Raw genomic sequence first — 121896 nt, 5'->3', positions numbered from 1 at the left:
TTCCACATCAGGTAACTGATGCAAGGAGTAGAATCAGATTTAAAAAGCAGGTAAAAATACACCTAATGGAAGAGTGGGGACTGTGAAGAGACACACACAAAGGTACAGACACACGCTTACACATACACATGATAAGACACGCACTCTACACACAAGTACATATGGATGTTGTATTGTAAATATGTGGTAGAGGCCTGAGGGAACACACTTAATATGTTGTGAAAAGTGGTATAAAATGTAATGTCATGAAATATTTAAAATGTTATATAACTGCCTTAATGTTGCTAGACCCCAGGAATTGTAACTGCTGCCTTGGCAGGAACTAATGGGATCCTTAATAAAAACAAATACTAATCAAATAAAATAATTGAAAGGCTTTGCTGGTTCCTTTATGAATAGTTTATAATATAGTTTTATTCTGTTTAATTCAAGAAAAAAAATACTACTTTAAACATCAAGCACAGTATTTACAGTAGACAATGCTGATTGCAGAATGATATGCAGACAAATATAACAATGTACATGTAAGATAGCCATTGACTTTTACACAATATTATAAAATTGGTTGGGATATTGGTTTCTTTCAGTCTTTAACAGACAACAGTGTCCTTTTTAAGTTCTTGATGAGATGCAGTACCTTGTCACATTGCCACTTTACAAAGAACATAGTAGTAAGGTCTCATTGGAGGAGTGCAATTTCACAACATGACACGTTCTCACTTTAATGTGTCAATTAAATACAATTAATGTTAAATAGCAATGCCATCCAATAATATTTTAGGCTGCTATCTAAAAGCGTAATTTTCACACTTTATAATACATTTCATGAATAAGCAACAGTAAACATTTCTGCATTTAGAAGCATTGGAATTCCTACAAATGTATAATAATTTATAAACATGTATACGTTTATATAATGTCTTATTCATAAAGGTCATAATAAAGTGGTCATAACCAATGCCTCCCATACTCTCTCCATCAAAGCAGCGTTTTCACACAGAGCTTTAACATGGAGTCCATGATTAGGAAGGGGAGACGGAAAGACAGTTTGCTTGCTAACACTCTAATGTCTCAGTGCTTTGACAGACATTCTGTAGTCTTGAGGTTTCAGGGTGTACTTACAGATACACAGTGTAGATAATAGTCCAATCCTATCCTCATCCAACTCTAGGGGTTTGAATTACACATTGACCCTTGTGGGTGCCCATTGTTTATGTCTTTGACACTTCTGGTATGGCTTCACATAGATATTTACATTCTTATATGGGGTCCTGATTTGTAAAAAGGGGGCCCAGCCCCTCTTAGCCCCCCTGTAATTCGAAACCTGTACAACTCAACCTCCTGCTTTTGGAGTAGGTGCTAGCTATCCCCCCTTTCTCAATATTGTCCACATTACGTTTGCACAACCTGGGGAAACTCAAAGAGAAGGTGTGAGGGGCAAGCATGATGATGATGAGGCAAGTTGAAGGTAGGTGAGGTTCAAGGAAGAGAGTGCCAGTAGGAGGAAGGGTCAGGAACAAGACAGAAAGTAGTCCCATCTTCAGTCAACATCTCTTTCCTGTTATCTACATCTTCTGGATCTCAAAGAGACGTACGTCCGTGTCGTACCAGATGGGCGGGTCCACGTTGCTGTGAAGACAAATAAAGGTTTCAAATGTTAAATGCATTGGAAAACATTGGAAGACTATTTCATCTTAGATCTAAGAGGAAGATAGAAAGCATTGAAACATTTGAAAAATGTTTTCCAATGGAGAAACGAAAACAAGTGTTTCTTATTGGACAAGTCCAGGAAGTCCCTCCCTGCTTAATTCATTTCTTCTGTTTGTTGCCAAATGAACACATCCCAGAAGAAAGAAGTGCACAGATTAAACCCCACATGAATCATGAAAATGAGTGTAATACCATAGATCTACAGCTCCCATCATGCCCTACTCACCGCAGGTAGACCACTCCCCACATGTAAGTGCGGAACCACATGGCCGTGCCAGCGTTGGCCTGGTACTTCCGGATGAGGATGGGATGGGGGACGGGCAGGAGGCCCACCAGGGTACCATGCTGGAGGAACTTCAGGATCTCAGACTCGTCTGTCAAACCTCTGAGAGAGAGGGAAAATATCTTGTTACAATTAGAATCAGGAAAACCTTATTGTCCACGTAAGGTGCAAATTTCTCTTTGGCTCCACATTCATAAAAACAGATATTTAAATATCATCAGTCATTAAAGTGTTTCTTCCAAAATGGATGGTGTGTGTTGTATGGGGGGGTTGGGAGCAAAGCTAGAAAATATATAATAATATAACTTATAATATATATAATAATATAACTTATAATATATATAATAATATAACTTCACAGCATCTACTGACACTTCATAGAAGTAAACCTTTGATGACCAATATGACCAGTGATGTTTGACTTACTTGTCGATACAGATCTTCTCAACCTGCGGGACCAGCACCTGCAGCAGACGCATTATGGTCTGTAGGGGGAGCTTACACTTCCAGGAGAGGACCTGAGGGAGAAGGAAGGGACACGTTACACTCTTAGAACAAAAGGTGCTAAGTAGACCCATTCAGGGTTCTTCAGTTTGTCCTCATAGGGGAACCATTTTTGGTGCTGGGTAAAACCCTTTGCAGAGGGTTCTATCTAGAATGGATCTGTGGGTTAGAGTGTGGCCATGGCAACACCAGGGTTGTGGGTTAGAGTGTGGCGATGGCAACACCAGGGTTGTGGGTTAGAATGTGGCCATGGCAACACCAGGGTTGTGGGTTAGAGTGTGGCCATGGCAACCCAAGGGTTGTGGGTTAGAGTGTGGCCATGGCAACACCAGGGTTGTGGGTTAGAGTGTGGCCATGGCAACCCAAGGGTTGTGGGTTAGAGTGTGGCGATGGCAACACCAGGGTTGTGGGTTAGAGTGTGGCCATGGCAACACCAGGGTTGTGGGTTAGAGTGTGGCCATGGCAACCCAAGGGTTGTGGGTTAGAGTGTGGCGATGGCAACACCAGGGTTGTGGGTTAGAGTGTGGCCATGGCAACACCAGGGTTGTGGGTTAGAGTGCGGCCATAGCAACACCAGGGTTGTGGGTTTGAGTCCCACATGGGCCACTTACTGAATACATGTGTCACTGTCCATGTTGACAGTTCTTTAAGTTGCTTTGAATAAAACCATCTTCTAAATGACGATATTATCATATTACTATTAAAACTACTCACCCAGTCTGGTGTAGGGGCCGAGTCAGATTGATACCTACTCACCCAGTCTGGTGTAGGGGACCAGTGAGATTGATACCTACTCACCCAGTCTGGTGTAGGGCCCAGTCAGATTGATACCTACTCACCCAGTCTGGTGTAGGGGACCAGTGAGATTGATACCTACTCACACAGTCTGGTGTAGGGCCCAGTGAGATTGATACCTACTCACCCAGTCTGGTGTAGGGACCGGTGAGATTGATACCTACTCACCCAGTCTGGTGTAGGGCCCAGTGAGATTGATACCTACTCACCCAGTCTGGTGTAGGGGACCAGTGAGATTGAAACCTACTCACCCAGTCTGGTGTAGGGGACCAGTGAGATTGATACCAACTCACCCAGTCTGGTGTAGGGGACCAGTGAGATTGATACCTACTCACCCAGTCTGGTGTAGGGACCAGTGAGATTGATACCTACTCACCCAGTCTGGTGTAGGGGACCAGTGAGATTGATACCTACTCACCCAGTCTGGTGTAGGGACCAGTGAGATTGATACCTACTCACCCAGTCTGGTGTAGGGACCAGTGAGATTGATACCAACTCACCCAGTCTGGTGTAGGGCCCAGTGAGATTGATACCAACTCACCCAGTCTGGTGTAGGGGACCAGTGAGATTGAGAGGTACAGGAGATGGTGGATGATGTGCTTGACATGCGCCTTCTCTCCATCTCTGCCTCAGTGTAGAAAACATCCTGAGAACATAGAACACTGATGACTGATACACACACATACACACAAGATCACATTTACCCATGTGTTCATAGACACACACACACACACACACACACACACACACACACACACACACACACACACACACACACACACACACACACACACACACATACACACACACACACACACACACACACACACACACACAGTCTTACCTCATTGTCCCTTCCAGAAACAGACTCTGTGTCGCTGGCCCCTACAATGGCGCTGTGGACAGCCTGGGGTGTGTGGTCAGCCTGGGGTGTGTGGTCAGCCTGTGGTGTGTGGTGTGACGCGTGTGAATGCTCCATCTTCAGCACAGAGATCATGGTGCCATCCTCTGACACCTGAGACTTCTCAGTCAGTTTGTCAATGGCTGCAGACAGGGATTGAAGGACAGGGAAGCTATATGTCAGTTCATACAAAATTATGACACACCACTGGATGATAACAGTTGTGTTGAGAGAGTCCATATGGGGGAGGTGCAGTTGTGTACCAGTATAGAATCCTGGTAGTGATCAGATAGTAGTTATAGATACAATAGTTATTGTACCTGGTAGTGTTCAGATAGTAGTTATAGATATAATAGTTATTTTCCATGGTAGTGATCAGATAGCAGTTATAGATAAGTTGTGTATCTGGTAGTGTTCAGATAGTAGTTATAGGTACAGTAGTTATTGTACCTGGTAGTGATCAGATAGTAGTTATAGATACAATAGTTATTGTACCTGGTAGTGTTCAGATAGTAGTTATAGATATAATAGTTATTTTCCCTGGTAGTGATCAGATAGTAGTTATAGATAAAATAGTTATTGTACCTGGTAGTGTTCAGATAGTAGTTATAGATACAGTAGTTATTGTACCTGGTAGTGTTCAGATAGTAGTTATAGATACAGTAGTTATTGTACCTGATAGTGTTCAGATAGTAGTTATAGATACAGTAGTTATTGTACCTGGTAGTGATCAGATAGTAGTTATAGATACAATAGTTATTGTATCTGGTAGTGTTCAGATGGTAGTTATAGATACAGTAGTTATTGTACCTGGTAGTGTTCAGATAGTAGTTATAGATACAGTAGTTATTGTATCTGGTAGTGATCAGATAGTAGTAATAGATACAATAGTTATTGTTTCTGGTAGTGATCAGATAGTAGTTATAGATACAGTAGTTATTGTACCTGATAGTGTTCAGATAGTAGTTATAGATACAGTAGTTATTGTACCTGGTAGTGTTCAGATAGTAGTTATAGATACAGTAGTTATTGTACCTGGTAGTGATCAGATAGTAGTTATAGATACACTAGTTATTGTACCTGGTAGTGATCAGATAGTAGTTATAGATACAGTAGTTATTGTACCTGGTAGTGTTCAGATAGTAGTTATAGATACAGTAGTTATTGTACCTGGTAGTGATCAGATAGTAGTTATAGATAAGTTGTGTATCTGGTAGTGTTCAGATAGTAGTTATAGATACAGTAGTTATTGTACCTGGTAGTGTTCAGATAGTAGTTATAGATAAGTTGTGTATCTGGTAGTGTTCAGATAGTAGTTATAGATACAGTAGTTATTGTACCTGGTAGTGATCAGATAGTAGTTATAGATACAATAGTTATTTTACCTGGTAGTGATCAGATAGTAGTTACAGATACAGTAGTTATTGTACCTGGTAGTGTAAAGATAGTAGTTATAGATACAATAGTTATTTTACCTGGTAGTGATCAGATAGTAGTTACAGATACAGTAGTTATTGTACCTGGTAGTGTTCAGATAGTAGTTATAGATAAGTTGTGTATCTGGTAGTGATCAGATAGTAGTAATAGATACAATAGTTATTGTACCTGGTAGTGTTCAGATAGTAGTTATAGATACAGTAGTTATTGTACCTGGTAGTGATCAGATAGTAGTTATAGATACAATAGTTATTGTACCTGGTAGTGTAAAGATAGTAGTTATAGATACAGTAGTTATTGTACCTGGTAGTGTTCAGATAGTAGTTATAGATACAGTAGTTATTGTACCTGGTAGTGTTCAGATAGTAGTTATAGATACAGTAGTTATTGTACCTGGTAGTGATCAGATAGTAGTTATAGATACAGTAGTTATTGTACCTGATAGTGTTCAGATAGTAGTTATAGATACAGTAGTTATTGTACCTGGTAGTGATCAGATAGTAGTTATAGATACAGTAGTTATTGTACCTGGTAGTGATCAGATAGTAGTTATAGATACAGTAGTTATTGTACCTGGTAGTGTTCAGATAGTAGTTATAGATACAGTAGTTATTGTACCTGGTAGTGATCAGATAGTAGTTATAGATAAGTTGTGTATCTGGTAGTGTTCAGATAGTAGTTATAGATACAGTAGTTATTGTACCTGGTAGTGTTCAGATAGTAGTTATAGATAAGTTGTGTATCTGGTAGTGTTCAGATAGTAGTTATAGATACAGTAGTTATTGTACCTGGTAGTGATCAGATAGTAGTTATAGATACAATAGTTATTTTACCTGGTAGTGATCAGATAGTAGTTACAGATACAGTAGTTATTGTACCTGGTAGTGTTCAGATAGTAGTTATAGATAAGTTGTGTATCTGGTAGTGATCAGATAGTAGTAATAGATACAATAGTTATTGTACCTGGTAGTGTTCAGATAGTAGTTATAGATACAGTAGTTATTGTACCTGGTAGTGATCAGATAGTACTTATAGATACAGTATTTATTGTACCTGGTAGTGTTCAGATAGTAGTTATAGATACAGTAGTTATTGTACCTGGTAGTGATCAGATAGTAGTTACAGATACAGTAGTTATTGTACCTGGTAGTGTTCAGATAGTAGTTATAGATAAGTTGTGTATCTGGTAGTGATCAGATAGTAGTAATAGATACAATAGTTATTGTACCTGGTAGTGTTCAGATAGTAGTTATAGATACAGTAGTTATTGTACCTGGTAGTGATCAGATAGTAGTTATAGATACAATAGTTATTGTACCTGGTAGTGTTCAGATAGTAGTTATAGATACAGTAGTTATTGTACCTGGTAGTGTTCAGATAGTAGTTATAGATACAGTAGTTATTGTACCTGGTAGTGTTCAGATAGTAGTTATAGATACAGTAGTTATTGTACCTGGTAGTGATCAGATAGTAGTTATAGATACAGTAGTTATTGTACCTGATAGTGTTCAGATAGTAGTTATAGATACAGTAGTTATTGTATCTGGTAGTGATCAGATAGTAGTAATAGATACAATAGTTATTGTACCTGGTAGTGTTCAGATAGTAGTTATAGATACAGTAGTTATTGTACCTGGTAGTGATCAGATAGTAGTTATAGATACAATAGTTATTGTACCTGGTAGTGTTCAGATAGTAGTTATAGATACAGTAGTTATTGTACCTGGTAGTGTTCAGATAGTAGTTATAGATACAGTAGTTATTGTACTTGGTAGTGTTCAGATGGTAGTTATAGATACAGTAGTTATTGTACCTGGTCGTGTTCAGATAGTAGTTATAGATACAGTAGTTATTGTACCTGGTAGTGTTCAGATAGTAGTTATAGATAAGTTGTGTATCTGGTAGTGTTCAGATAGTAGTTATAGATACAGTAGTTATTGTACCTGGTAGTGTTCAGATAGTAGTTATAGATAAGTTGTGTATCTGGAAGTGATCAGATAGTAGTTATAGATACAGTAGTTATTGTACCTGGTAGTGATCAGATAGTAGTTATAGATACAGTAGTTATTTTACCTGGTAGTGATCAGATAGTAGTTATAGATACAGTAGTTATTGTACCTGGTAGTGTTCAGATAGTAGTTATAGATACAGTAGTTATTGTACCTTGTAGTGATCAGATAGTAGTTATAGATACAGTAGTTATTGTACCTGGTAGTGTTCAGATAGTAGTTATAGATAAGTTGTGTATCTGGAAGTGATCAGAGTAGTTATAGATACAGTAGTTATTGTACCTGGTAGTGTTCAGATAGTAGTTATAGATAAGTTGTGTATCTGGAAGTGATCAGATAGTACTTATAGATACAGTATTTATTGTACCTGGTAGTGTTCAGATAGTAGTTATAGATACAGTAGTTATTGTACCTGGTAGTGTTCAGATAGTAGTTATAGATTTAGTAGTTATTGTACCTGGTAGTGATCAGATATTAGTTATAGATAGGTTGTGTATCTGGTATAGAATCCTGGTAGTGATCAGATTTAAAAAATATAGTTTTATTTTATTTTAACCTTTGCTTAACTTGGCAAGTCAGTTCAGAACAATTTCTTATTTACAATGACGGCCTACCCCGGCCAAACCCGGACGACGCTGGACCAATTGTGCGCCGCCCTATGGGACTTCCAATCACGGCCGGATGTGATGCAGCCTGGATGCGAACCAGGTACTGCAGGTTGTGTACCTGGTATAGAATACAAGTAGTGTTCAGATAGTAGTTATAGATAGGTGGTCATACAGGGTTTTTTCTGGATCAAAAATGGGCTTAGGTAGTGAGTGTGGCAATGGGCACGGTCAGCACGGCTGAATTTCAGAGGCCTCCATCTTGGTATTTAAAACAATATTTTTTTTTGCAATTTTAGTATTTTTAAGCCAATTTCCTGCAATTCTCAGTATTAGTCCATGCAACCGAGATACATTTTTGCAATTTTAAAGTTACTTTCCTGCAATTCTACACATTTTACCATGGAGCTGAGAGAAAATGTTGCAATTTTAAAGCTAATTTCCAGGGATTCTACATATTCTGCCATGGAGCTGAGAGGAAATGTTGGTTTTAAAGCTAATTTCCAGGGACCTACATATTCTGCAATGGAGCTGAGAGAAAATGTTGCAGTTTTAAAGTTAATTTGCTGCAATTCTAAACTCGTTGCCATGGAGTTACGTTTTAAATATAATTTTCTGAAATTCTATGCATTTTGCCATGGATAATGTTGTGTTATTTTGCTCAAACTTAATAACAAAATCAATATACTGTTAAATTCATTTTCTATTGCCCTGACTTTCTAGCTTTAATTTTTATATTCTAAAAATGTATATACAGTGCCTTGTGAAAGTATTCACCCCCTTAACATTTCTCCTATTTTGTTGCCTTACAACGAGAAATTAAAATAGATTTTTGCAGTTTGTATCATTTGATTTACACAACATGCCTACCACTTTGAAGATGCAAAATATTTTTTCTTGTGAAACAAACAAGAAATAAGACAAAAATACAGAAAACTTGAGCGTGCATAACTATTCACCCCCCAGAGTCAATACTTTGTAGAGCCATCTTTTCCAGCAATTACAGCTGCAAGTCTCTTGGGATATGTGTCTATAAGCAAGACACATCTAGCCACTGGGATTTTTGCCCATTCTTCAAGGCAAAACTGCTCCAGCTCCTTCAAGTTGGATGGGTTCCTGCTGGTGTACAGCAATCTTTAAGTCTTAGCACAGATTCTCAATTGGATTGAGGTCTGGGCTTTGACTAGGCCATTCCAAGACATTCACATGTTTCCCCGTAAACCACTTGAGTGTTGCTTTAGCAGTATGCTTAGGGTCATTGCCCTGCTGGATGGTGAACCTCCGTCCCAGTCTCAAATCTCTGGAAGAGTGAAACAGGTTTCCCTCAAGAATTTCCCTGTATTTAGCACCATCCATCATTCCTTCAATTCTGACCAGTTTCCCAGTCCCTGCCGATGAAAAACATCCCCACAGCATGATGCTGCCACCACCATGCTTCACTGTGGGGATGGTGTTCTCTGGGTGATGTGAGGTGTTGGGTTTGTGACAGACATAGCGTTTTCCTTGATGGTCAAAAAGCTACATTTTTGTCTCATCTGACCAGAGTACCTTCTTCCATATGTTTGGGGGAGTCTCCCACATGCCTTTTGGCGAACACCAAACGTGTTTGCTTATTTCTTTTCTTTAAGCAATGGCTTTATTCTGGCCACTCTTCCGTAAAGTCCAGCTTTGTGGAGTGTACGGCTTAAAGTGGTCCTATGAACAGATACTCCAATCTCCGCTGTGGAGCTTTAATCAGAGAGGCAACAAAGAGACCAAAGATAACCCTGAAGGAGCTGCAATGCCCTCCTTGCCTGGTCCATGAGTTTTGGTGGGCGGCCCTCTCTCGGCAGGTTTGTTGTGGTGACATATTCTTTCCATTTTTTAATAATGGATTTAATGGTGCTCCGTGGGATGGTCAAAGTTTCTGATATTTTTTTATAACCCAACCCTGATATGTACTTCTCTACAACTTTGTCCCTGACCTGTTTGGAGAGCTCCTTGGTCTTCATGGTGCTGCTTGCTTGGTGGTGCCCCTTGCATACATGAAGGGAACATTTTGGCATTTGCTGTATGATCGATGAGAAACTGCATATTGCAAATGTATGGTCCCTTACTAGACGTCCGCGGCGGGCCGTGCACCGGGCCAGATCTTCAAGGAAGTCATCGAACAGAGTCTCTCGGACATTCGGTTTCCGTTTTATAAAATCTTCACATTTTGGTCATTTTTCCGCTGTCCCGGAAAATACCACCAGATGGCGAATGTAATCTTATTGCAAATGTACAAAACATCACCAATCACGACGTGGCTGTTTCTCCTAAACGGAAAAGACTTCGAAGGCGAAATTTGTTGAGCATAGGGTTGGCATAATGGGCAGTTGGCCCCGAACAAGATTGCATCGAGGCTTCAACGCTTTTTGAGTTAAGGCCATTTTTCTGGGATTAAAGGTAAAAAATTAAAATAGAGCGCTAATTTGACCGCTTCACGTCAAAGTACATGAACCTATGGTGTCAGGAAAAAAAGAACCAGACATTTATCTATCGTAATTTAAGAGAAATAGTACAAAACTCAATTGGAGATGTTAAAAAAAGAGGGTTTTTTTCAAAAAAGTTACAGATCCGTTAAGGTGGGTTTCGGAGCTCTGCGAGATTTCTGTGATTTTCTGAAATAACACACACTCATTCAACTCTCTGTAAATTAGTCAGTTCTTAACGTAAAGACTTAAAACTCAATATTCTATAAGAGCCTACCCCAAGGAGGATATGTGTTCAGCTTCCTGTGTCAACCGGAAGTGCCTTAAAATGGTGTCATAGGGGCTGTTTCGAAGGGTTAAAAAGGTCAGATCTTTCCAAAACTTCACGTGTGATTAGGCAACCCTCATGAATTGTAAATCAGTCATTTATCCCATCAGATCTCCAAGAAAAACTCACACACACACACAGCAAGGATGGAGTGACACAGTGTGGGGCTTAGAAACATACAGAGCCTGCAATAGTTACCTTTGTTCGAACTGTCAAAGAACCGTCAGACCTAGAGCTCTGAAACTTTAGAAATCTGTTCTAGAGCGCAAGTCGATATTGCGTGGTGAGTTATGTGGCTCTAAAAGGCACATTTCCAATAACTTCAATTCATTTTGACCTTCACGAAAATGATGACATTTAAAAAAGTCCCAGAGTCGCAAGACTAGATGCATTGAAACCGCCTCGGCCCATAGAGACGGACCCTAAAGTTTCTGTCTGATAGCTCATTCAAGGACCCCGTAGCAATGTCTGGAAAATGTGAATTTTCAGCACCAATTAAGGTCGCTGCTCGGGCTCCAAATGACCTATCAAGCCGAAACTTGGGTTTCGGGGTCGCCTCAGCTAGGCCTACACATAGTGTCAGAACTGGACCTGCAGCTAGAACGTAACTACCTGTTTAAAGTTTTTATTATGGTTAGATCCCTCACTTCCAAGGCAGTTATAGTCAATGAACTAATCACTGATCATAATCTTGATGTGATTGGCCTGACTGAAACATGGCTTAAGCCTGATTAATTGACTGTGTTAAATGAGGCCTCACCCCCTGGTTACACTAGTGACCATACCCCCCGTGCATCCGGCAAAGGCAGAGGTGTTGCTAACATTTACGATAGCAAATTTCAATTTACAAAAAAAAAACAATGACGTTTTCGTCTTTTGAGCTTCTAGTCATGAAATCTATGCAGCCTACTCACTCACTTTTGTAGTCATAGCAGATAATATTCTAATTTTTGGTGACTTTAACATTCACATGGAAAAGTCCACAGACCCACTCCAAAAGGCTTTCGGAGCCATCATCGACTCAATGGGTTTTGTCCAACATGTCTCTGGACCTACTCACTGCCACAGTCATACTCTGGACCTAGTTTTGTCCCATGGAATAAATGTTGTGGATCTTAATGTTTTTCCTCATAATCCTGGATTATCGGACCACCATTTTATTTCGTTTGCAATTGCAACAAATAATCTGCTCAGACCCCAACCAAGGAGCATTAAAAGTCGTGCTATAAATTCTCAGACAACCCAAAGATTCCTTGATGCCCTTCCAAACTCCTTCTGCCTACCCAAGGACGTCAGAGGACAAAAATCAGTTAACCACCTACCGAGGAACTCAATTTAACCTTGCGCAATACCCTAGCTGCAGTTGCATCCCTAAAAATTAAAAACATCTGTCATAAGAAACTAGCTCCCTGGTATACAGAAAATACACGAGCTCTGAAGCAAGCTTCCAGAAAATTGGAACAGAAATGGTGCCACACCAAACTGGAAGTCTTCCGACTAGCTTGGAAAGACAGTACCGTGCAGTATCGAAGAGCCCTCACTGCTGCTCGATCATCCTATTTTTCCAACTTAATTGAGGAAAATAAGAACAATCCGAAATTTCTTTTTGATACTGTCGCAAAGCTAACTAAAAAGCAGCATTCGCAAATGGAGGATGGCTTTCACTTCAGCAGTAATAAATGAATGAACTTCTTTGAGGAAAAGATCATGATCATTAGAAAGCAAATTACGGACTCCTCTATAAATCTGGGTATTCCTCCAAAGCTCCATTGTCCTGAGTCTGCACAACTCTGCCAGGACCTAGGATCAAGGGAGATACTAAAGTGTTTTAGTACTATATCTCTTGACACAATGATGAAAATAATCATGGCCTCCAAACCCTCAAGCTGCATACTGGACCCTATTCCAACTAAACTACTGAAAGAGCTGCTTCCTGTGCTTGGCCCTCCTATGTTGAACATAATAAACGGCTCTCTATCCACCGGATGTGTACCAAGCTCACTAAAAGTGGCAGTAATAAAGCCTCTCTTGAAAAAGCCGAATCTTGACCCAGAAATTATAAAAAAACTATCGGCCTATATCGAATCTTCCATTCCTCTCAATTTTTTTTGAAAAAGCTGTTGCACAGCAACTCACTGCCTTCCTGAAGACAAACAATGTATACGAAACGCTTCATTCTGGTTTTAGACCCCATCATAGCACTGAGACTGCACTTGTGAAGGTGGTAAATGACCTTCTAATGACGTCAGACCGAGGCTCTGCATCTGTCCTCGTGCTCCTAGATCTTAGTGCCGCTTTTGATACCATCAATCACCACATTCTTTTGGAGAGATTGGAAACCCAAATTGGTCTACATGGACAAGTTCTGGCCTGGTTTAGATCTTATCTGTCGGAAAGATATCAGTTTGTCTCTTGAATGGTTTGTCCTCTGACAAATCAATTGTGTGCCTCAAGGTTCCGTTTTAGGACCACTATTGTTTTCACTATATATTTTACCTCTTGGGGATGTCATTCGAAAACATAATGTTAAATTTCACTGCTATGCGGACGACACACAGCTGTACATTTCAATGAAACATGGTGAAGCCCCAAAATTGCCCTCGCTAGAAGCCTGTGTTTCAGACATAAGGAAGAGGATGGCTGCAAACTTTCTACTTTTAAACTCGGACAAAACAGAGATGCTTGTTCTAGGTCCCAAGAAACAAAGAGATCTTCTGTTGAATCTGACAATTAATCTGGATGGTTGTACAGTCGTCTCAAATAAAACTGTGAAGGACCTCGGCGTTACTCTGGACCCTGATCTCTCTTTTGAAGAACATATCAAGACTGTTTCATGGACAGCTTTTTTCCATCTACGTAACATTGCAAAAATCAGAAACTTTCTGTCCAAAAATGACGCAGAAAAATTAATCCATGCTTTTGTTACTTCTAGGCTAGACTACTGCAATGCTCTACTTTCCGGCTACCCGGATAAAGCACTAAACAAACTTCAGTTAGTGCTAAATACGGCTGCTAGAATCCTGACTAGAACCAAAAAATTTGATCATATTACTCCAGTGCTAGCCTCCCTACACTGGCTTCCTGTTAAGGCAAGGGCTGATTTCAAGGTTTTACTGCTAACCTACAAAGCATTACATGGGCTTGCTTCTACCTATCTTTCCGATTTGGTCCTGCCGTACATACCTACACGTACGCTACGGTCACAAGACGCAGGCCTCCTAATTGTCCCTAGAATTTCTAAGCAAATGGCTGGAGGTAGGGCTTTCTCCTATAGAGCTCAATTTTTATGCAATGGTCTGCCTACCCATGTGAGAGATGCAGACTCAGTCTCAACCTTTAAGTCTTTACTGAAGACTTATCTCTTCAGTAGGTCCTATGATTAAGTATAGTCTGGCCCAGGAGTGTGAAGGTGAACGGAAAGGCTGGAGCAACGAACCGCCCTTGCTGTCTCTGCCTTGCCGGTTCCCCTCTTTCCACTGGGATTCTCTGCCTCTAACCCTATTACAGGGGCTGAATCACTGGCTTACTGGTGTTCTTCCATGCCGTCCATGGGAGGGGTGCGTCACTTGAGTGGGTTGAGTCACTGACGTGGTCTTCCTGTCTGGGTTGGCGCCCCCCCTTGGGTTGTGCCATGGCGGAGATCTTTGTGGGCTATACTCGGCCTTGTCTTAGGACGGTAAGTTGGTGGTTGTAGACATCCCTCTAGTGGTGTGGGGGCTGTGCATTGGCAAAGTGGGTGGGGCTATATCCTGCCTGTTTGGCCCTGTCCGGGGGTATCATCGGATGGGGCCACAGTGTCTTCTGATCCCTCCTGTCTCAGCCTCCAGTATTTATGCTGCAGTAGTTTATGTGTCGGGGGGCTAGGGTCAGTCTGTTACATCTGGAGTATTTCTCTTGTCTTATCCGGTGTCCTGTGTGAATTTATATATGCTCTCTCTAATTCTCTCTTTCTCTCTTTCTTTCTTTCTCTCGGAGGACCTGAGCCCTAGGACCATGCCTCAGGACTACCTGGCATGATGACTCCTTGCTGTCCCCAGTCCACCTGGCCATGCTGCTGCTCCAGTTTCAACTGTTCTGCCTGCGGCTATGGAACCCTGACCTGTTCACCGGACGTGCTTGTTGCACCCTCGACAACTACTATGATTATTATTATTTGACCATGCTGGTCATTTATGAACATTTTAACATCTTGACCATGTTCTGTTATAATATCCACCCGGCACAGCCAGAAGAGGACTGGCCACCCCTCATAGCCTGGTTCCTCTCTAGGTTTCTTCCTAGGTTTTTGCCTTTCTAGGGAGTTTTTCCTAGGGAGTTTTTCCTAGCCACCGTGCTTCTTTCACATGCATTGCTTGCTGTTTGGGGTTTTAGGCTGGGTTTCTGTACAGCACTTTGAGATTTCAGCTGATGTACAAAGGGCTATATAAATAAATTTGATTTGTTTAAACAGAAGGCGCTGTGAATTTTGGGCCTGCTCTGAAATATGTGATAGTTGGCTTCTAAATGAGTTTGAAAAAGTGGGTGTGGTGTCAGTCTGTATCATTTTGGTGTCAGAATGATATCTAATTTACTGATGCACGGTGACTTGCTGGCTGACTTTTGTCCATTTGCAATATGTTTAAACAGTGATAGACCATCACCAAATTGACATTCTGAAATCAACACCAACAAGCGATGGAGAGGAACCAGAATCACTGCCTGGCCATCCCGAGTTCATCGGGCCAGTCAATTTTGCATTTCTGCAGTATTTTTGAGCATGTCAAATTCGTGACGCTAAATGCCCATTGAAACATATTGCAAATGGACAGTACATTTGCAATAAGATTCAACAGTGAAAAAACATCACCAAATGGACATGATGAAATCAACACTACGAGTGATGGAGAGGAACCACTATCACTGCCCGGCCATCCCGAGTTCATCGGGCCAGTCAATTTTGCATTTCTGCAGTATTTTTGAGCATCTCAAATTCGTGATGCTAAATACCCATTGAAACTTATTGCAAATGGACAGCCGTGCGCCTGGTGATCAGAATGCGTTACCAGGAGCACATTTTTTAAATGTAATTTTAATGCTTTTAGGGGGTGCAAGGGGTCTACGGTTGGGTAGTGAGCAACCCCCACCCGTCCCCATCCAATAGGGGGCGCCCCTGGTCATTTTGGACGTTTTTAAAAAAATTGTTAAAAAAACAACAGAGTCCCACTTCTCCCTCATCATACATGACAAATAGACCATCTAGGTTGATTCATGGCTTAACATAGGGCTATATATCATTTGGGCAGTATAAATGCCATTTGGACATGGTTCACTGACTTTTGGGTTTGGAAACTGACTTCCTATGATCGTACATAGCAAATGGACATAACACCTTGATTTGGCACATTCAATACTTTCATATTGCATCTGGACATTTCTTATGGCATTTGGCAACAAACAACAAAATTAAGTGACTTTTGACTTCGACTTTTGACTTCCTTGATATCATATTGTAAATGGACAAAACATCCTGATTTGGCATATTCAATACTTTCATATTGCATTTGGACATTTCTTATGGCATTTGGCAATGGTTCACTGAATTTTGACTTTGACTTTTGACTTCCTATGAAATCATATTGCAAATGGACAAAACATATGCCTTAACCTGTTTGGGCTAGGGGGCAGTATTGAGAATTTTTGAAAATATGTGCCCATTTTTAACTGCCTCCTACACCAACTCAGAAGCTAGAATATGCATATTATTGTTCAGGTTTGGATAGAAAACACCCTAAAGTTTCTAAAACTGTTTGAATGGTGTCTGTGAGTATAACAGAACTCCTATGGCAGGCAAAAACCTGACAAGGTTTCATGCAGGAAGTACCCTATCTGACAAGGAGTCGTGCGTCTTGCATCTGTTTATTGAAAAGTAAGGATCTTAGCTGTAACGTGACAATTCCCAGGGCTCCGATAGGCTCTCAGAACCCGGGAAATACCTGAAGGTTGACGAGGCAGCCTCAGGCTGAAACACATTATCGCCTTTGGTAAGTGGCGGATCAGAGGACCTTTGAATGAGGCGCGTGCACGATTCGCCCCTGTGGAGAAATTTAATTCGGCTGTTTAGGCTCATTGCATATTCCCGGTCGGAATATTATCGCTTTTCTACGAGATAAATGGCATAAAAATTGGTTTTAAACAGCGGTTGACATGCTTCGAAGTACGGTAATGGAATATTTAGAATTTTTTTGTCACGCCAATGCGCCATGCGCAAGACCGTGATTTAGCATTCTGATAGTGTCTAGAACTCACGAACAAAACGTCGCTGTTTGGATATAACGATGGATTATTTGGGACCAAACCTACATTTGTTATTGAAGTAGAAGTCGTGGGACTGCATTCTGACGAAGAACAGGAAAGGTAAGAACATTTTTCTTATAGGAAATATGAAGGCTAATCTTGCCGGGTGTCTAAATAGCTAGCCCGTGATGCCGGGCTATGTACTTAGAGTATTGCAAAATGTGCTTAATCCGAAAAGCTATTTTAAAATCGGACATATCGAGTGCATAGAGGAGTAATGTATCTATAATTCTTAAAATAATTGTTATGCTTTTTGTGAACGTTTATCGTGAGTAATTTAGCAAACTGTTAGTAAATTCCCCGGAAGTTTGCGGGGGTTATGCTTTTTCTGATCGTCACATGCTAATGTAAAAAGCTGTTTTTTGATATAAATATGAACTTGATTGAACAGACATGCATGTATTGTATAACACAATGTCCTAGGTGTGTCATCTGATGAAGATCATAAAAGGTTAGTGCTGCATTTAGCTGTGGTTTGGGTTTATGTGACATGATATGCTAGCTTGAAAAATGGGTGTCTGATTATTTCTGGCTGGGCACTCTGCTGACATAATCTAATGTTTTGCTTTCGTTGTAAAGCCTTTTTGAAATCGGACAGTGTGGTTAGATTAACGAGATTCTTGTCTTTAAATAGCTGTAAAATAGTCATATGTTTGAGAAATTGAAGTAATAGTATTTCAAACGATTCAAAAATCGCGCCACTGGATTTCAGTGGCTGTTACGTAGGTGGGACGAGTTCGTCCCACATGCGCCAGAGAGGTTAAGTAAAACAAATGTATGACAATAAAATATGACAAAAGTATGCTCATACAGTTGTTATACATGTGTAATTGACAAAAAAAAATCAAAAGAATTTTGAAAAACGGTCCAGAAAGCATTTTTTTAAGGGGGTGATAAGTTTTAGATTTTCTTTCAAATTTTAAAATTTTTACCCTTGGGTCTTGACTTGTGTTACATTTGCAATGAGAAAATTTACGGTGGAGCGCGCTCACCATCTATTGGATTTTTGCTGTGTGACACTTGGCATTTGCAATATGGCATTTGCAATCAGTTTTGAATGAAACGACGTCCATTTGAGTGGTATTGTACATCATGTATATGTTTCGTACGGTGCCAATAAGATCCCATTCATTTTTGTCAATTTCAGGGGGGTCTTCCCTTACTTAGTGATGCTGCAGACTCTGGGGCCTTTCAGAACAGGGGTAAATATACTGAGATCATGTGACAGATCATGTGACACTTAGATTGCACACAGGTGGACTTTATTTAACTAATTATGTGACTTCTGAAGGTAATTGGTTGCACCAGATATGATTTAGGGGCTTCCTAGCAAAGGGGGTAAATACATATGCACGCACCACTTTTCCGTTTATTTTTTTATTTTTATTTTTGAAACAAGTTATTTTTTTCATTTCACTTCACCAATTTGGACTATTTTATGTATGTCCATTACATGAAATTCAAATAAAAATCAATTAAAATTACAGGTCGTAACGCAACAAAATAGGAAAAACGCCAAGGGGGGTGAATACTTTCGCAAGGCACTGTAGGTTCATTATCTTTTCTACATACTTTATATCTGGCTTTAGTAGTTTAAGTTTACACTAAAAGCGTTTTTTCACCCTGAAAATGTACAAAATAAAATACACAAATATATATATATACATTACCAGTCAAAAGTTTAGACACACCTACTCATTCAAGGGTTTTTGCTTATTTTTTTTTCTATTTTCTACATTGTAGAATAATAGTGAATACATCAAAACTATGAAATAACACATATGGCATAATGTAGTAACCAAAAAAGTATTAAACAAATCAAAATATATTTATATTTGAGATTCTTCAAAGTAGCCACCCTTTGCCTTGATGACAGCTTTGCACACTCTTGGCATTCTCTCAACCAGCTTCATGAGGTAGTCACCTGAATGCATTACAATTAACAAGTGTGCCTTGTTAACTTAAGGATCGGACCCTTTTTTTCAATTTTCACCTAAAATAACATACCCAAGTCTAACTGCCTGTAGCTCAGGATCTGAAGCAAGGATATGTATATTATTGATACCATTTGAAAGGAAACACTTTGAAGTTTGTGGAAATGTGAAATTAATGTAGGAGAAAACATTCGTTTTCTATTTTTCTTTTTGTTCCATCATCTTTGAAATGTAAGAGAAAGGCCATAATATAATATAGGAGTAAAGGCGCAATTTAGATTTTGGCCACACTGGCAGCAGTGTGTGTGCAATAATTCAGAGTGGTCCAGTGAAGCATTGCAATACTGCCCAATATTGTGTACAATTCTACCCAAATGTGCCGAATTGGTCAATTGATACATTTTCAAGTACATACATATAGAGAACATACAGAAACGATATGGTAATACAAAATGTAAGTTTACACACTCCCAGGAATGTCATACATGATGGACAATTAACTTCCCTACAGAAAAAACACTAACCTTCACACATCTAGATGGCCGGGCGGGGTGGGTGTGGAGCCAGAGACAGAAGGGTTCAACCTGTAGAACCCAGTTCCTACATTTAAATATAAAAATGGATTTTATCAAATAAAACTATGCTACATTTTATCTCATTTTATCTACATTTAAGCTTTCTGCCCATACTAAACATGTCTATATCCTGGAAAGTTTGCTGTTACTTTCAATGTCATGCTAGTCACATTAGCACACGTTAGCAACAACCGAGCCCGTAGAGATTTTAAAAGTTAATTTGTGGAATTTCTCTCTTTCTTAATGCGTTTGAGCAAATCAGTTGTGTTGTAACAAGTTAGGTGTGGTATACAGAATATAGCCCTATTTGGTAAAATACCAAGTCAATATTATGGCAAGAACAGCTCAAATAAGCAAAGCGAAACGACAGGAGGAGGAAAAGCTGTCAAGTGGAGGAAAAGCTGTCAAGTGCTCAGCATATGTGGAAACTCCTTCAAGATGGTTGAAAAAGCATTCCAGGTGAAGCTGGTTGAGAGAATACCAAGAGTGTGCAAAGCCGTCATCAAGGCAAAGGGTGGCTACTTTGAATAATCTAAAATCTAAAATATATTTTGATTTGTTTAACACTTTTTTGGTTACTAAATGATTCCATATGTGTTATTTCATTGTTTTGATGTCTTCACTATAATTCTACAATGTAGAAAATAGTAAAAATAAAGAAAACTTGTTGAATGAGTAGATGTGTCCAAACTTTTGACTGGTACTGTATATATATTTTTTACAATTTGGACTTAAGTGTAATGAAAAAATGCTCAGGCGGCCTGCCCAAGTGTTTCTATGGCAAGACATCCCTGGTTACAGTGCCTTTGGAAAGTATTCAGACCCCTTGACTTTTCCCACATTTTGTTACCTTACAGCCTTATTCTAAAATGTATTAAATAAAGCAATTTCCTACACACAATACCCCATTATGACAAAGCAAAAATAAATAAAAATATGGCCTCCCGAGTGGCGCAGTGGTCTAAGGTACTGCATCAAAGTGCTTGCTGTGTCACTAGAGATCCTGGTTTGAGTGCAGGCTCTGTTGCAGCCGGCCGCAACCGGGAGACCCATGGGGTGGCGCATAATTGTCCCAGCGTCATCTGGGTTAGGGGAGGGTTTGGCCGGCAGGGATGTTCTTGTCCCATCGTGCACTAGAGACTCCTGTGGTGGGCCGGGCAAAATGCACGCTGACACGGTCACCAGGTGTACGGTATTTCCTCTGACACATTGGTGCAGCTGGTTTCCGGGTTAAGTGGGCATTGTGTCAAGTAGCAGTGCGGCTTGGCTGGGTTGTGTTTCGGAGGATGCATGGCTCTCGACCTTCGCCTCTCCCGAGTCCATACGGGAGTTGCAGCAATGGGACAAGACTGTAACTACCAATTGGATACCATGACATTGGGGAGAAAAAGGGGTAAAAAAATCATTAAAGAAATAAAATAAAACAGAAATACATTATTTACATAAGTATTCAGACCCTTTGCTATGAGACTCGGATTTGAGCTCAGTGTCACGACTTCCGCTGAAGTCGGTTCCTCTCCTTGTTCGTGGCGGCGTTCGGCGGTCGACGTCATCGGTCTTCTAGCCATCGCCAATCCACCTATCATTTTCCATTTGTTTTGTCTTGTTTTCCCACACACCTGGTTTACATTTCCCTCATTACTTGTCGTGTATTTAACCCTCTGTTCTCCCCATGTCTGTGTCTGAAATTGTTTGTTGTAAGTGCTTGTGCACATTTTGACTGGTGCGCGACGGGTTTTGTACCCATACTTTTGTATTTCTGGATGCCGTTGGTTTTGTTAATTAAACTGCTCCAGTTATTACCCAGTTCTGCTCTCCTGCGTCTGACTTCACTGCCACCGGTTACGCACCCCTTACACTCAGCTGTATCATGTTTCCATTGATCATCCTTGATATGTTCCTACAACTTGATTGGAGTCCACCTGTGTAAAATTAAATTGATTGGACATGATTTGGAAAGGCACATACCTGTCTATATAAGGTCCCACAATTGACAGTGCATGTCAGAGCATATATCAAGCCATGAGGTCGAAGGAATTGTCAGTAGAGTTCCAGAGACTGGATTGTGTCGAGGCACAGATCTGGGGAAGGGTACCATAACATTTCTGCAGCATTTAAGGTCCCCAAGAACACAGTGGCCTCCATCATTCTTAAATGGAAGAAGCTTGGAACCACCAAAGACTCTTCCTGAGCAACCGAGGGAGAAAGGGCCTGATCGGGGAGGTGACTAAGAACCCAATGGTCACTCTGACAGAGCTCTAGAGTTCCTCTGTGGAGATGGGAGAAGCTTCCAGAACGACAACCATCTCTGCAGCACTACACTAATTAGGCCTTTATGGTAGAGTGGCCAGACGGAAGCCACTCCTCAGTAAACGGCACAAGACAGCCCGCTTGGCATTTGCCAAAAGACACCAAAAGACTCTCAGGCCATGAGAAACCAGATTCTCTGATCTGATGAAACCAAGATTGAACTCTTTGGCCTGAATACCAAGCGTCACATCTGGAGGAAACATGGCACCATCCCTACGGTGAAGCATGGTGGTGGCAGCTTCATGCTGTGGGGATGTTTTCCAGCGGCAGGATCTAGGAGACTAGTCAGGATCGAGGCAAAGATGAACGGAGAGATCATTAATAAAAACCTGCTCCAGAGCGCTTAGGACCTCAGACTGGGGTGAAGGTTTACCTTCCAACAGGACAACGACGCTAAGCAGCCAAGACAACGCAGGAGTGGCTTTGGGACAAGTCTCTGAATGTCCTTGAGTGGCCCAGCCACATTCCGGACTTGAACCCGATCTAACATCTTTGGAGAGACCTGAAAATAGCTGTGCAGCAATGCTCCCCATTCAACCTGAAAGAGGCTTTGCTTTATCTTGGCCAGGTCGCAGTTGTAACTGAGAACTTGTTCTCAACTGGCCTACCTGGTTAAATAAAGGTGAAATTAAAAAAATAAAGCTTGAGAGGATCTGCAGAGAAGAATGGGAGAAACTCCCCAAATACAGGTGTACCAAGCTTGTAGAGTCATACCCAAGAAGACTCGAGGCTGTAATCACTGCCAAATTGCTTCAACTAAGTACTGAGTAAAGGGTCTGAATACTTATGTAAATGTAATATTTCATTTACATTTTTTATAAATTAGCAAACATTTACAAAAAAACGTTTTTTCTTTGTTATTATGGGGTATTGTGTGTAAATTGATGAGAAAAAAAAGGATTTAATCAATTTTAGAATAAGGCTGTAACCTAACAAAATGTGGATAAGTCAAGGGGTATGAATACTTTCCGAAGGCACTGTATATAAGTTATAGTTATAGATCGGTGGTGTACCTGGTATAGCGACCAGGCTGGTCTTCAGCGTTCCTGGCTCGGCGGGGACGGCCGGACGGGAACCCTCCATGGACACCGTCTCCTGGGAGCTGGTACGGGAGATGCCGGTGATGGCATCCGGTGACTTTCTCTTCCTCAGCAAGGCCTTCTGGATGGAGGCAGGGTCAGTTGGCAGGTTGGCCAACTGATGGAACAAGTTGCGTTTGCGGATAATGGCGTAGACTAGGTTACAGTTTCCTGGAAGAAAATTGCAAATTTAAGAGCAAGGGATTATGAGGGTTACATTATGAGGGTTACATACGACACAGCAGCACATCAAAGGCAGGCAGTAAATAATCCTTCTACTGACTGAACTTCTACTGACAGAAAGTAAGAAACTTATAAATAGACTAATTACAATTCCCTTTCATATTGTATTTATTTTTCCATGGAACATGAAGGAATTGAGAGCCGGAGATAGATTATAGAGGGGCCCAGGTAGGAGAGTGGCAGAGACAGGCTTAAACCCCCGTCGCTAGCCGGTATCTGTGGCCCGGAGTCGGCAGCAATACCAACAGACCAGACTCCGGCAGGACTAAATACAGTCTTATGCTATTCTACGGAGTCAGACATGTAACCTGTACTGAGAGACGCAGGCTGGGTAAACACTGATCCTCTCACCATCAAACTGGTACTGGATGATGTTGTTGAAGGCCTCCAGCAGGAAGAAGACAAGATGGTGGTTCTGGGAGGCGGAGAAGAGGAACCAGTTGGTGGAGAAGGCTTCCAAGAGGTGGAGCAGCTTGTTAGCTGCCACCATGGACAGACTCTTCAGGTAGGGAGACACTGTGGAGTAGAGGGAGGAGAAGTTATTCAGGTAGGGAGACACTGTGGAGGAGAGGAAGGAGGAGTCATTCAGGTAGGGAGACACTGTGGAGGAGAGGGAGGAAGAGTAATTCAGGTAGGGAGACACTGTGGAGGAGAGGGAGGAGTCATTCAGGTAGGGAGACGCTGTGGAGGAGAGGGGGGAGGAGTCATTCAGGTAGGGAGACACTGTGGAGGAGAGGGAGGAAGAGTCATTCAGGTAGGGAGACACTGTGGAGGAGACGGAGGAGGAGTCATTCAGGTAGGGAGACACTGTGGAGGAGAGGGAGAAGGAGTCATTCAGGTAGGGAGACACTGTGGAGGAGAGGGAGGAGGAGTCATTCAGGTAGGGAGACACTGTGGAGGAGAGGGGGAAGGAGTCATTCAGGTAGGGAGACACTGTGGAGGAGAGGGAGGAGTCATTCAGGTAGGGAGACACTGCGGAGGAGAGGGAGGAGTCATTCAGGTAGGGAGACACTGTGGAGGAGAGGGAGGAGGAGTCATTCAGGTAGGGAGACACTGTGGGAGACACTGTGTTTTTTTGCGATATTTGTAAATTATTTTGTACATAATGTTTCTACAACCGTATTTTACGGCAGAAAAGAGCTTCTGGATATCAGGACAGCGATCACTGACCTTGGATTAGACGAAGATTTTTTCAACAACAACAACAAGCAGGACTCACACGATATTCTCCAAACACCCCGCAGGGTAGACATCCCAATTATTTGCATAAGGAAGCGACGCAGAGGACAAAGATCCGGATGCCTCATCAGGATCCGCAGAAGGCGAGTAGGAAAGCTACCGTTACCGTCAACGTGCAATCATTGGACAATAAACTAGACGAGGTACGATGACGAATATCCTACCAACGTGACATCAAAAACTGTAATATCTTATGTTTCACGGAATCATGGCGGGATACACGCTGCACCGGCAGGATAGAACAGCACACTCCGGTAAGATGAGGGGGGGCGGTCTCTGCATATTTGTAAACAACAGCTGGTGCACGAAATCTAAGGAAGTCTCTAGATTTTGCTCGCCTGAAGTAGAGTATATTGTGATAAATTGCAGGCCACACTACTTGCCTAGAGAGTTCTCAGCTATACTTTTTGTGGCTGTTTATTTACCACCACAATCAGATGCGGGCACTAAGACTGCACTCAGTCAGCTGTATAAGGAAATAAGCAAACAGGAAACCACTCACCGAGAGGCGGCAGTCCCAGTGGCCGGAGACTTTAATGCAGGGAAACTTAAATCAGTTCTACTAAATCTCTATCAACATGTTAAATGTGCAACTAGAGGGAAAAAAACTAGATCACCTGTACTCCACACAACGAGACGCGTACAAAGCTCTCCCTCGCCCTCCATTTGGTAAATCCGACCACAACTCTATCCTCCTGAATCCTGCTTACAAGCATAAATTAAAGCAGGAAGCACCAGTGACTCTGTCTATAAAAAAAATGGTCAGATGAAGCAGATGCTAAACTACAGGACTGTTTTGCTATCGCAGACTGGAACATGTTCCGGGATTCTTCCGATGGCATTGAGGAGTACACCACATCAGTCACTGGCTTTATCAATAAGTGCATTGAGGACGTCGTCCCCACAGTGACTGTACGTACAAACCCAACCAGAAGCCATGGATTACAGGCAACATTCGCCACTGAGCTAAAGAGCTGCCGCTTTCAAGGTGCGGGACTCTAACACGGAAGCTTACAAGAAATCCCGCTATGCCCTGCGACAAACCATCCAACAGGCAAAGCGTCAATACAGGGCTAAGACTGAATCATACTACACCGGCTCCGACGCTCGTCGGATGTGGCAGTGCTTGCAAACTATTACAGACTACAAAGGGAAGCACAGCCGCGAGCTGCCCAGTGACACGAGCCTACCAGACGAGCTAACTCACTTCTATGTTCGCTTCGAGGCAAGCAACACTGAGGCATGCATGAGAGCATCAGCTGTTCCGGACGACTGTGTGATCACGCTCTCCGTAGCCGACGTGAGTAAGACGTTTAAACAGGTCAACATACACAAGGCTGCGGGGACAGATGGATTACCAGGACCTGTGCTCCGGGCATATGCTGACCAACTGGCAGGTGTCTTCATTGACATTTTCAACATGTCCCTGATTGAGTCTGTAATACCAACATGCTTCAAGCAGACCACCATAGTCCCTGTGCCCAAGAACACCAAGACAACCTGCCTAAATGACGACCGACCCGTAGCACTCACGTCTGTAGCCATGAAGTGGCTTGAAAGGCTGGTAATGGCTCACATCAACACCATTATCCCAGAAACCCTAGACTCACTCAAATTTGCATACCGCCCAAACAGATCCACAGATGATGCAATCTCTATTGCACTCCACACTGCCCTTTGCCACCTGGACAAAAGGAACACCTATGTGAGAATGCTATTCATTGACTATAGCTCAGTGTTCAGCACCATAGTACCCTCAAAGCTCATCACTAAGCTAAGGAACCTGGGACTAAACACCTCCCTCTGCAACTGGATCCTGGACTTCCTGATGGGTCGCCCCCAGGTGGTGAGGGTAGGTAGCAACACATCTGCCACACTGATCCTCAACACTGGAGCTCCCCAGGGGTGCGTGCTCAGTCCCCTCCTGTACTCCCTGTTCACCCACGACTGCTTGGCCAGGCACGAGTCGAACACCATCATTAAGTTTGCAGACGACACAACAGTGGTAGGCCTGATCACCGACAACGACGAGACAGCCTATAGGGTGGAGGTCAGAGACCTGGCCGGGTGGTGCCAGAATAACAACCTATCCCTCAACGTAACTAAGACTAAGGAGATGATTGTGGACGACAGGAAAAGGAGCACCGAGCACGTCCCCATTCTCATCGACGGGGCTGAAGTGGGGCAGGTTGAGAGCTTCAAATTCCTTGGTGTCCACATCAACAACAAACTAGAATGGTCCAAACACACCAAGACAGTCGTGAAGAGGGCAGGACAAAGACTATTCCCCCTTAGGAACTAAAAAGATTTGGCATGGGTCCTGAGATCCTCAAAAGGTTCTACAGCTGCAACATCGAGAGCATCCTGACCGGTTGCATCACTGCCTGGTACGGCAATTGCTCGGCCTCTGACAGCAAGGCACTTCAGAGGGTAGTGCGTACTGCCCAATACATCACTGGGGCAATGCAGCCTGCCATCCAGGACCTCTACACCAGGCGGTGTCAGAGGAAGGCCCTAAAAATTGTCAAAGACCCCAGCCACCCCAGTCATAGACTGTTCTCTCTACTACCGCATGGCAAGCAGTACCGGGGTGCCAAGTCTAGGACAAAAAGGCTTCTCAACAGTTTTTACCCCCAAGCCATAAGACTCCTGAACAGGTACGTAACCAATTTGCATTGTGTGTGTCCCCCAACCCCTCTTTTACGCTGCTGCTACTCTCTGTTTATCTTATATGCATAGTCACATTAACTATATATCCATGTACATACTACCTCAATTGGCCCGACCAACCAGTGCTCCCGCACATTGGCTAACCGGGCTACCTGCATTGTGTCCCTCCACCCACCAACCCCTCCTTTTATGCTACTGCTACTCTCTGTTCATCATATATGCATAGTCACTTTAACCATACCTACATGTACATACTACCTCAATCAGCCTGACTAACCGGTGTCTGTATATAGCCTTGCTACTCTTATTTTCAAATGTATTTTTACTGTTGTTTAATTTCTTTACTTACCCACACACACACACACACACACACACACACACACACACACACACACACACACACACACACACACACACACACACACACACACACACACACCCACATAGCTTTTTTTCACACTATTGGTTAGAGCCTGTAAGTAAGCATTTCCCTGTAAAGTCTACACCTGTTGTATTCGGCGCACGTGACAAATAAACTTTGATTTGATTTGATTTGAGTCACTGTGGAGGAGAGGGAGGATTCATTTGTAGAGATACTGTACATTTTGACCACAGATTGAGCCTAATCCTAGCTAGACTAAAAAGCAAGTAACATCTCAATATGCATGTACAGCATCTAAGAATTACATCTGTTTAGGTGTTAAAGGTGATCTCAGGGACTGTCCCAAAGTAATGTAATATTGAACTATTCAATACCTCAGAACTTTCTGTGAGGCTGAGGTTAAAACAAGGAGTATAGATGTTCCTGTGGATCGGATTGTCTCATGATGACGTGTTGCTGTGCCGATTGTAGCCTACTGTATGTTTTAAATGTTGTAACGCTGTAATGACTACTGCTGTAATGTAACGCTGCAATGACTACTGCTGTAATGTAACACTGTAATGACTACTGCTGTAATGTAATGCTGTAACACTGTAATGTAACGCTGTAACGCTGTAATGACTACTGCTGTAATGACTACGGCTGTAATGTAACACTGTCATGACTACTGCTGTAATGTAACGCTGTAACACTGTAATGTAACGCTGTAACACTGTAATTTAACGCTGTAACACTGTAATGTAACGTTGTAACGCTGTAATGTAACGCTGTAACACTGTAATGTAACGCTGTAACAATGTAATGTAACGCTGTAACACTGTAATGTAACGCTGTAACACTGTAATGCAACATTGTAACGCTGTAATGTAATGCTGTAACACTGTAATGTAACGCTGTAACACTGTAATGTAACGCTGTAACGCTGTAATGACTACTGCTGTAATGACTACTGCTGTAATGTAACGCTGTAACACTGTAATGTAACGCTGTAACACTGTAATGTAACGCTGCAACACTGTAATGTAACGCTGTAACACTGCAATGTAACGCTGTAACACTGTAATGTAACGCTGTAACGCTGTAATGACTACTGCTGTAATGACTACTGCTGTAATGTAACGCTGTAACACTGTAATGTAACACTGTAACACTGTAATGTAACGCTGTAACACTGTAATGTAACATTGTAACGCTGTAATGTAACGCTGTAACGCTGTAATGACTACTGCTGCCTTCTTGGCCAGGTCTCTTTTGTAAAATAGACTATGTATCTCAATGGGACTTTCCTGGTTAAATGAAGGTTGAATAAATAAATAAAGAACCATGTGCATCTTTGACCAGCAGAGGGAGCCAGTGCAGAGCTACTCGCCATTCACTACGATGGTGAGCAGGCAGTCAAACAGAGGCTGTAGACGCTGGTGGCCGCTGGTGATGATCTTGTGGAACACCTGGAGATCACACAGAGGTAAAGACATAGAGATAGAATTACTAGAAGGGACAAGGGCAATTTGATTGGAACACTTATGGGTACACTCAATCGCCGTCAAGCCACCCATCAGAGAACATATATTGACTTGAATGTCTGTTGTAGCAATTATATTTCTATAGGACCTGGATTCAAATAGTATTTGTTTCCATTCAAATGCTTTATCTGCGCTTCATTGATCTTGCTTGGCGCAATGGAACCAATGGGAGAGTCCCAATAGAGATAACCCCACCCATTTGGCACTCCAGGCTCAATTACAAATATTTGAATGAAATACTATTTGAATCTAAGTGCAATAAAGACCCCAAGCTATAACTGGAGAGGCTTTTTAATTAACACATAGAGGCAGATCACTGACAATGTAATATTGCCTGCAGAATTAATCCATTTGCTACAGTCACACTGTATTCAACAGAGATATATCCTATTCACTCTATATTTATGCTGTAGCCTACTGTAACTTGTATGGCAGAGTCTTACTACTATGAGTAGGTCGGCGTGGGTCCCTGTAAACACTGGGATGTCCATAGGTACGTGGACAGAGTAGGGCTTGTTGAGACGCACGCCAAAGTTCCTCTCTCCACTCAGCAGCAGCAGGATGAAGACACCGATGTGCATGAGACCCACACGGGCTGTAGCAGAAACACGTGCGCACACACACAAGCTCACACACACACACACACACACACACACACACACACACACACACACACACACACACACACACACACACACACACACACACACACACACACACACACACGCACACACACACAAGAGCGAGAGACGGTCACTAAAACCATTCTCAAGGAATATGTTAATAAAGCAGACATTCACAGCCGTTAGCAGATATATAGTATATTCCAGTCCCTACAGACAGATATATAGTATATTCCAGTCCCTACAGACAGATATATAGTATATTCCAGTCCCTACAGACAGATATATAGTATATTCCAGTCCCTACAGACAGATATATAGTATATTCCAGTCCCTACAGACAGATATATAGTATATTCCAGTCCCTACAGAGAGATATATAGTATATTCCAGTCCCTACAGACAGATATATAGTATATTCCAGTCCCTACAGACAGATATATAGTATATTCCAGCCCCTACAGACAGATATATAGTATATTCCAGTCCCTACAGACAGATATATAGTATATTCCAGTCCCTACAGACAGATATATAGTATATTCCAGTCCCTACAGACAGATATATAGTATATTCCAGTCCCTACAGACAGATATATAGTATATTCCAGTCCCTACAGACAGATATATAGTATATTCCAGTCCCTACAGACAGATATATAGTATATTCCAGTCCCTACAGACAGATAAATAGTATATTCCAGTCCCTACAGACAGATATATAGTATATTCCAGTCCCTACAGACAGATATATAGTATATTCCAGCCCCTACAGACAGATATATAGTATATTCCAGTCCCTACAGACAGATATATAGTATATTCCAGCCCCTACAGACAGATATATATAGTATATTCCAGTCCCTACAAACTATACTCACACCCTGCCATCATTCATAGGATAGGTCTATCTGTGTGTGTGTGTCTGTGTGTGTGTGTGTGTGTGTGTGTCTACAGACTGTACTCACACTGGTCGGCCCGGGCATCATTAAGGTAGAAGAGGATGGGTACCAAGATGTCCAGAACATCACTGCTCTTCAAGACAAAGAACAGGAACTTCTGTGATGGGCAGAGAGACGGTGGTCTGGGTTATTAGAATGTGATGCGTGTTTGTTTCTCTGTTGAGGGTCGGCTATTCTTCTATTCTATCTCTGTTGAGGGTCGGCTATTCTATTCTATCTCTGTTGAGGGTCGGCTATTCTTCTATTCTATCTCTGTTGAGGGCAGGCTATTCTTCTATTCTTTCTCTGTTGAGGGTCGGCTATTCTTCTATTCTATCTCTGTTGAGGGTCGGCTATTCTTCTATTCTTTCTCTGTTGAGGGTCGGCTATTCTTCTATTCTATCTCTGTTGAGGGTCGGCTATTCTTCTATTTTATCTCTGTTGAGGGTCGGCTATTCCTCTATTCTATCTCTGTTGAGGGTCGAATATTCCTCTATTCTATCTCTGTTGAGGGTCGGCTATTCTTCTATTCTATCTCTGTTGAGGGTCGAATATTCCTCTATTCTATCTCTGTTGAGGGCAGGCTATTCCTCTATTCTATCTCTGTTGAGGGCAGGCTATTCCTCTATTCTATCTCTGTTGAGGGCAGGCTATTCTTCTATTTTATCTCTGTTGAGGGTCGGCTATTCCTCTATTCTATCTCTGTTGAGGGTCGAATATTCCTCTATTCTATCTCTGTTGAGGGCAGGCTATTCCTCTAGTCTATCTCTGTTGAGGGTTGGCTATTCCTCTATTCTATCTCTGTTGAGGGTCGAATATTCTATCTCTGTTGAGGGCAGGCTATTCCTCTATTCTATCTCTGTTGAGGGCAGGCTATTCTTCTATTCTATCTCTGTTGAGGGCAGGCTATTCCTCTATTCTATCTCTGTTGAGGGCAGGCTATTCCTCTATTCTATCTCTGTTGAGGGCAGGCTATTCCTCTATTCTATCTCTGTTGAGGGTCGGCTATTCCTCTATTCTATCTCTGTTGAGGGTCGGCTATTTTTCTATTCTATCTCTGTTGAGGGCAGGCTATTCTTCTATTCTATCTCTGTTGAGGGTCGGCTATTCCTCTATTCTATCTCTGTTGAGGGTCGGCTATTCCTCTATTCTATCTCTGTTGAGGGTCGAATATTCCTCTATTCTATCTCTGTTGAGGGCAGGCTATTCCTCTATTCTATCTCTGTTGAGGGTCGAATATTCCTCTATTCTATCTCTGTTGAGGGCAGGCTATTCCTCTAGTCTATCTCTGTTGAGGGTTGGCTAATCCTCTATTCTATCTCTGTTGAGGGTCGAATATTCTATCTCTGTTGAGGGCAGGCTATTCCTCTATTCTATCTCTGTTGAGGGCAGGCTATTCCTCTATTCTATCTCTGTTGAGGGCAGGCTATTCTTCTATTCTATCTCTGTTGAGGGCAGGCTATTCCTCTATTCTATCTCTGTTGAGGGCAGGCTATTCCTCTATTCTATCTCTGTTGAGGGTCGGCTATTCCTCTATTCTATCTCTGTTGAGGGCAGGCTATTCCTGTAGTCTATTTTGACTTTTTCATTGATTCTCAATTAAGATTTTGATCATCTAGGCTACTAAATGTAACGTTACTGTCAATATGGTTTATTATGTATGTACCTGTCTTCTACCTGTTGTGTATTCACTGATGATGTCAATATGGTATATTATGTATGTACAGTTGAAGTCGGAAGTTTACATACACCTTAGCCAAATACATTTAAACTCAGTTTTTCACAATTCCTGACATTTAATCCTAGTAACAATTTCCTGTCTTAGGTCAGTTAGGATCACCACTTTATTTTAAGAATGTGAAATGTCAGAATAATGGTAGAGAGAATGATTTAGTTCAGCTTTTATTTCTTTCATCACATTCCCAGTGGGTCAGAAGTTTACATACACTCAATTAGTACTTGGTAGCATTGCCTTTAAATTGTTTAACTTGGGTCAAACGTTTCGGGTAGCCTTCCAGAAGGTTCCCACAATAAGTTGGATGAATTTTGGTCCATTCCTCCTGACAGAGCTAGTGTAACTGAATCAGGTTTGTAGGCCTCCTTGCTTGCACACACTTTTTCAGTTCTGCCAACACATTTTCTATGGGATTGAGGTCAGGGTTTTGTGATGGCCACTCCAATACCTTGACTTTGTTGTCCTTAAGCCATTTTGCCACAACTTTGGAAGTATGCTTGGGGTCATTGTCCATTTGGAAGATCCATTTGTGACCAAGCTTTAACTTCCTGACTGATGTCTTGAGATGTTACTTCAATATATCCACAAAATGTTCCTTCCTCGTGATGCCATCTATTTTGTGAAGTGCACCAGTCCCTCCTGCAGCAAAGCAGCACCCCCACAACATGATGCTGCCACCCCCGTGCTTCACGGTTGGGATGGTGTTGTGGAGGTCTACAATTTTATTTCCTGAGGTCTTGGCTGATTTATTTTGATTTTCCCATGAGGCCAAGCAAAGAGACACTGAGTTTGAAGGTAAGCCTTGAAATACATCCACAGGTACACCTACAATTGACTCAAATTATGTCAATTAGCCTATCAGAAGCTTCTAAAGCCATGACATCATTTTCTGGAATTTTCCAAGCTGTTTAAAGGCACAGTCATCTTAGTGTATGTAAACTTCTGATCTACTGGAATTGTGATACAGTGAATTATAAGTGAAATAATCTGTCTGCAAAACATTGTTGGAAAGATTACTTGTGTCATGCACAAAGTATATGTCCTAACCGACTTGCCAAAACTATAGTTTGTTAACATGAAATTTGTGGAGTGGTTGAAAAACAAGTTTTACTGACTCCAACCAAAGTGTATGTAAACTTCCGACTTCAACCGTACCTGTCTTCTACCTGTTGTGTATTCACTGATGATGTCAATATGGTATATTATGTATGTACCTGTCTTCTACCTGTTGTGTATTCACTGATGATGTCAATATGGTATATTATGTATGTACCTGTCTTCTACCTGTTGTGTATTCACTGATGATGTCAATATGGTATATTATGTATGTACCTGTCTTCTACCTGTTGTGTATTCACTGATGATGTCAATATGGTATATTATGTGTGTACCTGTCTTCTACCTGTTGTGTATTCACTGATGATGTCAATATGGTATATTATGTATGTACCTGTCTTCTACCTGTTGTGTATTCACTGATGATGTCAATATGGTATATTATGTATGTACCTGTCTTCTACCTGTTGTGTATTCACTGATGATGTCAATATGGTATATTATGTATGTACCTGTCTTCTACCTGTTGTGTATTCACTAATGATGTCAATATGGTATATTATGTATGTACCTGTCTTCTTCCTGTTGTGTATTCACTAATGATGATGATGTCAATATGGTATATTATGTATGTACCTGTCTTCTTCCTGTTGTGTATTCACTAATGATGATGATGTCAATATGGTATATTATGTGTGTACCTGTCTTCTACCTGTTGTGTATTCACTGATGATGTCAATATGGTATATTATGTATGTACCTGTCTTCTACCTGTTGTGTATTCACTGATGATGATGATGTCAGAAGGTGTATCTAGCTAAAATGTAGTTTTTTTCAAATATAACGTGGCTCAATTGAATACAGTGAACACAATAACAACCTGCATGGTTTCCTACCAGCCTGGTCCTAGATCTGTTTGTGCTGTATAGCTTAGCACTCTGACAGTAGGGTAAGGAATAACACAGATCTGGGATCAGGCTAGTCTCCTACCTTATTATAATATAATAATATATATAATATGATAATAATATATATGACCTTATTGAAGTCACAGAGCTTCCAGAAGAGCACCAGCAGCTCCTGGTGGAACTGGATCTTCTTGGTAGAGTTGGGCAGGTAGGTCTGCATCAGAGGGTTTACCAACAGGCGAGCCAGTCCCTTCAACACAAAGTCATAGTCCTGGAGAGGGGGGGACACAAGCAGGCTCTGAGGTTCAGATTTTCATTTGAGAGCTTTAGACTAAGGTCTTTTCACATAGCAAAGCTGCACTTGTGATGTACCATTAGAGGAGAAAGCGTGTAAACATGATAAAAGAGAGAATTACAAAGAAAAGAGAACTACAAAGAAGACAGAACTACAAAGAAGGGAGAACTACAAAGAAGAGAGAACTACAAAGAAGCGAGAACTACAAAGAAATGAGAACTACAAAGAAGAGAGAACAAACAAAGAGGAGAGAACTACAAAGAAGAGAGCTACAAAGAGGAGAGAACTACAAAGAAGAGAGAACTACAAAGAAAAGAGAACTACAAAGAGAAGAGAACTACAAAGAGGAGAGAACTACAAAGAGAAGAGAACTACAAAGAGAAGAGAACTACAAAGAGGAGAGAACTACAAAGAGAAGAGAACTACAAAGAAGCGAGAACTACAAAGAAGCGAGAACTACAAAGAAATGAGAACTACAAAGAAAAGAAAACAACAAAGAAATGAGAACTACAAAGAAAAGAGAACTACAAAGAGAAGAGAACTACAAAGAGGAGAGAACTACAAAGAGAAGAGAACTACAAAGAGAAGAGAACTACAAAGAGGAGAGAACTACAAAGAAGCGAGAACTACAAAGAAGCGAGAACTACAAAGAAGTGAGAACTACAAAGAAATGAGAACTACAAAGAAAAGAGAACTACAAAGAAAAGAGAACTACAAAGAGAGAACTACAAAGAAGAGAGAACTACAAAGAAGAGAGAACTACAGAGAAAAGATAACTACAAAGAAGAGAGAACTACAGAGAAAATAGAACTACAAAGCAGAGAGAACTACAAAGAAGAGAGAACTGCAAAGTAATAGTCCTACTGAGGGGGTCACATGACCTTTAGACTAGGGTCAGACCTTTAGACTAGGGTCAGACCTTTAGACTAGGGTCAGACCTTTAGACTAGGGTCAGCTCTTTAGACTAGGGTCAGACCTTAAGACTAGGGTCTTTGACACGGCTGCACTGAGCCTGGTTAAATGAGACTGAACATTCCTCACATCTAAAACAGTGTAGCATTCAGTCTACATGTAATACACCATTAAAAGGAGGATGTCTGGGACCAATAGGCTCCTTAACATCTTCTAACTCCAAGCCATAAAACTGCTGAACAATTCATCAAATGGCCACCCGGACTATAGCCACCCGGACTATAGCCACCCGGACTATAGCCACCCGGACTATAGCCAATTTATTGTGTTTCATCCATTGTGTTACATTTCTTACTTTAGTTTATTTAGTTAACATTTCCCTAAATCTATTTCTTTAACTGCATTGTTGGTTAAGGGCTTGTAAGTAATCATTTCACTGTAAGATCTACACCTGTTGTATTCGGCGCATGTGACAAATACAATTTCATTTGATTTGCTTTGAAATGTGTGAAAAATATGACAACAAGAAGAATGACTGTACCTCTTCCCTGTGAATTCTTGAAAGGTAGTTTACAAACAGGTTGTCAGGGCCCACAGACTGCAGAGAGACAGAGAGAAAAATTATGTAACAGCAACAACTGAGGGCCATGACAGGCCCCTGGTCTCTGAAGGTGAATGTTAGCACAATGGATCATGACAGGCCCCTGGTCTCTGAAGGTGAATGTTAGCACAATGGATCATGACAGGCCCCTGGTCTCTGAAGGTGAATGTTAGCACAATGGATCATGACAGGCCCCCCTGGTCTCTGAAGGTGAATGTTAGCACAATGGATCATGACAGGCCCCCCTGGTCTCTGAAGGTGAATGTTAGCACAATGGATCATGACAGGCCCCCCTGGTCTCTGAAGGTGAATGTTAGCACAATGGATCATGACAGGCCCCTGGTCTCTGAAGGTGAATGTTAGCGCAATGGATCATGATAGGCCCCTGGTCTCTGAAGGTGAATGTTAGCACAATGGTTCATGACAGGCCCCTGGTCTCTGAAGGTGAATGTTAGCACAATGGATCATGACAGGCCCCTGGTCTCTGAAGGTGAATGTTAGCACAATGGATCATGACAGGCCCCTGGTCTCTGAAGGTGAATGTTAGCACAATGGATCATGACAGGTCCCTGGTCTCTGAAGGTGAATGTTAGCACAATGGATCATGACAGGCCCCTGGTCTCTGAAGGTGAATGTTAGCACAATGGATCATGACAGGCCCCTGGTCTCTGAAGGTGAATGTTAGCACAATGGATCATGACAGACCCCTGGTCTCTGAAGGTGAATGTTAGCACAATGTATGTTGAATTAAATGTGAGAGACACACACACATGGACAGAGAGACACACACACACAGCATCACCCTCCCCCTGTACAGAAGGGTCCTGGCCTTACATCCTGGTCCTCCATGCTGGAGGGAGATGGGGGTCGGTGGGCCAGCCCTCCTCCATCGTGCTCCAGGGTGACGATGAGGATCTGCACGGCCTGCTCCACCAGCTGCTCCCGGTAGTCGGAGAAGAGCAGGTGATTGTAGGGGATGCCATAGCCCACCGGGTCGTAGGCACACACCACGTTTACCAGGGAGGTGAAGAGAGGCAGGGCATGCCTGAGGTAGGTGGACAGAGGGAAATAATCATTTGTGTCAGTTATTGTTAGGGGGAAATGATGTGGTTTGGTGTATGTTTGTGTTGGATTGCGTGTGTGTGTGTTTGTGTGTGTGTGTGTGTGTGTGTGTGTGTGTGTGTGTGTGTGTGTGTGTGTGTGTGTGTGTGTGTGTGTGTGTGTGTGTGTGTGTGTGTGTGTGTGTGTGCACCTCACCTGTTTTCTGTGGAGCAGAAGAAGCTGACCCAGGGGTTGAGGATGGTGTCTGAGGAGGGAGGGAGGTACATGGCCTCAGAGAAACAGGTCAGCAGCAGCCTCAGCAGCTCCGTCCTGAGTGGGCAAAATCATACATAGAAAGAGGTTCACTGTGGGACAGAGAGAGAGAGAGAGAGAGAGACAGAGAGTGAGAGACAGAGAGACAGAGAGAGAGAGAGAGAGAGAGAGAGACAGACAGAGAGAGAGACAGAGAGAGAGACAGAGGGACAGAGAGAGAGAGACAGAGAGAGAGAGAGAGAGAGAGAGAGAGAGGGGGAGGGAGGGAGGGAGAGAGAGAGAGAGAAAACGCAAAACAATTTGACCCAAACAAATGATGAGAAATTAAAAGATAATTGCTTGACACATTGGAAAGAATTTACACATTGGAAAGAATTTACAAAAAAACAGAGCAAACTAGAATACTATTTGGCCCTAAACAGAGAGTACACAGTGGCAGAATACCTGACCACTGTGACTGACCCAAAATTAAGGAAACCTTTGACTATGTACAGACTTGGTGAGCATGGCCTTGCTATTGCTTGCTATTACTGCTCACAAAATTAGGTGGAAACTGAGCTGCACTTCCTAACCTCCTGCCAAATGTATGACCATATTAGAGACACATATTTCCCTCAGATTACACAGACCCACAAAGAATTCAAAAACAAATCAAATTTGGATAAATTCCCATATCTATTGGGTGAAATACCACAGTGTGCAATCACAGCAGCAAGATTTGTGACCTTTGCCACAAGAAAATGTCAACCAGTGAAGAACAAACACCATTGTAAATACAACCTATATTTATGTTTATTTATTTTCCCTTTTGTACTTTAAATATTTGCACATCGTTACAACACGGTATATATACATAATATGACATTAGACATGACTTTAATCTTTTGGAACTTTTGTGAGTGTACATTTTTTGTTTATTTCACTTTTGTTTATTATCTATTTCACTTGCTTTCCCATGCCAATAAATCCCTTAAGTTGAATTGAAATTGAATTGAAAGGAGTGGGGAGAGAGAGAGGTAGAGAGTGGGGGGAGAGCGGGGGAGAGCGAGAGTGGAGAGAGTGGGGGGAGAGCGGGGGAGAGTGAGAGAGAGCGGGGGGAGGGGGAGAGCGAAAGAGATAGTGGAGAGAGAGTGAGAGAGACAGAGAGAGAGAGAGATAGTGGAGGTAGAGAGAGAGAGACAGAGAGAGATAGTGGAGGTAGAGACAGAGAGAGAGATAGTGGAGGTAGAGAGAGAGACAGAGAGAGAGATAGTGGAGGTAGAGAGAGAAAGAGACAGAGAGAGAGATAGTGGAGGTAGAGAGAGAAAAAGAGAGAGACAGAGGATAGAAAGAGGATCATAAAGCTCATCAGAACACAGACGTCAACATAAGGACTCTCATCACTGTGACTCACCTGTTGAGGTCGTGGATGTAGTTGAGTGGGGGGGACTGAGCGAACCCCACCCCTGCCTCCCAGATATACTCACAGCTGTCCATGGTCTGCATGTCCTCCACAGAGTCCTGTAGGATGGTGACATCATCATGGGACCATCAATCCCAATAACTACTGGGAGAGAGTTACTACTGCTCCCTACACCATCACATCATTGTTCAGTCATCTAAAACAATGAATACACCATATGAAGCAAACAACGAGTCAGTACACAATTTCACAGGGAGACCTAAGGTGGTCCTCTGTAGACCAGTTGGTAGAACACGGTGCTGTATGGTTCAGTTGGTAGAGCACGGTGCTGTGTGGTTCAGTTGGTAGAACATGGTGCTTTGTGGTTCAGTTGGTAGAGCATGGTGCCATGTGGTTCAGTTGGGAGAGCATGGTGCTGTGTGGTTCAGTTGGTAGAACATGGTGCTGTGTGGTGCAGTTGGTAGAGTATGGTGCCGTGTGGTTCAGTTGGTAGAGCATGGTGCTGTGTGGTGCAGTTGGTAGAGCATGGTGCTGTGTGGTTCAGTTGGTAGAGCATGGTGCTGTGTGGTTCAGTTGGTAGAACATGGTGCTGTGTGGTTCAGTTGGTAGAGCATGGTGTCATGTGGTTCAGTTGGTAGAACATGGTGCTTTGTGGTTCAGTTGGTAGAGCATGGTGATGTGTGGTGCAGTTGGTAGAGTATGGTGCCGTGGGTTCAGTTGGTAGAGCATGGTGCTGTGTGGTGCAGTTGGTAGAGCATGGTGCTGTGTGGTTCAGTTGGTAGAGCATGGTGCTGTGTGGTTCAGTTGGTAGAACATGGTGCTGTGTGGTTCAGTTGGTAGAGCATGGTGTCATGTGGTTCAGTTGGTAGAACATGGTGCTTTGTGGTTCAGTTGGTAGAGCATGGTGCCATGTGGTTCAGTTGGGAGAGCATGGTGCTGTGTGGTTCAGTTGGTAGAACATGGTGCTGTGTGGTGCAGTTGGTAGAGTATGGTGCCGTGTGGTTCAGTTGGTAGAGCATGGTGCTGTGTGGTGCAGTTGGTAGAGCATGGTGCTGTGTGGTTCAGTTGGTAGAGCATGGTGCTGTGTGGTTCAGTTGGTAGAACATGGTGCTGTGTGGTTCAGTTGGTAGAGCATGGTGTCATTTGGTTCAGTTGGTAGAACATGGTGCTGTGTGGTTCAGTTGGTAGAGCATGGTGCTGTGTGGTTCAGTTGGTAGAACATGGTGCTGTGTGGTGCAGTTGGTAGAGTATGGTGCCGTGTGGTTCAGTTGGTAGAGAATGGTGCTGTGTGGTTCAGTTGGTAGAGCATGGTGCTGTGTGGTTCAGTTGGTAGAGCATGGTGCCATGTGGTTCAGTTGGTAGAGCATGGTGCTGTGTGGTGCAGTTGGTAGAGCATGGTGCTGTGTGGTTCAGTTGGGAGAGCATGGTGCTGTGTGGTTCAGTTGGTAGAACATGGTGCTGTGTGGTGCAGTTGGTAGAGTATGGTGCCGTGTGGTTCAGTTGGTAGAGCATGGTGCTGTGTGGTTCAGTTGGTAGAGCACGGTGCTGTGTGGTTTAGTTGGTAGAACATGGTGCTGTGTGGTTCAGTTGGTAGAGCATGGTGCCATGTGGTTCAGTTGGGAGAGCATGGTGCTGTGTGGTTCAGTTGGTAGAACATGGTGCTGTGTGGTGCAGTGGGTAGAGTATGGTGCCGTGTGGTTCAGTTGGTAGAGCATGGTGCTGTGTGGTTCAGTTGGTAGAGCATGGTGCTGTGTGGTTCAGTTGGTAGAGCATGGTGCCGTGTGGTTCAGTTGGTAGAGCATGGTGCTGTGTGCTTCAGTTGGTAGAGCATGGTGCTGTGTGGTGCAGTTGGTAGAGTATGTTGCCATGTGGTTCAGTTGGTAGAGCATGGTGCTGTGTGGTGCATTTGGTAGAGCATGGTGCTGTGTGGTTCAGTTGGTAGAGCATGGTGCTGTGTGGTTCAGTTGGTAGAGCATGGTGCCATGTGGATCAGTTGGGAGAGCATGGTGCTGTGTGGTTCAGTTGGTAGAACATGGTGCTGTGTGGTGCAGTTGGTAGAGTATGGTGCCGTGTGGTTCAGTTGGTAGAACATGGTAACGTGTGGTTCAGTTGGTAGAACATGGTGCCGTGTGGTTCAGTTGGTAGAGCATGGTGCTGTGTGGTTCAGTTGGTAGAACATGGTGCCGTGTGGTGCAGTTGGTAGAGTATGGTGCTGTGTGGTTCAGTTGGTAGAACATGGTGCCGTGTGGTTCAGTTGGTAGAGCATGGTACCGTGTGGTTCAGTTGGTAGAACATGGTGCTTTGTGGTTCAGTTGGTAGAGCATGGTGATGTGTGGTGCAGTTGGTAGAGTATGGTGCCGTGTGGTTCAGTTGGTAGAGCATGGTGCTGTGTGGTGCAGTTGGTAGAGCATGGTGCTGTGTGGTTCAGTTGGTAGAGCATGGTGCTGTGTGGTTCAGTTGGTAGAACATGGTGCTGTGTGGTTCAGTTGGTAGAGCATGGTGTCATGTGGTTCAGTTGGTAGAACATGGTGCTTTGTGGTTCAGTTGGTAGAGCATGGTGCCATGTGGTTCAGTTGGGAGAGCATGGTGCTGTGTGGTTCAGTTGGTAGAACATGGTGCTGTGTGGTGCAGTTGGTAGAGTATGGTGCCGTGTGGTTCAGTTGGTAGAGCATGGTGCTGTGTGGTGCAGTTGGTAGAGCATGGTGCTGTGTGGTTCAGTTGGTAGAGCATGGTGCTGTGTGGTTCAGTTGGTAGAACATGGTGCTGTGTGGTTCAGTTGGTAGAGCATGGTGTCATTTGGTTCAGTTGGTAGAACATGGTGCTGTGTGGTTCAGTTGGTAGAGCATGGTGCTGTGTGGTTCAGTTGATAGAACATGGTGCTGTGTGGTGCAGTTGGTAGAGTATGGTGCCGTGTGGTTCAGTTGGTAGAGAATGGTGCTGTGTGGTTCAGTTGGTAGAGCATGGTGCTGTGTGGTTCAGTTGGTAGAGCATGGTGCCATGTGGTTCAGTTGGTAGAGCATGGTGCTGTGTGGTGCAGTTGGTAGAGCATGGTGCTGTGTGGTTCAGTTGGGAGAGCATGGTGCTGTGTGGTTCAGTTGGTAGAACATGGTGCTGTGTGGTGCAGTTGGTAGAGTATGGTGCCGTGTGGTTCAGTTGGTAGAGCATGGTGCTGTGTGGTTCAGTTGGTAGAGCACGGTGCTGTGTGGTTTAGTTGGTAGAACATGGTGCTGTGTGGTTCAGTTGGTAGAGCATGGTGCCATGTGGTTCAGTTGGGAGAGCATGGTGCTGTGTGGTTCAGTTGGTAGAACATGGTGCTGTGTGGTGCAGTGGGTAGAGTATGGTGCCGTGTGGTTCAGTTGGTAGAGCATGGTGCTGTGTGGTTCAGTTGGTAGAGCATGGTGCTGTGTGGTTCAGTTGGTAGAGCATGGTGCCGTGTGGTTCAGTTGGTAGAGCATGGTGCTGTGTGGTTCAGTTGGTAGAGCATGGTGCTGTGTGGTGCAGTTGGTAGAGTATGTTGCCATGTGGTTCAGTTGGTAGAGCATGGTGCTGTGTGGTGCATTTGGTAGAGCATGGTGCTGTGTGGTTCAGTTGGTAGAGCATGGTGCTGTGTGGTTCAGTTGGTAGAGCATGGTGCCATGTGGTTCAGTTGGGAGAGCATGGTGCTGTGTGGTTCAGTTGGTAGAACATGGTGCTGTGTGGTGCAGTTGGTAGAGTATGGTGCCGTGTGGTTCAGTTGGTAGAACATGGTAACGTGTGGTTCAGTTGGTAGAACATGGTGCCGTGTGGTTCAGTTGGTAGAGCATGGTGCTGTGTGGTTCAGTTGGTAGAACATGGTGCCGTGTGGTGCAGTTGGTAGAGTATGGTGCTGTGTGGTTCAGTTGGTAGAACATGGTGCCGTGTGGTTCAGTTGGTAGAGCATGGTACCGTGTGGTTCAGTTGGTAGAACATGGTGCTGTGTGGTGCAGTTGGTAGAGCATGGTGCTGTGTGGTTCAGTTGGTAGAACATGGTGCTGTGTGGTGCAGTTGGTAGAGCATGGTGCTGTGTGGTTCAGATGGTAGAACATGGTGCTGTGTGGTTCAGTTGGTAGAGCATGGTGCCATGTGGTTCAGTTGGTAGAGCATGGTACCGTGTGGTTCAGTTGGTAGAGCATGGTACCGTGTGGTTCAGTTGGTAGAACATGGTGCTGTGTGGTGCAGTTGGTAGAGCATGGTGCCGTGTGGTGCAGTTGGTAGAGCATGGTGCCATGTGGTTCAGTTGGTAGAGCATGGTGCTGTGTGGTTCAGTTGGTAGAGCATGGTGCTGTGTGGTTCAGTTGGTAGATCATGGTGCTGTGTGGTTCAGTTGGTAGAACATGGTGCTGTGTGGTGCAGTTGGTAGAGTATGGTGCCGTGTGGTTCAGTTGGTAGAACATGGTGCCGTGTGGTTCAGTTGGTAGAGCATGGTGCCATGTGGTTCAGTTGGTAGAGCATGGTGCTGTGTGGTTCAGTTGGTAGAGTATGGTGCTGTGTGGTTCAGTTGGTAGAACATGGTGCTGTGTGGTTCAGTTGGTAGAGCATGGTACCGTGTGGTTCAGTTGGTAGAGCATGGTGCTGTGTGGTTCAGTTGGTAGAGCATGGTGCCGTGTGGTTCAGTTGGTAGAGCATGGTGCTGTGTGGTTCAGTTGGTAGAACATGGTGCTGTGTGGTGCAGTTGGTAGAGTATGGTGCCGTGTGGTTCAGTTGGTAGAACATGGTGCCGTGTGGTTCAGTTGGTAGAGCATGGTGCCATGTGGTTCAGTTGGTAGAGCATGGTGCTGTGTGGTTCAGTTGGTAGAGTATGGTGCTGTGTGGTTCAGTTGGTAGAACATGGTGCTGTGTGGTTCAGTTGGTAGAGCATGGTACCGTGTGGTTCAGTTGGTAGAGCATGGTGCTGTGTGGTTCAGTTGGTAGAGCATGGTGCCGTGTGGTTCAGTTGGTAGAGCATGGTGCTGTGTGGTTCAGTTGGTAGCGCATGGTGCTGTGTGGTTCAGTTGGTAGAGCATGGTGCTGTGTGGTTCAGTTGGTAGAACATGTTGCTTTGTGGTGCAGTTGGTAGAGTATGGTGCCATGTGGTTCAGTTGGTAGAACATGGTGCCGTGTGGTTCAGTTGGTAGAGCATGGTGCCATGTGGTTCAGTTGGTAGAGCATGGTGCTGTGTGGTTCAGTTGGTAGAGTATGGTGCTGTGTTGTTCAGTTGGTAGAACATGGTGCTGTGTGGTTCAGTTGGTAGAACATGGTGCTGTGTGGTTTAGTTGGTAGAACATGGTGCTGTGTGGTTCAGTTGGTAGAACATGGTGCTTTGTGATGCAGTTGGTAGAGCATGGTGCTTTGTGGTTCAGTTGGTAGAGCATGGTGCTGTGTGGTGCAGTTGGTAGAGCATGGTGCTGTGTGGTTCAGTTGGTAGAACATGGTGCTGTGTGGTGCAGTTGGTAGAGTATGGTGCCATGTGGTTCAGTTGGTAGAACATGGTGCCGTGTGGTTCAGTTGGTAGAGCATGGTGCCATGTGGTTCAGTTGGTAGAGCATGGTGCTGTGTGGTTCAGTTGGTAGAGTATGGTGCTGTGTGGTTTAGTTGGTAGAACATGGTGCTGTGTGGTTCAGTTGGTAGAACATGGTGCTGTGTGATGCAGTTGGTAGAGCATGGTGCTTTGTGGTTCAGTTGGTAGAGCATGGTGCTGTGTGGTGCAGTTGGTAGAGCATGGTGCTGTGTGGTTCAGTTGGTAGAGCATGGTACCGTGTGGTTCAGTTGGTAGAACATGGTGCTGTGTGGTGCAGTTGGTAGAGCATGGTGCTGTGTGGTTCAGTTGGTAGAACATGGTGCTGTGTGGTGCAGTTGGTAGAGCATGGTGCTGTGTGGTTCAGTTGGTAGAGCATGGTGCTGTGTGGTTCAGTTTGTAGAACATGGTGCTGTGTGATGCAGTTGGTAGAGCATGGTGCTTTGTGGTTCAGCTGGTAGAGCATGGTGCTGTGTGGTTCAGTTGGTAGAGCATGGTGCTGTGTGGTTCAGTTGGTAGAGCATGGTGCCATGTGGTTCAGTTGGTAGAGCATGGTACCGTGTGGTTCAATTGGTAGAGCATGGTACCGTGTGGTTCAGTTGGTAGAACATGGTGCTGTGTGGTGCAGTTGGTAGAGCATGGTGCCGTGTGGTGCAGTTGGTAGAGCATGGTGCCATGTGGTTCAGTTGGTAGAGCATGGTGCTGTGTGGTTCAGTTGGTAGAGCATGGTGCTGTGTGGTTCAGTTGGTAGATCATGGTGCTGTGTGGTTCAGTTGGTAGAACATGGTGCTGTGTGGTGCAGTTGGTAGAGTATGGTGCCGTGTGGTTCAGTTGGTAGAACATGGTGCCGTGTGGTTCAGTTGGTAGAGCATGGTGCCATGTGGTTCAGTTGGTAGAGCATGGTGCTGTGTGGTTCAGTTGGTAGAGTATGGTGCTGTGTGGTTCAGTTGGTAGAACATGGTGCTGTGTGGTTCAGTTGGTAGAGCATGGTACCGTGTGGTTCAGTTGGTAGAGCATGGTGCTGTGTGGTTCAGTTGGTAGAGCATGGTGCCGTGTGGTTCAGTTGGTAGAGCATGGTGCTGTGTGGTTCAGTTGGTAGAGCATGGTGCTGTGTGGTTCAGTTGGTAGAGCATGGTGCTGTGTGGTTCAGTTGGTAGAACATGTTGCTTTGTGGTGCAGTTGGTAGAGTATGGTGCCATGTGGTTCAGTTGGTAGAACATGGTGCCGTGTGGTTCAGTTGGTAGAGCATGGTGCCATGTGGTTCAGTTGGTAGAGCATGGTGCTGTGTGGTTCAGTTGGTAGAGTATGGTGCTGTGTTGTTCAGTTGGTAGAACATGGTGCTGTGTGGTTCAGTTGGTAGAACATGGTGCTGTGTGGTTTAGTTGGTAGAACATGGTGCTGTGTGGTTCAGTTGGTAGAACATGGTGCTTTGTGATGCAGTTGGTAGAGCATGGTGCTGTGTGGTTCAGTTGGTAGAGCATGGTGCTGTGTGGTGCAGTTGGTAGAGCATGGTGCTGTGTGGTTCAGTTGGTAGAACATGGTGCTGTGTGGTGCAGTTGGTAGAGTATGGTGCCTTGTGGTTCAGTTGGTAGAACATGGTGTCGTGTGGTTCAGTTGGTAGAGCATGGTGCCATGTGGTTCAGTTGGTAGAGCATGGTGCTGTGTGGTTCAGTTGGTAGAGTATGGTGCCATGTGGTTCAGTTGGTAGAGCATGGTGCTGTGTGGTTCAGTTGGTAGAGTATGGTGCTGTGTGGTTTAGTTGGTAGAACATGGTGCTGTGTGGTTCAGTTGGTAGAACATGGTGCTGTGTGATGCAGTTGGTAGAGCATGGTGCTTTGTGGTTCAGTTGGTAGAGCATGGTGCCATGTGGTTCAGTTGGGAGAGCATGGTGCTGTGTGGTTCAGTTGGTAGAACATGGTGCTGTGTGGTGCAGTGGGTAGAGTATGGTGCCGTGTGGTTCAGTTGGTAGAGCATGGTGCTGTGTGGTTCAGTTGGTAGAGCATGGTGCTGTGTGGTTCAGTTGGTAGAGCATGGTGCCGTGTGGTTCAGTTGGTAGAGCATGGTGCTGTGTGCTTCAGTTGGTAGAGCATGGTGCTGTGTGGTGCAGTTGGTAGAGTATGTTGCCATGTGGTTCAGTTGGTAGAGCATGGTGCTGTGTGGTGCATTTGGTAGAGCATGGTGCTGTGTGGTTCAGTTGGTAGAGCATGGTGCTGTGTGGTTCAGTTGGTAGAGCATGGTGCCATGTGGTTCAGTTGGGAGAGCATGGTGCTGTGTGGTTCAGTTGGTAGAACATGGTGCTGTGTGGTGCAGTTGGTAGAGTATGGTGCCGTGTGGTTCAGTTGGTAGAACATGGTAACGTGTGGTTCAGTTGGTAGAACATGGTGCCGTGTGGTTCAGTTGGTAGAGCATGGTGCTGTGTGGTTCAGTTGGTAGAACATGGTGCCGTGTGGTGCAGTTGGTAGAGTATGGTGCTGTGTGGTTCAGTTGGTAGAACATGGTGCCGTGTGGTTCAGTTGGTAGAGCATGGTCCTGTGTGGTTCAGTTGGTAGAACATGGTGCTGTGTGGTGCAGTTGGTAGAGCATGGTGCTGTGTGGTTCAGTTGGTAGAACATGGTGCTGTGTGGTGCAGTTGGTAGAGCATGGTGCTGTGTGGTTCAGATGGTAGAACATGGTGCTGTGTGGTTCAGTTGGTAGAGCATGGTGCCATGTGGTTCAGTTGGTAGAGCATGGTACCGTGTGGTTCAGTTGGTAGAGCATGGTACCGTGTGGTTCAGTTGGTAGAACATGGTGCTGTGTGGTGCAGTTGGTAGAGCATGGTGCCGTGTGGTGCAGTTGGTAGAGCATGGTGCCATGTGGTTCAGTTGGTAGAGCATGGTGCTGTGTGGTTCAGTTGGTAGAGCATGGTGCTGTGTGGTTCAGTTGGTAGATCATGGTGCTGTGTGGTTCAGTTGGTAGAGCATGGTGCTGTGTGGTTCAGTTGGTAGAACATGGTGCCATATGGTTCAGTTGGTAGAGCATGGTGCTGTGTGGTTCAGTTGGTAGAGTATGGTGCTGTGTGGTTCAGTTGGTAGAACATGGTGCTGTGTGGTTCAGTTGGTAGAGCATGGTACCGTGTGGTTCAGTTGGTAGAGCATGGTGCTGTGTGGTTCAGTTGGTAGAGCATGGTGCCGTGTGGTTCAGTTGGTAGAGCATGGTGCTGTGTGGTTCAGTTGGTAGCGCATGGTGCTGTGTGGTTCAGTTGGTAGAGCATGGTGCTGTGTGGTTCAGTTGGTAGAACATGTTGCTTTGTGGTGCAGTTGGTAGAGTATGGTGCCATGTGGTTCAGTTGGTAGAACATGGTGCCGTGTGGTTCAGTTGGTAGAGCATGGTGCCATGTGGTTCAGTTGGTAGAGCATGGTGCTGTGTGGTTCAGTTGGTAGAGTATGGTGCTGTGTTGTTCAGTTGGTAGAACATGGTGCTGTGTGGTTCAGTTGGTAGAACATGGTGCTGTGTGGTTTAGTTGGTAGAACATGGTGCTGTGTGGTTCAGTTGGTAGAACATGGTGCTTTGTGATGCAGTTGGTAGAGCATGGTGCTTTGTGGTTCAGTTGGTAGAGCATGGTGCTGTGTGGTGCAGTTGGTAGAGCATGGTGCTGTGTGGTTCAGTTGGTAGAACATGGTGCTGTGTGGTGCAGTTGGTAGAGTATGGTGCCATGTGGTTCAGTTGGTAGAACATGGTGCCGTGTGGTTCAGTTGGTAGAGCATGGTGCCATGTGGTTCAGTTGGTAGAGCATGGTGCTGTGTGGTTCAGTTGGTAGAGTATGGTGCTGTGTGGTTTAGTTGGTAGAACATGGTGCTGTGTGGTTCAGTTGGTAGAACATGGTGCTGTGTGATGCAGTTGGTAGAGCATGGTGCTTTGTGGTTCAGTTGGTAGAGCATGGTGCTGTGTGGTGCAGTTGGTAGAGCATGGTGCTGTGTGGTTCAGTTGGTAGAGCATGGTGCCGTGTGGTTCAGTTGGTAGAACATGGTGCTGTGTGGTGCAGTTGGTAGAGCATGGTGCTGTGTGGTTCAGTTGGTAGAACATGGTGCTGTGTGGTGCAGTTGGTAGAGCATGGTGCTGTGTGGTTCAGTTGGTAGAGCATGGTGCTGTGTGGTTCAGTTTGTAGAACATGGTGCTGTGTGATGCAGTTGGTAGAGCATGGTGCTTTGTGGTTCAGCTGGTAGAGCATGGTGCTGTGTGGTTCAGTTGGTAGAGCATGGTGCTGTGTGGTTCAGTTGGTAGAGCATGGTGCCATGTGGTTCAGTTGGTAGAGCATGGTACCGTGTGGTTCAATTGGTAGAGCATGGTACCGTGTGGTTCAGTTGGTAGAACATGGTGCTGTGTGGTGCAGTTGGTAGAGCATGGTGCCGTGTGGTGCAGTTGGTAGAGCATGGTGCCATGTGGTTCAGTTGGTAGAGCATGGTGCTGTGTGGTTCAGTTGGTAGAGCATGGTGCTGTGTGGTTCAGTTGGTAGATCATGGTGCTGTGTGGTTCAGTTGGTAGAACATGGTGCTGTGTGGTGCAGTTGGTAGAGTATGGTGCCGTGTGGTTCAGTTGGTAGAACATGGTGCCGTGTGGTTCAGTTGGTAGAGCATGGTGCCATGTGGTTCAGTTGGTAGAGCATGGTGCTGTGTGGTTCAGTTGGTAGAGTATGGTGCTGTGTGGTTCAGTTGGTAGAACATGGTGCTGTGTGGTTCAGTTGGTAGAGCATGGTGCCGTGTGGTTCAGTTGGTAGAGCATGGTGCTGTGTGGTTCAGTTGGTAGAGCATGGTGCCGTGTGGTTCAGTTGGTAGAGCATGGTGCTGTGTGGTTCAGTTGGTAGAGCATGGTGCTGTGTGGTTCAGTTGGTAGAGCATGGTGCTGTGTGGTTCAGTTGGTAGAACATGTTGCTTTGTGGTGCAGTTGGTAGAGTATGGTGCCATGTGGTTCAGTTGGTAGAACATGGTGCCGTGTGGTTCAGTTGGTAGAGCATGGTGCCATGTGGTTCAGTTGGTAGAGCATGGTGCTGTGTGGTTCAGTTAGTAGAGTATGGTGCTGTGTTGTTCAGTTGGTAGAACATGGTGCTGTGTGGTTCAGTTGGTAGAACATGGTGCTGTGTGGTTTAGTTGGTAGAACATGGTGCTGTGTGGTTCAGTTGGTAGAACATGGTGCTTTGTGATGCAGTTGGTAGAGCATGGTGCTTTGTGGTTCAGTTGGTAGAGCATGGTGCTGTGTGGTGCAGTTGGTAGAGCATGGTGCTGTGTGGTTCAGTTGGTAGAACATGGTGCTGTGTGGTGCAGTTGGTAGAGTATGGTGCCTTGTGGTTCAGTTGGTAGAACATGGTGTCGTGTGGTTCAGTTGGTAGAGCATGGTGCCATGTGGTTCAGTTGGTAGAGCATGGTGCTGTGTGGTTCAGTTGGTAGAGTATGGTGCCATGTGGTTCAGTTGGTAGAGCATGGTGCTGTGTGGTTCAGTTGGTAGAGTATGGTGCTGTGTGGTTTAGTTGGTAGAACATGGTGCTGTGTGGTTCAGTTGGTAGAACATGGTGCTGTGTGATGCAGTTGGTAGAGCATGGTGCTTTGTGGTTCAGTTGGTAGAGCATGGTGCTGTGTGGTTCAGTTGGTAGAGCATGGTGCTGTGTGGTTCAGTTGGTAGAACATGGTGCCGTGTGGTTCAGTTGGTAGAGCATGGTGCCATGTGGTTCAGTTGGTAGAGCATGGTGCTGTGTGGTTCAGTTAGTAGAGTATGGTGCTGTGTTGTTCAGTTGGTAGAACATGGTGCTGTGTGGTTCAGTTGGTAGAACATGGTGCTGTGTGGTTTAGTTGGTAGAACATGGTGCTGTGTGGTTCAGTTGGTAGAACATGGTGCTTTGTGATGCAGTTGGTAGAGCATGGTGCTTTGTGGTTCAGTTGGTAGAGCATGGTGCTGTGTGGTGCAGTTGGTAGAGCATGGTGCTGTGTGGTTCAGTTGGTAGAACATGGTGCTGTGTGGTGCAGTTGGTAGAGTATGGTGCCTTGTGGTTCAGTTGGTAGAACATGGTGTCGTGTGGTTCAGTTGGTAGAGCATGGTGCCATGTGGTTCAGTTGGTAGAGCATGGTGCTGTGTGGTTCAGTTGGTAGAGTATGGTGCCATGTGGTTCAGTTGGTAGAGCATGGTGCTGTGTGGTTCAGTTGGTAGAGTATGGTGCTGTGTGGTTTAGTTGGTAGAACATGGTGCTGTGTGGTTCAGTTGGTAGAACATGGTGCTGTGTGATGCAGTTGGTAGAGCATGGTGCTTTGTGGTTCAGTTGGTAGAGCATGGTGCTGTGTGGTTCAGTTGGTAGAGCATGGTGCTGTGTGGTTCAGTTGGTAGAGCACGGTGCTGTGTAGTTCAGTTGGTAGAGCATGGTGCTGTGTGGTTCAGTTGGTAGAACATGGTGCTTTGTGGTTCAGTTGGTAGAGCATGGTGCTGTGTGGTTCAGTTGGTAGAGCATGGTGCCATGTGCTTCAGTTGATAGAGCATGGTGCTGTGTGGTTCAGTTGGAAGAGCATGGTGCCATGTGGTTCAGTTGGTAGAACACGGTGCTGTGTAGTTCAGTTGGTAGAGCATGGTGCTGTGTGGTTCAGTTGGTAGAGCATGGTACCGTGTGGTTCAGTTGGTAGAACATGGTGCTGTGTGGTGCAGTTGGTAGAGCATGGTACCGTGTGGTTCAGTTGGTAGAACATGGTGCTGTGTGGTGCAGTTGGTAGAGCATGGTGCTGTGTGGTTCAGTTGGTAGAGCATGGTACCGTGTGGGTCAGTTGGTAGAGTATGTCACTTTGCATCCTGATGTCTTCAGGTTTACATAATGTCACTTCTATCCATCTCCAACCAGCTGTCTTCAATACTGTCAATGCTGTTCAGGGAAATACTGGATCTTATGCTTAGTTCTGCTGCTTGACCTAGTCTCTGTAGACAGATGTGTTGCCTCCATCAATGTACCAGTGTTACAGTTTACAGTGCTGTTGCCCTAGGTCTGGAATTACTGAGACTATGCTTGAAAGGTTTCCACCTGCATTCCTCTCTGTCTAGAAAGGTGAAAGAGTCATAGAGACTGTTTCCTTCTTCCTGGTGTTAAGTCAGACAGCAGCCCTACCTGACCTGTCAACGGAGTCTCTTGAGATTTCAGAGATGATCCTAGTACCTGTCTTGTAGCCTGGGTGCCAGTCTGTTTCAACTCTCTTATGAAATTGTCATGCTTGACAATGACAATGGAGTAGGCAAAAGCCTAAACAGACCTGGGACCAGGCTACCTGTCTTACTGCTCTCTCCAGAAACAGTTCTGGCTATGCAGCACACACAGATTTGGGATCAGGCTACCTGTCTTACTGCTCTCCCCAGAAACAGTTCTGGCTATGCAGCACACACAGATCTGGGATCAGGCTACCTGTCTTACTGCTCTCCCCAGAAACAGTTCTGGCTATGCAGCACACACAGATCTGGGATCAGGCTACCTGTCTTACTGCTCTCCCCAGAAACAGTTCTGGCTATGCAGCACACACAGATCTGGGATCAGGCTACCTGTCTTACTGCTCTCCCCAGAAACAGTTCTGGCTATGCAGCACACACAGATCTGGGATCAGGCTACCTGCCTTACTGCTCTCCCCAGAAACAGTTCTGGCTATGCAGCACACACAGATCTGAGATCAGGCTACCTGTCTTACTGCTCTCTCCAGAAATAGTTCTGGCTATGCAGCACACACAGATCTGAGATCAGGCTACCTGTCTTACTGCTCTCTCCAGAAACAGTTCTGGCTATGCAGCACACACAGACCTGGGACCAGGCTACCTGTCTTACTGCTCTCTACAGAAACAGTTCTGGCTATGCAGCACACACAGATCTGAGATCAGGCTACCTGTCTACCTGTAGGCCAACATGGTGCTCCAATAGCCACTATAGCCTAATGGCTACCGTCTAAAACTGTAAGGGTACAGTCTATTGGTGTCACGCCCTGACCAGGTGAACTCTGCTATTTTGGTCAGGGTGTGGCATTTCTATGCTTTATTTTCTATGTTTTGGTTATAGCCTTTCTTTGTGTTTTATTTCTATGTTGGGCTCGGGGTGATTTCCCAATCAGACAGCTGTCGCTTGTGAAGTCTGATTGGGAATCACATTTAAGTTCCTTTTCCCCCACGATGTTTGTGGGTTGTTGTCTCGTTATTTGAGCACGTAACGTATTGGCAGTTTTTCCTTGATTTTGTGTACATGTTTAATTCTAGTGTGTTAAATAAACATGTATTCGCTCCCAGCTGCGTTTTGGTCCGCTTCCTCATCTCACGACGACAAACGTTACAATTGGCTACCCTCTAAAACTGTAAGGATACAGCCTATTAGCTACCTCTAAAACTGTAAGGGTACAGTCTATTGGCTACCGTCTAAAACTGTAAGGGTACAGTCTATTGGCTACCGTCTAAAACTGTAAGGATACAGTCTATTGGCTACCGTCTAAAACTGTAAGGATACAGCCTATTAGCTACCTCTAAAACTGTAAGGGTACAGTCTATTGGCTACCGTCTAAAACTGTAAGGATACAGCCTATTAGCTACCTCTAAAACTGTAAGGATACAGTCTATTGGCTACCCTCTAAAACTGTAACGGTACAGCCTATTAGCTACCTCTAAAACTGTAAGGGTACAGTCTATTGGCTACCTCTAAAACTGTAAGGATACAGTCTATTGGCTACCTCTAAAACTGTAAGGATACAGCCTATTAGCTACCTCTAAAACTGTAAGGGTACAGTCTATTGGCTACCGTCTAAAACTGTAAGGGTACAGTCTATTGGCTACCCTCTAAAACTGTAAGGATACAGCCTATTAGCTACCGTCTAAAACTGTAAGGATACAGTCTATTGGCTACCCTCTAAAACTGTAAGGGTACAGTCTATTGGCTACCTCTAAAACTGTAAGGGTACAGTCTATTGGCTACCGTCTAAAACTGTAAGGATACAGCCTATTAGCTACCTCTAAAACTGTAAGGGTACAGTCTATTGGCTACCTCTAAAACTGTAAGGGTACAGTCTATTGGCTACCCTCTAAAACTGTAAGGATACAGCCTATTAGCTACCTCTAAAACTGTAAGGGTACAGTCTATTGGCTACCGTCTAAAACTGTAAGGATACAGCCTATTAGCTACCTCTAAAACTGTAAGGGTACAGTCTATTGGCTACCTCTAAAACTGTAAGGGTACTGCCTATTGGCTACCGTCTAAAACTGTAAGGGTACAGCCTATTAGCTACCTCTAAAACTGTAAGGGTACTGCCTATTGGCTACCGTCTAAAACTGTAAGGGTACAGCCTATTAGCTACCTCTAAAACTGTAAGGGTACTGCCTATTGGCTACCGTCTAAAACTGTATGGGTACAGCCTATTAGCTACCTCTAAAACTGTAAGGGTACTGCCTATTGGCTACCGTCTAAAACTGTAAGGGTACAGCCTATTAGCTACCTCTAAAACTGTAAGGGTACTGCCTATTGGCTACCGTCTAAAACTGTAAGGATACAGCCTATTAGCTACTGTCTAAAACTGTAAGGATACAGCCTGTTAGCTACCTCTAAAACTGTAAGGGTACAGCCTATTGGCTACTGTCTAAAACTGTAAGGGTACAGCCTGTTAGCTACCTCTAAAACTGTAAGGGTACAGCCTATTAGCTACTGTCCTTAACTGTAAGGATACAGCCTGTTAGCTACCTCTAAAACTGTAAGGATACAACCTATTAGCTACCTCTAAAACTGTAAGGATACAGTCTATTGGCTACTGTCTAAAACTGTAAGGGTACAGCCTGTTAGCTACCTCTAAAACTGTAAGGATACAGCCTGTTAACTACCACTAAAACTGTAAGGATACAGTCTATTGGCTACCGTCTAAAACTGTAAGGATACAGTCTATTGGCTACTGTCTAAAACTGTAAGGATACAGCCTATTGGCTACTGTCTAAAACTGTAAGGGTACTGCCTATTGGCTACCGTCTAAAACTGTAAGGATACAGCCTGTTAGCTACCTCTAAAACTGTAAGTGTACAGTCTATTGGCTACCTCTAAAACTGTAAGGATACAGCCTATTAGCTACCTCTAAAACTGTAAGGGTACAGTCTATTGGCTACCGTCTAAAACTGTAAGGGTACAGCCTGTTAGCTACCTCTAAAACTGTAAGGGTACAGCCTGTTAGCTATCTCTAAAACTGTAAGGATACAGCCTGTTAGCTACCTCTAAAACTGTAAGGATACGGCCTGTTAGCTACCTCTAAAACTGTAAGGATACAGCCTGTTAGCTACCTCTAAAACTGTAAGGGTACAGCCTGTTAGCTACCTCTAAAACTGTAAGGATACAGCCTGTTAGCTATCTCTAAAACTGTAAGGATACAGTCTATTCGCTACCGTCTAAAACTGTCAGGGTACAGCCTGTTAGCTACCTCTAAAACTGTAAGGGTACAGCCTGTTAGCTACCTCTAAAACTGTAAGGGTACAGCCTGTTAGCTATCTCTAAAACTGTAAGGGTACAGCCTGTTAGCTACCTCTAAAACTGTAAGGGTACAGCCTGTTAGCTATCTCTAAAACTGTAAGGGTACAGCCTGTTAGCTACCTCTAAAACTGTAAGGGTACAGCCTGTTAGCTACCTCTAAAACTGTAAGGGTACAGCCTGTTAGCTATCTCTAAAACTGTAAGGATACAGCCTGTTAGCTACCTCTAAAACTGTAAGGGTACAGCCTGTTAGCTACCTCTAAAACTGTAAGGGTACAGCCTGTTAGCTACCTCTAAAACTGTAAGGGTACAGCCTGTTAGCTACCTCTAAAACTGTAAGGATACAGCCTGTTAGCTACCTCTAAAACTGTAAGGATACAGCCTGTTAGCTACCTCTACAACTGTAAGGATACAGCCTGTTAGCTACCTCTAAAACTGTAAGGATACAGCCTGTTAGCTACCTCTAAAACTGTAAGGATACAGCCTGTTAGCTACCTCTAAAACTGTAAGGATACAGCCTGTTAGCTACCTCTAAAACTGTAAGGGTACAGCCTGTTAGCTACCTCTAAAACTGTAAGGGTACAGCCTGTTAGCTACCTCTAAAACAGCCTTAGTGTTCACTGTAAACGCGCACTGGAAGTTGCACAAAATTCTCACAAGGTTCAAGTTTTCGCTCACAAGACAAACATTTTTCTCAGTGCCCCACTTCAAGACCTCTTTACTGAGGAATGTGGTTGTTTTTTATCATTGTGTTTTGTGTTTTTGTATTTTCTTGGTGTATTTCCTATGCTGCTGTGATTGGGTAATTGTTGTGTAATTGTTAAGCTGCAGGGCTCCCTTGCAAAAGAGACCTTGGTCTCAATGGGATTCCCTGCTAAAATAAAGGTTCAATCAAAATGAATAAGCACTGGATCCGATGAGAGTACTCACAGGTCCTCTCCGGTGGCTGTTCACAGTGAAGTCAGGACAGAAGAGCAGGTCGGCCATGGCCAGGAGCAGAGACTCAGCCAGTGGACGAGCTCCTTCATCATCATCCATCTCATCTGTCTGTGAAGGAGGATGGAGTGGACAGGAGGATGGAGGGGACAGGAGGATGGGGCACAGGAGGATGGAGTGGACAGGAGGATGGGGCACATGAGGATGGAGTGGACAGGAGGATGGGAGGGACAGGAGGATGGGAGGGACAGGAGGATGGGAGGGACAGGAGGATGGGAGGGACAGGAGGATGGAGGGGACAGGAGGATGGGAGGGACAGGAGGATGGAGGGGACAGGAGGATGGAGGGGACAGGAGGATGGGGCACAGGAGGATGGAGTGGACAGGAGGATGGGAGGGACAGGAGGATGGGAGGGACAGGAGGATGGGAGGGACAGAAGGATGGAGGAGACAGGAGGATAGGGTGGACAGGAGGATGAGAGGGTGGGGGGCAGGAGGTTGGGAGGGACAGGAGGATGGAGGGGACAGGAGGATAGGGTGGACAGGAGGATGAGAGGGTGGGGGGCAGGAGGATGGGGCACAGGAGGATGAGAGGGTGGGGGGCAGGAGGATGGGGCACAGGAGGATGAAAGGGTGGGGGGCAGGAGGATAGGGTGGACAGGAGGATGAGAGGGTGGGGGGCAGGAGGATGGGGGGACAACATTAAACCCCTCAACACTTTGTTACCCTCTATAGCAAACAGAAACATTTTTGGTAACAGCACTGACAACAACTTTCATTTTCATGTTATTTTCATTCTGATGAAAAGTATACCCAGAAACTTTGGAATTCATTGTGTGTCAAAGCATCCTGACATTTCTGAATGTCTAATGAGGAACTAGAGTTCTACTGAACTTTTAGGATGCTAGTTCCTCTTATCTTCCCATGTAGGACGAAACAAATATTGTAATCAGGAGAGGTAGAATATGCACCTGGGAGATTTTCTCTCATCATCATGATGTATTACTGTGTTGTGTTCATTAGGCAGCTGATTGAAGAACTGCCAGGGACTACCTACACTTGTCCAATAAAAAAATGTTGTGTGCCCAAATGAACACAACCATGGTGTACAATGGATGAAACATACCATCTACTGGAATGAGGAAACTAATTAGTCAGATGAATGAAGTATTACATTTTTTTGTGATCAACAGAAGCCAATTTCCTCCCACATATCCACCAGTCTCACTTGGCTGCAGTGCAGGGACTACAGACATCTAAGACTCATTCATGTTGAGATGACAAATTAACAGGACTGGTATTTTTACTAACATCTTCCATGAAGCGTTTGTAAAATGGAACAGTGGGTAGAGTCTGTCTAGCCTGGTCCCAGATCTGAGACCAGGCTAGTATCTGTCAAATATGGGACAAAACACTGGCGCGTGCAGCAGCTATGTGGGTGTTAGCTGCAATAAGAGGTTAGCCTACATTGATCTGCAGCCATAGGGATTATCATTTGAAATCTGACTACGGGCAACATTTTCATAGTGCAAAAGCATTGCGCAAATTAAATCACGCCGCCCGATTATAATAAGGGTTTACGGTCATTTGAGCCAGTTTACTACAGCAGGAACATAATCCTGCAGCAACAGGAAATGTGAATTATTATGTGGATTATAATTAATGGACATGTTTGTAAGGGTTGATATATTTTTCATAAGGGAGAATCAAGTCTGAAATTTGCAAAGTAGAAATTATACATTTCAGAAGCCTTTTTAAACCATAAATACACTACAAATTAAACATTTCCTGCAATGCAAAAACGTTATTCTGCAACAGGGTGATCAAATTAAGATCTTACATCTGTGCTGTAAGTGTATCTCAAACCCTAGCCAACTCTGCATACAGTATACTCCTCTTTTTTACTCCCACACACCCACCACCCACTCCCCACAGCTCTTCCAGTGCCAGGCATAGTGGATCAGAACAACCACCCACTCCTCCCAGCTCTTCCAGCACCAGGCACAGTGGACCAGAAGAGGCCCCTACACTTACCACAGTTCTTCCAGCACCAGGCACAGTGGACCAGAAGAAGTCCTTCTACTCACCATAGTTCTTCCAGCACCAGGCACAGTGGACCAGAAGAAGCCACTCACCCCAGTTCTTCCAGCACCAGGCACAGTGGACCAGAAGAAGCCCCTCCACTCACCCCAGTTCTTCCAGCACCAGGCACAGTGGACCAGAAGAAGCCACTTACCCCAGTTCTTCCAGCACCAGGCACAGTGGACCAGAAGAAGCCCCTCCACTCACCACAGTTCTCCCAGCACCAGGAAAACTGGACCAGAAGCCCCTCCACTCACCCCAGTTCTTCCAGCACCAGGCACAGTGGACCAGAAGAAGCCCCTACACTCACCACAGCTCTTCCAGCACCAGGCACAGTGGACCAGAAGAAGCCCCTACACTTACCACAGTTCTTCCAGCACCAGGCACAGTGGACCAGAAGAAGCCCCTCTACTCAGCACAGTTCTTCCAGCACCAGGCACAGTGGACCAGAAGAAGCCACTCACCCCAGTTCTTCCAGCACCAGGCACAGTGGACCAGAAGAAGCCCCTCTACTCACCACAGTTCTTCCAGCACCAGGCACAGTGGACCAGAAGAAGCCACTCACCCCAGTTCTTCCAGCACCAGGCACAGTGGACCAGAAGAAGCCCCTACACTCACCACAGCTCTTCCAGCACCAGGCACAGTGGACCAGAAGAAGCCCCTACACTTACCACAGTTCTTCCAGCACCAGGCACAGTGGACCAGAAGAAGCCCCTCTACTCAGCACAGTTCTTCCAGCACCAGGCACAGTGGACCAGAAGAAGCCACTCACCCCAGTTCTTCCAGCACCAGGCACAGTGGACCAGAAGAAGCCCCTCTACTCACCACAGTTCTTCCAGCACCAGGCACAGTGGACCAGAAGAAGCCACTCACCCCAGTTCTTCCAGCACCAGGCACAGTGGACCAGAAGAAGCCCCTCCACTCACCCCAGTTCTTCCAGCACCAGGCACAGTGGACCAGAAGAAGCCACTCACCCCAGTTCTTCCAGCACCAGGCACAGTGGACCAGAAGAAGCCCCTCCACTCACCCCAATTCTTCCAGCACCAGGCACAGTGGACCAGAAGAAGCCACTCACCCCAGTTCTTCCAGCACCAGGCACAGTGGACCAGAAGAAGCCCCTCCAGTCTTGGTCCTCAAAGATGTAGGGCAGGATGCGGGTCAGCATACGACTACAGTTCAGAACGATCTGTTTCTCCTTCTCCAAGGGGCATCCTGACTCTGCTGCCTGCACCAGCTTTTCTACGGCCTGGGGGAGAGATGGCCTTGGTGTTATAAATACGGCCTGGGGGAGAGATGGCCTTGGTGTTATAAATACGGCCTGGGGGAGAGATGGCCTTGGTGTTATAAATACGGCCTGGGGGAGAGATGGCCTTGGTGTTATAAATACGGCCTGGGGAGAGATGGCCTTGGTGTTATAAATACGGCCTGGGGAGAGATGGCCTTGGTGTTATAAATACAGCCTGGGGGAGAGATGGCCTTGGTGTTATAAATACAGCCTGGGGAGAGATGGCCTTGGTGTTATAAATACGGCCTGGGGGAGAGATGGCCTTGGTGTTATAAATACAGCCTGGGGAGAGATGGCCTTGGTGTTATAAATACGGCCTGGGGGAGAGATGGCCTTGGTGTTATAAATACGGCCTGGGGGAGAGATGGCCTTGGTGTTATAAATACGGCCTGGGGGAGAGATGGCCTTGGTGTTATAAATACGGCCTGGGGGAGAGATGGCCTTGGTGTTATAAATACGGCCTGGGGGAGAGATGGCCTTGGTGTTATAAATACAGCCTGGGGAGAGATGGCCTTGGTGTTATAAATACGGCCTGGGGAGAGATGGCCTTGGTGTTATAAATACGGCCTGGGGAGAGATGGCCTTGGTGTTATAAATACGGCCTGGGGGAGAGATGGCCTTGGTGTTATAAATACAGCCTGGGGGAGAGATGGCCTTGGTGTTATAAATACGGCCTGGGGGAGAGATGGCCTTGGTGTTATAAATACGGCCTGGGGGAGAGATGGCCTTGGTGTTATAAATACGGCCTGGGGGAGAGATGGCCTTGGTGTTATAAATACGGCCTGGGGGAGAGATGGCCTTGGTGTTATAAATACGGCCTGGGGGAGAGATGGCCTTGGTGTCATAAATACAGCCTGGGGGAGAGACGGCCTTGGTGTTATAAATACGGCCTGGGGAGAGATGGCCTTGGTGTTATAAATACGGCCTGGGGGAGAGATGGCCTTGGTGTTATAAATACGGCCTGAGGAGAGATGGCCTTGGTGTTATAAATACGGCCTGGGGTAAAGATGGCCTGGGGGAGAGATGGCCTTGGTGTTTTAAATACGGCCTGGGGAGAGATGGCCTTGGTGTTATAAATACGGCCTGGGGGAGAGATGGCCTTGGTGTTATAAATACGGCCTGAGGAGAGATGGCCTTGGTGTTATAAATACGGCCTGGGGGAGAGATGGCCTTGGTGTTATAAAAACAGCCTGTGGGAGAGATGGCCTTGGTGTTATAAATACGGCCTGGGGAGAGATGGCCTTGGTGTTATAAATACGGCCTGGGGGAGAGATGGCCTTGGTGTTATAAATACGGCCTGGGGGAGAGATGGCCTTGGTGTTATAAATACGGCCTGAGGAGAGATGGCCTTGGTGTTTTAAATACGGCCTGGGGAGAGATGGCCTTGGTGTTATAAATACGGCCTGGGGGAGAGATGGCCTTGGTGTTATAAATACGGCCTGGGGGAGAGATGGCCTTGGTGTTATAAATACGGCCTGGGGAGAGATGGCCTTGGTGTTATAAATACGGCCTGGGGGAGAGATGGCCTTGGTGTTATAAATACAGCCTGGGAGAGAGATGGCCTTGGTGTTATAAATACGGCCTGGGGGAGAGATGGCCTTGGTGTTATAAATACGGCCTGGGGGAGAGATGGCCTTGGTGTTATAAATACGGCCTGAGGAGAGATGGCCTTGGTGTTTTAAATATGGCCTGGGGAGAGATGGCCTTGGTGTTATAAATACGGCCTGGGGGAGAGATGGCCTTGGTGTTATAAATACGGCCTGGGGGAGAGATGGCCTTGGTGTTATAAATACGGCCTGGGGAGAGATGGCCTTGGTGTTATAAATACGGCCTGGGGGAGAGATGGCCTTGGTGTTATAAATACAGCCTGGGGGAGAGATGGCCTTGGTGTTATAAATACGGCCTGGGGTAAAGATGGCCTGGGGAGAGATGGCCTTGGTGTTATAAATACGGCCTGGGGGAGAGATGGCCTTGGTGTTATAAATACGGCCTGGGGGAGAGATGGCCTGGGGGAGAGATGGCCTGGGGGAGAGATATGGCTTGGGCATTGTAAATATTGGCAATGACTCACACAGTCACTCATGATCAGATACAGTACACAGAGAAATGACATTAATCACATCAGCAATGTTTAGTACATTACATTGAGTCATACTAATATTCAATTCATCACATGCACAAATAATTTTTTTTAATGAATCAACACTTCTTTCGTTCAGCAAATAACCCTTCCAAAACTATCCACTCCAGCAGGTTGAAGTCTATGTCTGGCTCGTGTTAATCAGGACGCAAAATAGCAGCACATTTTGCCAAGGAAAACAAGTGATTGTTATTGGACTAGTTCTGGTAGCACCTCTCTGTTCCACTCTGTTCCACTCTGTTTTCTTTCATGCTGTGCCTACAGAACACTGCCACTAAGTTACAGAACACAGCCATGATGTTACAGTACACTGCCATGAAGTTACAGAACACAGCCATGATGTTACAGTACACTGCCATGATGTTACAGTACACAGCCATGATGTTACAGAACACTGCCATGATGTTACAGTACACTGCCATGATGTTACAGTACACTGCCATGAAGTTACAGAACACCGCATTCTATGACGTTAAAATGCCTATTTACTCTGTTCCATCTGACTGTGCAATCCACTGTTTCATCAGCCCAGCCAGGCAATTTATCAACTTGATCTCCAATATAAAAAGCATCTAGACGTTATCTCACATTTCTTTTAGAGTAACATTTAGTTTTCAAAGCGGAGATTTGTATAAACCTTGTTGTCTGTCTCTCCGACATTTGCAACATTGTTTCAATATTCAAATTCAATCTCCAGCTGTCCAATAGTAATTAATGTGTAGGGAGTCGGAATGAGACAGAGAGGCAGGCAGCTTTTCTAAGCCAGTCGAAATCATGAATCAGCATCATTTTTATGGATATATATAAATAACTATCATTAGAAAACAGGTCAAACGAAATGAAGTGCAGCTAGTTTGCAGTCTTTCCAGCTTCAGTTTGAAGTGATTGTGTTAGCTGTGTTGTTGGCTAGCTCCTCTGAACAACAGGGTCCTGACCAGAGAGCACATTTTCTATGCCAGGCGAAACCGCACCTCATTAGCTTATTGTTATGGATGTATCCAAATAAATGTCTCTAGAAAACAGCTTAAACACATGCAAATGCAGCTACTTTGCTGTTATTCTGGCTGCACTTCTTGATGTGACTATAAGTTAGCAGTAGTTGGCTAGCTAGCGAGCAAGAGATAAGAACGTTGCCAGCTAGTATGGCAATGGAACATTTAGAACAAAGTCATCTGTGGCATTGTGCTGTGTGACAAAACTGCACATTTTAGAATGGCCTTTTATTGTCCCCAGCACAAGGTGCACCTGTATAATGATCATGCTGTTTAATCAGCTTCTTGATATGCCACTCCTGTCAGGTGGATGGATCATCTTGCTCACTAACAGGGATGTAAACACATTTGTGCTCATAATTTGAGAGAAATAATATTTTTGTGCGTATGGAACATTTCTGGGATCTTTTATTTCAGCTCATGAAACATGGGACCAACACTTTACATGTTACGTTTATATTAATGTTCAGTGTAGTTTGTTAACATCATCTCTCTTAAGTCACTCACAGTAATTCAAGAAGATCTAAATGTATATTCCCATGAAGCTGATTGAGATCAAATGATTGGCACGCAGATACAATTTGGATGTTACACCTGTAAAACGTGAATAATTCACGAGTGACAGTGATTATGGCCTATTTTGAAAGAAAGCCTCCCCAGCACCAACAGTCTGTCCTGTTCCATTAGAGAGCCCCCCAGCACCAACAGTCTGTCCTGTTCCATTAGAGACCCCCAGCACCAACAGTCTGTCCTGTTCCATTAGAGAGCCCCCCAGCACCAACAGTCTATCCTGTTCCATTAGAGAGCCCCCCAGCACCAACAGTCTGTCCTGTTCCATTACAGCCCCCCAGCACCAACAGTCTGTCCTGTTCCATTAGAGAGCCCCACAGCACCAACAGTCTATCCTGTTCCATTAGAGAGCCCCCCAGCATCAACAGTCTGTCCTGTACTGTTAGAGCCCCCCCAGCACCAACAGTCTGTCCTGTTCCATTAGAGAGCCCCCCCAGCACCAACAGTCTGTCCTGTTCCATTAGAGAGCCCCCCCCAGCAACAACAGTCTGTCCTGTTCCATTAGAGAGCCCCCCAGCATCAACAGTCTATCCTGTTCTATTAGAGCCCCCCAGCATCAACAGTCTATCCTGTTCTATTAGAGCCCACCAGCATCAACAGTCTGTCCTGTTCCATTAGAGCCCCCCAGTCCCAACAGTCTGTCATGTTCCATTAGAGCCCCCCAGCATCAACAGTCTGTCCTGTTCCATTAGAGCCCCCCAGTCTCAACAGTCTGTCATGTTCCATTAGAGAGCCCCCCAGTCTCAACAGTCTGTCCTGTTCCATTAGAGCCCGCCAGCCTCAACAGTCTGTCCTGTTTCATTAGAGAGCCCCCCAGTCTCAACAGTCTGTCCTGTTCCATTAGAACCCCACAGCATCAACAGTCTGTCCTGTTCCATTAGAGAGCCCCCCAGTCCCAACAGTCTGTCATGTTCTATTAGAGCCCCCCAGCCCCAACAGTCTGTCCTGTTCCATTAGAGAGCCCCCCAGTCTCAACAGTCTGTCCTGTTCCATTAGAGAGCCCCCCAGTCTCAACAGTCTGTCCTGTTCCATCAGAGCCACCCAGTCTCAACAGTCTGTCCTGTTCCATTAGAGAGCCCCCCAGTCTCAACAGTCTGTCCTGTTCCATTAGAGAGGCCCCCAGTCCCAAAAGTCTGTCCTGTTCCATTAGAGAGCCCCCCAGTCCCAACAATCTGTCCTGTTCCATTAGAGAGCCCCCCAGTCCCAACAGTCTGTCCTGTTCCATTAGAGAGCCCCCCAGTCTCAACAGTCTGTCCTGTTCCATTAGAGCCCCCCAGTCTCAACAGTCTGTCCTGTTCCATTAGAGAGCCCCCCAGCATCAACAGTCTGTCCTGTTCCATTAGAGAGCCCCCCAATCCCAACAGTCTGTCCTGTTCCATTAGAGAGGCCCCCAGTCTCAACAGTCTGTCCTGTTCCATTAGAGAGCCCCCCAGTCTCAACAGTCTGTCCTGTTCCATTAGAGAGCCCCCCACTCTCAACAGTCTGTCCTGTTCCATTAGAGAGCCCCCCAGTCTCAACAGTCTGTCATGTTCCATTAGAGCCCCCCAGTCCCAACAGTCTGTCATGTTCCATTAGAGAGCCCTCCCAGCATCAACAGTCTGTCCTGTTCCATTAGAGAGCCCCCCAGTCTCAACAGTCTGTCCTGTTCCATTAGAGCCCCCCAGCACCAACAGTCTGTCCTGTTCCATTAGAGAGCCCCCCCAGTATTAACAGTCTGTCATGTTCCATTAGAGCCCCCCAGTCTCAACAGTCTGTCCTGTTCCATTAGAGAGCCCCCCAGTCTCAACAGTCTGTCCTGTTCCATTAGAGCCCCCCAGCACCAACAGTCTGTCCTGTTCCATGAGAGCCCCCCAGCATCAACAGTCTGTCCTGTTCCATTAGAGCCCCCCAGTCCCAACAGTCTGTCCTGTTCCATTAGAGCCCCCCAGTCTCAACAGTCTGTCCTGTTCCATTAGAGCCCCCCAGTCTCAACAGACTGTCCTGTTCCATTAGAGAGCCCCCCAGTCTCAACAGTCTGTCCTGTTCCATTAGAGCCCCCCAGTCTCAACAGTCTGTCCTGTTCCATTAGAGCCCCCCAGTTCCAACAGTCTGTCCTGTTCCATTAGAGCCCCTCCAGTCTCAACAGTCTGTCATGTTCCATTAGAGAGCCCCCCAGCATCAACAGTCTGTCCTGTTCCATTAGAGAGCCCCCCAGTTCCAACAGTCTGTCCTGTTCCATTAGAGCCCCCCAGTCTAAACAGTCTGTCATGTTCCATTACAGCCCCCCAGTTCCAACAGTCTGTCCTGTTCCATTAGAGGCCCTCCAGTCTCAACAGTCTGTCATGTTCTATTAGAGCCCCCCATCCCAACAGTCTGTCCTGTCCCATTAGAGCCCCCCAGCACCAACAGTCTGTCCTGTTCCATTAGAGAGCCCCCCAGTCTCAAAAGTCTGTCCTGTTCCATTAGAGAGCCCCCCAGTCCCAACAGTCTGTCCTGTTCATTTAGAGAGCCCCCCAGTCCCAACAATCTGTCCTGTTCCATTAGTGAGCCCCCCAGTCCCAACAGTCTGTCCTGTTCCATTAGAGAGCCCCCAGTCTCAACAGTCTGTCCTGTTCCATTAGAGCCCCCCAGTCTCAACAGTCTGTCCTGTTCCATTAGAGAGCCCCCCAGCATCAACAGTCTGTCCTGTTCCATTAGAGAGCCCCCCAGTCCCAACAGTCTGTCATGTTCTATTAGAGCCCCCCAGTCTCAACAGTCTGTCCTGTTCCATTAGAGAGCCCCCCAGTCCCAACAGTCTGTCCTGTTCCATTAGAGAGCCCCCCAGTCCCAACAGTCTGTCCTGTTCCATTAGAGAGCCCCCCCAGTCTCAACAGTCTGTCCTGTTCCATTAGAGAGCCCCCCAGTCTCAACAGTCTGTCCTGTTCCATTAGAGAGCCCCCCAGTCCTCAACAGTCTGTCCTGTTCCATTAGAGCCCCCCAGCACCAACAGTCTGTCCTGTTCCATTAGAGAGCCCCCCAGTCTCAACAGTCTGCCCTGTTCCATTAGAGCCCCCCAGCACCAACAGTCTGTCCTGTTCCATTAGAGAGCCCCCCCAGTCTCAACAGTCTGTCATGTTCCATTAGAGCCCCCCAGTCTCAACAGTCTGTCATGTTCCATTAGAGAGCCCCGCAGTCTCAACAGTCTGTCCTGTTCCATTAGAGAGCCCCCCAGTCTCAACAGTCTGTCCTGTTCCATTAGAGAGCCCCCCAGTCTCAACAGTCTGTCATGTTCCATTAGAGAGCCCCCCAGTCTCAACAGTCTGTCATGTTCCATTAGAGAGCCCCCCAGTCCCAACAGTCTGTCATGTTCTATTAGAGCCCCCCAGTCCCAACAGTCTGTCCTGTTCCATTAGAGCCCCCAAGTCTCAACAGACTGTCCTGTTCCATTAGAGAGCCCCCCAGTCTCAACAGTCTGTCCTGTTCCATTAGAGAGCCCCCCAGTCTCAACAGTCTGTCCTGTTCCATTAGAGAGCCCCCCAGCATCAACAGTCTGTCCTGTTCCATTAGAGAGCCCCCCAGTCTCAACAGTCTGTCCTGTTCCATTAGCGCCCCCCAGTCTCAACAGACTGTCCTGTTCCATTAGAGAGCCCCCCAGTCTCAACAGACTGTCCTGTTCCATTAGAGCCCCCCAGGCTCAACAGTCTGTCCTGTTCCATTACAGCCCCCCAGTTCCAACAGTCTGTCCTGTTCCATTAGAGCCCCTCCAGTCTCAACAGTCTGTCATGTTCTATTAGAGCCCCCCAGCCCAACAGTCTGTCCTGTCCCATTAGAGCCCCCCAGCACCAACAGTCTGTCCTGTTCCATTAGAGAGCCCCCCAGTCTCAACAGTCTGTCATGTTCCATTAGAGAGCCCCCCAGTCTAAACAGTCTGTCATGTTCCATTAGAGAGCCCCCCAGTCTCAACAGTCTGTCCTGTTCCATTAGAGAGCCCCCCAGTCTCAACAGTCTGTCATGTTCCATTAGAGAGCCCCCCAGTCTCAACAGTCTGTCCTGTTCCTTTAGAGAGCCCCCCGGTCCCAACAGTCTGTCCTGCTCCATTAGAGCACCCCAGTCTCAACAGTCTGTCCTGTTTCATTAGAGAGCCCCCCAGTCTCAACAGTCTGTCATGTTCCATTAGAGAGCCCCCCAGCATCAACAGTCTGTCCTGTTCCATTAGAGAGCCCCCCAGTTCCAACAGTCTGTCCTGTTCCATTAGAGCCCCCCAGTCTCAACAGTCTGTCATGTTCCATTACAGCCCCCCAGTTCCAACAGTCTGTCCTGTTCCATTAGAGCCCCTCCAGTCTCAACAGTCTGTCATGTTCTATTAGAGCCCCCCATCCCAACAGTCTGTCCTGTCCCATTAGAGCCCCCCCGCACCAACAGTCTGTCCTGTTCCATTAGAGAGCCCCCCAGTCTCAACAGTCTGTCCTGTTCCATTAGAGAGCACCCCAGTCCCAACAGTCTGTCCTGTTCCATTAGAGAGCCCCCCAGTCCCAACAATCTGTCCTGATCCATTAGAGAGCCCCCCAGTCCCAACAGTCTGTCCTGTTCCATTAGAGAGCCCCCAGTCTCAACAGTCTGTCCTGTTCCATTAGAGCCCCCCAGTCTCAACAGTTTGTCCTGTTCCATTAGAGAGCCCCCCAGCATCAACAGTCTGTCCTGTTCCATTAGAAAGCCCCCCAGTCCCAACAGTCTGTCCTGTTCCATTAGAGAGCCCCCCAGTCTCAACAGTCTGTCCTGTTCCATTAGAGAGCCCCCCAGTCTCAACAGTCTGTCCTGTTCCATTAGAGAGCCCCCCACTCTCAACAGTCTGTCCTGTTCCATTAGAGAGCCCCCAAGTCTCAACAGTCTGTCATGTTCCATTAGAGCCCCCCAGTCCCAACAGTCTGTCATGTTCCATTAGAGAGACCCCCCAGCATCAACAGTCTGTCCTGTTCCATTAGAGAGCCCCCCAGTCTCAACAGTCTGTCCTGTTCCATTAGAGAGCCCCCCCAGTCTCAACAGTCTGTCATGTTCCATTAGAGAGCCCCCCAGTCTCAACAGTTTGTCCTGTTCCATTAGAGAGCCCCCCACTCTCAACAGTCTGTCCTGTTCCATTAGAGAGCCCCCCAGTCTCAACAGTCTGTCCTGTTCCATTAGAGCCCCCCAACACCAACAGTCTGTCCTGTTCCATTAGAGAGCCCCCCCAGTCTCAACAGTCTGTCATGTTCCATTAGAGCCCCCCAGTCTCAACAGTCTGTCCTGTTCCATTAGAGAGCCCCCCAGTCTCAACAGTCTGTCCTGTTCCATTAGAGAGCCCCCTCAGTCTCAACAGTCTGTCCTGTTCCATAAGAGAGCCCCCCAACATCAACAGTCTGTCCTGTTCCATTAGAGAGCCCCCCAGTCCCAACAGTCTGTCATGTTCTATTAGAGCCCCCCAGTCCCAACAGTCTGTCCTGTTCCATTAGAGCCCCCCAGTCTCAACAGACTGTCCTGTTCCATTAGAGAGCCCCCAGTCTCAACAGTCTGTCCTGTTCCATTAGAGCCCCCCAGTCTCAACAGTCTGTCCTGTTCCATTAGAGAGCCCCCCAGCATCAACAGTCTGTCCTGTTCCATTAGAGAGCCCCCCAGTCCCAACAGTCTGTCATGTTTTATTAGAGCCCCCCAGTCTCAACAGTCTGTCCTGTTCCATTAGAGAGCCCCCCAGTCCCAACAGTCTGTCCTGTTCCATTAGAGAGCCCCCCAGTCCCAACAGTCTGTCCTGTTCCATTAGAGAGCCCCCCAGTCTCAACAGTCTGTCCTGTTCCATTAGAGAGCCCCCCAGTCTCAACAGTCTGTCCTGTTCCATTAGAGAGCCCCCCAGTCTCAACAGTCTGTCCTGTTCCATTAGAGCCCCCCAGCACCAACAGTCTGTCCTGTTCCATTAGAGAGCCCCCCCAGTCTCAACAGTCTGCCCTGTTCCATTAGAGCCCCCCAGCACCAACAGTCTGTCCTGTTCCATTAGAGAGCCCCCCCAGTCTCAACAGTCTGTCATGTTCCATTAGAGCCCCCCAGTCTCAACAGTCTGTCATGTTCCATTAGAGAGCCCCGCAGTCTCAACAGTCTGTCCTGTTCCATTAGAGAGCCCCCCAGTCTCAACAGTCTGTCCTGTTCCATTAGAGAGCCCCCCAGTCTCAACAGTCTGTCATGTTCCATTAGAGAGCCCCCCAGTCTCAACAGTCTGTCATGTTCCATTAGAGAGCCCCCCAGTCCCAACAGTCTGTCATGTTCTATTAGAGCCCCCCAGTCCCAACAGTCTGTCCTGTTCCATTAGAGCCCCCCAGTCTCAACAGACTGTCCTGTTCCATTAGAGAGCCCCCCAGTCTCAACAGTCTGTCCTGTTCCATTAGAGAGCCCCCCAGTCTCAACAGTCTGTCCTGTTCCATTAGAGAGCCCCCCAGCATCAACAGTCTGTCCTGTTCCATTAGAGAGCCCCCCAGTCTCAACAGTCTGTCCTGTTCCATTAGCGCCCCCCAGTCTCAACAGACTGTCCTGTTCCATTAGAGAGCCCCCCAGTCTCAACAGACTGTCCTGTTCCATTAGAGCCCCCCAGGCTCAACAGTCTGTCCTGTTCCATTACAGCCCCCCAGTTCCAACAGTCTGTCCTGTTCCATTAGAGCCCCTCCAGTCTCAACAGTCTGTCATGTTCTATTAGAGCCCCCCAGCCCAACAGTCTGTCCTGTCCCATTAGAGCCCCCCAGCACCAACAGTCTGTCCTGTTCCATTAGAGAGCCCCCCAGTCTCAACAGTCTGTCATGTTCCATTAGAGAGCCCCCCAGTCTCAACAGTCTGTCATGTTCCATTAGAGAGCCCCCCAGTCTCAACAGTCTGTCCTGTTCCATTAGAGAGCCCCCCAGTCTCAACAGTCTGTCATGTTCCATTAGAGAGCCCCCCAGTCTCAACAGTCTGTCCTGTTCCTTTAGAGAGCCCCCCGGTCCCAACAGTCTGTCCTGCTCCATTAGAGCCCCCCAGTCTCAACAGTCTGTCCTGTTTCATTAGAGAGCCCCCCAGTCTCAACAGTCTGTCATGTTCCATTAGAGAGCCCCCCAGCATCAACAGTCTGTCCTGTTCCATTAGAGAGCCCCCCAGTTCCAACAGTCTGTCCTGTTCCATTAGAGCCCCCCAGTCTCAACAGTCTGTCATGTTCCATTACAGCCCCCCAGTTCCAACAGTCTGTCCTGTTCCATTAGAGCCCCTCCAGTCTCAACAGTCTGTCATGTTCTATTAGAGCCCCCCATCCCAACAGTCTGTCCTGTCCCATTAGAGCCCCCCAGCACCAACAGTCTGTCCTGTTCCATTAGAGAGCCCCCCAGTCTCAACAGTCTGTCCTGTTCCATTAGAGAGCCCCCCAGTCCCAACAGTCTGTCCTGTTCCATTAGAGAGCCCCCCAGTCCCATCAATCTGTCCTGATCCATTAGAGAGCCCCCAGTCCCAACAGTCTGTCCTGTTCCATTAGAGAGCCCCCAGTCTCAACAGTCTGTCCTGTTCCATTAGAGCCCCCCAGTCTCAACAGTTTGTCCTGTTCCATTAGAGAGCCCCCCAGCATCAACAGTCTGTCCTGTTCCATTAGAAAGCCCCCCAGTCCCAACAGTCTGTCCTGTTCCATTAGAGAGCCCCCCAGTCTTAACAGTCTGTCCTGTTCCATTAGAGAGCCCCCCAGTCTCAACAGTCTGTCCTGTTCCATTAGAGAGCCCCCCACTCTCAACAGTCTGTCCTGTTCCATTAGAGAGCCCCCAAGTCTCAACAGTCTGTCATGTTCCATTAGAGCCCCCCAGTCCCAACAGTCTGTCATGTTCCATTAGAGAGCCCCCCCAGCATCAACAGTCTGTCCTGTTCCATTAGAGAGCCCCCCAGTCTCAACAGTCTGTCCTGTTCCATTAGAGAGCCCCCCAGTCCCAACAGTCTGTCATGTTCTATTAGAGCCCCCCAGTCCCAACAGTCTGTCCTGTTCCATTAGAGCCCCCCAGTCTCAACAGACTGTCCTGTTCCATTAGAGAGCCCCCCAGTCTCAACAGTCTGTCCTGTTCCATTAGAGAGCCCCCCAGTCTCAACAGTCTGTCCTGTTCCATTAGAGAGCCCCCCAGCATCAACAGTCTGTCCTGTTCCATTAGAGAGCCCCCCAGTCTCAACAGTCTGTCCTGTTCCATTAGCGCCCCCCAGTCTCAACAGACTGTCCTGTTCCATTAGAGAGCCCCCCAGTCTCAACAGACTGTCCTGTTCCATTAGAGCCCCCCAGGCTCAACAGTCTGTCCTGTTCCATTACAGCCCCCCAGTTCCAACAGTCTGTCCTGTTCCATTAGAGCCCCTCCAGTCTCAACAGTCTGTCATGTTCTATTAGAGCCCCCCAGCCCAACAGTCTGTCCTGTCCCATTAGAGCCCCCCAGCACCAACAGTCTGTCCTGTTCCATTAGAGAGCCCCCCAGTCTCAACAGTCTGTCATGTTCCATTAGAGAGCCCCCCAGTCTAAACAGTCTGTCATGTTCCATTAGAGAGCCCCCCAGTCTCAACAGTCTGTCCTGTTCCATTAGAGAGCCCCCCAGTCTCAACAGTCTGTCATGTTCCATTAGAGAGCCCCCCAGTCTCAACAGTCTGTCCTGTTCCTTTAGAGAGCCCCCGGTCCCAACAGTCTGTCCCTGCTCCATTAGAGCACCCCAGTCTCAACAGTCTGTCCTGTTTCATTAGAGAGCCCCCCAGTCTCAACAGTCTGTCATGTTCCATTAGAGAGCCCCCCAGCATCAACAGTCTGTCCTGTTCCATTAGAGAGCCCCCCAGTTCCAACAGTCTGTCCTGTTCCATTAGAGCCCCCCAGTCTCAACAGTCTGTCATGTTCCATTACAGCCCCCCAGTTCCAACAGTCTGTCCTGTTCCATTAGAGCCCCTCCAGTCTCAACAGTCTGTCATGTTCTATTAGAGCCCCCCATCCCAACAGTCTGTCCTGTCCCATTAGAGCCCCCCAGCACCAACAGTCTGTCCTGTTCCATTAGAGAGCCCCCCAGTCTCAACAGTCTGTCCTGTTCCATTAGAGAGCACCCCAGTCCCAACAGTCTGTCCTGTTCCATTAGAGAGCCCCCCAGTCCCAACAATCTGTCCTGATCCATTAGAGAGCCCCCCAGTCCCAACAGTCTGTCCTGTTCCATTAGAGAGCCCCCAGTCTCAACAGTCTGTCCTGTTCCATTAGAGCCCCCCAGTCTCAACAGTTTGTCCTGTTCCATTAGAGAGCCCCCCAGCATCAACAGTCTGTCCTGTTCCATTAGAAAGCCCCCCACTCTCAACAGTCTGTCCTGTTCCATTAGAGAGCCCCCAAGTCTCAACAGTCTGTCATGTTCCATTAGAGCCCCCCAGTCCCAACAGTCTGTCATGTTCCATTAGAGAGCCCCCTCAGCATCAACAGTCTGTCCTGTTCCATTAGAGAGCCCCCCAGTCTCAACAGTCTGTCCTGTTCCATTAGAGAGCCCCCCCAGTCTCAACAGTCTGTCATGTTCCATTAGAGAGCCCCCCAGTCTCAACAGTTTGTCCTGTTCCATTAGAGAGCCCCCCACTCTCAACAGTCTGTCCTGTTCCATTAGAGAGCCCCCCAGTCTCAACAGTCTGTCCTGTTCCATTAGAGCCCCCCAACACCAACAGTCTGTCCTGTTCCATTAGAGAGCCCCCCCAGTCTCAACAGTCTGTCATGTTCCATTAGAGCCCCCCAGTCTCAACAGTCTGTCCTGTTCCATTAGAGAGCCCCCCAGTCTCAACAGTCTGTCCTGTTCCATTAGAGAGCCCCCTCAGTCTCAACAGTCTGTCCTGTTCCATAAGAGAGCCCCCCCAACATCAACAGTCTGTCCTGTTCCATTAGAGAGCCCCCCAGTCCCAACAGTCTGTCATGTTCTATTAGAGCCCCCCAGTCCCAACAGTCTGTCCTGTTCCATTAGAGCCCCCCAGTCTCAACAGACTGTCCTGTTCCATTAGAGAGCCCCCAGTCTCAACAGTCTGTCCTGTTCCATTAGAGCCCCCCAGTCTCAACAGTCTGTCCTGTTCCATTAGAGAGCCCCCCAGTCTCAACAGACTGTCCTGTTCCATTAGAGAGCCCCCCAGTCTCAACAGTCTGTCATGTTCCATTAGAGAGCCCCCCAGTCTCAACAGTCTGTCATGTTCCATTAGAGAGCCCCGCAGTCTCAACAGTCTGTCCTGTTCCATTAGAGAGCCCCCAGTCTCAACAGTCTGTCCTGTTCCATTAGAGAGCCCCCCAGTCTCAACAGTCTGTCATGTTCCATTAGAGAGCCCCCCAGTCTCAACAGTCTGTCATGTTCCATTAGAGAGCCCCCCAGTCCCAACAGTCTGTCATGTTCTATTAGAGCCCCCCAGTCCCAACAGTCTGTCCTGTTCCATTAGAGCCCCCCAGTCTCAACAGACTGTCCTGTTCCATTAGAGAGCCCCCCAGTCTCAACAGTCTGTCCTGTTCCATTAGAGAGCCCCCCAGTCTCAACAGTCTGTCCTGTTCCATTAGAGAGCCCCCCAGCATCAACAGTCTGTCCTGTTCCATTAGAGAGCCCCCCAGTCTCAACAGTCTGTCCTGTTCCATTAGCGCCCCCCAGTCTCAACAGACTGTCCTGTTCCATTAGAGAGCCCCCCAGTCTCAACAGACTGTCCTGTTCCATTAGAGCCCCCCAGGCTCAACAGTCTGTCCTGTTCCATTACAGCCCCCCAGTTCCAACAGTCTGTCCTGTTCCATTAGAGCCCCTCCAGTCTCAACAGTCTGTCATGTTCTATTAGAGCCCCCCAGCCCAACAGTCTGTCCTGTCCCATTAGAGCCCCCCAGCACCAACAGTCTGTCCTGTTCCATTAGAGAGCCCCCCAGTCTCAACAGTCTGTCATGTTCCATTAGAGAGCCCCCCAGTCTAAACAGTCTGTCATGTTCCATTAGAGAGCCCCCCAGTCTCAACAGTCTGTCCTGTTCCATTAGAGAGCCCCCCAGTCTCAACAGTCTGTCATGTTCCATTAGAGAGCCCCCCAGTCTCAACAGTCTGTCCTGTTCCTTTAGAGAGCCCCCCGGTCCCAACAGTCTGTCCTGCTCCATTAGAGCACCCCAGTCTCAACAGTCTGTCCTGTTTCATTAGAGAGCCCCCCAGTCTCAACAGTCTGTCATGTTCCATTAGAGAGCCCCCCAGCATCAACAGTCTGTCCTGTTCCATTAGAGAGCCCCCCAGTCCCAACAGTCTGTCCTGTTCCATTAGAGCCCCCCAGTCTCAACAGTCTGTCATGTTCCATTACAGCCCCCCAGTTCCAACAGTCTGTCCTGTTCCATTAGAGCCCCTCCAGTCTCAACAGTCTGTCATGTTCTATTAGAGCCCCCCATCCCAACAGTCTGTCCTGTCCCATTAGAGCCCCCCAGCACCAACAGTCTGTCCTGTTCCATTAGAGAGCCCCCCAGTCTCAACAGTCTGTCCTGTTCCATTAGAGAGCACCCCAGTCCCAACAGTCTGTCCTGTTCCATTAGAGAGCCCCCCAGTCCCAACAATCTGTCCTGATCCATTAGAGAGCCCCCCAGTCCCAACAGTCTGTCCTGTTCCATTAGAGAGCCCCCAGTCTCAACAGTCTGTCCTGTTCCATTAGAGCCCCCCAGTCTCAACAGTCTGTCCTGTTCCATTAGAGAGCCCCCCAGCATCAACAGTCTGTCCTGTTCCATTAGAAAGCCCCCCAGTCCCAACAGTCTGTCCTGTTCCATTAGAGAGCCCCCCAGTCTTAACAGTCTGTCCTGTTCCATTAGAGAGCCCCCCAGTCTCAACAGTCTGTCCTGTTCCATTAGAGAGCCCCCCACTCTCAACAGTCTGTCCTGTTCCATTAGAGAGCCCCCAAGTCTCAACAGTCTGTCATGTTCCATTAGAGCCCCCCAGTCCCAACAGTCTGTCATGTTCCATTAGAGAGACCCCCCAGCATCAACAGTCTGTCCTGTTCCATTAGAGAGCCCCCCAGTCTCAACAGTCTGTCCTGTTCCATTAGAGAGCCCCCCCAGTCTCAACAGTCTGTCATGTTCCATTAGAGAGCCCCCCAGTCTCAACAGTTTGTCCTGTTCCATTAGAGAGCCCCCCACTCTCAACAGTCTGTCCTGTTCCATTAGAGAGCCCCCCAGTCTCAACAGTCTGTCCTGTTCCATTAGAGCCCCCCAACACCAACAGTCTGTCCTGTTCCATTAGAGAGCCCCCCCAGTCTCAACAGTCTGTCATGTTCCATTAGAGCCCCCCAGTCTCAACAGTCTGTCCTGTTCCATTAGAGAGCCCCCCAGTCTCAACAGTCTGTCCTGTTCCATTAGAGAGCCCCCTCAGTCTCAACAGTCTGTCCTGTTCCATAAGAGAGCCCCCCAACATCAACAGTCTGTCCTGTTCCATTAGAGAGCCCCCCAGTCCCAACAGTCTGTCATGTTCTATTAGAGCCCCCCAGTCCCAACAGTCTGTCCTGTTCCATTAGAGCCCCCCAGTCTCAACAGACTGTCCTGTTCCATTAGAGAGCCCCCAGTCTCAACAGTCTGTCCTGTTCCATTAGAGCCCCCCAGTCTCAACAGTCTGTCCTGTTCCATTAGAGAGCCCCCCAGCATCAACAGTCTGTCCTGTTCCATTAGAGAGCCCCCCAGTCCCAACAGTCTGTCATGTTTTATTAGAGCCCCCCCAGTCTCAACAGTCTGTCCTGTTCCATTAGAGAGCCCCCCAGTCCCAACAGTCTGTCCTGTTCCATTAGAGAGCCCCCCAGTCCCAACAGTCTGTCCTGTTCCATTAGAGAGCCCCCCAGTCTCAACAGTCTGTCCTGTTCCATTAGAGAGCCCCCCAGTCTCAACAGTCTGTCCTGTTCCATTAGAGAGCCCCCCAGTCTCAACAGTCTGTCCTGTTCCATTAGAGCCCCCCAGCACCAACAGTCTGTCCTGTTCCATTAGAGAGCCCCCCCAGTCTCAACAGTCTGCCCTGTTCCATTAGAGCCCCCCAGCACCAACAGTCTGTCCTGTTCCATTAGAGAGCCCCCCCAGTCTCAACAGTCTGTCATGTTCCATTAGAGCCCCCCAGTCTCAACAGTCTGTCATGTTCCATTAGAGAGCCCCGCAGTCTCAACAGTCTGTCCTGTTCCATTAGAGAGCCCCCCAGTCTCAACAGTCTGTCCTGTTCCATTAGAGAGCCCCCCAGTCTCAACAGTCTGTCATGTTCCATTAGAGAGCCCCCCAGTCTCAACAGTCTGTCATGTTCCATTAGAGAGCCCCCCAGTCCCAACAGTCTGTCATGTTCTATTAGAGCCCCCCAGTCCCAACAGTCTGTCCTGTTCCATTAGAGCCCCCCAGTCTCAACAGACTGTCCTGTTCCATTAGAGAGCCCCCCAGTCTCAACAGTCTGTCCTGTTCCATTAGAGAGCCCCCCAGTCTCAACAGTCTGTCCTGTTCCATTAGAGAGCCCCCCAGCATCAACAGTCTGTCCTGTTCCATTAGAGAGCCCCCCAGTCTCAACAGTCTGTCCTGTTCCATTAGCGCCCCCCAGTCTCAACAGACTGTCCTGTCCATTAGAGAGCCCCCCAGTCTCAACAGACTGTCCTGTTCCATTAGAGCCCCCCAGGCTCAACAGTCTGTCCTGTTCCATTACAGCCCCCCAGTTCCAACAGTCTGTCCTGTTCCATTAGAGCCCCTCCAGTCTCAACAGTCTGTCATGTTCTATTAGAGCCCCCCAGCCCAACAGTCTGTCCTGTCCCATTAGAGCCCCCCAGCACCAACAGTCTGTCCTGTTCCATTAGAGAGCCCCCCAGTCTCAACAGTCTGTCATGTTCCATTAGAGAGCCCCCCAGTCTCAACAGTCTGTCATGTTCCATTAGAGAGCCCCCCCAGTCTCAACAGTCTGTCCTGTTCCATTAGAGAGCCCCCCAGTCTCAACAGTCTGTCATGTTCCATTAGAGAGCCCCCCAGTCTCAAAAGTCTGTCCTGTTCCTTTAGAGAGCCCCCCGGTCCCAACAGTCTGTCCTGCTCCATTAGAGCCCCCCAGTCTCAACAGTCTGTCCTGTTTCATTAGAGAGCCCCCCAGTCTCAACAGTCTGTCATGTTCCATTAGAGAGCCCCCCAGCATCAACAGTCTGTCCTGTTCCATTAGAGAGCCCCCCAGTTCCAACAGTCTGTCCTGTTCCATTAGAGCCCCCCAGTCTCAACAGTCTGTCATGTTCCATTACAGCCCCCCAGTTCCAACAGTCTGTCCTGTTCCATTAGAGCCCCTCCAGTCTCAACAGTCTGTCATGTTCTATTAGAGCCCCCCATCCCAACAGTCTGTCCTGTCCCATTAGAGCCCCCCAGCACCAACAGTCTGTCCTGTTCCATTAGAGAGCCCCCCAGTCTCAACAGTCTGTCCTGTTCCATTAGAGAGCACCCCAGTCCCAACAGTCTGTCCTGTTCCATTAGAGAGCCCCCCAGTCCCATCAATCTGTCCTGATCCATTAGAGAGCCCCCCAGTCCCAACAGTCTGTCCTGTTCCATTAGAGAGCCCCCAGTCTCAACAGTCTGTCCTGTTCCATTAGAGCCCCCCAGTCTCAACAGTTTGTCCTGTTCCATTAGAGAGCCCCCCAGCATCAACAGTCTGTCCTGTTCCATTAGAAAGCCCCCCAGTCCCAACAGTCTGTCCTGTTCCATTAGAGAGCCCCCCAGTCTTAACAGTCTGTCCTGTTCCATTAGAGAGCCCCCCAGTCTCAACAGTCTGTCCTGTTCCATTAGAGAGCCCCCCACTCTCAACAGTCTGTCCTGTTCCATTAGAGAGCCCCCAAGTCTCAACAGTCTGTCATGTTCCATTAGAGCCCCCCAGTCCCAACAGTCTGTCATGTTCCATTAGAGAGCCCCCCCAGCATCAACAGTCTGTCCTGTTCCATTAGAGAGCCCCCCAGTCTCAACAGTCTGTCCTGTTCCATTAGAGAGCCCCCCAGTCCCAACAGTCTGTCATGTTCTATTAGAGCCCCCCAGTCCCAACAGTCTGTCCTGTTCCATTAGAGCCCCCCAGTCTCAACAGACTGTCCTGTTCCATTAGAGAGCCCCCCCAGTCTCAACAGTCTGTCCTGTTCCATTAGAGAGCCCCCCAGTCTCAACAGTCTGTCCTGTTCCATTAGAGAGCCCCCCAGCATCAACAGTCTGTCCTGTTCCATTAGAGAGCCCCCCAGTCTCAACAGTCTGTCCTGTTCCATTAGCGCCCCCCAGTCTCAACAGACTGTCCTGTTCCATTAGAGAGCCCCCCAGTCTCAACAGACTGTCCTGTTCCATTAGAGCCCCCCAGGCTCAACAGTCTGTCCTGTTCCATTACAGCCCCCCAGTTCCAACAGTCTGTCCTGTTCCATTAGAGCCCCCCCAGTCTCAACAGTCTGTCATGTTCTATTAGAGCCCCCCAGCCCAACAGTCTGTCCTGTCCCATTAGAGCCCCCCAGCACCAACAGTCTGTCCTGTTCCATTAGAGAGCCCCCCAGTCTCAACAGTCTGTCATGTTCCATTAGAGAGCCCCCCAGTCTAAACAGTCTGTCATGTTCCATTAGAGAGCCCCCCAGTCTCAACAGTCTGTCCTGTTCCATTAGAGAGCCCCCCAGTCTCAACAGTCTGTCATGTTCCATTAGAGAGCCCCCCAGTCTCAACAGTCTGTCCTGTTCCTTTAGAGAGCCCCCCGGTCCCAACAGTCTGTCCTGCTCCATTAGAGCACCCCAGTCTCAACAGTCTGTCCTGTTTCATTAGAGAGCCCCCCAGTCTCAACAGTCTGTCATGTTCCATTAGAGAGCCCCCCAGCATCAACAGTCTGTCCTGTTCCATTAGAGAGCCCCCCAGTTCCAACAGTCTGTCCTGTTCCATTAGAGCCCCCCAGTCTCAACAGTCTGTCATGTTCCATTACAGCCCCCCAGTTCCAACAGTCTGTCCTGTTCCATTAGAGCCCCTCCAGTCTCAACAGTCTGTCATGTTCTATTAGAGCCCCCCCATCCCAACAGTCTGTCCTGTCCCATTAGAGCCCCCCAGCACCAACAGTCTGTCCTGTTCCATTAGAGAGCCCCCCAGTCTCAACAGTCTGTCCTGTTCCATTAGAGAGCACCCCAGTCCCAACAGTCTGTCCTGTTCCATTAGAGAGCCCCCCAGTCCCAACAATCTGTCCTGATCCATTAGAGAGCCCCCCAGTCCCAACAGTCTGTCCTGTTCCATTAGAGAGCCCCCAGTCTCAACAGTCTGTCCTGTTCCATTAGAGCCCCCCAGTCTCAACAGTTTGTCCTGTTCCATTAGAGAGCCCCCCAGCATCAACAGTCTGTCCTGTTCCATTAGAAAGCCCCCCAGTCCCAACAGTCTGTCCTGTTCCATTAGAGAGCCCCCCAGTCTTAACAGTCTGTCCTGTTCCATTAGAGAGCCCCCCAGTCTCAACAGTCTGTCCTGTTCCATTAGAGAGCCCCCCACTCTCAACAGTCTGTCCTGTTCCATTAGAGAGCCCCCAAGTCTCAACAGTCTGTCATGTTCCATTAGAGCCCCCCAGTCCCAACAGTCTGTCATGTTCCATTAGAGAGCCCCCTCAGCATCAACAGTCTGTCCTGTTCCATTAGAGAGCCCCCCAGTCTCAACAGTCTGTCCTGTTCCATTAGAGAGCCCCCCCAGTCTCAACAGTCTGTCATGTTCCATTAGAGAGCCCCCCAGTCTCAACAGTTTGTCCTGTTCCATTAGAGAGCCCCCCACTCTCAACAGTCTGTCCTGTTCCATTAGAGAGGCCCCCAGTCTCAACAGTCTGTCCTGTTCCATTAGAGCCCCCCAACACCAACAGTCTGTCCTGTTCCATTAGAGAGCCCCCCCAGTCTCAACAGTCTGTCATGTTCCATTAGAGCCCCCCAGTCTCAACAGTCTGTCCTGTTCCATTAGAGAGCCCCCCAGTCTCAACAGTCTGTCCTGTTCCATTAGAGAGCCCCCTCAGTCTCAACAGTCTGTCCTGTTCCATAAGAGAGCCCCCCAACATCAACAGTCTGTCCTGTTCCATTAGAGAGCCCCCCAGTCCCAACAGTCTGTCATGTTCTATTAGAGCCCCCCAGTCCCAACAGTCTGTCCTGTTCCATTAGAGCCCCCCAGTCTCAACAGACTGTCCTGTTCCATTAGAGAGCCCCCAGTCTCAACAGTCTGTCCTGTTCCATTAGAGCCCCCCAGTCTCAACAGTCTGTCCTGTTCCATTAGAGAGCCCCCCAGCATCAACAGTCTGTCCTGTTCCATTAGAGAGCCCCCCAGTCCCAACAGTCTGTCATGTTCTATTAGAGCCCCCCAGTCTCAACAGTCTGTCCTGTTCCATTAGAGAGCCCCCCAGTCCCAACAGTCTGTCCTGTTCCATTAGAGAGCCCCCCAGTCCCAACAGTCTGTCCTGTTCCATTAGAGAGCCCCCCAGTCTCAACAGTCTGTCCTGTTCCATTAGAGAGCCCCCCAGTCTCAACAGTCTGTCCTGTTCCATTAGAGAGCCCCCCAGTCTCAACAGTCTGTCCTGTTCCATTAGAGCCCCCCAGCACCAACAGTCTGTCCTGTTCCATTAGAGAGCCCCCCCAGTCTCAACAGTCTGCCCTGTTCCATTAGAGCCCCCCAGCACCAACAGTCTGTCCTGTTCCATTAGAGAGCCCCCCCAGTCTCAACAGTCTGTCATGTTCCATTAGAGCCCCCCAGTCTCAACAGTCTGTCATGTTCCATTAGAGAGCCCCGCAGTCTCAACAGTCTGTCCTGTTCCATTAGAGAGCCCCCCAGTCTCAACAGTCTGTCCTGTTCCATTAGAGAGCCCCCCAGTCTCAACAGTCTGTCATGTTCCATTAGAGAGCCCCCCAGTCTCAACAGTCTGTCATGTTCCATTAGAGAGCCCCCCAGTCCCAACAGTCTGTCATGTTCTATTAGAGCCCCCCAGTCCCAACAGTCTGTCCTGTTCCATTAGAGCCCCCCAGTCTCAACAGACTGTCCTGTTCCATTAGAGAGCCCCCCAGTCTCAACAGTCTGTCCTGTTCCATTAGAGAGCCCCCCCAGTCTCAACAGTCTGTCCTGTTCCATTAGAGAGCCCCCCAGCATCAACAGTCTGTCCTGTTCCATTAGAGAGCCCCCCAGTCTCAACAGTCTGTCCTGTTCCATTAGCGCCCCCCAGTCTCAACAGACTGTCCTGTTCCATTAGAGAGCCCCCCAGTCTCAACAGACTGTCCTGTTCCATTAGAGCCCCCCAGGCTCAACAGTCTGTCCTGTTCCATTACAGCCCCCCAGTTTCAACAGTCTGTCCTGTTCCATTAGAGCCCCTCCAGTCTCAACAGTCTGTCATGTTCTATTAGAGCCCCCCAGCCCAACAGTCTGTCCTGTCCCATTAGAGCCCCCCAGCACCAACAGTCTGTCCTGTTCCATTAGAGAGCCCCCCAGTCTCAACAGTCTGTCATGTTCCATTAGAGAGCCCCCCAGTCTCAACAGTCTGTCATGTTCCATTAGAGAGCCCCCCAGTCTCAACAGTCTGTCCTGTTCCATTAGAGAGCCCCCCAGTCTCAACAGTCTGTCATGTTCCATTAGAGAGCCCCCCAGTCTCAACAGTCTGTCCTGTTCCTTTAGAGAGCCCCCCCGGTCCCAACAGTCTGTCCTGCTCCATTAGAGCCCCCCAGTCTCAACAGTCTGTCCTGTTTCATTAGAGAGCCCCCCAGTCTCAACAGTCTGTCATGTTCCATTAGAGAGCCCCCCAGCATCAACAGTCTGTCCTGTTCCATTAGAGAGCCCCCCAGTTCCAACAGTCTGTCCTGTTCCATTAGAGCCCCCCAGTCTCAACAGTCTGTCATGTTCCATTACAGCCCCCCAGTTCCAACAGTCTGTCCTGTTCCATTAGAGCCCCTCCAGTCTCAACAGTCTGTCATGTTCTATTAGAGCCCCCCATCCCAACAGTCTGTCCTGTCCCATTAGAGCCCCCCAGCACCAACAGTCTGTCCTGTTCCATTAGAGAGCCCCCCAGTCTCAACAGTCTGTCCTGTTCCATTAGAGAGCACCCCAGTCCCAACAGTCTGTCCTGTTCCATTAGAGAGCCCCCCAGTCCCATCAATCTGTCCTGATCCATTAGAGAGCCCCCCAGTCCCAACAGTCTGTCCTGTTCCATTAGAGAGCCCCCAGTCTCAACAGTCTGTCCTGTTCCATTAGAGCCCCCCAGTCTCAACAGTTTGTCCTGTTCCATTAGAGAGCCCCCCAGCATCAACAGTCTGTCCTGTTCCATTAGAAAGCCCCCCAGTCCCAACAGTCTGTCCTGTTCCATTGGAGAGCCCCCCAGTCTTAACAGTCTGTCCTGTTCCATTAGAGAGCCCCCCAGTCTCAACAGTCTGTCCTGTTCCATTAGAGAGCCCCCCACTCTCAACAGTCTGTCCTGTTCCATTAGAGAGCCCCCAAGTCTCAACAGTCTGTCATGTTCCATTAGAGCCCCCCAGTCCCAACAGTCTGTCATGTTCCATTAGAGAGCCCCCCCAGCATCAACAGTCTGTCCTGTTCCATTAGAGAGCCCCCCAGTCTCAACAGTCTGTCCTGTTCCATTAGAGAGCCCCCCAGCACCAACAGTCTGTCCTGTTCCATTAGAGAGCCCCCCAGCATCAACAGTCTGTCCTGTTCCGTTAGAGCCCCCCAGCACCAACAGTCTGTCCTGTTCCATTAGAGCCCCCCAGTCTCAACAGTCTGTAATGTTCTATTAGAGCCCCTCAGCACCAACAGTCTGTCCTGTTCCATTAGAGAGCCCACCAGCATCAACAGTCTGTCCTGTTCCATTAGAGCCCCCCAGCATCAACAGTCTATCCTGTTCTATTAGAGCCCCCCAGCACCAACAGTCTGTCCTGTTCCATTAGAGAGCCCCCCAGCATCAACAGTCTGTCCTGTTCTATTAGAGCCCCCCAGCACCAACAGTCTGTCCTGTTCCATTAGAGAGCCCCCCAGCACCAACAGTCTGTCCTGTTCCATTAGAGAGCCCCCCAGAACCAACAGTCTGTCCTGTTCCATTAGAGAGCCCCCCAGCACCAACAGTCTGTCCTGTTCCATTAGAACCCCCCAGCATCAACAGTCTGTCCTGTTCCATTAGAGCCCCCCAGCATCAACAGTCTATCCTGTTCTATTAGAGAGCCCCCCAGCACAAACAGCCTGTCCTGTTCCATTAGAGCCCCCCAGTCCCAACAGTCTGTCATGTTCTATTAGAGAGGCCCCAGTCTCAACAGTCTGTCCTGTTCCATTAGAGCCCCACAGCACCAACAGTCTGTCCTGTTCCATTAGAGCCCCCCAGCATCAACAGTCTGTCCTGTTCCATTAGAGCCCCCCAGTCTCAACAGTCTGTCATGTTCTATTAGAGCCCCCCAGTCCCAACAGTCTGTCCTGTTCCATTAGAGCCCCCCAGCATCAACAGTCTGTCCTGTTCCATTAGAGCCCCCCAGTCTCAACAGTCTGTCCTGTTCCATTAGAGAGCCCCCCAGTTCCAACAGTCTATCCTGTTCCATTAGAGCCCCTCCAGTCACAACAGTCTGTCCTGTTCCATTAGAGCCCCCCAGTCTCAACAGTCTGTCCTTTTCTATTAGAGAGCCCCCCAGTCTCAACAGTCTGTCTTGTTCCATTAGAGCCCCCCAGTCTCAACAGTCTGTCCTGTTCAATTAGAGCCCCCCAGTTCCAACAGTCTGTCCTGTTCCATTAGAGCCCCCCAGTCTCAACAGTCTGTACTGTTCCATTACAGCCCCCCAGTTCCAACAGTCTGTCCTGTTCCATTAGAGCCCCCCAGCACCAACAGTCTGTCCTGTTCCATTAGAGAGCCCCCCAGCACCAACAGTCTGTCCTGTTCCATTAGAGAGCCCCCCCAGTCTCAACAGTCTGTCATGTTCCATTAGAGAGCCCCCCAGTTCCAACAGTCTTTCCTGTTCCATTAGAGCCCCCCAGTTCCAACAGTCTGTCTCGTTCCATTAGAGCATCTCCAGTCTCAACAGTCTGTCATGTTCCATTAGAGAGCCCCCCAGCATCAACAGTCTGTCCTGTTCCATTAGAGAGCCCCCCAGTTCCAACAGTCTGTCCTGTTCCATTAGAGCCCCCCAGCACCAACAGTCTGTCCTGTTCCATTAGAGAGCCCCCCAGCACCAACAGTCTGTCCTGTTCCATTAGATCCCCTCCAGTCTCAACAGTCTGTCATGTTCTATTAGAGCCCCCCAGCCCAACAGTCGGTCCTGTTCCATTAGAGCCCCCCAGCACCAACAGTCTGTCATGTTCCATTAGAGAGCCCCCCAGTCTCAAAAGTCTGTCATGTTCTATTAGAGCCCCCCAGTCCCAACAGTCTGTCCTGTTCCATTAGAGCCCCCCAGCACCAACAGTCTGTCATGTTCCATTAGAGCCCCCCAGCACCAACAGTCTGTCCTGTTCCATTAGAGCCCCCCAGTCTCAACAGTCTGTCATGTTCTATTAGAGCCCCCCAGTCTCAACAGTCTGTCCTGTTCCATTAGAGCCCCCCAGCACCAACAGTCTGTCCTGTTCCATTAGAGCCCCTCAGCACCAACAGTCTGTCCTGTTCCATTAGAGCCCCCCAGTCTCAACAGTCTGTCATGTTCTATTAGAGCCCCTCAGTCCCAACAATCTGTCCTGTTCCATTAGAGCCCCCCAGCATCAACAGTCTGTCATGTTCTATTAGAGCCCCCCCAGTCTCAACAGTCTGTCCTGTTCCATTAGAGCCCCCCAGTCCCAGCAGTCTGTCATGTTCCATTAGAGCCCCCCAGTCTCAACAGTCTGTCCTGTTCCATTAGAGAGCCCCCCCATTCCCAACAGTCTGTCATGTTCTATTAGAGCCCCCCAGTCCCAACAATCTGTCATGTTCCATTAGAGAGCCCCCCAGCACCAACAGTCTGTCCTGTTCCATTAGAGAGCCCCCATCCCCAACAGTAGGTCTGTTTTGTTTCTGATAGGTGGTTTATAAAGGAAGCAGCGAGTCGGAGACGGGAAGGGAGGACTCCTTGCTTCTTTCCTGCATCCAAGAGCAGCGGGACTGACTCACTGACAGACGCCTCTGCCAGTCAGCCAGCTGCAAAGTATCATAACAATATCTCTGTGGAATGCACTTGATGTTAGTACAGCTTGCATCCAGTACCTAAAATAAATGTGTTTAGTCTTAGAGTGCGTATCTGAACAGTTTTTGTAGGTTTCCCAGACAGATTAAGCCTAGTCCAGTTCTAAAAAACATTCTCAGTGGAGAATCTCTATTGAAAGAGCTTTTTAGTCCATGAGTATAGGCTTAATCTGTGTCTGAGAAATCTTTCTGGTTCATCTGCTGCAGCCCAGTGCTGTTCCACTTCCATAACATCCTCATCATCATCATCCTTCTACCTTATAGCAGAGGGTTGCCAGATTGGAGGGGGACTCCTCCCGAACAGCTCGGATCTCCGCGGCTGGCACCAGGGCAAAAACATCCTGCACAGTGGTGGCAGTGTCAGCCCAGAACTGGTCCCAGAAGGCATCGTCTGTGGCCTCCACTGGCTGTGAAAAATGCATGTATCTGCTTTTAGACTACATTTCCCACCACCCATTGGGCTCATCTAGGCTTGCTCCAATCGGACTAATGATAACCTATTACATTGGGTGTAAAAACAGCATGTATAACAGTGTCATAGAAAGCAATAGGGTAATGTAATGTAATGAATATCAAATCACACAACAAATGCATTCAGTATCAACAAATATATCAATAAGGATACTATGACATAAAGAGGGCTAGAATAATAGAAATAAACATATCATGAGAATAATGTCACCTCATTCTAATAAGTAGGTTTCATGTCAACACCAGTTAGCAGATGGGGCAACATAACAGCCTATCTCTTCCTATTTGCTGTTAGTCTATACAACATCAGGAAATATGAGCTGCTCTAATCTCTAATCACATAATAGTGCACCTGCCACATCAGTGGGCGGTGGGAGAAAGGACGCCTACGTCATTTGACCATCGAATAAGATATGTGTTATCGGTGATCTATAAGAATCCAAATAAAAAATGTAACATCTTAAACAACAAATACTCTACTTGGCTGAAAACTGTGCTGCCTGTTTCTCATGTCACCGATGATAAGGCCTGCAGAAGGGAGTTATGATCATGCAGACAGTGAATAGACAGTCTATTAAACAGCGAAAAGGGGGTATTTGGATATGCTATAGGTTTATGAGCCCACTTTTCATTTAATGCAGAAACATAATGCAAAATAGAAACACCCCAGAATAACAATAGGACAGAATAAGGCATATGAGAGATTTAAAACAGTAGCGTGTCACTGCTATCATTGCGGGGGATTTGATTATAACCTAACAAAACGCATGATCAAATACGCCAAGCATTTTATGACGTGCGGGAGATAATTAAAAAAAAATCAAATATCTCAATATAGACCTATGCATTGAATATCGACGGTCTATATGCAGCCCCTATCTTTTGTTTTCTAATAGAGCCCTTATCCTTCCTAGTGATATACAAACAGCTATTGCGCTCTTTCTGTGATCGCTATTTATACTCAAATATTTTCCTATTTCTCAGCGTTGGCCTATAATAAATATTTCAAAGGTACCCAACCTGTGTTTTGGTTGTGAGCTGTATCACTGCTTTCCTGAAGTTCAGTTTAGAATCGGTGTTACCCATTTTGATATTCCTTTATATACTACAGCGTTGTTGATGCCGCGAATCCCTACTAATCTTGTTCACCTCTATCCTCCGCTTGAGTCACTCGCGGAGGCGTTGTTACGTCACTGGTTGGCTAGCCTTTTACACTGGGCTCGAAACTTCCGGGTTCTTCAAGAGTACAATAATCACTATGCCTATCACAAGGTAAAATGTAATACATATTATACAGGGAACCCTTGCACCTGGTATAATATCATAATATTGTAGGGTTATCTTTTTTAAAATATATTAATGGAATGCAATTTAAAATACAACAATGCGGGGTTTTCTTCTATACAATCTCTTTGATTGAAATCACTGTTACAATATTGATATAATTGGTTATAATATACATGATTGTAACAATAAGATATAGTAACATTGTATCAACCATTGTATCAGTGTCTGTACTGGTTGTGGACCGAACCGGACCGGTAACAGCGACACCATGTGGTAGCTCTAGCCAACGTTCTGTCTTTACTGCGCAGACGCGGTGTGATGTAAACAGCAGAGGCTCGTGAGGTAGCTAGCTAGCTACATAGATGTTGGAGCGTGGATACCGGCGATATTGTTGAAATGTAGCTTTCAATCAATGTATTTGTCTTTCTTTACCACAAATCGCATTGTCTAGCAGGAGAATCTGACCTGTGAGACACTTATCTACACCGAGGATACCTCCTTTTGTTGTTTTGATCAGTGAATCGAGAAGGCTAACGTTACTGTAGCTAGCAAGTTAACGTTAGACAGCATAGTTTGGGTCCTTGCAACGTTGAGCTTCAAAGCTCGAATGTAAGGGCGGGTTTCTTTCTCTCACATTGTTTACATGTTAGCTAACTTTAGATAGCTATCAACCTAACGTGACCGTCTTGCTAGCTTAGTTAGTCTGTCAACTGTCGTTTTGCTAGCCATGATTTGACTTCGAAAACAGCAGGTATACCATTATGATATTGATTTGGTGCTTTGACTGTTTGCTAGTTTCAAGCTAAACAGCTTAGCTGGTAATAAAGTAGTTTAAATGTCGTGTTTGGGTGATGTCGCCAACCGTCTGTCTGTCCCTGTATGTTAGTTAGAGGTATATTCGACACGCTGGTTTCATGGCACTTAAAATACCAACATAATGTATTTTAGCTGGCTTGTAACAACTGCGTGGGACACTCGCTAGATCGCTAATGAATTAGCTTGCTGAGCCGTAAACGTAATCAAACTGTGAGTAGCCTAGGCCGGAAACAGTGACGGTGAAAAACAACTCGTCACAGCAGCCTAACGTTATATTGACCACGACACGTAACCAGCTGCAAGGCCTGTCATTAGGACAATACAATCAATACATGTTAACTGAAAACAGGTGAGTTCGTTGCATTGTTTATCTGCATGCTACTTGCACTGGCTGGCATGTATATTGTATCTTAGACTCTAATGTGTTTGTCTTTCAACCCCTTTATAAGGAAACGCCAGCGGAGTGGTGGGGAAGAGGAGAATGGCCAGCTGGTGCCTAAGGTCAAAAGGTCGAGCAGAGGAGCTAACCCCCTCTCTCCTGAGCTGGGCCGGGACGCCTGGGACTCGGAGGTACGTACGAGCACCAATGCCAAGAGACATTACATTTTCAATATCGTGTGAATCTCCCCAACAGTCCATTGTCAGCTAGGGGTAACGGCAGCCTAGTGTCAGCCTACTCTTAGGCAGAAGTTCCCTTCCTGTACTTTCACTAACAGTGCCATTGGGCCTACCGCTGTTACACTTGAGACGTGTTGCTAAAATGGTTAACCTACTGTGTGTGTCGTTGTCGACAGACACTGAATGAGGAAACCATAGTCAGTCAGTAGTGTTTTTGCTAATGCTTGAATGCCACTATCTCCTCATCTCCTCATCCAGTTGTCCAACAGTGAGAGCAGAGGGATCAGCAGTCCGGACCATGCGGTGGGGAGCAGCAGCAGTAGCCAGTGTGCTGTGGACAGCCTCAGTGGGGCCCAACCCTACGCCCCTGGCCCATGTAGTCCCCTCAGCTCGGCTCTCTCCTCAGAGCTAGCTGACCCCACTAACCTGGTCTCATACCACCAAATCAACCGCATCCTACGAGAGGCCCACTTTGAGAGTCTGCAGTGCCGAGGCCACCCCAGAGATGCATGATGATTCCCACCATTCCAGCCATGCCGCTGGGGCAGGAGAGGACCGACCACAACCTGGGCATGTCCGGCGCATTACATGGTGGATCAGTCACTCTACTACCCCTCTACATGTCCAGTTTCCATAACATCACAGCAGCTCTATGCTGTCTGCGTATCGTTGGATGGAGACTAGCTTGTCCAGGCCTGCTGTATTATTGAAACTTGGCAATCCATTTAGAATGTAAAAAGAAACCTGTTCATATTGTTGGCAATAATAACTGTTTGATCCAATTGGGAATATCCTGACCTGTGACTCTCTTTTTGTTGTTCCGGACCAGTCTGGGTTACGTGCTGCATAGGACCAGTCTGGGTTACATGCTGCATAGGACCAGTCTGGGTTACATGCTGCATAGGACCAGTCTGGGTTACATGCTGCATAGGACCAGACTGGGTTACATGCTGCATAGGACCAGTCTGGGTTACATGCTGCATAGGACCAGTCTGGGTTACATGCTGCATAGGACCAGTCTGGGTTTCATGCTGCATAGGACCAGTCTGGGTTACATGCTGCATAGGACCAGTCTGGGTTACATGCTGCATAGTGAGTGATTTTTCTTTTTTTCTTTTTTAAAATATATTTTTTAACCATATATCCATTTAAATCCATGTTTTTAGTTGTCCGACGTGGTTTTATGGATGTTTGAGAGTGAAATTGGAGGGGCTGCAGGAACTTCGTGTCTGTACAGGGTTACTAGGGTTTAGGGTCTGTGTAGGGTTTACTGGGGTTTAGGGTCTGTGTAGGGTTTACTGGGGTTTGGGTAGTCATATACTGAATGAAATCTGCACTATGTAGGCTACGGTATGCAGGTGTACTGTATGTGAATCAATAACAGAGGATTTGTTTGCTTCCACACTTTATAGGGGGCTAACAATCACGCACTCTAACTATCCAGGGTTTTATTTATTAGGTACCAAATGGAAGAAAATCGACTGAAAAAGGGGAATGCCTGGACTTGTCCATAAAAATCACTTGTTTAAATCTGATTTCACAATGTTTTACTACAGTGTGCCCTACTGAACAGGACCAAGGGTCATAGTGCAACTTAATCAGGAAAATGTTCACCTACCCCAGTAATGAAGAAGGGACCTTGGCTCTGACTGAGCATGTATAAAAATGCACTGTAACCTCTGTTTTGTGACCTGTTTTTGGAGGGGCTTTGCAAACAGCTTTACTACCCAAACACCTCTTATCAAGAAGACCTTCCCTCAGCCCAGTCTTGTTAGCGGTGTGGTTGAAGCCACTGAAACTGGCCTAGCTGCAAAACAAACCCACTTGAATCCAGCTGGATGGTTGCTGTATGATCCAGTCTGAATCCAGCTGGATGGTTGCTGTATGATCCAGTCTGAATCCAGCTGGATGGTTGCTGTATGATCCAGTCTGAATCAAACTGGATGGTTACGGCATGATCCAATCTGAATCTAGCTGGATGGTTGCGGCATGATCCAGTCTGAATCCAGCTGGATGGTTGCGGCATGATCCAATCTGAATCTAGCTGGATGGTTGCGGCATGATCCAGTCTGAATCCAGCTGGATGGTTGCGGCATGATCCGATCTGAATCCAGCTGGATGGTTACGGTAGGATCCAGCCTGAATCCAGCTGGATGGTTGCGGTAGGATCCAGTCTCTGTGAACATCCAGGTATTTAAAGCAACGACCATAAGGCTGTGTGTTTTCACAGGCCCCTTTCCCCCAAAGTTGGATTCTCTGTCCTCTTCGTGGGGGAGGAGCACCACTGTCCCTCTTTCAGTCAAGACTGGGTTTAGTGTTCTATCAGAATATATGGTTTATTTTTATTATTATTTTTTGTATTAAGAATTTGTACATGACATCTTACCTGCCATTGAAGTTTTGGATTTGATTTAGTTTTTTTAATTCACCTACATTTGAAAATAAAGATGTTTTGAAACAGGTTTGTGTTGTATCTTTGAACCTTAGCCTGATTTTTCAAGAGATGTGTCCCCTTGTCATTTGAATTTTTTTATTTAACCTTTTATTAAATATTGTATAAAACAATTAATTTGTAGATCTATCAGCACAGTATGTTTGTATGGTAGCTATCCAGCCAGTGTTAGTGAATTATAGGATCTGTGATGTCTACTTCCTCCTCCCAATCTGAGAGTAATGAATGACTCCCTATGAACTGCAGCCTAGTGTTAATGAGATATGACCTGTGTTAGGATCTGCAGCCCAGTGTTAATGAGATATGACCTGTGTTAGACTGCAGCCCAGTGTTAATGAGATATGACCTGTGTTAGACTGCAGCCCAGTGTTAATGAGATATGACCTGTGTTAGGATCTGCAGCCCAGTGTTAATGAGATATGACCTGTGTTAGGATCTGCAGCCCAGCGTTAATGAGATATGACCTGTGTTAGACTGCAGCCCAGTGTTAATGAGATATGACCTGTGTTAGGATCTGCAGCCCAGTGTTAATGAGATATGACCTGTGTTAGACTGCAGCCCAGTGTTAATGAGACATGACCTGTGTTAGACTGCAGCCCAGTGTTAATGAGATGTGTGTTAGGTTCTGCAGCCCAGCGTTAATGAGATATGACCTGTGTTAGACTGCAGCCCAGCATTCATGAGATATGATCTGTGTTAGGCTCTGCAGCCCAACGTTAATGAGATATGACCTGTGTTAGACTGCAGCCCAGCGTTAAGGAGATATGACCTGTGTTAGACTGCAGCCCAGCGTTAATGAGATATTACCTGTGTTAGGCACTGCAGCCCAGTGTTAATGAGATATGACCTGTGTTAGGCTCTGCAGCCCAGCGTTAATGAGATATGACCTGTGTTAGACTGCAGCCCAGTGTTAATGAGATATGACCTGTGTTAGGCTCTGCAGCCCAGCGTTAATGAGATCTGACCTGTGTTAGACTGCAGCCCAGCGTTAATGAGATATGACCTGTGTTAATGAGATATGTGTGTTAGGCTCTGCAGCCCAGCGTTAATGAGATCTGACCTGTGTTAGACTGCAGCCCAGCGTTAATGAGATATGACCTGTGTTAGGCTCTGCAGCCCAGCGTTAATGAGATATGACCTGTGTTAGACTGCAGCCCAGCGTTAATGAGATATGACCTGTGTTAGGCTCTGCAGCCCAGTGTTAATGAGATATGACCTGTGTTAGACTGCAGCCCAGTGTTAATGAGATATGACCTGTGTTAGGCTCTGCAGCCCAGTGTTAATGAGATATGACCTGTGTTAGACTGCAGCCCAGTGTTAATGAGATATGACCTGTGTTAGGCTCTGCAGCCCAGTGTTAATGAGATATGACCTGTGTTAGACTGCAGCCCAGCGTTAATGACATATGCCCTGTGTTAGGCACTGCAGCCCAGTGTTAATGAGATATGACCTGTGTTAGACTGCAGCCCAGCGTTAATGAGATCTGACCTGTGTTAGGCACTGCAGCCCAGCGTTAATGAGATCTGACCTGTGTTAGACTGCAGCCCAGTGTTAATGAGATATGACCTGTGTTAGGCTCTGCAGCCCAGCGTTAATGAGATCTGACCTGTGTTAGGCTCTGCAGCCCAGCGTTAATGAGATATGACCTGTGTTAGGCTCTGCAGCCCAGCGTTAATGAGATCTGACCCGTGTTAGGCTCTGCAGCCCAGTGTTAATGAGATATGACCTGTGTTAGGCTCTGCAGCCCAGCGTTAATGAGATCTGACCCGTGTTAGGCTCTGCAGCCCAGCGTTAATGAGATATGACCTGTGTTAGGCTCTGCAGCCCAGCGTTAATGAGATATGACCTGTGTTAGACTGCAGCCCAGCGTTAATGAGATATTACCTGTGTTAGGCACTGCAGCCCAGTGTTAATGAGATATGACTTGTGTTAGACTGCAGCCCAGCGTTAATGAGATCTGACCTGTGTTAGACTGCAGCCCAGTGTTAATGAGATATGACCTGTGTTAGACTGCAGCCCAGCGTTAATGAGATCTGACCTGTGTTAGACTGCAGCCCAGCGTTAATGAGATATGACCTGTGTTTGGCTCTCCAGCCCAGCGTTAATGAGATATGACCTGTGTTAGACTGCAGCCCAGCGTTAATGAGATATGACCTGTGTTAGGCTCTGCAGCCCAGTGTTAATGAGATATGACCTGTGTTAGGCTCTGCAGCCCAGTGTTAATGAGATATGACCTGTGTTAGGCTCTGCAGCCCAACGTTAATGAGATCTGACCTGTGTTAGGCTCTGCAGCTCAGCATTAATGAGATGTGACCTGTTAGAGGAATGGTGGTGAAAGATCCCTTTAATGAGATGTGACCTGTTAGAGGAATGCTGGTGAAAGATCCCTTTAATGAGATGTGACCTGTTAGAGGAATGGTGGTGAAGATCCCTTTAATGAGATGTGACCTGTTAGAGGAATGGTGGTGAAAGAATCCCTTTAATGAGATGTGACCTGTTAGAGGAATGGTGGTGAAAGATCCCTTTAATGAGATGTGACCTGTTAGAGGAATGGTGGTGAAAGATCCCTTTAATGAGATGTGACCTGTTAGAGGAATGGTGGTGAAAGATCCCTTTAATGAGATGTGACCTGTTAGAGGAATGGTGGTGAAAGATCCCTTTAATGAGATGTGACCTGTGTTGGAGGAGGAGCGCTGAATTGATCCCTTTAATTAGTCCCATCATTGTCTTGTCTCAGACCCATTTTAACAGATTACATACATTAATGCATCCCACGTAACCAGGGCTACCTCCTACTGGAAGTCCTCATTACCAGTGAGCCTAAAATGTCCTATGCTTCCCATGTCCTCATAAGGAAAGGATGGATGTGTCAATGATAACCCATGATTAGTTATCTGTTGGGAGGACAGTTGGTGCCCCAGGATGTGTTCATTAGGGCATGCAACGGAAATCATTTTGCAACAGAAAATTACAATTTCTTAACAGATAAGTCCAGGTAGTCCCTGCTTAGGCCTCCTAGGCCATGCCTCTAACTCATTATCATGGCAAATTCTGCCAGAAAAAAGACATAGGACTAAAAACGAGAGAGGCAAGGGTATTTTTTCAACACACAAGATGGTCTTAAGCAGAATTTTGTCCTGAGTGGGAAAGCTCATTTATCCTATAGGCCTGGGCAAACCGAAACAATATATTAAAATATTTTTTTACCTTGTTCTTTCCAGAACAGTTCCAGCAGCTATGGTAGATGGATAACTATGCCAACTCAGTTTAGCCCGGCTTGGGATGGTTTGATTCGGTATGGCCCTATAGTGTGAAATTGAATCAGGTGTTCCATTTCTAAAACAAGCATCACATTCCATTTAAGCTAATTTCGGTGCTAATTAATGTAGACGTGGCAAAATGCTCGCATCCAGCATCTTGAATAAAAAATCTAGTAAGTCTTTAATTGAATTGTTGATCTTTATTTAGAAATCAAGACCTTACTTAGAAAGCAATTACATTTATTTGGACAATGAAAACGATAAGGAGTGTCCTGGCTGATTGCCAGTGTTGTAAATGACAAACTGATACAGGAAGCTAAGGAATAGACAGGCCATAGAGAAGGAGTGTGTGTGTGTGTGTGTGTGTGTGTGTGTGAGTGTGTGTGTGTGTGTGTGTTAACCTTGACTCTTTCTTTAGCAAGGCAGGCTAGACCAGACGGTGTTTACTTCCTGGCCGTCTCTGAGGAATGTCTAGTCGAAGACAAACCTCACACCCTTGATCCCTGTTCACACATTGATTATTAAACAGCACTAATGTTCCTCACCACTAGATGGTGACAGTCTCTGAGAATTAAATGAAGTACCTTGGAACGGAAAGACTTCCTGTATGAATGATTTCAGCTCTGTGAGTGTCAGAGAATTCTTGGTTTGTGATGCACTTTAAAAAGAATGCACTGAATCGACTACATATATTTGCTTCGAATCCCTGTTCACACACACATACACACGCCAGTGGAGGCTGATGATGGGAGGACAGGCTCATAATAATGTCTGGAACGGAGTGAATGGAATGGCATCAAACACATGGAAACCATGGAAACCATTCCAGCCAGTCCTCTCCAGCCATTATTATGAGCCTGTCCTCCCTAATTCATGCACCACCAACCTCCTGATATACACGCACAGCACATAAAGGTGGGTGTCTGTGATGAATGGCTTATATCATTCGTGCAGAGGGGAAAGAGGCAGTTCAAATCAACTGTCCTTGTTCTGGGTTCGATGTATATGCACACATTCGTACATTTTTTACTATGGCCAGCAGAATCTGGGTTAGGGCCAATTCCTTGTTTTCATTTGTCCTCTGCAAAAACGTCTCTAACTCATCCAAATCAGTCAGAGGAATTGAACTCCAAACAGTTCATTGGAATGTTTTTACCATGGTTTTGTTGGTGAAATGTCATTATTTGTCTTTGTAGTCTGAAGGATTTGGCCTCCATTAGCAAGACTTATAGACATGTTGAGAGAGACGTGGTCTTGCTCCCATATCGTCTGTCCTCGTAGAGCTGCGACTGGCTGTAGTGGTGGGAGACAGAGAGTTTATCTAGTCGCCCTCCCTCCCTCTCTATGCAACACCGGGGTGAAATGTGTTTGGGCAGCTGTTTCTGTTGGCTGGCATGAGATGGTCATTGGGCTGGCATATACAGCCCTGGGTCTCCCATCTACCATATTGGCCAACACAAACATCTGCTCTACCCTCCCAATACATACATACATACATACACACACACACACACACACACACACACACACACACACACACACACACACACACACACACACACACACACACACACACACACACACACACACACACACACACACACACACACACACACACACACACACACACACACACACACACACACACACACACACACACACACACACACACCAAAAAGGCAAAGTCTTCCCACTCCCCTGCACCTCTGCCCATCCCAAAAATATATGACCCAGTAGCCAGTGGAGTTAGCAGTGACCCAGTGGCTTATGGCAGGGCATTGGAACAGAACCACAATGGGGATGCAGAGGAATATGATGACAGGTAGAAGAGAAGAGAGTAAAGTGATATAGAATAAGTCAGGTTTAAGGTCCCCCTCCCTCCTTTCCTCAACAAACAGCTCTACCATTAAGACCAGCGCCATGTTGAGTGATGGGACAATCTCAGGGTGCAGTCAGGAAGTCCACGTGCTGGACCAGCCAGGTTTTAGGTTTATACAAGGGTTTATTTCACAGACTGTGGGCTTAACATGCTGCCTAAGTGGCAGACAAAGACAGTCACCACCATCATAGCAGAGTAAAGTAAGCAAACAGCCCCCCACATGTTCTATAGTGTACTGTCTGTGTCTTCAGTGGTAATGCTCCCTCCAGCGAATCTTGAGTGCTGAGTTACCAGCGGTCCGAGCCTCAGTGTGCTTGGGTCAGTGTCTGTGACTTTATGGTCTCTCCTTAATTAATTTCACACAAAATGCAACAGAGACAATCTACAGTAGACTGTTTTCCAAGCGGAGCAAAGCCCACAGTCCAGGCTCTCTGCTAATCAATCACAATAAAAGATTCACCCCCAAAAGGGGAAGAAAAGCATAGTGGACCTTTTTGTTTCACAGTGCTCTGGCTGAATCGCCGACCAGAGCTTATCTCATCCTCTGTGTATGTTCAGGCATTCTTGGTGTGATATAGCTTGATGTTAAATGTTTTGTGATTTTCAGGACCAAGACCCCCACTCCAGAGAGCCGGTCCTTATTCTAGGCAAGCAGAACTGTAGTTGTTTATACAGGAGAACTGTAGTGGTTTATACAGGAGAACTGTAGTGGTTTACACAGGATGTGTGTATAATGGATGTTTAGGAGTGGCTGGCTAGAACATGAACTCACAGCACCAGTATATAGGTTGCTGTTTAAATGGGGCCTATTAGGAGAATGGGAACAGTGCTGCTCTTAGCGACTGCACTCAGGCCTATTAGTCAGTCCACCCAACGACGGCAGCCAGACTGCAGCTCCAACCGCCTCCCATCTTATCTCTAGCCACACTGATGACCTGCCACACTGATGACCTGCCACACTGATGACCTGCCACACTGATGACCTTCCCCACTGATGACCTGCCACAATGATGATCTGCCACACTGGCATGTTTCATCAGGAGAGGAGTCCTATGGCTGGCTCCTCTCACAACAAGACCACATAATGCCTGGCTCCTCTCACAACAAGACCCTGTAATGCCTGGCTCCTCTTAAAATAAGACCCCGTAATGCCTGGCTCCTCTGACAACAAGACCCTGTAATGCCTGGCTCCTCTCACAACAAGACCCTGTAATGCCTGGCTCCTCTGACAACAAGACCCCGTAATGCCTGGCTCCTCTCACAACAAGACCCTGTAATGCCTGGCTCCTCTTACAACAAGACCCCGTAATACCTGGCTACTCTGACAACAAGACCCTGTAATGCCTGGCTCCTCTGACAACAAGAACCCATAATTCCTGGCTCCTCTCACAACAAGACCCCATAATGCCTGGCTCCTCTGACAACAAGACGCTGTAATGCCTGGCTCCTCTCACAACAAGACCCTGTAATGCCTGGCTCCCTTCACAACAAGACCCTGTAATGCCTGGCTCCTCTCACAACAAGACCCCATAATGCCTGGCTCCTCTCACAACAAGACCCTGTAATGCCTGGCTCCCTTCACAACAAGACCCTGTAATGCCTGGCTCCTCTCACAACAAGACGCTGTAATGCCTGGCTCCTCTCACAACAAGACGCTGTAATGCCTGGCTCCTCTCACAACAAGACCCTGTAATGCCTGGCTCCTCTCACAACAAGACCCTGTAATGTCTGGCTCCTCTCACAACAAGACGCTGTAATGCCTGGCTCTTCTCACAACAAGACCCTGTAATGCCTGGCTCCCTTCACAACAAGACCCTGTAATGCCTGGCTCCTCTCACAACAAGACCCCATAATGCCTGGCTCCTCTCACAACAAGACCCTGTAATGCCTGGCTCCTCTCACAACAAGACCCTGTAATGCCTGGCTCCTCTCACAACAAGATCTTGTAATGCCTGGCTCCTCTCACAACAAGACCATGTAATGCCTGGCTCCTCTATCAACAAGACCCTGTAATGCCTGGCTCCTCTCACAACAATACCCTGTAATGCCTGGCTCCTCTCACAACAAGACGCTGTAATGACTGGCTCCTCTCACAACAAGACCCTGTAATGCCTGGCTGCTCTCACAACAAGACACTGTAATGCTTGGCTCCTCTCACAACAAGACCCCGTAATGCCTGGCTCCTCTCACAACAAGACCCCGTAATGCCTGGCTCCTCTCACAAAAAGACGCCATAATGCCTGGCTCCTCTCACAACAAGACCCTGTAATGCCTGGCTCCTCTCACAACAAGACCCCGTAATGCCTGGCTCCTCTCACAACAAGACCCTGTAATGCCTGGCTCCCTTAACAACAAGACCCTGTAATGCCTGGCTCCTCTCACAACAAGACGCTGTAATGCCTGGCTCCTCTCACAACAAGACGCTGTAATGCCTGGCTCCTCTGACAACAAGACTCTGTAATGCCTGGCTCCTCTCACAACAAGACCCTGTAATGCCTGGCTCCTCTCACAACAAGACCCTGTAATATTTGGCTCCTCTCACAACAAGACCCTGTAATGCCTGGCTCCTCTCTCAACAAGACACTGTAATGCCTGGCTCCTCTCACAACAAGACCCTGTAATGCCTGGCTCCTCTCACAACAAGACCCCGTAATGCCTGGCTCCTCTCACAACAAGACCCTGTAATGCCTGGCTCCCTTAACAACAAGACCCTGTAATGCCTGGCTCCTCTCACAACAAGACGCTGTAATGCCTGGCTCCTCTCACAACAAGACGCTGTAATGCCTGGCTCCTCTGACAACAAGACTCTGTAATGCCTGGCTCCTCTCACAACAAGACCCTGTAATGCCTGGCTCCTCTCACAACAAGACCCTGTAATATCTGGCTCCTCTCACAACAAGACCCTGTAATGCCTGGCTCCTCTCTCAACAAGACACTGTAATGCCTGGCTCCTCTCATAACAAGACCCTGTAATGCCTGGCTCCTCTCACAACAAGACCCCATAATGCCTGGCTCCTCTCACAACAAGACCCTGTAATGCCTGGCTCCTCTGACAACAAGACCCTGTAATGCCTGGCTCCTCTCACAACAAGACCCCATAATGCATGGCTCCCCTCACAACAAGACCCTGTAATGCCTGGCTCCTCTGACAACAAGACCCTGTAATGCCTGGCTCCTCTCACAACAAGACCCTGTAATGCCTGGCTCCTCTCACAACAAGACGCTGTAATGCCTGGCTCCTCTCACAACAAGACCCTGTAATGCCTGGCTCCCTTCACAACAATACCCTGTAATGCCTGGCTCCTCTCACAACAAGACCCCATAATGCCTGCCTCCTCTCACAACAAGACCCTGTAATGCCTGGCTCCTCTCACAACAAGACCCTGTAATGCCTGGCTCCCCTCACAACAAGACCTTGTAATGCCTGGCTCCTCTCACAACAAGACACTGTAATGCCTGGCTCCTCTCGCAACAAGACCCTGTAATGCCTGGCTCCTCTCACAACAAGACCCTGTAATTCCTGGCTCCTCTCACAACAAGACCCCATAATGCCTGGCTCCTCTCACAACAAGACCCTGTAATGCCTGGCTCCTCTGACAACAAGACCCTGTAATGCCTGGTTCCTCTCACAACAAGACCCCATAATGCATGGCTCCCCTCACAACAAGACCCTGTAATGCCTGGCTCCTCTGACAACAAGACCATGTAATGCCTGGCTCCTCTCACAACAAGACCCTGTAATGCCTGGCTCCTCTCACAACAAGACCCTGTAATGCCTGGCTCCTCTCACAACAAGACCCCATAATGCATGGCTCCTCTCACAACAAGACCCTGTAATGCCTGGCTCCTCTCACAACAAGACCCTGTAATGCCTGGTTCCTCTGACAACAAGACCCTGTAATGCCTGGCTCCTCTCACAACAAGACCCCATAATGCCTGGCTCCTCTGACAACAAGACCCTGTAATTCCTGGTTCCTCTCACAACAAGACCCCATAATGCCTGGCTCCTCTGACAACAAGACCCTGTAATGCCTGGCTCCTCTCACAACAAGACCCTGTAATGCCTGGCTGCTCTCACAACAAGACCCCATAATGCCTGGCTCCTCTCACAAGAAGACCCTGTAATGCCTGGCTCCTCTCACAACAAGACCCTGTAATGCCTGGCTCCTCTCACAACAAGACCCCATAATGCCTGGCTCCTCTGACAATAAGACCCCATAATGCCTGGCTCCTCTCAAAACAAGACCTTGTAATGCCTGGCTCCTCTCACAACAAGACCCTGTAATGCCTGGCACCTCTCACAACAAGACCCTGTAATCCCTGGCTCCTCTGACAACAAGACCCTGTAATGCCTGGCTCCTCTCACAACAAGACCCTGTAATGCCTGGCTCCTCTCACAACAAGACCCCGTAATACCTGGCTCCTCTGACAACAAGACCCCATAATGCCTGGCTCCTCTTACAACAAGACCCTGTAATGCCTGGCTGCTCTCACAACAAGACCCCATAGTGCCTGGCTCCTCTCACAACAAGACCCTGTAATGCCTGGCTCCTCTCACAACAAGACCCCATAATGCCTGGCTCCTCTCACAACAAGACCCCATAATGCCTGGCTCCTCTCACAACAAGACCAAACAGAGCCTGCCACCGGGGTGCAATTTGTTGCATTTGGACCATAGCTGTCAGGAAGAGATATGCCCTCACATAATTAGCCACTCGTAATCTCCTCCATCCCCCTGTTTTACCGTAATTGAACCAACTGGCCGCCAACGCCATCAATAGCTGAGCTCATCGCCAAATTAATAAAACCTGTGCCAGGCCCAAATGCTTGCCCGAATTAGAGCTTGCCTGGTGTGACTGTCTGGACTCTGTCCAGCATGGTGTGACAGTCCGGACTCTGTCCAGCATGGTGTGACTGTCCGGACGACAGGATGGTGTGACTGTCTAGACTCCAGCATGGTGTGACGGTCTAGACTCCAGCATGGTGTGACTGTCTAGACACCAGCGTGTTGTGACGGTCTAGACTCCAGCATGTTGTGACAGTCTAGACTCCAGCATGGTGTGACGGTCTAGACTCCAGCATGGTGTGACGGTCTAGACTCCAGCATGGCGTGACGGTCTAGACACCAGCATGGCGTGACGGTCTAGACTCCAGCATGGTGTTACGGTCTAGACTCCAGCATGGTGTGACGGTCTAGACTCCAGCATGGTGTGACGGTCTAGACTCCAGCATGGTGTGACGGTCTAGACTCCAGCATGGTGTGACGGTCTAGACTCCAGCATGGTGTGATGGTCTAGACTCCAGCATGGTGTGACGGTCTAGACTAAAGCATGGTGTGACGGTCTAGACTCCAGCATGGTGTGACGGTCTAGTCTCCAGCATGGTGTGACTGTCTAGACACCAGCGTGTTGTGACGGTCTAGACTCCAGCATGTTGTGACGGTCTAGACTCCAGCATGGTGTGACGGTCTAGACTCCAGCATGGTGTGACGGTCTAGACTCCAGCATGGCGTGACGGTCTAGACACCAGCATGGCGTGACGGTCTAGACTCCAGCATGGTGTTACGGTCTAGACTCCAGCATGGTGTGACGGTCTAGACTCCAGCATGGTGTGACGGTCTAGACTCCAGCATGGTGTGACGGTCTAGACTCCAGCATGGTGTGACGGTCTAGACTCCAGCATGGTGTGACGGTCTAGACTAAAGCATGGTGTGACGGTCTAGACTCCAGCATGGTGTGACGGTCTAGACTAAAGCATGGTGTGACTGTCTAGATTCCAGCATGGTGTGAATGTCTAGATTCCAGCATGGTGTGACCGTCTAGACTCCAGCATGGTGTGACGGTCTAGACTAAAGCATGGTGTGACTGTCTAGACTCCAGCATGGTGTGACTGTCTAGATTCCAGCATGGTGTGACTGTCTAGACTCCAGCATGGTGTGACGGTCTAGACTCCAGCATGGTGTGACGGTCTAGACTCCAGCACGGTGTGACTGTCTAGACTCCAGCATGGTGTGACAGTCTAGATTCCAGCATGGTGTGACGGTCTACACTCCAGCATGGTGTGACGGTCTAGACTCTAAACTCCAGCATGGTGTGACGGTCTAGACTCCAGCATGGCGTGACGGTCTAGACTCCAGCATGGTGTGACTGTCTAGACTCCAGAGTGGCGTGACGGTCCTAGACTCCAGCATGGTGTGACTGTCTAGACTCCAGGATGGTGTGACTGTCTAGACTCCAGCATGGTGTGACTGTCTAGACTCCAGCATGGTGTGACGGTCTAGACTCCAGCATGGTGTGACTGTCTAGACTCCAACATGGTGTGACGGTCTAGACTCCAGCATGGTGTGACTGTCTAGACTCCAGCATGGTGTGACTGTCTAGACTCCAGCATGGTGTGACTGTCTTCATTCCAGCATGGTGTGACTGTCTAGACTCCAGCATGGTGTGATGGTCTAGACTCCAGCATGGTGTGACGGTCTAGACTCCAGCATGGTGTGACTGTCTAGACTCCAGCATGGTGTGACGGTCTAGACTCTAGACTCCAGCATGGTGTGACGGTCTAGACTCCAGCATGGTGTGACTGTCTAGACTCCAGCATGGTGTGACTGTCTAGACACCAGCATGGTGTGACGGTCTAGACTCCAGCATGGCGTGACGGTCTAGACTCCAGCATGGTGTGACTGTCTAGACTCCAGCATGGCATGACGGTCTAGACTCCAGCATGGTGTGACGGTCTAGACTCCAGCATGGTGTGACGGTCTAGACTCCAGCACGGAGTGACTGTCTAGACTCCATAATGGTGTGACAGTCTAGATTCCAGCATGGTGTGACGGTCTAGACTCCAGCATGGTGTGATGGTCTAGACTCTAAACTCCAGCATGGTTTGACGGTCTAGACTCCAGCATGGTGTGACTGTCTAGACTCCAGCATGGTGTGACGGTCCAGACTCCAGCATGGTGTGACGGTCTAGACTCCAGCATGGCGTGACGGTCTAGATTCCAGCATGGTGTGACTGTCTAGACTCCAGCATGGCATGACGGTCCTAGACTCCAGCATGGTGTGACGGTCTAGACTCCAGCATGGTGTGACGGTCTAGACTCCAACATGGTGTGACTGTCTAGACTCCAGCATGGTGTGACGGTCTAGACTCCAGCATGGTGTGACGGTCTAGACTCCAGCATGGTGTGACGGTCTAGACTCCAGCATGGTGTGAGGGTCTAGACTCCAGCATGGTGTGACGGTCTAGACTCTAAACTCCAGCATGGTGTGACGGTCTAGACTCTAGACTCCAGCATGGTGTGACGGTCTAGTCTCCAGCATGGTGTGACGGTCTAGACTCCACCATGGTGTGACGGTCTAGACTAAAGCATGGCGTGACTGTCTAGACTCCAGCATGGTGTGACTGTCTAGACTCCAGCATGGCGTGGCGTTATAGACACCAGCATGGCGTGACTGTCTAGATTCCAGCATGGCTTGACGGTCTACACTCCAGCATGGTGTGACGGTCTAGACTCTAAACTCCAGCATGGTGTGACGGTCTAGACTCCAGCATGGCGTGACGGTCTAGACTCCAGCATGGTGTGACTGTCTAGACTCCAGAGTGGCGTGACGGTCCTAGACTCCAGCATGGTGTGACTGTCTAGACTCCAGGATGGTGTGACTGTCTAGACTCCAGCATGGTGTGACTGTCTAGACTCCAGCATGGTGTGACGGTCTAGACTCCAGCATGGTGTGACTGTCTAGACTCCAACATGGTGTGACGGTCTAGACTCCAGCATGGTGTGACTGTCTAGACTCCAGCATGGTGTGACTGTCTAGACTCCAGCATGGTGTGACTGTCTTCATTCCAGCATGGTGTGACTGTCTAGACTCCAGCATGGTGTGATGGTCTAGACTCCAGCATGGTGTGACGGTCTAGACTCCAGCATGGTGTGACTGTCTAGACTCCAGCATGGTGTGACGGTCTAGACTCTAGACTCCAGCATGGTGTGACGGTCTAGACTCCAGCATGGTGTGACTGTCTAGACTCCAGCATGGTGTGACTGTCTAGACACCAGCATGGTGTGACGGTCTAGACTCCAGCATGGCGTGACGGTCTAGACTCCAGCATGGTGTGACTGTCTAGACTCCAGCATGGCATGACGGTCTAGACTCCAGCATGGTGTGACGGTCTAGACTCCAGCATGGTGTGACGGTCTAGACTCCAGCACGGAGTGACTGTCTAGACTCCATAATGGTGTGACAGTCTAGATTCCAGCATGGTGTGACGGTCTAGACTCCAGCATGGTGTGATGGTCTAGACTCTAAACTCCAGCATGGTTTGACGGTCTAGACTCCAGCATGGTGTGACTGTCTAGACTCCAGCATGGTGTGACGGTCCAGACTCCAGCATGGTGTGACGGTCTAGACTCCAGCATGGCGTGACGGTCTAGATTCCAGCATGGTGTGACTGTCTAGACTCCAGCATGGCATGACGGTCCTAGACTCCAGCATGGTGTGACGGTCTAGACTCCAGCATGGTGTGACGGTCTAGACTCCAACATGGTGTGACTGTCTAGACTCCAGCATGGTGTGACGGTCTAGACTCCAGCATGGTGTGACGGTCTAGACTCCAGCATGGTGTGACGGTCTAGACTCCAGCATGGTGTGAGGGTCTAGACTCTAAACTCCAGCATGGTGTGACGGTCTAGACTCTAGACTCCAGCATGGTGTGACGGTCTAGTCTCCAGCATGGTGTGACGGTCAAGACTCCACCATGGTGTGACGGTCTAGACTAAAGCATGGCGTGACTGTCTAGACTCCAGCATGGTGTGACTGTCTAGACTCCAGCATGGCGTGGCGTTATAGACACCAGCATGGCGTGACTGTCTAGATTCCAGCATGGCTTGACTGTCTAGACTCCAGCATGGCGTGACTATCTAGACTCCAGCATGGTGTGACGGTCTAGACTCCAGCATGGTGTGACAGTCTAGACTCCAGCATGGTGTGACGGTCAAGACTCCAGCATGGTGTGACTGTCTAGACTCCAGCATGGTGTGACTGTCTAGACTCCAGCATGGTGTGACTGTCTAGACTCCAGCATGGTGTGACGGTCTAGACTCTAGACTCCAGCATGGTGTGACGGTCTAGACTCCAGCATGGTGTGACAGTCTAGACTCCAGCATGGTGTGACTGTCTAGACTCCAGCATGGTATGACGGTCTAGACTCCAGCATGGCGTGACGGTCTAGACTCCAGCATGGTGTGACTGTCTAGACTCCAGCATGGCGTGACGGTCTAGACTCCAGCATGGTGTGACTGTCTAGACTCCAGCATGGTGTGACTGTCTAGACTCCAGCATGGTGTGACGGTCTAGACTCCAGCATGGTGTGACGGTCAAGACTCTAGACTCCAGCATGGTGTGACGGTCTAGACTCCAACATGGTGTGACTGTCTAGACTCCAGCATGGTGTGACGGTCTAGACTCCAGCATGGTGTGACGGTCTAGACTCTAAATTCCAGCATGGTGTGACGGTCTAGACTCCAGCATGGTGTGATGGTCTAGACTCAAGCATGGTGTGACGGTCTAGACTCCAGCATGATGTGACGGTCTAGACTCCAGCATGGTGTGACGGTCTAGAGTCCAGCATGGTGTGACGGTCTAGACTCCAGCATGGTGTGACGGTCTAGACTCCAGCATGGTGTGACGGTCTAGACTCTAGACTCCAGCATGGTGTGACTGTCTTCATTCCAGCATGGTGTGACTGTCTAGACTCCAGCATGGTGTGATGGTCTAGACTCCAGCATGGTGTGACGGTCTAGACTCCAGCATGGTGTGACTGTCTAGACTCCAGCATGGTGTGACGGTCTAGACTCTAGACTCCAGCATGGTGTGACGGTCTAGACTCCAGCATGGTGTGACTGTCTAGACTCCAGCATGGTGTGACTGTCTAGACACCAGCATGGTGTGACGGTCTAGACTCCAGCATGGCGTGACGGTCTAGACTCCAGCATGGTGTGACTGTCTAGACTCCAGCATGGCATGACGGTCTAGACTCCAGCATGGTGTGACGGTCTAGACTCCAGCATGGTGTGACGGTCTAGACTCCAGCACGGAGTGACTGTCTAGACTCCATAATGGTGTGACAGTCTAGATTCCAGCATGGTGTGACGGTCTAGACTCCAGCATGGTGTGATGGTCTAGACTCTAAACTCCAGCATGGTTTGACGGTCTAGACTCCAGCATGGTGTGACTGTCTAGACTCCAGCATGGTGTGACGGTCCAGACTCCAGCATGGTGTGACGGTCTAGACTCCAGCATGGCGTGACGGTCTAGATTCCAGCATGGTGTGACTGTCTAGACTCCAGCATGGCATGACGGTCCTAGACTCCAGCATGGTGTGACGGTCTAGACTCCAGCATGGTGTGACGGTCTAGACTCCAACATGGTGTGACTGTCTAGACTCCAGCATGGTGTGACGGTCTAGACTCCAGCATGGTGTGACGGTCTAGACTCCAGCATGGTGTGACGGTCTAGACTCCAGCATGGTGTGAGGGTCTAGACTCCAGCATGGTGTGACGGTCTAGACTCTAAACTCCAGCATGGTGTGACGGTCTAGACTCTAGACTCCAGCATGGTGTGACGGTCTAGTCTCCAGCATGGTGTGACGGTCTAGACTCCACCATGGTGTGACGGTCTAGACTAAAGCATGGCGTGACTGTCTAGACTCCAGCATGGTGTGACTGTCTAGACTCCAGCATGGCGTGGCGTTATAGACACCAGCATGGCGTGACTGTCTAGATTCCAGCATGGCTTGACGGTCTACACTCCAGCATGGTGTGACGGTCTAGACTCTAAACTCCAGCATGGTGTGACGGTCTAGACTCCAGCATGGCGTGACGGTCTAGACTCCAGCATGGTGTGACTGTCTAGACTCCAGAGTGGCGTGACGGTCCTAGACTCCAGCATGGTGTGACTGTCTAGACTCCAGGATGGTGTGACTGTCTAGACTCCAGCATGGTGTGACTGTCTAGACTCCAGCATGGTGTGACGGTCTAGACTCCAGCATGGTGTGACTGTCTAGACTCCAACATGGTGTGACGGTCTAGACTCCAGCATGGTGTGACTGTCTAGACTCCAGCATGGTGTGACTGTCTAGACTCCAGCATGGTGTGACTGTCTTCATTCCAGCATGGTGTGACTGTCTAGACTCCAGCATGGTGTGATGGTCTAGACTCCAGCATGGTGTGACGGTCTAGACTCCAGCATGGTGTGACTGTCTAGACTCCAGCATGGTGTGACGGTCTAGACTCTAGACTCCAGCATGGTGTGACGGTCTAGACTCCAGCATGGTGTGACTGTCTAGACTCCAGCATGGTGTGACTGTCTAGACACCAGCATGGTGTGACGGTCTAGACTCCAGCATGGCGTGACGGTCTAGACTCCAGCATGGTGTGACTGTCTAGACTCCAGCATGGCATGACGGTCTAGACTCCAGCATGGTGTGACGGTCTAGACTCCAGCATGGTGTGACGGTCTAGACTCCAGCACGGAGTGACTGTCTAGACTCCATAATGGTGTGACAGTCTAGATTCCAGCATGGTGTGACGGTCTAGACTCCAGCATGGTGTGATGGTCTAGACTCTAAACTCCAGCATGGTTTGACGGTCTAGACTCCAGCATGGTGTGACTGTCTAGACTCCAGCATGGTGTGACGGTCCAGACTCCAGCATGGTGTGACGGTCTAGACTCCAGCATGGCGTGACGGTCTAGATTCCAGCATGGTGTGACTGTCTAGACTCCAGCATGGCATGACGGTCCTAGACTCCAGCATGGTGTGACGGTCTAGACTCCAGCATGGTGTGACGGTCTAGACTCCAACATGGTGTGACTGTCTAGACTCCAGCATGGTGTGACGGTCTAGACTCCAGCATGGTGTGACGGTCTAGACTCCAGCATGGTGTGACGGTCTAGACTCCAGCATGGTGTGAGGGTCTAGACTCTAAACTCCAGCATGGTGTGACGGTCTAGACTCTAGACTCCAGCATGGTGTGACGGTCTAGTCTCCAGCATGGTGTGACGGTCAAGACTCCACCATGGTGTGACGGTCTAGACTAAAGCATGGCGTGACTGTCTAGACTCCAGCATGGTGTGACTGTCTAGACTCCAGCATGGCGTGGCGTTATAGACACCAGCATGGCGTGACTGTCTAGATTCCAGCATGGCTTGACTGTCTAGACTCCAGCATGGCGTGACTATCTAGACTCCAGCATGGTGTGACGGTCTAGACTCCAGCATGGTGTGACAGTCTAGACTCCAGCATGGTGTGACGGTCAAGACTCCAGCATGGTGTGACTGTCTAGACTCCAGCATGGTGTGACTGTCTAGACTCCAGCATGGTGTGACTGTCTAGACTCCAGCATGGTGTGACGGTCTAGACTCTAGACTCCAGCATGGTGTGACGGTCTAGACTCCAGCATGGTGTGACAGTCTAGACTCCAGCATGGTGTGACTGTCTAGACTCCAGCATGGTATGACGGTCTAGACTCCAGCATGGCGTGACGGTCTAGACTCCAGCATGGTGTGACTGTCTAGACTCCAGCATGGCGTGACGGTCTAGACTCCAGCATGGTGTGACTGTCTAGACTCCAGCATGGTGTGACTGTCTAGACTCCAGCATGGTGTGACGGTCTAGACTCCAGCATGGTGTGACGGTCAAGACTCTAGACTCCAGCATGGTGTGACGGTCTAGACTCCAACATGGTGTGACTGTCTAGACTCCAGCATGGTGTGACGGTCTAGACTCCAGCATGGTGTGACGGTCTAGACTCTAAATTCCAGCATGGTGTGACGGTCTAGACTCCAGCATGGTGTGATGGTCTAGACTCAAGCATGGTGTGACGGTCTAGACTCCAGCATGATGTGACGGTCTAGACTCCAGCATGGTGTGACGGTCTAGAGTCCAGCATGGTGTGACGGTCTAGACTCCAGCATGGTGTGACGGTCTAGACTCCAGCATGGTGTGACGGTCTAGACTCTAGACTCCAGCATGGTGTGACGGTCTAGACTCCAGCATGGTGTGACGGTCTAGACTCCACCATGGTGTGACGGTCTAGACTAAAGCATGGTGTGACTGTCTAGACTCCAGCGTGGTGTGACTCTCTAGCCTCCAGCATGGTGTGAAGGTCTAGACTCCAGAATGGTGTGATAGTCTTGACACCAGCATGGCGTGACGGTATAGACACCAGCATGGCGTGACTGTCTAGACTCCAGCATGGTGTGACGGTCTAGACTCCAGCATGGTGTGACTGTCTAGACTCCAGCATGGTGTGACTGTCTAGACTCCAGCATGGTGTGACTGTCTAGACTCCAGCATGGCGTGACGGTCTAGACTCCAGCATGGTGTGACGGTCTAGACTCTAGCATGGTGTGACTGTCTAGACTCCAGCATGGTGTGACGGTCTAGACTCCAGGATGGTGTGACTGTCTAGACTCCAGCATGGTGTGACGGTCTAGAACCCAGCATGGTGTGACGGTCTAGACTCCAGCATGGTGTGACGGTCTAGACTCCAGCATGGTGTGACGGTCTAGACTCCAGCATGGTGTGACGGTCTAGACTCCAGCATGGTGTGACTGTGTAGACTCCAGCATGGTGTGACTGTCTAGACTCCAGCATGGTGTGACGGTCTAGACTCCAGCATGGTGTGACGGTCTAGACTCCAGCATGGTGTGACTGTCTAGACTCCAAAATGGTGTGACTGTCTAGACTCCAGCATGGTGTGACTGTCTAGACTCCAGCATGGTGTGACTGTCTAGACTAAAGCATGGTGTGACTGTCTAGACTCCAGCATGTTGTGACGGTCTAGACACCAGCATGGTGTGATTGTATAGACACCAGCATGGTGTGACGGTCTAGACTCCAGCATGGTGTGACTGTCTAGACTCCAGCATGGTGTGACGGTCTAGACTCTAGACTCCAGCATGGTGTGACGGTCTAGACTCCAGCATGTTGTGACTGTCTAGACTCCAGCATGGTGTGACTGTCTAGACACCAGCATGGTGTGACGGTCTAGACTCCAGCATGGCGTGACGGTCTAGACTCCAGCATGGTGTGACTGTCTAGACTCCAGCATGGCATGACGGTCTAGACTCCAGCATGGTGTGACGGTCTAGACTCCAGCATGGTGTGACGGTCTAGACTCCAGCACGGTGTGACTGTCTAGACTCCATAATGGTGTGACAGTCTAGATTCCAGCATGGTGTTACGGTCTAGACTCCAGCATGGTGTGACGGTCTAGACTCTAAACTCCAGCATGGTTTGACAGTCTAGACTCCAGCATGGTGTGACTGTCTAGACTCCAGCATGGTGTGACGGTCCAGACTCCAGCATGGTGTGACGGTCTAGACTCCAGCATGGCGTGACGGTCTAGACTCCAGCATGGTGTGACTGTCTAGACTCCAGCATGGCATGACGGTCTAGACTCCAGCATGGTGTGACTGTCTAGACTCCAGCATGGTGTGACGGTCTAGACTCCAACATGGTGTGACTGTCTAGACTCCAGCATGGTGTGACGGTCTAGACTCCAGCATGGTGTGACGGTCTAGACTCCAGTATGGTGTGACGGTCTAGACTCCATCATGGTGTGAGGGTCTAGACTCCAGCATGGTGTGACGGTCTAGACTCTAAACTCCAGCATGGTGTGACGGTCTAGACTCTAGACTCCAGCATGGTGTGACGGTCTAGTCTCCAGCATGGTGTGACGGTCTAGACTCCACCATGGTGTGACGGTCTAGACTAAAGCATGGCGTGACTGTCTAGACTCCAGCATGGTGTGACTGTCTAGACTCCAGCATGGCGTGACGTTCTAGACTCCAGCATGGTGTGACTGTCTAGACTCCAGCATGGTGTGACTGTCTAGACACCAGCATGGTGGGACGGTCTACACTCCAGCATGGTGTGACTGTCTAGACTCCAGCATGGCATGACGGTCTAGACTCCAGCATGGTGTGACGGTCTAGACTCCAGCATGGTGTGACGGTCTAGACTCCAGCAAGGTGTGACGGTCTAGACTCTAAACTCCAGCATGGTTTGACGGTCTAGACTCCAGCATGGTGTGACTGTCTAGACTCCAGCATGGTGTGACGGTCCAGACTCCAGCATGGTGTGACGGTCTAGACTCCAGCATGGCGTGACGGTCTAGACTCCAGCATGGTGTGACTGTCTAGACTCCAGCATGGCATGACGGTCCTAGACTCCAGCATGGTGTGACTGTCTAGACTCCAGCATGGTGTGACGGTCTAGACTCCAACATGGTGTGACTGTCTAGACTCCAGCATGGTATGACGGTCTAGACTCTAGACTCCAGCATGGTGTGACGGTCTAGACTCCAGCATGGTGTGACAGTCTAGACTCCAGAATGGTGTGACTGTCTAGACTCCAGCATGGTGTGACGGTCTAGACTCCAGCATGGCGTGACGGTCTAGACTCCAGCATGGTGTGACTGTCTAGACTCCAGCATGGCGTGACAGTCTAGACTCCAGCATGGTGTGACAGTCTAGACTCCAGCATGGTGTGACGATCTAGACTCTAGACTCCAGCATGGTGTGACGGTCTAGACTCCAACATGGTGTGACTGTCTAGACTCCAGCATGGTGTGACGGTCTAGACTCCAGCATGGTGTGACGGTCTAGACTCTAAATTCCAGCATGGTGTGACGGTCTAGACTCCAGCATGGTGTGACGGTCTAGACTCAAGCATGGTGTGACGGTCTAGACTCCAGCATGATGTGACGGTCTAGACTCCAGCATGGTTTGACGGTCTAGAGTCCAGCATGGTGTGACGGTCTAGACTCCAGCATGGTGTGACGGTCTAGACTCCAGCATGGTGTGACGGTCTAGACTCCAGCATGGTGTGACGGTCTAGACTCCACCATGGTGTGACGGTCTAGACTAAAGCATGGTGTGACTGTCTAGACTCCAGCGTGGTGTGACTCTCTAGCCTCCAGCATGATGTGACGGTCTAGACTCCAGCATGGTGTGATAGTCTAGACACCAGCATGGCGTGACGGTATAGACACCTGCATGGCGTGACTGTCTAGACTCCAGCATGGTGTGACGGTCTAGACTCCAGCATGGTGTGACTGTCTAGACTCCAGCATGGTGTGACTGTCTAGACTCCAGCATGGTGTGACTGTCTAGACTCCAGCATGGCGTGACGGTCTAGACTCCAGCATGGTGTGACGGTCTAGACTCTAGCATGGTGTGACTGTCTAGACTCCAGCATGGTGTGACGGTCTAGACTCCAGGATGGTGTGACTGTCTAGACTCCAGCATGGTGTGACGGTCTAGAACCCAGCATGGTGTGACTGTCTAGACTCCAGCATGGTGTGACAGTCTAGACTCCAGCATGTGTGACGGTCTAGACTCCAGCATGGTGTGACGGTCTAGACTCCAGCATGGTGTGACTGTCTAGACTCCAGCATGGTGTGACTGTCTAGACTCCAGCATGGTGTGACGGTCTAGACTCCAGCATGGTGTGACGGTCTAGACTCCAGCATGGTGTGACTGTCTAGACTCCAAAATGGTGTGACTGTCTAGACTCCAGCATGGTGTGACTGTCTAGACTCCAGCATGGTGTGACTGTCTAGACTAAAGCATGGTGTGACTGTCTAGACTCCAGCATGTTGTGACGGTCTAGACACCAGCATGGTGTGACGGTATAGACACCAGCATGGTGTGACTGTCTAGACTCCAGCATGGCGTGACGGTCTAGACTCCAGCATGGTGTGACGGTCTAGACTCCAGCATGGCGTGACAGTCTAGACTCCAGCATGGTGTGACAGTCTAGACTCCAGCATGGTGTGACGGTCTAGACTCCAGCATGGTGTGACTGTCTAGACTCCAGCATGGTGTAACTGTCTAGACTCCAGCATGGTGTGACGGTCTAGACTCCAGCATGGTGTGACTGTCTAGACTCCAGCATGGTGTGACTGTCTAGACTCCAGCATGGTGTGACGGTCTAGACTCCAGCATGGTGTGACGGTCTAGACTCCAGCATGGCGTGACGGTCTAGACTCCAGCATGGCGTGACAGTCTAGACTCCAACATGGTGTGACTGTCTAGACTCCAGCATGGTGTGACGGTCTAGACTAAAGCATGGTGTGACGGTCTAGACTCCAGCATGGTGTGACTGTCTAGACTCCAGCATGGTGTGACTGTCTAGACTCCAGCATGGTGTGACTGTCTAGACTCCAGCATGGTGTGACTGTCTAGACTCCAGCATGGTGTGACGGTCTAGACTCCAGCATGGTGTGACTGTCTAGACTCCAGCATGGTGTGACTGTCTAGACTCCAGCATGGTGTGACGGTCTAGACTCCAGCATGGCATGACGGTCTAGACTCCAGCATGGCGTGACATTCTAGACTCCAGCATGGCGTGACAGTCTAGACTCCAACATGGTGTGACTGTCTAGACTCCAGCATGGTGTGACGGTCTAGACTAAAGCTTGGTGTGGGAGACCATAATAAGAACCAGATCTTAACAATAACACATCCTGCAGAAAGCTAATAAACTACACTGTAGATATTAATCACATTTATCATGACTGTCAGCAGTCACTAAAGTGATCTGTTCATGGTTTCTCTCTCTCTCTCTCTCTCTCTCTCTCTCTCTCTCTCTCTCTCTCTCTCTCTCTCTCTCTCTCTCTCTCTCTCTCTCTCTCTTATTCCATGCTGTAAAGCTCCTTTGTTTTCTGACACTTAAACTAAAGCCGAGGCCAAGCTTAGAAGACTGTGATTTCCCGCTGATTTTCCCAAAAGGGAGGCTGATCTTCAGGTCTGACCTCCTCCAAGATCAACAGAAGATAGAAGCCTTCAGGGCTCAGCAGAGCTCTGAGGTTATTTATTGGGCCGTTTAACAGGGCAACAACAGCCGTTGAAGAAGCCTGTAGAAGAGCGTAAAGAGAGGAATGCCGTAAAAGCATTTAACGTCAATGACAATTGCACAGTTAAGGCTGAACATGAACACCAGAAGTGCTCGTATAATGTGGAGAATACATGGAGAAAACATTCCTATAATGTGGAGAAAACATGGAGAAAACATTCCTATAATGTGGAGAAAACATGGAGAAAACATCCCTATAATGTGGAGAAAACATGGAGAAAACATTCCTATAATGTGGAGAAAACATGGAGAAAACATTCTTATAATGTGGAGAAAACATGAAGAAAACATTCCTATAATGTGGAGAAAACATGAAGAAAACATTCCTATAATGTGGAGAAAACATGAAGAAAACATTCCTATAATGTGGAGAAAACATGGAGAAAACATTCCTATAATTTGGAGAAAACATGGAGAAAACATTCCTATAATGTGGAGAAAACACAGAGAAAACATCCCTATAATGTGGAGAAAACATGGAGAAAACATTCCTATAATGTGGAGAAAACATGGAGAAAACATTCCTATAATGTGGAGAAAACACGGAGAAAACATTCCTATAATGTGGAGAAAACATGAAGAAAACATTCCTATAATGTGGAGAAAACATGGAGAAAACATTCCTATAATGTGGAGAAAACATGAAGAAAACATTCCTATAATGTGGGGAAAACATGGAGGAAACATTCCTATAATGTGGAGAAAACATGAAGAAAACATTCCTATAATGTGGAGAAACATGAAGAAAACATTCCTATATTGGAGAAAACATGAAGAAACATTCCTATAATGTGGAGAAAACATGAAGAAAACATTCCTGTAATGTGGAGAAAACATGAAGAAAACATTCCTATAATGTGGAGAAAACACGGAGAAAACATTCCTATAATGTGGAGAAAACATGAAGAAAACATTCCTATAATGTGGAGAAAACACGAAGAAAACATTCCTATAATGTGGAGAAAACATGGAGAAAACATTTCTATAATGTGGAGAAAACATGGAGAAAACATTCCTATAATGTGGAGAAAACATGGAGAAAACATTCCTATAATGTGGAGAAAACATGAAGAAAACATTCCTATAATGTGGAGAAAACATGGAGAAAACATTCCTATAATGTGGAGAAAACATGGAGAAAACATTCCTATAATGTGGAGAAAACATGAAGAAAACATTCCTATAATGTGGAGAAAACATGGAGAAAACATTTCTATAATGAGGAGAAAACATGGAGAAAACATTCCTATAATGTGGAGAAAACATGGAGAAAACATTCCTATAATATGAAGAAAACATTCCTATAATGTGGAGAAAACATTGGGAAAACATTCCTATAATGTGGAGAAAACATGGAGAAAACATTCCTATAATGTGGAGAAAACATGGAGAAAACATTCCTATAATGTGGAGAAAACATGAAGAAAACATTCCTATAATGTGGAGAAAACATGGAGAAAACATTCCTATAATGTGGAGAAAACATGAAGAAAACATTCCTATAATGTGGAGAAAACATGGAGAAAACATTCCTATAATATGAAGAAAACATTCCTATAATGTGGAGAAAACATTAAGAAAACATTCCTATAAAGGTCCTATATTGACCGTAACGGTATCATACACCGGCGTGTGGTCAGAGCATGTAATGACTACTGTTTTCAGTAAGTTGGACAACAACATTGTTTAGGCATCAACATGGTTGTTATTGAGACATGCCTAAACAGTACTGTAACAGCACACTGTACACTTGTTTACGCCGGACCAATGACCTGATCAGTGAAGTGGGAACGCAACTCCTCCATAGCAACATGTCCCCTGTAGCTCTCATGGCTGCTCCTCCATAGCAACATGTCCTCTGTAGCTCTCATGGCTGCTCCTCCTTAGCAACATGTCCTCTGTAGCTCTCATGGCTGCTCCTCCTTAGCAACATGTCCTCTGTAGCTGTCATGGCTGCTCCTCCTTAGCAACATGTCCTCTGTAGCTGTCATGGCTGCTCCTCCATAGCAACATGTCCTCTGTAGCTCTCATGGCTGCTCCTCCATAGCAACATGTCCTCTGTAGCTCTCATGGCTGCTTCTCCATAGCAACATGTCCTCTGTAGCTGTCATGGCTGCTCCTCCATAGCAACATGTCCTCTGTAGCTGTCATGGCTGCTCCTCCATAGCAACATGTCCTCTGTAGCTGTCATGGCTGCTCCTCCATAGCAACATGTCCTCTGTAGCTCTCATGGCTGCTCCTCCATAGCAACATGTCCTCTGTAGCTGTCATGGCTGCTCCTCCTTAGCAACATGTCCTCTGTAGTTCTCATGGCTGCTCCTCCTTAGCAACATGTCCTCTGTAGCTCTCATGGCTGCTCCTCCTTAGCAACATGTCCTCTGTAGCTCTCATGGCTGCTCCTCCATAGCAACATGTCCTCTGTAGCTCTCATGGCTGCTCCTCCATAGCAACATGTCCTCTGTAGCTCTCATGGCTGCTCCTCCTTAGCAACATGTCCTCTGTAGCTGTCATGGCTGCTCCTCCTTAGCAACGTGTCCTCTGTAGCTCTCATGGCTGCTCCTCCTTAGCAACATGTCCTCTGTAGCTGTCATGGCTGCTCCTCCTTAGCAACATGTCCTCTGTAGCTCTCATGGCTGCTCCTCCTTAGCAACATGTCCTCTGTAGCTGTCATGGCTGCTCCTCCTTAGCAACATGTCCTCTGTAGCTCTCATGGCTGCTTCTCCTTAGCAACATGTCCTCTGTAGCTCTCATGGCTGCTCCTCCATAGCAACATGTCCTCTGTAGCTCTCATGGCTGCTCCTCCTTAGCAACATGTCCTCTGTAGCTCTCATGGCTGCTTCTCCTTAGCAACATGTCCTCTGTAGCTCTCATGGCTGCTCCTCCTTAGCAACATGTCCTCTGTAGCTCTCATGGCTGCTTCTCCTTAGCAACATGTCCTCTTAGAGTTTAGGAGTGAGTAATCTCAGTTAATCCAGCACTAAAATATCACATGATTTGGTCCGTGAGAGATTAAGGAGTGAGAGATTCACATGACAGTGACTGAGAACCCTGTAATGATCTCAATGATGTCATTATAGAAGTGACCTGTATTAAACTTCCGGCCTGGATTCATCCTATACAGAACATGGCAAATGAAGGAGACATAATTGTGTGCGTGTGTGTGTGTGTGTGTGTGCGTGCGTGCGTGTGTGTGTGTGTGTGTGTGTGTGTGTGTGTGTGTGTGTGTGTGTGTAGAATTCAGCTTCATGTTGATCCTGCACTCAAGATATCAGCACTGCACGTTGTTTATGGTATTGATGTTTTGGTCAGAGACCTTTTCAAGACAAACCACAAAGGAGAAGCATGGTGATGTGCGTGGTAACATTTCATCTGTACTTGCCTGAGAAAGGTCAGTAAGATTGGATCTGGAAAGACAAGCTTGGAACTCTTGTGAAACTCTTGTGTCTTGGTCCAGCGTTCAACCTGACCAACTGTGGTAGATGTTGTCCTATATAACAGTGGTGTGTTTGATTAGGCACAGACCAAGATAATATTCACTCTAGATGTTTATGTCTGGTAGTCTGTCCCTCTCAATTACTTCAAGTTGTCAGGTCTCTGGTGCAGACTGAGTCCTTAGACTGGTTCAGCCCCATTAGACTGGTTCAGCAACGTTAGACTGGTTCAGCCCAGTTAGACTGGTTCAGCCCCGTTACACTGGTTCAGCACCGTTAGACTGGTTCAGCCCCGTTAGACTGGTTCAGCCCCGTTAGACTGGTTCAGCACCGTTAGACTGGTTCAGCACCATTAGACTGGTTCAGCCCCGTTAGACTGGTTCAGCCCCGTTAGACTGGTTCAGCACCGTTAGACTGGTTCAGCCCCATTAGACTGGTTCAGCCCCGTTAGACTGGTTCAGCACCGTTAGACTGGTTCAGCCCCGTTAGACTGGTTCAGCCCCGTTAGACTGGTTCAGCCCCGTTAGACTGGTTCAGCCTCGTTAGACTGGTTCAACTCTATTTAATACATTTCTCTGGATTATTATAGTCTGTGTCTGGTCCACTATACAGACAGGTCAGGGCAGTGTCTGGTCCACTATACAGACAGGTCAGGGCAGTGTCTGGTCCACTATACAGACAGGTCAGGGCAGTGTCTGGTCCACTATACAGACAGGTCAGGGCAGTGTCTGGTCCACTATACAGACAGGTCAGGGCAGTGTCTGGTCCACTATGCAGACAGGTCAGGGCAGTGTCTGGTCCACTATGCAGACAGGTCAGGGCAGTGTCTGGTCCACTATGCAGACAGGTCAGGGCAGTGTCTGGTCCACTATGCAGACAGGTCAGGGCAGTGTCTGGTCCACTATGCAGACAGGTCAGGGCAGTGTCTGGTCCACTATACAGACAGGTCAGGGCAGTGTCTGGTCCACTATACAGACAGGTCAGGGCAGTGTCTGGTCCACTATACAGACAGGTCAGGGCAGTGTCTGGTCCACTATACAGACAGGTCAGGGCAGTGTCTGGTCCACTATACAGACAGGTCAGGGCAGTGTCTGGTCCACTATACAGACAGGTCAGGGCAGTGTCTGGTCCACTATGCAGACAGGTCAGGGCAGTGTCTGGTCCACTATGCAGACAGGTCAGGGCAGTGTCTGGTCCACTATACAGCTTTCAGATCCAGTGTAGGTCTGAAGCTCTGTGGGTCCCTGAGTGCTGTGTGTGTGTGTGTGTGTGTGTGTGTGTGTGTGTGTGTGTGTGTGTGTGTGTGTGTGTGTGTGTGTGTGTGTGTGTGTGTGTGTGTGTGTGTGTGTAGGATACAGCTTCAGGTTGATCCAGACTGTCTCACTACAGTTTGCTGTTTTGATTAACATAGTGGTTTTATCAGCTAAGTCACTCACTGTCATTGTCGCGACCCATAAAAGTGGAGCCCAAAGAACATTAAGTAGAGAATTTACAGGCATCATATATTAGAGTGGAGAGCTGCTAAACCTTATGAAGTCTCTTGGCAGTGTTGGGTTTTCTCTCCCTCTGTCTCGCTCCGTTGGTTTGTTCCCCTGTTGCTTTGGAGTGCCTACAATTTCCCTGTCTTTATTTTCATTGGTATTTAAAGAGCACTGCGCTCCCTTGAATGTGCTCCTTCAATAGCAGGCTTTTCAGCACACACACACACACACACACACACACACACACGCACGCACGCACGCACGCACGCACGCACGCACGCACGCACACACACACACACACACAGCACTCAGGGACCCACAGAGCTTCAGACCTACACTGGATCTGAAAGCATTTCTCCCTGTCAATGGATGTGAGCGGACGAGCGCATTAACTGATCGGCTTGTTTTCCACCATCTTTTGTGCCTCAGCTCCAGCCTTGTTTATATCCAGGAAGGGTGGCGAATAAGTCTATTCAGAAGCTCTTTCTTTGCTTGGTGCGCAGCACAGCACAGCACAGAACAGCACTTTCTGTTGAAGTTGGCCTGAACCTTTACTGTGGGAAATGGACCTCCCACATTTAATCTGGGGTGTCATCGCTGTGTGGGGTTTTATTATGTCTCCTCCGGTTTCACCTTTTATAATGTCATCCTCTGTCTTTACTGTCCAGTGTGTTGCTTTGCTTCCAGTCTTATTTTCCATCAGGCTCTTCTTAGCACTCACAACTGTTGTTGGGAGGTAAATAAATACATGAAGGGTTTCCATTTGTTCTAAAACAGTCAGATGAGGAAGTTCAGATGGTTTGAAGACTGACGAAGGGTAACAAGCCACTAATATGATTTCTATATGAGGACAGTGTCAGGGAATGTATTTCAGTGTGTGTCTCTGTTCCTTCCACAGCAGATCTGGGCATTGCGTTCACCTATCTTCTTAAAATACTCAATAATCGGTCACTCATAAGATCAAAGTGACTTAAAAATATATATATTTTACGAAGCTGTTTTCTGAAAAATATGTGGCACATGATTGAATATTTGTGGCCATTTTCCAGTCACAACACTTTCCAAAATAATGGTGTATACTGAAGAACTAACTAAAGATGCTTTACCACTTCCACCATGAAATAAATAGCTGAATTTACCTGTGTTGCATGGAAATCTAACATAGCTAATGCTGTTTTCTTTCGTGTCAGACTATTATGGTAACATGCTCTAAAAGCCCTGAACCCTGCTTCAAATAGAAAACATAGTCTGCATTTAATATGATGCATATAAGAAGCCAAAGTTAAAAGCCATTTCGATGTTTTGCTGCTGTCGCCTTTTGGTGCCTCTTATCATTGACAGAGCAGACCTGAAAGGCCTGTACCAGGAACTGTCTACAGCAATGATCAAACTATAGTACTGTTTCATTGAACATTGTGTGAGCGGTATGTGTGAACGCAGTGAAATACATGTTATGTATTATCACACGAACACACACACACACACACACACACACACACACATACACACACACACACACACACACACACACACACACACACACACACACACACACACACACACACACACACACAGTACAGCACAGATGGTCCACACACGCCCACACACATGTGGCCCAGCTGGAGTTGGGAACACGTCTGCTGTGTCTCAGGTGGGGAAAGATCCAGTCACTACTGGTTTAACTCTAAACTCTGTCTCTGCCTTGTTCATTCCCGTGTTTCAATCTGTCCCCGCCAAAACCCCACACCCAGCCGGGGTCTCCCCCAGGTTCATCCATCCATACAGAATGTCCTATTGTGCTTGACCGAGGGGAACAAATATCTGGTCCCAAATCGGATGTTTTACGGTCTCCTACACACTGGCTCCTCGTTGTGTTTTCTGGTTTAAAGACTGAGCTCCTGATTCCCTTGATTCTCTCTCCGTTCTCTCACTCTCTGTCTTACTCATCATGTACACTACCTTCCCTCTCTTTCTCTCTCTCTCTCTCTTTCCCTTTCTCTCTCTCTCTTTCCCTCTCTCCCCCCCCCCTCTCTCTCTCTCTCCCCCCTCTCTCTCCCCCTCTCTCTCTCTCTCTTTCCCTTTCTCTCTCTCTTTCCCTCTCTCTCCCCCTCTCTCTCTCCCCCCTCTCTCCCCCCTCTCTCTCTCTTTCTAGAAGAGGAATAAGTGTGCAGCCTGCAGACAGCAGCAGCTGTAAAGTGTTTCTCCCTGACCACACCAGGCATTCTGATGATGGGCAGGGTTTGTGGTCACTGCGCTGACCTCTATGATGACATTCTGGCACGGGTGGACAACCCAGTAACACAGCATAGCACAAATACCACAGAGGGCTGAAATGGGCTTATTCACACTGTGGGGATGGCTAGATATGTCCGAGATCCCATTCCAGCTGTTGGGCCATTCCCTGTCCAAATGAACACTTGTTGTGCAGTGCAGTGAAGAGCAGCATGTGTTTTCCTGTTCCTCTGTCCTCGCTGCCACTCCCTCTCTTCCTGGTAATCCCTCCATCAATATCCTACCTCTTCCATCTCTTTCTCCTGTTTTCTAATCAATCTGCTTTTCCGTCTTCTGATCTAATGGTCCTATTGTGATGTCATATCCAGGGGAGATGAAATACTGTCTTGACTGTGATAAAATCACTCCTCTCCTGTTTTACATATGGTATGTCCTTTATTGTCAACACACACACACACTGTTCAAGTTGACCGACATAAGATATGGGTGAGGTGTGTATGGTAACCAATACATCTCAAGCTGCTATACCAGGGTGTGAAGAGAGTATACCTGCACAAAATAAACTAGCTTTACTTACACCACTCACTAGGGTTCTGTTACAGGCCTTCCTCCCTCTGGGGCCTTAGGGTTTGGGAATAGGAGATGTAATGATGGATAATGGACAGAGGAAGGTGGAATGATGGAGGGAGGAATTGAGAGATCTACAAGGGTGTCCTAAGCTCCATTGGCATACTCTAGACATGGGTTCAAATATTATTGGATTTCTTTAACTGCACTTGATTGAGCTAGCCTGGTGAAATGGAAACAATGGAATAGTCCCAAAAGTCTAAACCCTGCCCACCTGGCACTGCAGTTATAGGCTCAATCGAATGCACAAATTATTTGACTGGAAACAAATACT

General features: G+C 47.3%; 1 protein-coding gene across 1 annotated transcript; it reads right to left on the bottom strand.

Annotated features, from left to right (window-relative positions):
• Positions 1-384: 384 nt before the first annotated feature.
• LOC115207442 (protein HID1-like) lies at positions 385-86785 on the bottom strand. Its single transcript, XM_029774519.1, has 19 exons — positions 86641-86785; positions 85407-85556; positions 59174-59344; positions 56012-56128; positions 39091-39197; positions 37641-37754; positions 37218-37428; positions 36324-36380; positions 34706-34846; positions 30904-30994; positions 29757-29908; positions 29160-29238; positions 23851-24015; positions 23191-23427; positions 4137-4336; positions 3834-3938; positions 2420-2511; positions 1937-2095; positions 385-1629 (listed from the first exon to the last, which is right to left on the bottom strand). The coding sequence occupies exons 1-19, from the start codon at positions 86704-86706 to the stop codon at positions 1566-1568; spliced, it is 2478 nt and encodes an 825-aa protein (XP_029630379.1). The 5' UTR covers positions 86707-86785; the 3' UTR covers positions 385-1565.
• Between the last annotated feature and the right edge of the window lie 35111 nt (positions 86786-121896).

Source organism: Salmo trutta, chromosome 1, assembly GCF_901001165.1.
Source record: "Salmo trutta chromosome 1, fSalTru1.1, whole genome shotgun sequence".
In the NCBI taxonomy this organism is placed as follows: Eukaryota; Metazoa; Chordata; class Actinopteri; order Salmoniformes; family Salmonidae; genus Salmo; species Salmo trutta.
The sequence above is the reverse complement of the archived record's forward strand: the minus strand, read 5'-3'. Positions and strand labels throughout refer to the sequence as shown.

Excerpts from the sequence above, each read along its gene's own strand:
- LOC115207442 (XM_029774519.1), bottom strand. The coding sequence starts at position 86,706 with ATGGGTAACACCGATTCTAAACTGAACTTCAGGAAAGCAGTGATACAG. Across the intron at positions 34,847-36,323 it reads CAAGAATTCACAGGGAAGAG|GACTATGACTTTGTGTTGAA; the intron begins GTACAGTCATTC and ends CCCCCTCTCCAG. Across the intron at positions 3,939-4,136 it reads TTTCTGGAAGGGACAATGAG|GATGTTTTCTACACTGAGGC; the intron begins GTAAGACTGTGT and ends CTATGTTCTCAG.